Source organism: Biomphalaria glabrata, chromosome 5 (assembly GCF_947242115.1).
Source record: "Biomphalaria glabrata chromosome 5, xgBioGlab47.1, whole genome shotgun sequence".
Classification (NCBI taxonomy): Eukaryota; Metazoa; Mollusca; class Gastropoda; family Planorbidae; genus Biomphalaria; species Biomphalaria glabrata.
The window spans coordinates 47,980,408-48,120,085 of NC_074715.1; the positions used below are offsets into that span (position 1 = coordinate 47,980,408).

Sequence of the window (139,678 nt, forward strand, 5' to 3'; positions counted from 1 at the left end):
TGCCGTACAGTAGCGTGCTAAGGACGCATAAGACCTCCATTTTGGTCGCTGTAGTGAGCTTCTGGATTTCCCAAACTCTTGGTCGGAGTCTAGCGAAGGTTGATGCGGCCTTCCCTATGCGTTTTTTTGATTTCCTCTTCTAATGACAGGTTAACTGGAATTGTAGACTCAAGTGGTCAATTACGTTACGCACAATATTAGTCCCTCGGAATAAAGATGATTTAGTAAAATGTTTACTCATAACATTATTTCCTGTATCTCAAGTAGTATAGCATATTATGAAAGAAAGAACAATGAAGTAAATTCAAACCCAAACATAATTTTATCAAATACATTTCTTTGACATTGTTTACTTACTCTTTTTATTACTAGCACTATTATTGTTTGTATCATCATTATTCTTAAAAATTTTAACACATTAAAATGTAATGAAAGGCTGTACTAACACTACAGTAATCAGATTTATATTGATTTAAGTTCTTTTGATAAACATACCTGATAATTAAAGAGCAATAAATATTCAATCCTTTTTAAGTTAAATTATTTAAGATTTTACACATTTAAATTCTTACTTTTCAACTAATTTGTCCCCTATCCTTTGGGCTACTATTAGTCGTGGGTCCGGGTGCAATGAACCCCTTTGCGCCATGGTTGCTACGCCACTGCATAAGTGTTTCAAGTGCATGGCGAAGTATGTAAAAATCTCAACTAGAGTAAAATACATAGCTAGACAACTATTAAGACAGCAGAAACAAAGAATTGAACGACAGTACGACGGGGAGGGGGGGGCGTAGGGGGGTCATCAGATTGAGAACCCTCGGAGCAGTTTTTATAAGAGCACATCGAAGGTCATCTTCTGCATCAATTTTAGACTTGGTAATAGGCTGGAATACCTTCTGTATTTAGACTTGATAACAGACAGAAATACCTTCTGTATTTAGACTTGATAACAGACAGAAATACCTTCTGTATTTAGACTTGATAACAGACAGAAATACCTTCTGTATTTAGACTTGGTAACTAACAGACAGAAATACCTTCTGTATTTAGACTTGATAACTAACAGACAGAAATACCTTCTGTATTTAGACTTGGTAACTAACAGACAGAAATACCTTCTGTATTTAGACTTGATAACTAACAGACAGAAATACCTTCTGTATTTAGACTTGGTAACTAACAGACAGAAATACCTTCTGTATTTAGACTTGATAACTAACAGACAGAAATACCTTCTGTATTTAGACTTGGTAACTAACAGACAGAAATACCTTCTGTATTTAGACTTGATAACTAACAGACAGAAATACCTTCTGTATTTAGACTTGATAACTAACAGACAGAAATACCTTCTGCATTTGGACTTGGTAACTAACAGACAGAAATACCTTCCGTATTTAGACTTGATAACTAACAGACAGGAATACCTTCTGTATTTAGACTTGATAACTAACAGACAGGAATACCTTCTGTATTTGGACTTGATAACTAACAGACAGAAATACCTTCCGTATTTAGACTTGGTAACTAACAGACAGGAATACCTTCTGTATTTAGACTTGATAACTAACAGACAGGAATACCTTCTGTATTTAGACTTGGTAACTAACAGACAGAAATACCTTCTGTATTTGGACTTGATAACTAACAGACAGAAATACCTTCTGTATTTATACTTGATAACTAACAGACAGGAATACCTTCTGTATTTAGACTTGATAACTAACAGACAGGAATACCTTCTGTATTTAGACTTGATAACTAACAGACAGGAATACCTTCTGTATTTAGACTTGGTAACTAACAGACAGAAATACCTTCTGTATTTGGACTTGATAACTAACAGACAGAAATACCTTCTGTATTTAGACTTGATAACTAACAGACAGGAATACCTTCTGTATTTAGACTTGGTAACTAACAGACAGAAATACCTTCTGCATTTGGACTTGATAACTAACAGACAGGAATACCTTCTGTATTTAGACTTGATAACTAACAGACAGGAATACCTTCTGTATTTAGACTTGATAACTAACAGACAGGAATACCTTGTTTCGCCAAGAAGAAGAAGGCGCTACAAATCTCACTACAAGATATGAATGCAAATACTTGATCCAGCATTGTGTAACTAAAATTGAAGAGAAGTCATTTTCCACTGCATCGCTATCAATGAGTTCAATAAACTCTTCCTGAGATGTCTACGGAACATTGTCAACAGTTGAGAGCTTGCCATCTGATATTGGATGCAGGCTTGCGAAGGTCGTGGCCTATCCATCGCCATTACATGAACTTTGATTCGTTTCTTCATTACATGAATTTTGATTCGTTTCTTCATTACATGAACTTTGATTTGTTTCTTCATTACATGAACTTTGATTTGTTTCTTCATTACATGAATTTTGATTTGTTTCTTCATTACATGAACTTTGATTTGTTTCTTCATTACATGAATTTTGATTCGTTTCTTCATTACATGAACTTTGATTTGTTTCTTCATTACATGAACTTTGATTTGTTTCTTAATTACATGAACTTTGATTTGTTTCTTCATTACATGAATTTTGATTCGTTTCTTCATTACATGAACTTTGATTTGTTTCTTCATTACATGAATTTTGATTTGTTTCTTCATTACATGAACTTTGATTTGTTTCTTCACTACATGAATTTTGATTTGTTTCTTCATTACATGAACTTTGATTTGTTTCTTCATTACATGAATTTTGATTCGTTTCTTCATTACATGAACTTTGATTTGTTTCTTCATTACATGAACTTTGATTTGTTTCTTAATTACATGAACTTTGATTTGTTTCTTCATTACATGAATTTTGATTCGTTTCTTCATTACATGAACTTTGATTTGTTTCTTCATTACATGAATTTTGATTTGTTTCTTCATTACATGAACTTTGATTTGTTTCTTCATTACATGAATTTTGATTTGTTTCTTCATTACATGAACTTTGATTTGTCTTCATTACATGAATTTTGATTTGTTTCTTCATTACATGAACTTTGATTTGTTTCTTCTTCATTACACGAATTTTGATTTGTTTCTTCATTACATGAACTTTGATTTGTTTCTTCATTACATGAACTTTGATTTGTTTCTTCATTACATGAACTTTGATTTTTACATGAACTTTGATTTGTTTCTTCATTACATGAACTTTGATTTGTTTCTTTATTACATGAACTTTGATTTGTTTCTTCATTACATGAACTTTGATTTGTTTCTTCATTACATGAACTTTGATTTGTTTCTTCATTACATGAATTTTGATTCGTTTCTTCATTACATGAATTTTGATTCGTTTCTTCATAACATGAACTTTGATTTGTTTCTTCATTACATGAACTTTGATCCGCCGTTCTTTACAAAATGAACTTTGACCTGCTGCTGCTCATTAGATCTAAATCTACAGCTAAATGTTATCCGCTCCCCCATGTGTGTGTGACAACCAGTCATTGGTTGGTTGTAGTCACGTGTCCTTGTTTGGTCCTCCCTGTATTTCATTTCTGTTATTTTTTTTTCTCAGGCCTATTTTTAAGTGTACTGGTTATACGAGGGTGTAATGTAGCCAGCACAATGTCCAGACGTTTTTCATTTCTCAAGCTTAGTAAGATACTTGAAAAAATCTTGAGATAGTGCTGATTGGAACGAAGAAACAAGCAGAAACAATTATGGAGATTAAACAATGAAAAGTTCCATTTATATTTCTCACAATAGTTTTGACTCTAATTGACACGTTTAGTTGATAACTAAGTTCCTGGACCTATATACACAGCACACAGTAGTTACACAGTCTAGTAAACACAAACGCACACCCGCAAATACACTCATGTCACGTGATTTCATTATCAACTTAAGGTGTGTTATTAAATGGTTATTATAATATAGGCTACAGTAAAGCGTTGTACAGGTGTACATGTCCATATGGATATATTGGATTAAAGGATCACAAACCTTTACCTTTTTATGTCCAGGCCTGATAGTAAGTAGCTATTTGTCATCATGTAAGCTTTTTTGTTTAGTGAGACATAGGGGAGGGAAGCCTGTGTCAGTAGAGACAGACAGACAGACAAAGTAAGATAGAAAGAGAAAGAAAGAATTATTAATAAAAAGAGAGTGGCAAATGATTGAGAGAGTGATAGGGTATAAGAGAGAAATAAAGAGAGATAATAAAAGAGAACGAAAGAAAGAGGGAGAAAGAGAAAGAGATATATTTGTTACACAATTAAAAAAAAAAGCTTAACAAACAGCTAATAGAGCTTGGTCGAGAATTATTAGTGACAGCCTGTAACAGTTCATTCAATCAGTCAACCATTGATTCTACCATTCATTTCATGCGTTAATTAGCATATCTATAAGTATTCTTAGTTCATTCAATCAATATTTTTAGTGAAACTTTGTTTACATAAGATAAAAGACAAATAGGCCTATTTTAAAATCCTAAATTTGAGATAACACGGTTACAAAAATAATAAGTTTTTTTTTTTCGTAAAATTGTCCTTTTCTTTTTCAGACATGGTCTCAATTACCAGGTCAAATGAATTGGATTTTAAAATTCTCTTCAACAAAATAAATAGACTAACTAATCTCTTAGTGTAACCTTATTTCAACTCTCCAAAACATGCTATAGCCACAAAGAAATTTTTTGTTCAAGAGGGCATATCTTTCTATCCCTAATTATGGGAAGCGAACAATCAAATTTAAACGACTCCGATACCGGGTCTGAAATGGCAAGCGCCAAAGACATAAGTGTGGAAGAGGGAGATGCAGTTCAGCTGTGCAGCTTAAGCGATCTACATGATGAATGTATTCAACTTAGGGCTGGTGTGAAACTTTTGGCTGAAGCCATTGACGACGTCTTTGGCGAAAGGGAAACCAGCAGTGCGCCAACCAACACGGAGAAAAAGCTGCTGGAAATTACTCGCTCCAATCAAGATATTGTCCGAAACTTGGCGAAAAGCCTGGAGAAGCATGCCAAGCTTTTTGACCAGGGTAAGAACGAGCAGGTGATGGCCATAGTCCGCGAGGTGGTGTCGTCTGTCAATAGCTACATGCACATGCTGATCACGAACATCCGAAAAGTCAAGCGTCTCATCTCCGAGGCAGACGGGGCGCCTCAACGCTCTGACAGACGCAGCGGACGTGCGAACTCGGAGCTAGTCTATGACGTGATCAGCGAAAACCAGGATGTAGACGCCATGTTGCTGCAACTGATGGACACACTGGCAGAGAGGGAGGAACTAGAAAAGGATATTATAAAAGCGTTAATATTATGGAAGACTAGGACGTCATGAGGACTTGTATACAAAAACAACAACATTTATATATGTTATCTGTGACAATTGACACATATCGATAATTACGTTCAACGCATATCATTCCGTTATTACAGCGGTTCTCAACCTTTTATGCTCGACGACCCTTTTTACATTTCCCCACTCTGCCGCGACCCCCCCCCCCCCACACACACACAGCAATAGAAGAATAGACAATAACAGTCCATATTTTCGACGGTCTTAGGCGACCCCTGGCAAATCGTCAATCGACCCCCAAGGGGGTCGCGACCCACAGGCTGAGAACCCCTGTGTTAATCGATCCTCTTATATTTTTTACATTGCTGATCTATCTCTGTCTATCTGTCTGGTAAAACAGGGGACACGCAATTTCTCCCACATCCAATCTCGAATCAAGTAGAAATTTTAAACCATTGGTAATTAATTATTTTGTTTGGGGAAAGTATAATGCCGTTCTAAATTCTAAACTCTACTGGCCTTTGTCTCACACTGGACTGCTTCACCCACTGTGGACTCACAGTCGGCATTTCTCGCTGTTCTGATCTGTCTCGGACCGAATCGAAAACCGCGTGATCCTGACACACCCGTTCTTGATATAGGGAGAATTTCAGACAAAGGTTCAAGAATGATTGTTTTCTTATATGAAGACAGTGCGAGAGATGAAAGTTTCAATTTGTTCGTATTTGGTCGTTGTTGACTGTCTCCCATTGTCAGTCGAGCCACCAGTTCATTATATTAATGCCTAGGTTATACAATTTACGTCTCTGATGTTTTCCCCTCTGTAATGTATTTCATTATATTCACTTTCTGTGCATTCAGCATGAAAGTATTCAACTTCAAGCTGATATTGCTAGTGTGTCACCAGTGTGCTTTTAGACCCATAAGCCAGCAAGTTTGTACACGTTATTTCTCCCACACTCAATCTCGGATCAAGCTGAAATTTTGCGCCATTATTTCTTTTACCTGACAACACAAGAATCAATAAGGAATATTAACCAATTAGTTAATTAACTATTGGTATCTCGAACGAAGGGAAAGAAATTGTACCTGACTGAAGTGGTGGTATAAGCTGAGTTAGTCCCCTTTATAGGTCGCAGCTGTAAATTGTAATAAACAATATATAGGCCTACAATCTTCTCCAGTCATAAGTTTTACACTCCTCGGCCGGAGAAGCGTGACCTCCGTGACCCCATATCGAAGGTGCCGATAGGAGGCGAGAGTCAAGATTTCTAATTCAGGTTTTCTCCCTTTCTTTTTTTTGTACAAAGTTTTTAAAAAATCCAATTACGGTAAAATCCACCCAGATATCCCTTTCTATCCCCCCCCCCCTTTTCATCATTTTCCCAACTGGTCCAGATAGGATCAGAGCGTATGGAGAAAGCTAAAAACATGAAATAGCGCTAAAGAAAAACAAATGGTAAAAATATTTCTAATGTCAGTCTAGATTTTAGATTGACTATACATTTAATTACATGACTGATTCAAACTAAGTGATAAAATTACACATCGTATAAGCTTTTTTTTTTTTTTCAAGTATTTTATTTAGGTCTTAGAAAGAAGTTAGAAACTTCAAAATAATGAAAACGTTTTGACTCGAAGCCAATTAGATTAGCTGGCTGTGGAGGTTAATGACGGCACGTCTAGCTAGTTTCATTTGGAAAACGATTTTGTTTATATGACAAGGCTTAGGGCGTGGCCAGGTTATCGTGAGCGGGAAAGGAGGGATAAAGAATGTGTTTTTTTTTCTTTGCACACACACTCTCTTTCATCTACAATCATCAGAAAGCTCAAGTCAAAGAAAACATTCTTAAGTTGCCAGTTGGTCTTTAATAATCTTATCTTATATAATACAAACGTTACTTCAAAAAAAGAAGATGATTACGTCCTACGCGTCATGCATTCAGTCATGCATATTAACCAATGACTTAAATTCTGCCAAGTCACTGGTTTTCCTGGTTAGCTCAGGCAACCCATTCCATGCCCTAATAGCACGAGGGAAGAAGGAGTATTTGTACAAATTTGTCCTAGCATATGGGATGTAGTATACGGATTTATCTTTGTGTCTTTCAGAGTATTTTATTACATTTTGTTTTTGTATTTGAAGATTATGGTTTAGTGTTTTATGTATAATTGCTACTTTACATTTAAGACTTCTAATTGCTACTTTATGTATATTTTCTCCTTCCTTTTATTTTATTGTTAAAATAAGATAAGATAAGATAATTTTTATTGATCCAACTAAATGGAAATTCAGTTTGACTACAATTGACAACCTCAGTGTAACTACTGTACAATAACAATATAGATGCAAATACGAACAACATTCACACACGAAACACATACACACTCATAACTCATAACGCTTTATGAATTAGACTTCTATGTACTTTTAGATGACGACAGATGATCTTGTAACACTCAGACCGAAAGTGGGATGAAGGAGTTTTTAAATCTTTCTGTTTTAGTCCTAATGGAAATTAAATCTTTCGAACAAATGGTTAAGACTTAGACTCGTACTTTTTAATAAACTTATTGCATTAGACAGGTCACGATTAGACTCGATTAATCCCAGCAAACTCTTAAAAAATAAAGCCACTTACCTACATAACTCTATTTATATAACCAAACTCAACTCTTCTAAGTTTGAGGAAACATTTTCTCAGGTTAATAACAACATGGCGGCCTCCAGGTATAGGTCACTTCTTCAACTAATGAAACAATGGCCGGTTAAAGAGTTTAAAGGAAAAAGATCCAGTGATTTAGGAGACCAGATAAAGAAACAGATATTGACTAAATTTCCTCAAGGTGAAGCATCGACTGTCGATGAAAAAGAATGTGATAATTATTACAACAGCCTTGTAAGAATTTCCAACGATGTTCACAAAAAGAAATGGGAAAGGCCAAAAATAACTAACGCATCTGGCGCCAACGAAGAAGAGTTGAGGAATGCATTGTATTCCGAAGAGGAAGAAGACAAACCTCTCATTGAGAGACTTAAGGCAACGATGTTTGCTAAAAGTAAATAACTGCATTAAGTAGCTCTAGATCCTTAATTAAATACTTAAAATACATGATGATGAATAATCACAGAATAATCATCAATCAATGATATGAAATTTATATGACTTACTCTAAGTCTTAGAATCTACAAGTTACATTACAATGTGACTTACAGTGACAATTAGTGATTTTTAATATTACGATTATTTGTGCTACACTTGAAGACTTCAATAAAAATAAATTTATATTAAAATGTATCAACATAAACATGACAAGATTTATGATATATTATCCTACAAGTCTAAAAGATACTTCTAAAAGATAGATAAAATCTACAAAGTTGATATGACTATTTTGGTATACAAATGACAAAGAGCATGTTTCCCTGCCCCATCATGCAGGAAGTTTGGCAAGGACCATATCTTCATTTCTGAAGGAATGCCTAACCATTAAGTCAGATACCGAGATAGCCATCAAAACCCTAATAAGACATTGTCTTAAGTCTGAAGATAAAGGATTAGTGGAGTATTTCATATTGCTAAGCTGACACAGTTTTGACACATATTTTGCCACATCAGATGCAGATATAATTTAAAATGACTTGAACCAAGTTTGAAGGAAATGTACTTCAGTTAGTACTTTTGTGTTTTTCAGTCATAATGAAATGGTATTAAATTCTATAAAACAGTAATTAGCAGACTTTGATCATTTGTTTGTGATTGATTTTTTCAATAGCCAACATACTCAATTGCTTAGAATATTTTTTTTCTGGATCATTTAATGTATATAACAAACATATAAGATCGATAAACTAATGTATTGCAGAAATGAAATATATATATTTGCAATTGTAAAATCCTACTAACATAAAAAAAAAAAACTGAAAAAAAAGTACTTTATCAACTAGATTCAGGGCTAAAGACGTAACTGTGCAGTCTATATTTACTGTTGTACCAAATTTCAAAATTATACTGTATATATATTAAGGAATTTATGGAAGATTTTCTCCTTTTATTTCTTGTCCTCTGCATTCTTTCATGTCTACATGCTCTGGTCCATTTTTCTATCCATTTAATGTTCCCTGTTTTAAAAAGCTAAGATTGCTTTTCTTTTGTCCTTTTTCTTGATAGGGTTTTTTGCTGATACCGGTACTTTTTTAAAAAAATGAAAAAAATTTTTTTTTTTAATTTTCATCTGTGACTAAGAAAAGCAATATATATATAGAGAGAGAGAGTAGTGCAAATAGGCTTATTGGTTTAGCAGTACTTTTTTTCCCCAACCAATCAGTTACTTTTGAATTTGATAATTTGAAAAACAAAACAACAAAAAAATTTGTAACTTTATACATATGTTGGTTCTTATATTTATTACTAAATTTATAGTTCGCATCACATTTTTTACGCTCCTGAAATCAAATATTTTCTCCTGGAAAACTCCTGAAATCCAAATCTCAGAATGGTGGGGGAACCCTGACATCAGCTATGTTGATTTTTTAGTTTTTCTTGAAACATTTTATCATACTATGTTTAAAAATATATTTGACTATACTGGTACAGATTTTTTAAAGTTGTCTATAGTCAAAAGATTATTATAGTATTCTCTATCTTTTATTGAATTAACTATAAAAATATCTTTGTTGATTCAATAATGAATCAATAGCTACTTAATTATTATTTTTACATTTCTAAATCACTTTTACTAAAAAAAAATATTAGTTTTATTCTGAATGGCATAGGAAAGAAAACACTTTGATGTGTCTATAGAAATTAGGTAACTGGTACAGTATTTCTTTTGAAACTGTTAATTGTATGGTATATCTTCTAGCTAAAATTACTGCAATATTGTACAAACTACAAACTATTTAAAAATATTGATGCATAATGTATTTTAAGTTTGTTTGTTTAAATTAGAAAAAATATTTTTTGTTAAACTAGTTTATAATAATAGTGTTATTGTAAGCAATAAAATGTTTTAATGAATGACAATTTATTTTTCCTTGTTGGTTATCCTTAACCTACTTTTCAAAGATTGTAACCCAACTGTAACACAACTATTCTCAAATCCTTTTTCCAGTTTGAGCTTCTTGATAAGTAGCCAAGCAGTTAATGTCACTCATCCCAACCTCCTAAATTTTTCTTTTAATATTGCAAACATTGACTTGAGTTGTTTTGGAATACAGTAACTACAGGTGCTTATTTGATTTAAGTTAGTTAGCTCTGGCTAGCGCAAAACAACATTAGACTGATTTCTATTAAGCTCTTAAGTAATTAGTAATGACTTTGAAAGGTTGATGTAATTAGATTATTTAAATTTTAAAGCATATATCCTCCCATAAAAGTTATTAATTATAACAGCTAAATTTTCCAATAAACAAAGCAAGGTTGTAGAAAAAATGTGTGGATAGGCATTGACCTGGATAAGATGTTTGCCACGAATGAGTGACCCAAAAAAAAATAAAAAAAATTGAAAGAATTGATTAAACATTCAGTAATATTTAAAATTAAACAGTGATCACATGATAAATATTGAACACTAAAACAAAAAGACATTTGGAGTACTAAGAACTTGTAGTGTTTGAACAAATGGATTGACCATGACTGTTACAATAACTACTGGGGTATGCAAAAGTTAGACTGAATCAAAAAAAAAATTAAATTTGGAGGATATATCCCAAGGATTAGTGCTAGCATCTAGTACATTGAAATGTTCCTTTTGTCATTTCACTGAGTGCAAGTTTTAAAACTTAAAAACTTTTCCTGTTTTTCCATTGGTATTGAAAAAATAAAATGTATCCTGTCTTCTTGTTATTAATTTTGTTTTTTGAAACAAAGGGAAATAACCAACACAAAGTGGAAAATAAAATTGGTATAATGTAACTTTCAGTTACGATTCTTGAATTTCTACATTATATACAAAATTTCGTAAGATAAAAAAATATATTTAAAAAATTTGCTTCACATGCATAGACTAATTGATCTTCACGATTCATGCATGAGTGAAGTTCCATTACAAACGTATGCCTAATTTTTTGTATACAGTATTCACATGACACTCCAAAGTAGAAGTACACCTATATATTTATTTTAACGTTTTGGTATGCCTTACAAATCGCATTGTGGTACATATAGGACATATAGCTTACATGAAAACAAAGACACTTTATTTCAGTTTCATATATATAGAACAGCCCATTTTGTTTTCTTTCTGAATGCTTGTAGGATGTGTGGTAGCCAGATGTGACAGATAATTCAAGCATGATACAGACACTACACTTCACGTAACGTATACTTAGCTACTATATCCTATATAAAGTTTGGTGCTATTTAAGCACAGCATCAGATAGTACACGACCTATGAATAAAATGAGCTTTAAATCTTTATAATTTTTTTTTTCAAACACCTTTAAATTCACAATATTATAAGTGTGTGTGAAAGTGTTTCTTTTAATCGTGGGATTGGTGTGTGTGGGGGTGGAAGCATGAGTTAACCCTAAGCGAAAAGGAAGTTGGAGCCAATGATACTGAGAAGCTCAATAAAAAGAGCATTCCAGTGGCGAAAAGTATACCAAGTAATTAATGGGCCAGCACAACGACCAAGAGGCGAGTGAAGTTAGAACTTAAACCCACAAAGTAATAAATACTTTTTTTACTTACGTAACAGTAGTCGAAAATTGGACCTTTGGTGTTGGTAGTAAATTACTATATCGTCTACCGATGCTTCGCGCATTTTAAAGTAGTTTAGTATATATTTTAAGATTTTAAACGTAAAATGGATCTGTCTACAAGAACGGTATGATAACTAAACACACAAAAACACACTGTGTTTATTATCTTAAACTTATCATGACAATTCTGTTAAGAGACATGTTCAAAGTGTTGTTCAGTATTCTAGACTAGGCATAAATATGGCAATACGACCCATACGGGTTAGAAAGTAATCCAAACTTTACATTATAAGTCTGTCAAGAGACAAACCGATGAGGTCAAGAGGTCAATCTTAAAACATCACTATAAAAGAAAGTGCTAAAGAAGCTCGGTATTATTTTATTGGTCAACACAATGACCTCACCCACTGACCTTTAACCCGACTAAATAACAAAGTAAAATAAAGTAAAACCTTTAAAAAAATTTATTTGGTCCAATATGTTGGATCAATATTTCAATGGGTATTTAATACAATATAGGTAATCAATAATGCTCAGTAAGCATTCATAAGTATTTGTTAATTAGCGATTTTTCTGTTCTGGAATTTTACCCACAATCCATCCATGGCTCTGGTCTGTATTTTGCTCAACTTCGCGGGGTAGACGGTCTTAGAGCAAGGGACGGGCGTTAGGTTTTGTAATATCGTCGCCAGGGCAATTTTAAGTTCTAGCAGTGCGAGTCTCATCCCAATACAGTTACGTGGGCCTTGACCGAAAGGCAAGAATGCCATTGGGTGACGGTTAACCTTGTTCTCAGGGCTGAATCGCTCAGGGTCAAACTTTTCAGGTTCTGGAAAAATTTCGGGGTCAGTCTGGATAGCGTAAGTAGGGATGATTACAGCCATGTCTTTGGGGAAATGGACGCCCTGGATCTGTATGTCCTCCACACATTGTCTGCTGATGAATATCCCCGGGGGCGTCAGCCGGATGGACTCATTGATGCACATGTCCAGGTAGGTCAGCGTCTGGACTTTGTCGTAGTCAGGAATGTCCTTGCCACATTTGGCATCCACCTCCGCCTGGACTTTTTCACAACATTCCGGATGCATGGCCAGATGGAAGAGCGTAAAGGACAAAGCTGTGGCAATGGTGTCGAAGCCAGCAAAAAGAAAGATGATAGCTTGGCTCTGTTAAAATAATAACAAAAATATGTCCAATCCAGTAATTACTTAGGTTTAAGTCTTAAAGTGTTTTCTCTTCTTTTTCGTAAAGTAGTATAATTATAATCTCGTCATAGTGCTTAAAAACTCCTAAAATGTAACATAAATAAATAAAGTATTTTAACAAAGGATAAGAATTCTTAATACATCCGCTATTTTAAAAGAATATTTGATTCCGGAACTTTTTAAAGAATTCATTTCTTTCATCATTCCATCCAAACAATGTTCTTAATATAAAAAGCTGTTTCAAAAGATACCTAGTCTCACTATAGATTAAGTTATTGAGGGAATACCATCCATTCATTATATATTTGCCATGTACTTTCAGAGTGAAACTTTTAAAAGCAGCCCTAAAAACAATGTTTGTTTCTCTCTTGGTTGGCATTTTTTAGCTATTAAAGTTGTTATACACACTAAAGGCCTGATGCGAACATTCTTTTAAGTAATTACTTAGATAATTATTTAGTGATTATTTAATATTACAGACTCGATGATAAATGATAATTGGCTTAGAAAGTAATGATTATTACAAGCAGTTATATATTTCTTAGTAAACACTCTTATGCTTACATGTATTTCCGATCTAGTGAGGTCCTTGCCACTGGCCTGACCAGCTTCCGTCTCTGCGTTCATCACCAGGTCAATAAAGTCGTTGACCTTGTTTTTCTTGTCATCGTGTTTCCTCTCTTCAATGATCTGATCAATGACCTGGGCGAGGTACTCCATAGATTTCTTTGGCAGCATGTGGAAACCCAGCTTGGCCAGAATGCCAGAAAGCGCCGGCAAGAACCAGACCACGAAGAAGACGATACGATTTCCATTCATTACTTTGTTAGCTTCGACAGCGAATTCGTTCTTGGGATCTTTGAGCGTGTTGATGTCCAGGCCGAACCCAGTGCTGGCGATGACATCCAGGGTAAAGCAGGAACTGATCTCTCGCAGCTCAACATCTTCACCGGTTTCCTGTAGATGTTGCAAATTTTCCAGCAAAATCTTCGCGTTCTTTTCAACATGAGAAGCCATTCTTTTTATTCGCCCAGAACTAAACGTAGGGGAGATTATGCTTCTGACACGCTTCCAGTGATCTCCCCTTAAGCTGAGCAGGTTGTCGTGGAAAGGAGGTTCGAAGTCCAGGAATGAGTAATGGTCAACAAAATGGTTAAAATTTTTAATTAGGATATCTTTGACCATGTCCAAATCCTTGACCACAATAACTGGTCTTCGAGCGTCAAACCATCCATAGACCTGATTAGAAAAAGCAAATGATGAATAATTAAAAATTTAAGCAGACAAATAATATATATATATATATATATATATATATATATATATATATATATAATTACAAAGGTTAAGTTAGGAGCACCATAGAACGTAACAATCTAAACTTATATATGTCATTTACCAACAATTAGACTTATCCTTTTAAATTTACATTTAAACATAATTTTTATATTTTAAATTTGACATGTGCACTCTATAAAACGTTTCAGCAATTAGACTTACCTTTTTCTCTTTATACTTGTTATAGAAAACTTTCTGAACTTCGAACATGCCGTGCTTCATGGCCAGATCAAAGTTTCCCACTATCCACCGTGGCTGCGGGTGATCGATTCCCAATTTTTTAAAGACTTGGTGGTGAGCAGACATGTACTTGACGAAGAGAGCGACGAGCAGGAGCAACACTGCCCCTAGGATGACCAGTGTGCACAGCATTGTCTTGGACTTTTATCTCCTGATGTGTCTCTGACCTGTCGATTAGGACATAACTTTGTAGCGGATGTGCTTTAAATAAAGTCACTAGTTCACAGTGGAATAGAGGATTATAGACCAATCAGTGAATTCTCTCCTGTACAACTTACAGCGTATATGATTCCAAAGTGATCTCCCTTTCCCACAAAGCACAGCTAGTGTTACATTCAGTGATCCAAAAGAAATAGAAGTATGTCTTATTTACTCAATTAATAGATATCCGAAGGTCGGAGGGCAGAAGGCTTCACAGAAACACGATTTCAAAAGGGTTGACAATTGTATGCATATTCAGACAATTTGATAATAAAGCAGAAGAGAGCAACAAGGCTAACACATTATCTCAGCGATCCAGTTATATCTAGATCAAACTAGACTCTTTACACACAGCGTTCATAAGTAAACACGTGTGTCTGTACATTGGCCTAACAGTTCAGCTTTAAATCTGTCACAAATTCCCACAAACTGTTAAAGAAACTAAAACAAAACTTAACGTACACAAGAAACACATTAAACTTTAAACCTAAACATTTGTCAAAGTTTAGATATTAAGGCCAAGTTCTAGGTTGCTTGAATATAATATGGATGGATTGTTGGTATGCGCTTCTGGCTGTCGTCGCGATGGTCCCGAGTTCAAATCCTGTCATATTAATCCCCTGCTGTCAAACAGAAGCTTAGGACTTGGACGCAATCATCTTCATATTTGTAGGGACTGTCAAAGCGTAGAATAAAGAACAAAGCAACAAATGTCTCAATTTATTTTTACAAGGAGTTATTTTTATTTAAATAATACATTATATGACTTAAAGATTCTTGAATTTGTGACTTCCGAATTTTTACTCTTTGACGATACAGTGGATTAAAGATTTTCTGATAGGGAGAGAACAAACTGTAATCATAAATGGCTCTAAATCAACACCAATAACAGGACAGAAGTCTTAAAAGTAAAGTAGCAATTATACATAAAACACTGAACCATAATCTTCAAAAACAAAATGTAATAAAATACTCAGAAAGACACAAAGATATGAGTACATTCACCGTTCCTTATGCTAGGACAAATTTGTACAAAAACTCCTTCTTCCCTAGTGCTATTAGAGCATGGAATGGGTTGCCTGAGCCAGCCAGGAAAGCCAGTGACTTGGCAGAATTTAGGTCATTGGTTAATATGCATGACTGAATGCATGAAGCGTAGGACGTAATCATCTTCTTTTTTTTAAATAACGTCTGTATTATATAAGATAAGAGATGAGAGAGAGAAAGAGAGAAGAGAAAGAAGAAAGAGAGAGAATGATAAGAGACTGAGAAAGAGAGAAAGATACAAAGAGAGATGAGATAGAGAAGAAAAAACAACAGCAACAACAACACTGACCAGTTATCTCTGCATTCCTATGAAGGACATGATCCTGACTCACAACCCCGATGAATTAGAAGCCATTTTATTTGATGTTTCAGTGAGTAGACTAGAACATCAAGACGTTTTGAATAAATCTCTTCACGTCTTGATTATAAGACAATTAAAACATTTTTAGTTACAAACCTTCAATAGTAGGCCTACTCTTTAAGTGCTGAGCATTAGGAAATACACTAATAGAAAATGAAACCTGACTCAATAAAGCGGGTATCCATGGAATCTGGTCAAGGCGTTTTCATTCATCATTGCTAATTATAACTCACTGTGCAAGCTACCTGGTCTCGGCCACAGAGATAGGGACGGGCGATGTGTACTTTGTAAGAACCTTGCCCCACATATTGGTTTCTCCCCCATTGTTTGCCATATTATAGTAACCCTAGTTTCAATCTTTTAACTTAGTACAGATAAGTCACAATAGGTTTACATTCAAACATTGTATAATCCAAACAAGTCTACAATTGGCTGTTTTACAATGTGTCTACAAATCAGCAACAATACCACGTTTATGGAGGTATACACTGGTTTCTGCTAAGTACAACCCTATGTGGCACTATTAAATGGTTATATTTCTCATTCTGGCAATACTAATGCCAGAGAATTCAGAGAACTTGCCAGTTTGTTTATAAAATGCAAGAAAAATATAAAAATACTTTAAAACACCCTTATATTAAGTGTAATAGTATCAATTAATTTGAATCATTCAAGTAATAAAATTTGTAATAGATCTTGACTAACAATAATAAATCTAGAAATATTTTGACCACTTGTTTTTTGTTTAGCGCAATTTCATGCTTTGAGTTTTCTCAATGCGCTATGTCGGTTGGGAAGGGGAGAAAGAAAGGCGTATCTGGGTGAATGTTACCGTGGTAGCTTTTTACATGCAATTTATAAAAAACAAAGTTATACGCCTTGAAATCGAATCAAGCCTCTTCAAGCCACTACACTAACCACTGTGCCATCAAAGTGCTTATGAAAACATAAAAGATTTATAGTTATCTACCGGAATTGTTGGTTTCAAACTTTGAAGCGACGACCCAATTCTCTACACAAACTTTAAAGGGGACTAATTCAACTTATACCACCACATCTGTGAAGTACAACTTCTTTTCCTTGTTCGATACCAAACAAAATAATTAATTACCAAAAGTTAATTAAAAAAAAAATTGATTCTTTTTTTGTCAGACAAAAAAAAATTATTGTGCAAGATTGCACTTGTCCTGAGAGTGGATGTGGAAGAAATAACGTTTACAAATTTTTTGCAAGTGACAGACGAGTTGATATGAGCTTTGTAATTAAAATGTAAGCTACTTTTTACTCTATTCTGCTATACAATGATGTTTTTTTTTTTTCAACAGTTATCACTTCTACTCACACTGTCAATGATTATATTACTACTGACCTAAAGGAGCTATAATCTGTACATTTAGTCTCTTGGTGAATTTGAGTACTGCTTCCTTCACTTAACATTCCTATTTTTAACTCCCTTGACATATTATAGAAATAGCTAAATATAGGGCTGGCTGGTAGTGCAGTATGCGCGTTGGGCTGTCGTTCTGTCGTCTCGATGGTGAAGGGTTTATTATTATAGCTTTTATATAGCGCTACTTTCATGCTTATAACATGCTCAGAGCGCTTTTGGTCCAATCTCATTTGTGGACCAGTGGGAGGAGGGGGTATCTAGGAGTTGGTTTTCCGTGATGCCTTTAGGCGCTCAGCAAACACAACTCTGCCCGAGTCGGGTGTCGAACCTCGAGCCCCTTCTAGGTAGCCAAACCAAGCGAAGTTCAAACGCACTTAGCCTCTCAACCACGCTTAATATCCTGCCAGCTGTCATCCCCTTCGTCCTGTGGAAGGTTTGGGGTAGGATGTAGATATCTTCAGAAACTGAAGGAACACCCAAAACATGCAAAACGAACAAAACATTACAAAGACTTAAATGAAGAAAATATTGTGTTATAACAAATCAGCTGCAAGGAAACTGACACTCTCTTATTTCTTACGTCCCCCTCTCTCTTTCATTCTCTCTCTTTCTCTCTCTCTCTCCTAAAACAAAACAGATTTGTAAAAAAAAAAACATTTTTATTGTAGAAATAAAATACATTTGTAAAAATCATTTGTGGACTTCCTTAGATTGTCATAAAGCTAGTTCATATTTCTTCTGAACTGAAAACGAACTCGTTAAGAGAACTGACTACCATTGTTCAAATAATGCTTAAATTATAAACATGTTTACGTTTTAGCATCTCTTAATTGAAACTTCACCCAAAGTCCGTCCTGTGCTTTAGCTTGCATTTTGCTCAGTTTGATAGGATAAACTGTCTTGCTACAAGGAACGGGTGTCAACTTTTGAAGTATGGCGGCCATGACCATTTTTAACTCTAAGAGTGCCAGTCTCATGCCTATACAGTTACGTGGACCCTGACCAAAAGGCAGGTGAGCGTATTGATGTCTCGTCGTCTTGTTCTCGGGGTTAAATCGCTCCGGATCAAACTTCTCAGGTTCCGGAAAGAGATCTGGGTCAGTGTGAAAAGCGTAAACAGGGATGACGACGATCATGTCTTTTGGGAAATGAACGCCCTGAATGTCCGTGTCCTGGACGCACTTTCTGTTCAAGAAGATGCCCGGTGGAACTAGTCGAATCGCCTCGTTGATGCACATATCAAGGTACGTTAGTGTTTGCACTTTGTCATAGTCGGGGAATTCTTTGCCACATTTGGCATCCACCTCTGCCTGTGCTTTCTGGCAACATTCTGGATGCATGGCCAGGAAGAACAGAGTAAAAGATAACACCGTTGCTACAGTGTCGTATCCAGCTAGGATAAAAACGATGGCCTGTCCCTGTAGAGAAGATGAAAAGGTACATTTGTAGAAAGCTTACATCAACTCACTTTGTCTGGTACAATTTGTTTTTCAACACGTTATTACCCCTGCACCTGTTCTCGGATGAAGTCGAAACTTTACACAATTATTTTTAGTACCTAGCAAAACACGAATCAAGCAAAAAAAATAACCAATTAGTTAATTCATTATTGGTAATTCCTTATTTTGTTTGGTATAGAAAAAGGGAAATAAATGTCAGTATTGATACATGTAGTTGTATATGTGGAGTTATTCCCCTCATTACGTTGTGTACACATTTATTTTCTTCCTCTTCCCATTTTCGGATCAAGTTGAAATTTAGCATATTTATTTACATAGTATTGAGATATATGGCAGTGATTTGGTGGTTTAAACAAATTATCCTTGTTATCTGTACATGATGAAGTCTACTGTTCATAAATCATGTATACCTTAAAATTATTAGGCTTGAAAACAACTTTTCTCATGTTAAGAGAACTAATGTCTATATTACAACAAATTATTTTAAACAAATAGGGCCTATATTGTTGTGTAATTTTAGGAGCAGATTAAAAACAAATATTTTTTGAAATGAACTTAGCAAATAGAAAAAAAAATCTCATTGGACGGTTACGTTAGTTTAAACCTTACATGCATTTCTGATCTTGTAAGATCTTTGCCACTTGATTGACCCTCTTCCGTTTCAGCGTTCATTAAGAGATCTAAAAAGTCGTTGACCGTGCCATCTAGACCTTCCTTCTTTCTCACTTCAATCAACTGGTCAACAACTTTCGCGAAGTACTCCATCGACTTTTGAGGCATGATAGACAAGCCGAATTTAGAGAAGAACGTAGTGACCTCCGGGAAAAACAAAACCAATGTGAACAAGAGAGGGTTAGGGTTCAACACTTTCTTGGCTTCAACGGCGAATTTGTTCTTGGGATCTTTGAGGGTGTTAATCTCCAGGCCAAAGCCAGTGCTGGCGATGACGTCCAGGGTGAAGCAGGAACTGATCTCTCGCAGCTCAACATCTTCACCGGTTTCTTGAAGATGTTGCAGATTGTCCAGCAATATTCTGGAGTTGCGTTCAATGTGGCATATCATTTTTTTTATTCTGCCAGAGCTGAAGGTTGGGCTGAGAGTGTTTCGGACGCGCCTCCAGTGTTCACCTCGGAGATTCAGGAGGTTGTCTCTCAGAGGAGGTTCAGCGTCGAAAAGTGTGTGACGGTCAATGAAACTGTTAAAGTTTTTGACACAAATGTCTTTGACAATGTCAAGGTCTCTGACAACGATCGCAGGTCTTCGAGCGTCATACCAACCATAGACCTAAAATAATTAAATAAACATAAAATTAAATAATATCACGTATAGGTGGCTAATAGTAAGGCAATATATATATATATTGTTACGTATTTCTGAATCTTCTGGCTAGATGTATTAGTTGGCACACAAATAAAAACACAGCAAAGAACTTGACGACTAAACTTTCGGTATCATATAACTTTAATGACTATTAACCCTAACAATTCGTTACTGTAACATGTAGCGTAGAAGACTGTACAATATCTGTCAGTTTACAGTTAGCTATACTTCGTTGCAATTCATCTCTTCACTTCGTTGCAATTCCTCTCTTCTCAACTTTCCTCGAGCCGTATTCCACAGAACAGACCAACGACACACTTCCCAGTGTCGCTCCAGGTCTCCCAAAGCTGAACCAAGTCGTACTCAAGTCTACCGAATCAGAGCCGCACACGTCTTACATCGACTGTATCGACTGTAACAGCTCAAGTCCACTGTAGTTCGCTATATAGACTTTAACGACAGTAGTCCACTCAAGTTAACTCTACCCTAGTTAACTTGCACCGAGTCGTACACATTTCTCTTCCACAGAGCCGCACACGTCTTACATAGTCTGTATCGACTGTAACGGCTCACTCACGACTCCATACGACTGACTTTCACATTAACTCTCTGGCTTATATAGAGTCCCTAATCGCTTGTCCAAAGTTGCACAAACACGGCTAGTATTCTCTGAAATAACACGTGAGGAAACGTCACATCCTGTCTTTATTTATACACGTAGATTCCAGGGAACACTAGCTGCTGTGTCATCTCGCCGGGGTCATACGTTGACCTCTACCTATCACTGTTCATTTGTAACACTGCCCCCTTCTTAGATCTGTTCGTCCCGAACAGATTCTACTTCATCACGATACTGATGAAATCGATCGACGATCAAGTAGGAAGCTTTGGTGGTTTCCCCCTTCTCAGAGATGTTCTTTCAATCTGGCAGTTGTCCATCTTCTTTCCATAGAAGAATGGGAGCCAAATCCTCATTTTTCAGCAGTTCCTCACAAATGTTTTCATCAATCTTGGTATGGAAACATCGACCTTCAGATGACGACATTGGGCACTCTTGTCGAGAAAATTCATCAGCATTCTAACGAGTTCGTGCTTCACTGGCTGAGTTTTACATTTTCAAGCATCTTTTTACAGATGGGTTAGGGCTTTTTCCAGAGCTTCTTCAGAGATGACCAGGTTCATTACAGTACAGCAATATTCACATGTTCTTCTTACAACAGCAACTGACTTTGGGTTTGTACGATGCCTGTTGGGTTGATCTTCTCGCACAGTTTTATTTGTACAGTTCTATCTCAGATGGTTACTCACTACAGTTCTGACATCTTAAACTACTTCTTTTCTGTCCTTCTTGCTTCTGACTTGATTATCGTTTTTCTAAAACCTCTGTTATACTTCATCAAACCTATTCTAATGAGGAATGTTCTTAGATTATTCATTAGTGGCTTCACACTTTCAACTGATTCGTAAGGCTTTCTTCTTTGGTCTGATGGTTCCGGACAGAATCTTTCTAAAAACATGGGCTGTGGAGTTTCATCAGTGCAGGTGGGGGTCTATCAGTGGGAGAAGTGGTGGGCTTGTTTTCTAACAACATGGGCTATGGAGTTTCATAAATGCAGGTGGGGGTCTATCAGTGGGAGAAGGGGTGGGTTTGTATCTTGATCTTGTTGGAGCCATCCACGTTGCACTCTGCATATGTCGCTTTCTCCGCCTCCTCAATTTGATATTTCTTTGGTTGCGTTGATGTCGTTGTCGTTGTCTTGCTTTCTTGTCGATCAATGCTGATGGCAGCCACTTAGCACATAGGAAGGCATTGCATTTCATAGCTGTAGTCATCAAGACGGTTGATCTAACAAGTTGTTTCAGCATTATTCTTCGATGGGTGCTTTGCGAATGAGCTGCAAGTCCACTTGAAGGCAAGGTGTCAAACACGTCATCACCTTCATCCGAGTCTGGAGGACTCGCCTGTGGGGCAGGTTGGTAACATTCAACGTGCAAAGGTCCAACTTCAGCATCAGATTCTATTGTGTTTCCTTGACATTGACCAGGACTTCTTGCGCTGATCTTGACAGCTGGACAAGCTTCTGTTAGGTCCAGACCTTGTTGGTGTATTTCTTGGCATTCACAGTCTTCTTGTAAAGCTACGTACGTACAGTTCTTGTCAAACGCATTGTTGCAGTAATCAAGTTTCGAGTTCCTCTCGTAGACACTGGCAGATAGAAGACAGAAGTCTTTAAGGCCCACAGCAACAGGCTTGGACGCAGACCCAACGTTGTCTTGATCTGTTTGGCTGGTTGAGGTACTCATATCAGGTTTATCTGTAGCTAAAGCTTCGGTCAAACTATAGGTCTCTTCTATTGTTTCTTCAGCGGTCTCATTCTGCTTTTCGTTGAAATAGTAACAGCTACCGTCTCTTTTCATTTCTTGTGGGCCACATTCATTTGGTTTGCCATCACAGTCACAGACAGCACAACCATCACCAGCATCCCTATCGTAATTGTCTGTATCGCCACATTCTTGGTTGGACAATTGTTCGCTGTTCATCAATGGTATAGCTCTTTCATCTGTCGACTCAATCTGATAATGTTGGGTGTTCAGCAGCTCGTTAATCATGATTCTAGTTTGATCTTTTATTTGTTCTTCTGTCTTGTTGGGCTTGGTAACTATTTGTTCATTCTCATTCATGACTTTGATCAACTGGTTAATTGAAGAAAATCTGGTGTTGATTTCTGATTCTATCTCCTTGATGCTCTCATTCACCGAGTTCATTTTGTATTGCAAAGTTCTCAGGAGCTCAGTCATATTAGGTTTGATTTCAAATTGGCAAGTGTCCGGATTCTCATCTTCCTCCAACAGGGCTTGTCTGAGACGTGCTGTTAGCGTTTCCTTATTTCCGTTAAGCTGTAGACCTCTTTCTCGAAGCTCTTGTCTAAGTTCTTTCATGTCAAGTTCATTAAGAAGTTTGATGGAGCACATTCTAGCCAGAAAGATCCCACTTCTGACACCAATTGTTACGTATTTCTGAATCTTCTGGCTAGATGTATTAGTTGGCACACAAATAAAAACACAGCAAAGAACTTGACGACTAAACTTTCGGTATCATATAACTTTAATGACTATTAACCCTAACAATTCGTTACTGTAACATGTAGCGTAGAAGACTGTACAATATCTGTCAGTTTACAGTTAGCTATACTTCGTTGCAATTCATCTCTTCACTTCGTTGCAATTCCTCTCTTCTCAACTTTCCTCGAGCCGTATTCCACAGAACAGACCAACGACACACTTCCCAGTGTCGCTCCAGGTCTCCCAAAGCTGAACCAAGTCGTACTCAAGTCTACCGAATCAGAGCCGCACACGTCTTACATCGACTGTATCGACTGTAACAGCTCAAGTCCACTGTAGTTCGCTATATAGACTTTAACGACAGTAGTCCACTCAAGTTAACTCTACCCTAGTTAACTTGCACCGAGTCGTACACATTTCTCTTCCACAGAGCCGCACACGTCTTACATAGTCTGTATCGACTGTAACGGCTCACTCACGACTCCATACGACTGACTTTCACATTAACTCTCTGGCTTATATAGAGTCCCTAATCGCTTGTCCAAAGTTGCACAAACACGGCTAGTATTCTCTGAAATAACACGTGAGGAAACGTCACATCCTGTCTTTATTTATACACGTAGATTCCAGAAAACACTCGCTGCAGTGTCATCAAGTCGGGGTCACACGTAGTGACCTTTATCTGTCACTGTTCATTAGTAACTGTCCCTCTACTTAGATCTATTCGTCCCCTGGAACAACACGTGAGGACACGTCACATCCTGTCTTTGTTTGTACATGTAGATTCCAGGGAACACTAGCTGCTGTGTCATCTCGCCGGGGTCATACGTTGACCTCTACCTATCACTGTTCATTTGTAACAATATGTTCTACTAACATACACGCCTTTCCCAACCAGTAATGTAGTTAGGGATAAGGAGGGGAAGGGGCCGGGGGGGCTTGACATTTTTAGAGGCCCATGCATTTGAGATAAAGGAGTAATATTTAATGTAAAAACAAATTTCGGACACTCATTTGGGCCCTCCCCCTTTAGGTGGTCCCGGGGAAGGATTCTTAAATTTGGACCCCCTACCCCTCCCTAGCTACGCCACTGTTCCCAACATTCATCTACTAACACCTTTTCATCCATCATCATATAAATATATCAGCATTAGAACATTATTCCACACACTATATATTGTACCTGCAAAATGATAAAGGGAGTTTGTATTTACATAAACTCGTCAACGGCCCATGAGGGTCAGTCATTGAACAGTAAAGTATTGCACACTCTAGCTACCAGGGCAGGCCTTATGCCTATTTGACCGATTGTTCCAAATTGTGCCCTGCCCTGGCAGTGGCCCTGCAATTTACATTTAGCATATCACTATCAATCTTGGCTTTTGTCAGTCTTTTAAAGATGTAGGACTTAAAGGGTTAACATATTTAGTGTATCGTACGATAGGCGTAACTTTAATTAACCCACTGACGCCTATTGCTTTTGAGTTGCTTCCTATGCATGTTGTATAATAAATGATGATATAATGATCTAATGAATAGTCATAGTTGTTATTGTAAAAAATTATTTGAAGAGGGGCCTAGCAACCATTCATTTAATTGGGCCCGCAATTCATAAAGTCGGCCCTGGTAGCTGCAGATCAACACAAACTGCTTATTAAATCTTGTTTTGATTGCGTGCATTATGTCTCCTTTAAAAACAAAACTGAAAACTTTCAGAAGACCTCACAAAGCTGTTGCAAAGATTACGTTTTCACAACTACCAAAGCCAACCACTACTCAAGATACTCACTTTCTTGTCCTTATATTTGTTGTAAAAAACTCTCTGCATCTCAAAGACTCCATATTTAAAAGCCTGGTCAAAGTTTCCCAGAAACCAAGAAGTTGCCGGATGTTCAATGCCCATCTTTCTCAGCACGCCATGATTGGCAGTCATGTACCTGACAAAGGCAACAGCGCAAAGGACCACAGTACCACCTACTAAAACCAAAGTCAACATGGCGATGCTATGAAGAATACAGATCTAGATTTCTGAAATGAAATTTTAATGATTTTTGTTTAAAGACACAAAATGGTTTAATATAACACATTGTCACCAAACCTTTTCAGCCTTGAGGTGACATCAACATTTTGAACGTGTTTAACCCTTAAACTGCTGAGCTGTTTTACAATGAGTGCAAAAAAAAATGGAATTACAATTTTGATGTTTAGAGGCTAAACTACCAACGCGTTTGAAGGGTTAAAGAGCCGTTTAAAAAAACGTAAATTGTAAAATTGTACTTTTACCAAACACACACTAGCTGGATAAAAAGGTAGAACTCTATAATGTGAAGAGACGGAGCTGAGCTGATCTTGGTCATATTGACTCAATCTCAATAGTCATACTTCAAGGCATAGTGGAGGGAGTACGAAGAAAGGGTCGTTTAAAGAAACACTGGCTGGACAACATAAAAGAATGGACCGGCCTCTCTCTTGAGATCCTACAGCTGTTTACCGGAAATGTGGGGGGGGGGGAACTGTCACAGCACATTTACAACGAAAGTCTAGGGAGAGAGATTAGAGAGGCATACATCTAGTGATCTATGAAAGATAGGAGATGTAAAGCTAAATATTTGTGTTTGTTCGACGGTTAACAAGATTCGAACTCGAGACTTCCCGGTTAGGAAGAAAAGCACTTTACCACTCATCCACCTAGCCACCAAGGGTCGTTTTACAACGAAAAAAAAATCGTCTAACCCTCTGGGGCTTTATGATGCACTGTAGGAGGATGTCCTGATGGACCGCCGGACAGCACCACGGCAGGGGCTGGATATGACCCGCTGGTCGTAGTTTGAGCATCACTGCATTAGCAGAAGCCAATTTTAATAAGTTAAAAACAATATAGGAAATATAACATACCTATTTGACATTCGTTCTTATTGTTCTATATAGTATATATACATTAACGAAAATCTTGAACTTTCTGTATAAAAAACAATGACGTATTTACTCTAACGCTCATTAAGTGGAGCTTTAAAATGTTTTATAGGTATAAAACATATCGGACTAACTAGAACGTGACCTACTTAAAGGACATGCGTTCAAAGCCCAATCAAAACAAAGAGATTACAAAATTTAGCAACGTTTGCGAAACAAAACATTGAGATCCAAAAACTTACCCTCTGCAGAAATGTCGTCTCGTCTGCTTCTGTGCTGAGATTTGTGATTGGAGCGTGCACTAGTGGCAGTCGATATATCCTTGTCATTGCGATGTGTGGTGTAACATTTTTTTTACTGCTAAACTGTCATCGGGAAAGTAGGTCATGGTGCGGCTGTAAATTCTGAAAATTGATTTTTACAAAAGGAAGTTGAACACGTGTACTTGTTAGAGTTTAGCTGACAGATTCGATTGTTTTAAGAACGTTTTTTTTTTCTGTAATATTTATAAAAGTTCAGGTTTCGGGAAAAAGATTATTTACTAATGGACCTCATTCACCTATCGTAAATAAACACATTTAGCCACGTCATAATATTGATAAAACATTGAAAAATACGTATCACGCGACAGCCACTATGGATTTCATAATTTGTATAGAAGATATATAGAATCACATGGCTAAATGTTGTTTGTTTACGATTGGTGAATGAGGTCCATTGTAAACTAATTTTGAAGACTCAGCTTATTGTGAGTGTAAACTTTGCGAGTGATTTGCGTTTTTTTGAAGCCGCAGTTCAATTACGGTACATTTTGGTACATACTAATATATAACAGATACTGTAGTATTGACCTACTCTGAAAACCTAATGTATAAAAACACATACAAGTTTTCACCAGGGGCGTAGCTAGGAATTTTCCATCGTTTGGGGGGCCCGGGTCTTGACGTCTTTGGGGGCCCCTGCATTTAGCTTAATATTTAATTTTTAATATAAAAAACCCACTCATTTGGGGGCCCTCCTCAAGTGGGGCCCCAGAGGGATTTTCTAATTCTCCCCCCTCCTCCCCCACCCTAGCTACGCCACTGGTTTTAACTGTCACATTTTATCATTCAGCGTACTGCGCACGCCCCTACACATATTAGTATCAACAATGCCCCACACAATTCTGATACAAGATGGCTGCCCGGTGATGTGGTATGTACTCTAAACTGTCAACTCGATGGTCCCTAGTTCAAACTCTGCCCACCGCCATCCCCCCGTCGTCCTGCGGGATGTTTGGGCTAGGATGTAGAGCTCTACTTCCCTAGGGACATTCAAAACTTGCAAAACAAACAAACACACGACACACAAACACACACACATTTTATCTAGCTAGAATTAGAACTTCATAGTGTGAAAATGATCTATTTGTTAAGTCGATTGCGACCAATAGCAGCTACAGTTTGCCGACAAAATAATAAGTCTCTATCACTATCATCTGTGCAGAAAACCAGTAACAGAAATGCTGGAGCAGTCCTTTATCGACGTCATGTTTCTAGTGAACCTAAAGGTTGGCATTATTTCGGGGAAGCTCTGAGTGCCTTCTTTTGGTTTTGGATCCTGTATCACTCCTATTATGAATTTGTACATCATATGTCAATAGACAACCCAATCATTGTTTAGTTCAAACTATTCTTGTACAATGTTAAATGTTGTGAAAACATGGAACTTACTGTTTTGTCTTGTCTGTTTATGACAATGTAATCTTCTACTGATTAATAAAAAAATGAACATAGTTTAAAAACTATAATTCTGGTTTTAATTGCGTGCATTATGTATATTTAAAAACAAATTAATGTAACCAACTCTAAGGAAAATCGCAGTTGGACTTAACAGTAATTGCTCTACAATTAGAACCGTTAGCTCCCGTCAAGCACATATTATGTATGGAACAACATATTATGGAACATTCAGTTATGACGACTGCGTCCTCGGAAGTCGTGGTCACTTTGTTCTGATGTCCCTTGTAAGACATTGATGTTGGCCTAACTACGAAATTACTGTATTATAATAAAGACATAAAGTAAAGTTCCCCTTTCAGACCCTGTGGTCTATAGGGCAGAAGATGTAAATGTCATCTGTCACTGTGGCCTACGGTTTACGAGGGTGTCATGTGGCCAGCACCACGACCAACCGCCTTTACTTTGACCAACTAATGTCAGGTACCCATTAGGGCTGGGTGGACTCAGAGGCGCTCAAAGATCCCGAAATGAAATATCCCAGTCTTCACAAGGATTCGAACCCGGGACCACCGGTTCGGAAGCCAAGCATTTTACCGCTCAGCCACCTCGCCTCCAAAAAAAAAGACATAAGCTTAATAAAACCTTGTACAATAAAAAATAATAAACGTATTTAGGCTAAATGACTACCACCTATCGTTGAAAATGAAATTTAAAACCAAATGAAATAAACTTTTGAAACTTTTTTTTTTTTAGTTAATTCTTTTTTTTTTCTGGACTTCACTGTATATAGATATTAGAAACAAGCAGAAGCTCAGCGGAAGCACTGTATGCATATGTAAACTGTTACATTATTACGGGAAATGTGTTTGGGAGAGGACCCCCCCCTCCCAAATAGTCCTCCAATTGCTGTATGACGGGTAACCCTAAATTGACTTAAAGTCCTAAGACATTAAGGCAGGGTGGAGTATTACCCTGTAAAATCTAAAAAGATTTTTAAGAATACGAGGGACAATCATTGTGCTACGAGGGCTCATATTAAAATAGAGAAAATTGTAAAATATTTAGTGTATTAAGGGCTTTACTGCAATCTAAAAGCGACGCTTTCGAGGTCGGTCCATCGGCTCCCGGGTATTAGCTCCAATGCCTGTATATCCAGTCCGCCCCTGCTTTTAAAAGAAAGATACTAGATGTACTTTACTGACACACTTGCTATGATAGCGCCAGAAATATGACGTAAGGGCCTTAGTTCTATATTTTATGTTAATCTCTAGATTCATCGTACTTTGGTCAACTTTCTAGGCCATGTTACATTGGATTCAACTCTGAAGTTATTTGATTTCTACTAGTCATCCAAAAATGAACACTTAACTACTCTCGGATAAAATATTGTTTCATGCATCTATACAGAGTCGTAAGGATGGACAAAAGTTGACTAAAAAGTTGGGGGGGATTGGGGAGAAAGTTTTCTTGTTGCCTTAAGGCTGTGCAAAACACAACTCATGTCGCGAGTCGGGAGTCGAATCCGAGTTCCCTAGATTTTGTCTCCCAGTCACACATCTCAACTGATTGTAATAGAACAAAGTATGGTCCAGGCGGAGGTCACGGTCCAGGACGCTAGAGGAAGAAGAAAAAGAAACCGATAGTAAATTCATGTAATTACTGCAACCGGGAAAATGTGTGTGTGTGGGCGGGGGTAACAACGGTATTGAAACTATAATAAACAAAAAAAAAACAACCCAGCTAAACAAAAAATTAAAATTTAATAATAATAATAATAATACAATACAATCACATAAGCGCGCACACTCATTTAGGATTACACTTACATCATTCGTAGCAAAGCAACAAATCTGACACTGTTTTTCTTTTAGAAAAGTTTATTTTGATTTTTTTAAGCATACGAAAATAACATCTATCTCTCTCTCTCTCTTTATCTATCTCTCTCTCTCTCCCTCTCTCTCTCTATCTGACTCTTTCACTGTTTACCCGTTTCTCTTTCCTTCGCTACACACGATTAATTACAAAAAGTGCAACTTTAAGTATTTTCTTGTAACCATTTTTTTCTGTATCACAAACCTAACTAGGTAAGTATTTATGTAGCTCTACAGTCACACGGACCAAGTCAAATATCTCTCTTCAGAAATTGCAACTTTCAGTTGTTCAGTTTTCCTATTGCCAACGATATGAGCTGAAAGTGTACTCTATCCACTCTTTTAACAACAAGATAATCATAAAAAAATACTTAAAAAAAAAAACAACAAAATATCAAACAAAAATAATTAAGTACAACTATTTAATTATTTAATAAATTAATTTTTTGTTAGTGATTCATGTTTTGTCAGGAACCAATGAATAGTTGCGCAAAGTTTAAACTTGAACCGAGAATGGGAAGTGGGAGAAATAACGTTAACAAACTTTGTAGCAGACACAGTGAGTTGATAGAAGTGTTGTAAAAATGGCTCTGTAAATAACGTTAAAACAGATTTTATTGACAAGGTGAAACTTACAAATAATCTTGCAGCTGATCGTGAAAACAATGCAGTTTGTTTAGAAGACCTGTTTTTTTTTTTGGTGGGGTGGGGGTGGGTGTGTGTTTCTGGGCGTTTCATCGAAAACTATTCACTTCATAAATCTGTTTTGTTTCTTTTAATTTTGACTTTAAATTTTTAAGTCATCATTGAAGAGAAACAAAGACTAAATTCATATGAAATAGCGAAAATCGAAATGAATCTAAAAAGTTTGTATCTATTAGATTCTATGTAGTCAAAACAATGAGTTGAAAAAAATGAATATATACTTTAACTCTTTCTCTTCTAACTGACGATGCCATCGTTGATTTTAACCCATTAAACTGAATGGATTTTTGGATTTATAAACTTGAATTTGTGTTGTGTAAAAAGAGAATGCATAATTCTATACTAAAATATAACATTTACTTATAACAAACAAAAAAAGTTATTGAAGTTTAACCAGAACAGGATTGTGAAATACAAATGAGCAAAATGAATAATACTATGGGGAACGTGGAAAATAAGTCTGGAGAGAAAGAGTTAAATTGTTCACAGGACGATCATGTTCAGAGTTTAATGCCACACCACGCCAGCTATCTGATGGTCAGTCTGTCTGTCACAAACCGCTGTGAGCCCACACCACACCAGCTATCTGATGGTCTGTCACAAACCGCTGTAAGCCCACACCACACCAGCTATCTGATGGTCTGTCACAAACCGCTGTGAGCCCACACCACACCAGCTATCTGATGGTCAGTCTGTCACCTAGGTCATTATCTGCAAGCCAGTTCTCTGAAATCAAGTGATCTCTTCGTCTATTTGCTTGTACTTAATATCAAATACAAATATCTGAGAGACTGCGAGCTCTTTACTTATTATTCAGTCTATCTGCTAATTATAGTCACTAATCTGTCAGCCTAAGTACTAGTTAATAATATGTTAACTAGTTAACTGCTGAAATAAGATTATACACAAATTCAATCTTATAACACAATTTAAATTGTTAAATTTTGGAAAAAAATGTTTTATTATAGGAAAGTGATAATGTACACAGATAATTGTAGAATTTTTAAGCATAGCAGAAGAATTATTTAGAAATGAAAGCCATAAAATTGAGGAATGTATGTTACAAAAAAAAAATAAAATAAAAATGGTTCCCTGCAAAAGAAACACATGTATGCACAATATCTACTCCAACATTTAAAGCGGTGGTAGAGTAGTTTGAATCTCTGTGAAGACTTGGATTTTGAATTTCGGGATTTTTAGAACGTCCCTGAGTCCACCAAACTCTAATGGGTAACTGACTAAAGTTTGGGAAATTAAATGCGGTCGGTCGTTGAGCTGGCCACATAACACCCTGCTCGTTAACCGTTGGCCAAAGAAACCTTACCATCATCTTCCCTATAGATCGCAAGGTCTGGGCACTTGATTTAACTAAATCATCTCTATATTTCTTTAAAGTTGTTCTTTACATTGTTGATCCATGTTCTAATCCCATTCAATATTATTCATTAGTCCTTGTTTTATGTGACCTGTGTTCAGTGATATAAATGATTGATCTCTTTACTAAATATACAGCCTTTATTTAATAGCTATATTCTTGACTTATTGATTTATTCCGTTCTGAGAGTACAAACATTTGAATGAAGAATTAAAAAAAAGATTAAATATTAATAATGCTGTGTGGTTATTTATCGCCTTCGTATAAATTTTACCCACAATCCATTGGTAGCTTTTAGGTGCATTTTACTGATCTGAATTGGAAAAACCGATTTACTACACGGGACAGGGGTCAGTTGCTGTAGTATGGTCACCAAGACCATCTTTAACTCTAAAAGTGCCAGTCTCATTCCAATGCAGCTGCGTGGACCGTGTCCAAATGGAAGGTGAGCCATTGGATGCCGGGACGCCTTGTTCTCAGAGTTGAAGCGTTCTGGATCAAACTTCTCAGGTTCCGGATAAATTTCCGGATCGTGGTGAATGGCGTACACCGGCACGCCTACGACCATATCCTTAGGGATTTGTATCCCGTGTATCACCGTATCCTCGACACATATCCGGGTGTTGAAGAAGCCGGGCGGCGCCAATCGCATTGACTCGTTAATGCACATATCGATGTAGGTCAGTGACTGGACCTCGTCGTAATCAGGAAATTGTTCGCCACATTTGTCGTCCACCTCTTCCTGAGCTTTTTGACAACATTCTGGGTTCAAGGCCAGATAGAACAAGGTGAAGGACAACACAGTTGACACTGTTTCAAACCCTGCCAGTATAAAGGCTAAAGCTTGTCCCTGGGGATAGAATGTATACAAACATCAGTAATATTTTTAGATATTTAATTATTGATTGATCAGATACTTACATTAAAAATAATTGAGAAATATTGTACCAAATGTTAAATGATTTTCAGACTTTTCTATATTCCGTTATAATTTTATCTCAAACTTCAATACAGAAGATTTTGAGAAGTAGGCAAAACCATGCTAGACAACCTTTAGTGTATCCCGAATAGAAAATTCAGAAATACTTCTTTTGTGCATATGAGATCTCTGGTTAACATCAAAAGCTGTTTGTATGAAAATCTCTAATACTTTTTCTATGTTGTTTAAATATTGGTTGCATTTAGTATGAATAAACAAAATGCTAACGCACATTTATTTTTAAAATTAATAAAATATATTAGCCTACTTAGGCTTTGACTATTTTTATTACATGCATAAGACATGTATTGAAAAACAATTATAATAATTATGCAAAAGTACATTGCAGTATTTTTGTTTACTCTAGATATTGAGGTCTTAACATGAAGCCATAAGATTATGGATTTGAATTCGTTCGACATTTTTTATGAATACATTTAACCGCAAGAGAAGTAACTTCATTTCAACTGGTAGTCAGGAGAAGGTAACAAACTAAAAGTTAAAGCGTTTAAACTTACAACATTCACGTTAGCAGTTGACACTGAAACATTAAATACTTTTTTTTTTTCAAAATGGACAGGCTGCAGCTGAAAGTGAGCTATAAACAAGGTAGACCTACTCTTAATTCTTCTGATGTTTTATGCGTAAAGGTCATAGAAAAAAGAAAACAAAAACATTATTTGAAAAAGCCAATATCTTCTTTAGAGTGTTCCAGGGCATTTAACACCTAACAATATGTTCGTACATAAAATTGGAAAGTGACATTCTCAAATTAAAAAAAAAGTTCAAGCATACGAACTTTTAAAAAATCTGTCCGTGAAATATTAAAACCGAACATCCAGCCTTATACAACGCTAAATTATTCTTTAGAAATCACATAATTACATAAGTTTAACTATCACCAAGAAATAAAAAGTTTAGTCTGAGTTTGTTTTAGAGAAATTTCTCATCGCAGGATGGCTGCCTGGTCGTGTGGTATGCGCTTTGGGCTGTTGTCTCAATAGTACCGAGTTCGGGCTCTGCCCGCCGTCACCCTTCGCCGTACTGCGGTAGTTTTGATCAAGGATCTAATAATCTTCAATTCTGAAGGAACTTGCAACTCTTAAAACAGACGAAAGTTACCAATTTATATTTAGACTTACGTGAATTTCAGATCGTGTCAATTTTTTCACACCTGGTTGTTCAGACTCGGCTTCTGCTCTCATAACAAGATCTACAAAGTCATTGACAGTGCCCATTCGCTCTTCCTTTTTTCTGTCTTCAATCACCTGATCTATCAATTCAGCAAAGTACTCTAAAGATCTCTGAGACAGCACGGGTATTTCTAATGCTGTCAACAAAGTCTTCACCACTGGGAAGAAATAGATTAAAGTAATTATAGCCGCGTTTGGGTTCATGACTTTTTTGGCTTCAATGGCGAATTTATTCTTGGGATCTCTCTGAGTGTTAATCTCCAAGCCGAACCCAGTGCTGGCAATGACGTCAAGAGCGAAGTTGGAACAGATGTCTTTGAGCTCAACTTCTTGACCAGTTTCTTGACATTGTCTCAAATTTTCCAACAAAATTTTGCTGTTGCGCTCAATGTGCCCAGACATTTTCTTTATTTTAGAGGCACTGAAAACTGGGCTGATGGCCCCACGGACGTGTTTCCAGTGGTTGCCTGACAAACTGAGTAAATTGTCTTTGAAAGGTGGGTCAGCGTCGAAGATTTGGTAGCGATCCACGAAGTTGTTGAAGTTTTTGATGAAGATGTCTTTGGCCATGTCCAAGTCCTTGATGACCATCACTGGCCTTCTCATGTCGTACCATCCATAAACCTTGAAGAGATTATGAATAGAAAATACATCTTAAGCACAGCTTTAACTTAGCACTATTATTGACTATTCGCTTACAAAGAAAAATTAGTCAGTGATAAACAAAAATAACAACACAATCTCGTGTTAATCTCATTACATTCAGGGCCCAAATCTTTGATCTACTTTGTCTACTAAATGAATTACAGTCGTTCAAAGACTGAAACTTGACAACCTCTTTTACCCACAGACTAACAGACATCTAAATAGACCAAAGAACGTGTGCATTTCATTGAAAACAAAAACAACAGACAACTGACAAAATGTAAAAACAAAAAAGAATTCTCACTTTCTGTCCAAATAATATGTCGACTTCATATTTTATCTTTTTTTCTTTGTTTTTTTTTTGTAAATTCGCATTCACACCATTCCACATTTTTTCATTGTGCACTTTGACCAGCTTCTAATTTTTGCCTTTTCTTCATGACAAGGATATAAACTAAAACTAAGACTAGTAAAAAATAGAGATTATAAAAAAAAGTAAAGTTCCTCTTTCAGATCTTGTGATCTATGGGGCAGATGATGTAAAGGTCATCTATTTCTGTTGCCTACGGTTAACAAGAGTGTCATGTGGCCAGCACAATGACCAACCGCTTAACTTTTCCACAACTAATGTCAAGTACGCATTAGAGCTGAGTGGGCTTAGAGGCACCATAAAATCCCGAAATTAAAAATCCCCGCTCTTCACCAGGATTCGAACCCAGAACCCTCAGTTGGGAAGCCAAGCGCTTTACCACTCAGCCACAGCGCCTCCGATTATTAAAAATATTCACTAGGAAAAAAAATTGGCGACCGGATTCACCACTGTCGTGTAAGCAATATTGATCTAAAAGAAATGTAGACGCAAGGATGAAACTCATAATTAACAAACTCGTAACTGAAATGTCATTCCCCAACCATCATATATACAATAAGAAAAATATTAAAATGTTATCACTGGACACGTTTAAGTTCATGTTTACCTTGTGATCTTTGTATTGCTTATACATCAGTTTTTGTAGATCGAAATTCCCATGCTGGAAGGCCAGACCAGCGTTTCCGAAAAACCAGGAAGTTGGCGGATGATCGATTCCTAACTTTTTAAATACGCCTTGGTTGGCAGTCATGTACTTGTATAGAGCCGCCACTGATAGGGCAATAGTGGAACCGACTATGATCAGTGTAAACATCTCTGGTGTTTAGAAATATGATTATCTATCAGAATAAAAGGAAAGCATCTATTAATTAAATGAAATTATTTCTTATGTAATAATAGCTAAAAACATATTAACCCTTTTTGAGAGCTATCTTTAGGAAACGCTAAATTTACTTATAAGATTTCATATAAACATACACTAATATATCTCACTGATGGAACAGTAACAGAACTAATGTTTTACAGCTATATCTATTTATTAGGTAACAGTGGTCTCTGAAAACTTCCAGCATGGACTCCGCCACCTGGAAGATGGAATCACATGATAGAGCATCATGACTAAGCGCTGTGAAAACTGGTGCTCAAATTGCTGAGGAAAAGAGAACAGCGCTAGCAGAAGAAAAAAACCAGAGAAGAAAAGCAAGGCCAATGACACTAGCTCCAGCTGAAATAACCTGGAAGATGGAATCACATGATAGAGCATCATGGCTAAGCGCTGTGAAAACTGGTGCTCAAATTGCCGAGGACAAGAGAACAGCGCTGGCAGAAGAAAAGCACCAGAGAAAAAAAGCAAGGCAACTGACACTAGCTCCAGCTGAAATAACCTGGAAGATGGAATCACATGACAGAGCATCATGGCATCAGGCTGTGAAAACTGGTGCTCAAATTGCCGAGGACAAGAGAACAGCGCTGGCAGAAGAAAAGCGCCAGAGAAAAAAAGCAAGGCAACTGACACTAGCTCCAGCTGAAATAACCTGGAAGATGGAATCACATGACAGAGCATCATGGCATCAGGCTGTGAAAACTGGTGCTCAAATTGCCGAGGACAAGAGAACAGCGCTGGCAGAAGAAAAGCGCCAGAGAAAAAAAGCAAGGCAACTGACACTAGCTCCAGCTGAAATAACCTGGAAGATGGAATCACATGACAGAGCATCATGGCATCAGGCTGTGAAAACTGGTGCTCAAATTGCCGAGGACAAGAGAACAGCGCTGGCAGAAGAAAAGCGCCAGAGAAAAAAAGCAAGGCAACTGACACTAGCTCCAGCTGAAATAACCTGGAAGATGGAATCACATGACAGAGCATCATGGCATCAGGCTGTGAAAACTGGTGCTCAAATTGCCGAGGACAAGAGAACAGCGCTGGCAGAAGAAAAGCGCCAGAGAAAAAAAGCAAGGCAACTGACACTAGCTCCAGCTGAAATAACCTGGAAGATGGAATCACATGACAGAGCATCATGGCATCAGGCTGTGAAAACTGGTGCTCAAATTGCCGAGGACAAGAGAACAGCGCTAGCAGAAGAAAACGGCCAGAGAAGAAAAAGCAAGGCAACTGACACTAGCTCCAGCTGAAATAACCTGGAAGATGGAATCACATGACAGAGCATCATGGCATCAGGCTGTGAAAACTGGTGCTCAAATTGCCGAGGACAAGAGAACAGCGCTGGCAGAAGAAAAGCGCCAGAGAAGAAAAGCAAGGCAACTGACACTAGCTCCAGCTGAAATAACCTGGAAGATGGAATCACATGACAGAGCATCATGGCATCAGGCTGTGAAAACTGGTGCTCAAATTGCCGAGGACAAGAGAACAGCGCTAGCAGAAGAAAACGGCCAGAGAAGAAAAGCAAGGCCAATGACACTAGCTCCAGCTGCAATAACCTGGAAGATGGAATCACATGATAGAGCATCATGGCATCAGGCTGTGAAAACTGGTGCTCAAATTGCTGAGGACAAGAGAACAGCGCTGGCAGAAGAAAACGGCCAGAGAAGAAAAGCAAGGCCAATGACACTAGGTCCAGCTGCAATAACCTGCCCAGTGTACAGCCGAACATTCCGGGCTCACATATTTCTCATCTAAGGCACAAAACCCCAGTGTAACTGCAAAGCTCTCAGCCCCCTGAATGACAAAACTGGTGATCACCAAACCACGATGGACAAATTTATATGTAAAACACTAGTTATATAGAACACCAGTGCTCAAGGAGTGCAAACTAATTAAAGTAATTTGGATAAGTTATTATTAAAAAGTAATTTACTAATGGGGTTTCTGGTTGGGGAGGTAATTAGTATCTTTTCTCGATGATGAAAAGTTTCTGGTAGTATGAATGAAGCAGTGTAGCTACCACCTTCAAAGTGCAAAATAAACAACAACTAGATCTAGGTTTATTTAAACACATTTCTTTTACGTACTCTCAACATTAACGGTCGGCTTTATAAATGGCCGGCTTATTGCCAGATTGGCTTTCTGATCCAGAGTCTAGTTAACAACAAAAATCTAGATGAAGGTGTAAATGTCGACGCTAAAAACTGTAATTACTTTTCCTTTGACTGAACGCAGCAATTGTTTGTATTTATAAGTTATAAAATAACCTTGATTTCATTGCACTTGTTGGACGCGAGGCCTTGATTAACTTCATTCACAGACTCTCTTTATTTACAAAGAAATCTATTTATTATATACAGAAATAATAATAATAAAGCTTGTCTTCGTGTCCGGAGATTAATGAGAAATGCAGTATTTCCGGTAGATACCAAGCCCCGGCTGTGACCTACATATTTTGCTACATCCAGCGCAGACCTAACCAGCTATACATTATATAAAACAATCTAAATATTTGAGAGAGTTTGGAAGTTTTAACTTTAACACACATCAGAGTTATTAATATACTCACGTTAGAGACTCCAAGTCACAACTTTTAGATACAATCGCTCTTTATGACATTGAAAACACACTGGCTTGAGATCTAGTTAGTAGCCCATTTTATAATATACCAGTTACCCACAATCGGAGAATGTCTACCTGGGGTTAAAAATAAGAGTAATAAATCCAAGTATAGGGGGAGGTATTAACTCGCAAATTACCTAAAATGGAATGAGATAGCCAGAAGGAACTACCCACCAATGTGACCCAGCTATCGATTCAACGCACAGAATCAAAGATACGCGAAGTTATCCGTAGTACGGGTGTCTCACTCATTAGCATAAAATGTGGAACTCTGAGAACTTCGGTCTAATATTTCATGACCGTAGATCAGGGATTCTCAACATTTATTGTCTGGCTGATTTATGCAGCCCGTTCAATTTCAATAGGTATTTTGAGTTTTAATACTGTTCAAATGATTTACTATGAGTAATATAATTAGTTTTTATTTGTTAGCGGCTCCCGAAAGGGGAAAAAGACGCTATTAGTTTTGTGTGGAATGTCTGTCCGTCCGTCCGTCCCGTTTAGATCTCGTAAACTAGAAAAGTTAGTGAAAATCCGACATCATAATATTTAGACCATTCAAAGTTCTGATGCAGCGGCTACTTTTTTTTTTCTGAAAGCGAAAAAACTAATTTGTTAAAATCACTCTTGCAAGCATTTTTTTCTTCATAAAAATACACCACTTTTACAACTATTCACTATTAATAGTAACAGACACGGGAGGTTCTTTAGTAGGGAAGTTAGCTTTTTACCACATTTCTAACACATTTATGCAAATGGTTTTAGATTTATGGTCAATTTTTTTTTAAACATTTGTATTGCTAAGCTAGATAAGTTCTAACATACTAACTGTTACATTTACACAAAAAAATGTTTACTTTGTTTAAAGAGAAAAAAATCTATAAAGTAGGCATAAAAGCTGGACATAATTTAAAATAACAATTAATAAGTAGTTTTTCATATTATCGCGTGAACCGCAGCGCTGCAACATCACACAGGATACTGGTCTGAACTAAATGATTTATTTTTTTTTACAAAGATAAGTCATTAGATAAGTCATTCTTAAGGATTTGAATAAGAGATTGACCCTTTACAAAACTATTAGATCAATTAGATATTCATGATAAGACATCAGTTAGGCCACGTTTCCCTTGTAACTTCACATTCACTTTCACCTATCCTTTGGTCTGCTGGAACGATGGGGCACCACACAAGATCTGTCAACCTTCTTTCGACATTCTTCTCTGTCATTTGTCTTTGATAGAATTTCTTTCTGAAAATATTGAAACCTGCCTTTTTACCTGTCTACCTTATTACACTTAGAGGGCCGATTTTGAGTTTGTGTTTCCACACAAACTGTCTTTGTTACCTTGTTTGAGTTTTTTTTTTTCTAAACATTTAATGTCTTTCCCATTTCTGAATTTCACTATTGCAGCTTGTGCTGATTATACATGTGTATTCTTATATATATATATATATATATATATATATATATATATATATATATATATATATATATATATATATATATATATATATATATATATATATATATATCGAGTCAATGTGCAAATTGAACAGCTTTTAACACACAAGCAACATTGCTTTAAAGACTTTCCTGTGTAATCCAGCTTGCCCCCAAAGCAGAGAACGCTACACTAATGCCAAAGGAGAGGTCCAGCGGAATCTGAGGTCAGGGAATGTATGGGATTCTGTAGGAGGAGTAGTACCTCTGTAAACTGGGCAATCGCCGTGAAACGTTTTGGAGCACTGTGGGACATGTAGAGCACACTGGTCATCCACTGCACCCCAAACCAGCTCCAGTTGTCTGGACTCTGTTCTGCAACTTGATTCAACTGGCAAGGGACGAGAGTAAGGCTGATGCAGTGCAAACCTCCCTCACTTTAATACATTTTCATCATTCTCATCTCCCTCTCTCTCTGTCTCTCTCTCACTCTCTCTGTCTCTCTCTCTGTCTCTCTCTCTGTCTCTTTCTCACTGACTGTCTCTCTCTCTCTCTATATATATATATATGTTCTACGACTATGATAGTCTTCTTTAGTTAAATTCTTTTTTGAAGTAACATTTGTATTTTACAAAGCTTATATCAACTCATTCTGTCCGTCTGTCTTGTTAAAAAGTTTGTACACGTTATTTCTCCCATATCCACTCTCGGATCAAGCTGAAATTTTTGACAATTATTTCTTGTACCCGACAACACAAGAATCAATTATTTATGCAAATTTGAACAGATAACACTTATGGACTTGACAATACTCCTTGATACACACCAGAGTTTACGGTTATTATTGATGTTGATTTCGAGACGATTACCTATTCACTTGCAGAAGTGACGCCTAAACCAGCAAGTGCTCGTTAGCCATGGCTGGCTATCCACCTAGGAGAAGGAATACTCAACTTCTGCTGCTTGCAGCTATAAGCAATCATTGGAAAGGTTTCGGGAGTTAACCCTGAGGAAAAATCAGGAGCAGGCGACCCTTAGGCAGTTTGCAGCACTCTGTGCTACATCCTAGCAAAGCCTGCGACACCGCTGACTCCAAACGTTTTCTGCACTTGCCGTTTCTTTGGATACATCGGCTGCCTGGAGAGGGGGAACTGATGTGCGGGCGACATTGTTCTGACCACAGCTAATGCCCAGGCATTCATATAATTTCCATGAGATGACACATTGTCGATTCGCGACTGAAGGAGGCCATATACACAATCTCACAGATTTAGAATTTTTAAATTTACAGTCGAAAACAACAACAACAACAAAACACGTTTTATTCCATTGTAAATACATTTTTAAATACACTTCCACTGTAGAATTGTTGGGGTGTTAGTGATAACCAATGATTGAGATATTTTAAGCATATACCCAATCTGGGAAAATCACTAAAAGACTTTTTTTTACTAAACGAGCGTATTCTAATTAAACATAGGCTTAAGGAGTGCACAGAATAGAATATACATGTTTGTTTGTTTTTAAATCCTATATGACATCACAGAACTTAAAAATCACAAGCTAACCTTTGTAGGTTGCAGTAAAAGCAAATTAACACAAATTCTTACTGGGGTGTAGATAATAGAACTAAATAGTTTGGGCTTGATTGTAAAGCAAGCCCCCACCTGGAAGCCTGGAACCCCCAAGGAAAGAGAAAGAGGGTACGACCCAGAAAGAGGGTACGACATTGCGCCGAGATTTGGAAGAAACTATAAAGCAGATGGGCTAAATATTCAAATCTTATATGCTTATATGTGTCTCTCTCTCTATTTTTCTGGAAAAGTAAAAGGTTAAAAATATCTTACAAATATAAAGGCCCCCCCCCCCAAAAAAAAAAAACAGCTCTCAACAATATTCATCAAGATTTGATTAAAACAACTCAATTAGTTTCAAAATTAGCGTCAAAATAAAAAGTATATTTTGCACTTATCACATGAGTATATTGAATACGAAATCTACATAACAGTGAAAAACAAAACATAAGATTTAAACTTCAGGTTTTTCTTGATTGAAATTTAACCCAAAGGTCGTCCTGCGCTTTGGGCTGCATTTTGCTGAGCTTGATTGGATAGACAGACCTGCTACAAGGAACAGGAGTGAACCTTTGCAGAATGGCCGCCATGACTATCTTCAGTTCTAAAAGCGCAAGTCTCATGCCTATGCATTTCCGTGGACCTTGACCGAAGGGTAAGTGAGCGTACGGGTGCCTGGCTGACTTGTTCTCTGGACTAAAACGCTCAGGGTCAAACGTCTCGGGTTCTGGGAAAATATCTGGGTCAGTGTAAAAAGCATAAACTGGAATGATGACGATCATGTCTTTTGGGAAATGAACACCCTGAATGTCCGTGTCCTGAACACAGACCCTGTTGATCAAGATGCCCGGTGGAACTAATCGCATGGCCTCGTTAAGGCACATGTCCAGGTAGGCCAGTGACTGCACTTTGTCGTAGTCTGGGAACTCCTTGCCACATTTCGCATCCACCTCTGCTTGGGCTTTCTGGCAACATTCAGGGTTCATGGCCAAGAAGAACAAGGTGAAGGACATGACCGTGGATACAGTGTCGTATCCGGCTAAAATGAAGGCGAGTGCTTGCCCCTGGAAGAATAAACAAAATAATTTTTTGACTGAATTGATTTTTGTAAGCAACATTTTTGTTTTCAGATATTTCTATTCCTACAATTAGCGCACACCTTCTTCACAGTTTTCACCTGGGACCCCCGGTTCGGAAGCCAAGCGCTTTGCCACTCAGCCACCGTGCCTCCCAAAATTGATAGAGGGTCGCGCTAATAACGCCAATGCCTCGGATCGACCCTCAAACTGCTTTTCTCTTTATTTTCCTGTGGCTATAAAATACGAATATTTAGTAGACAATATTATTTGAATATAAAGTAGGAATTGATTAAAAAATGTATATCGAATATTTACTTGATTAGATCTAATAAAGTTTTAATAGACTGGGGATAGAGAACATCGCACACAAAAAAATACTTTATCGCCTTGCCACCACCCACCATTTCCTCAATAAATTGTAAGAATGACTCCAAATTTATGGTTTCTTTTGTGCCGCAAGAAGTATTAAATAGTTGTATGGCTGAAGATATAGTAAAATCAGCCACATTCAAATTTAAAGAGATACGTCTAAACACGGGTTAGTATTAAAGCCGAGTGTTACATATGTTTTTTGTTGGTAATAAAATGACTTGATACAACGTTAATTAACTCATACTATTATTATATAGTGAAAACAGATTTCTCTTAACGTACGTTTAAATTTAAATTTAATTTAGACTGTATTATAAACTATAATCCCACTCCATTCAATCGAACCTCTTTTAAGTAACTAAAATGACACTAAAATTTATATTTTACATATGGATTGCTTGATAATGTTTTCCAAAGACTAGCATCTAAAGGTTTGTTTAAAAATGAAGACAAAATGGCGTACGTGTATTTCTGATCTTGTTAAATCTTTTCCACTTGTCTGACCTTCTTCTGTTTCCGCATTCATCAAGAGATCTAGGAAATCATTGACCTTGCCCTTCAAACCATCCTTTGTTCTTTCTTCTATCAGCTGGTCAACTACGCGGGTTAAGTACTCCAGAGATTTCCGAGACATGATGGACAGCCCCAGTTTGGAGAAAAGTTTCATGAGCTCTGGAACGAAGAAGACTAAAATGAACAAGATCGGGTTGGGGCTCAGAACTTTGCGAGCTTCCACGGCGAATTTGTTCTTGGGATCTTTGAGCGTGTTGATGTCAAGGCCGAACCCGGTGCTGGCGATGACGTCAAGAGTAAAGCAGGAACTGATCTCTTTCAGTTCGACTTCTTTTTTAGCTTCTTTGAAATCCTCCAAATTTTCTAACAAAATTTTGGCGTTTCTTTCAATATGCGACGCCATTCGCTTGATCATCCCGGACGTGAAAGTTGGGCTGACGGTAGTACGGACGTGTCTCCAGTGGTCACCTTTTAAGTTGAGGAGGTTGTCGTGTACAGGGGGCTCGCCTTCGAAAATTATGTGACGATCAATGAAACTGTTGAAGTTTTTGACACAAATGTCTTTGACAAGGTCAAGGTCTCTGACAATCATCACAGGTCGTCTGCCGTTATACCAACCATAGACCTAAAAAGAAAGGATATTTTGAATTTCTATATACTTATTTGAATATACATTAGTATCCATCCATCCATCTATCTGACTTTCCATACTTGCATGCATACACTTATAAATATGTATATCAATATATTTTTTACAAGAAAAAAAATAGAGATGGCTGACCGATGTCAGCAGTGTTCAGAAAATCTGCAGTCATTATCAAATGCAAACTATTTCAACCTGATGTTGGTAGGTCGTTGGTTTGCAGCTCCAGACAGCTAGTACAACTAATATCGGCGTATTAAATCTTAAATATAATGCTTTAAAATACTTACAATAATTTGAACAGACCTTGTTTTTCATCAAACTTACTATAACTTGTATTAACAATATACACAATTTGAAATGCCATATAAATGTTATAGTAATAATATGAAAGGATAGTTTAACCAAACCTAAATCACTACAACCCTTACTCACTAGGGTCTCTTACTTCCACTAACACCCACGGAACTTATTAACATAATTATACCAGACCAGCCTATGGTTTCATCATTCTTCACCGCCAAAAACTAACACTCCCCTTTTTCTCTTCGAAACCTTGGAAACAAACACATACACTCCATAACAGAATCATATTAATTAATATAACTAAGATAGATGAAAGGGTGGTGGTTGAGTGGTCAAGCGATTGGCTGCAGAACCTGGTGTTCTGGGTGAAGACTGGCATTTTGAATTTCGGGATTTTTAAGGCATCCATGAGTCCACCCAACTCTAATGGGAAACTGGCTTTAGTTGGAGAAAGTATAAACGGTTGGTCGTTGAATTGGCCACATTGGCCAAAGAAACCTTAACATCATTTGTCCTATAGATATCAAGGTCTGAAAGAGGGAGTAAGATAGATGACACTAGAACTAAAAAAAAACATAACCATATTACATTAATGTAACTAAGACGATTCTAGACCTAAGTTATGTACAAATGTTTAGGTATCTGGTAAGGTTGAGTTATAACTTCCAATAACTTTGTTTTGCTATTAAAATTAAAGCACATGTTTTAGACGTCACTCACTTTCTTGTCTTTATATTTATTGTAGAAAACTCGCTGCATCTCAAACAGTCCGTGTTTCACAGACAGGTCGAAGTTTCCCAGAAACCATTTGGCTGGCGGATGTTCGATGCCCATCTTTCTAAGCACGTCATAGCTGGCAGACATATACCTCACCATGGCAACGGTACAAACAACAACAGCTAGTCCTGCTAAAACTAATGTCAACATGTTGATTGCAGTGATTTTCTTAGCACTGAAAAACAACAACAACACAACAACAAATGATTAAAACTTGTTAAGCTTTTGATTGTCTAACCTGTAGGTTAGTGAGGAAGACAGAAAAAAAGTAGTTAAAATGGTTTCAGTTTCTTTTCTTGTTTTTGTTTTGTTTTGTGTCTCAAATACATTTACAAACTGATTGTATTTTCCTCCAAATGCGACCTGCGCTGGCTTGGTCATGTCCGCCGGATGCAGGGTGAAAGTATTTCTAAAAATATCCTAATGGATAACTCGCGATGGGCACAAGACAAACTGGTCGTCCACACCTCCGATATATACATGGAGTCAAACGTTACCTCAGAGCAACGGACATCGATGCTGACTATTGGCAGGACATAGCACTAGATTACACTATGTGGAGAGAGATAAAATGGTGACAAAAAAAATAAAGCAATGAACAGCGAAAAATCATTGGCCTCAGAAGAAAGCGTGACAAACGATAAACGAAAAATGGCTGGCGCCACTACACGAGGGTGGTTTCTTTGCACTGGTTGCTAAGAGATCCCCCTGCAGCCTTGTGAACAATCCACACGCCGTTCCTCAAGGAGCCGTTTCAAAAGCTGCGAGGCCCGCAAGGTTAGTGTGATACAATTAAAGAAGATGGCGGAGTCCCCGCTGTCCTCGGCCTTCGGCCAGGCTTCTAATCCCTGCGCCCAGAGCGTTCAAATCAATGGAAATAGCGATTTCGTACATACACACCGATCTCTTCCAAACAGAACGATATGTTAATTCAGGTCGATGAAGGAAGCTCTTTCTTCTTATTCCGCTGACCTAGAGTTTCAAGAGCTCTCGGCTCAACTCTATCCGACAGTTGCAAATGGTAGGCTCTAGCTGCGACTTTAAATTAATGCCTCTGCTTCTCCTCATTAACCCTTTGTAGACCTGTAAACCTTTTTTTTATTATTTTCTATGATCCCTGGAAATTAAATTGTTTCGCAGTGACTTTTTAAAATAGTAGTATGGCAATTCCCCCCCCCCTTTTTTTTTGTTTAAATTCATTTGTATTTATATATATCTATTGTTCTTAAAAATAAAAAACCGAACCAGGGGCATAAAAGAACAAATAAGCGTTTTCGAGCTACCCTCATGGTGCCACTAGCAGAGTTGAAGAACCCCTATGATCAAATGTGACCCATTTAACACAAAACTTCTTACAGTTACTTCCCCTTAGTCTGATGTCATAATTTGATAAAATGAGGTCGAGGCTTTTCTAAAGGTGAAGACCGGAGTTCCCTTCTGAGCCAAACATAAACAAACGTACAGGCTTCTACGCAGAGTGCTTAGCCTTAGACTGTAAGGACAGTAGGAGGGCAGAAAGTTCATTCGGTTGTTGAAATCTGATAATATTTTGTTAAAATATTATATACACTTTTGTTGGAAATGACAGTGCAGTTAAATAGATAACTAGAATCGAACGTGTTCTTGTTACTTTTCTTACAAAATCATGGATGGAGCAATAGTTCTAGCTTTAAGAAGGAACATTTTGTTTACAGGATAATCTTCAAATACAAAAACAAAATTTAATAAAATACTCTGAAAGACACAAAGATAAAGGCACATTCCTCGTCCCATATGCTAGGACAAATTTGTACAAATGCTCCTTCTTCCCTAGTGCTATTAGAGCATGGAATGGGTTGCCTGAGCTAGCCAGGAAAACCAGTGACTTGGCAGAATTTAAGTCATTGGTTAATATGCATGACTAAATGCATGACGCGTAGGACGTAATCATCTTCTTTTTTGAAGTAACGTCTGTATTATATAAGAAGAAGATAAGAAGATAGTGATGATTTATGCCAACTATACCTTTTAAAGTAGCCTCTATAATTTAATGTATTCATAGCAGTAGATGGCTGCCTGGTCGTGTGGTATGCACTCTGGACGATCGTATCGAACGTCCCGGGTTCAAAACGTGACCCATTCTGCGAGATGTAAAAATGTTCAATACTGAAGGAGCCTCCAAAACTTGTGAAACATTGAAACAAACAGAAAGCTGTATTGGCATTTGCGCTTTAAAAAATTTAAAGAATCCATAAAGCTAAATCTATAAAGCTAAATTTATAGAGCTTAGTGTATAGAGCTAATCAATTGAGATGAATCTATAGAGCTAAATTTATAGAGCTTAGTGTATAGAGCTAATCAATTGAGATGAATCTATAGAGCTAAATTTATAGAGCTTAGTGTATAGAGCTAATCAATTGAGATGAGTCTATAGAGCTAAATTTATAGAGCTTAGTGTATAGAGCTAATAAATTGAGATGAATCTATAGAGCTAAATTTATAGAGCTTAGTGTATAGAGCTAATCAATTGAGATGAATCTATAGAGCTAAATTTATAGAGCTTAGTGTATAGAGCTAATCAATTGAGATGAATCTATAGAGCTAAATTTATAGAGCTTAGTGTATAGAGCTAATCAATTGAGATGAATCTATAGAGCTAAATTTATAGAGCTTAGTGTATAGAGCTAATCAATTGAGATGAATCTATAGAGCTAAATTTATAGAGCTTAGTTTATAGAGCTAATCAATTGAGATGAATCTATAGAGCTAAATTTATAGAGCTTAGTGTATAGAGCTAATCAATTGAGATGAATCTATAGAGCTAAATTTATAGAGCTTAGTTTATAGAGCTAATCAATTGAGATGAATCTATAGAGCTAAATTTATAGAGCTTAGTGTATAGAGCTAATCAATTGAGATGAATCTATAGAGCTAAATTTATAGAGCTTAGTGTATAGAGCTAATCAATTGAGATGAATCTATAGAGCTAAAGCTAGACACGTAAGCTCTCTTTATTTAATAAAATAAATTTACCTACCAGTTGAATGAAACGGGCAGCAAATATCACTCAAAGAACCGAACACGCGAATTAAAGTTGACTATAGATCTTTAGAAAACAACAACAAACGTGTCTGACATTCCGTATCGTCTGCTGTGTGAACTGGATTGAGAGATGATTGGGGTAGCACAGCACACAGCCAGGCTCGATACACTGGCATGTCTCGCGACTTGTGATGGCGTGGAACATTTTGCTTGGGTAGTTTTTGTGTCCCGTCACCGAGTCACCGTTACATAGTCATAGATCCAGGCCTAGACAAATCTAGTTTCAGTTCTCGCCCAGCAGTGTTGATAAATTTAAAAAAAAAATGGTTGACTTTTAACTCATAGTTGAATCAAGAGAGTTGAAGGGGCTAAGGGAGAAGGGTTAAATTAAGCTCATTGCCAAGCTATAGAGGTGTGAGTCTGACTAGTGTGACTGTATGCGCATGTTTAGTGTCTGTAGAATGTGAGTAGTATTGTCTATTTAGGACTCATATCTCCTGTCTACATAGACTCCAATCAGCGTAAAAGATGTTTAAGATCTTAAATTCAGTTTTAAATAGACTTTTAACAAGTATGAATCCATAACAATTTGGAGCTTGTAAAAGTAACACAATTGTACCATAATTATTAGACAAAAAAATTTAAGAAAGAAGAATAATCACAAGTGGTTTCGACCAGATCCCAGACAACGAACATCTTAATAGGCCCTGTGGCGACTTGGTACCCTAATATCTGACTTCACCATAAAAAGTGCAATTTTTTTCTCAGCCACAGATTACAATCCTAGTTTAATGGGCTTTTTATAATTAACATAGTCTAATTATGTCGTGTAATAGTTTATTCACACGTTAAAATGTATCTTATTTCACATTTATATTTAGACCATTGCTGCTTCTTCTATGTACGAAAATAAAAGTTGATGAAAACCTTCTTTGGAATTCTAAGGCAATGTGTATAAGTCAATTAGGGGTAAAGTGTGATATTTTACTTTGTTACACTATCCATGCTTTACCCTGTAACCTAAAGATTTTGCAACATTTGATGTAGTTGAAGCTTGGAACTAAGCCTATAACGAAAAAATAAACAACGTCCCTAGCAATGCTGCTCAATGCCAGTATTTGGTTCAGTGAAATATTCTCTCAATGCCTTGACTGAAGCACTATAAGGGCAGTCCTTGTTTGTTCTTATTACATTTTTTATGCCTTCGATTTGTTCACTGTCTAGCACTAGACAATGTGGCCTTCGCATCCGATGTGCTGACTGAACAATGCACGTTTCTAAATATTAAATTAAGGGCAGATAAAAAATACAGTTAGTACTTTTAGTCCATTTTGATTATCTGAAATAGTAGTGTTTCGAAACAACAAACAATATATAAGCAACACAAAACACAAATTTGGTTTCTTAAATTTTGCATACATTTGTATTTGTTTTTGTTTCGTTGAAATGCAATGAACTTTTGCATTGAAGTTGAAACAAAAAAATAAAACACAACAGAACTCAACGTATACATTATGCATTCATTTGAAAGCTGTTTATTGTGGACAAACAAATCCTACATTATCACACATCTTTCATATCATTATTACTGTGACCCTATGTAATTCAGCTCAAAGCTTCGTAAAATAAAAGCATACAACCAAAGGTAAAACTCAAGAAAATATTGTACAAAGTGTTAAAGTGTTAGGCTATTGCACCAGATGATCTCAGGTTCGAATATCGGTGAAGGCTGGGAGTCTGAATTCCGGAAATTTTTGGACACTCAACTCTAATGTCTCAAGACGTCCCTGAGGACACCCAAATATAATGTCTCAAGACCCTTGTTTGAGAAAGTAAAGGCGGTTGGCCGTTGTGCTGGCCACATGACGTCTCGCTTTACTATACAAATGACATTTACAGTCTTTAAGCACATTACTTGGAGAGCGATCAACAGAAACATTTTGGAGTTATAGAAACAGATTTGTATGCTAATTGATGTGCTTTCTGGATCTGTTTGTTTCAGCGAAAACTAAGCCTCACATTATTTAGGTGGCTTTCATACTTTGACGTTTTTGTGTGAATGCCACCTTAGAAGAGAAACTTAAGAAACAAAATTAATTCGAAATACTGAAAAGGGAAAGCAACACCCACTACGCATGTATAAGAATATAAATAAAGATTAGTAAAGTTCTAAACGAAACGTCATAAAGGTGTCATTGGCGATACCGTTGCAGGATGTTTTGATCGCCAGAAAGGTCTAACACCACCCAGTTAGCAGCCCGCGAGTTTCTCTAGCGACATCCAAACAATAGAAAAAGTTTCAGTGCTGGGACAATTTCCCGAAGTCTCTCGTAGTTTAGGAACACATGAGATGCACACGATTGGGACATGAGATGCACATGATTGGGAGTCACCGTGGTGGAGGCTGCCTAATCCTGAACAAGATATTTATAGCACAGTGCCGAATGGGACGTTTGTCCGATTGGTTCATATTTTACATAGTTCAGGTCAAACTTCAACTTACGACGCCCCTGATTCGCGAGGGAAGACTATCCAAGATTGCTGAATTCCGTTTCGACAAGTCTGGAAAGTCACATGTTTTTGACATGCATCACGAATAATCGCAGGGTATCTGTCCAGGGCTTTTGGAAGAATGGACTTTAGCTACTTAAGCCGAGACTCCCAGGAATTTAATTATAGTCATGTTGATAATACCAAGAATACAACAACAAAAAATGACGACATGCATTTAAAGATTTGATTCATTCGGAGCCAAACTATATAGTCCATTGGGACCTGCAAGAGAAATGATTTGCTCTGAATCAGTAATGTATCATTCCCGCAGTAAGCGCAAGTGCGTTACTTTTATCCAATGCTTTTAATTGGAGGATATGAACAGGTCAAATTCAAATGAAGGTCGATGAGGATGCGATCAACACTTCAATTATATGCTTGTTATCTGCTAATTAATTATTTGCTGGATATCTGGTGCAAAGCAGGCGGGATATACAATTGAGAATATAAATTAAGCTCTGTCGAAGACACAGGTAGAATTAAAGAAAACGTAAATAGCCCACCGGCAGACAATTGCTTTGTCTGCGTTGCATGTGGTAAAACATGTAGGTTACAACAAGGTTTGTGTAACCATGGGACATGCTGCACTCCTTAATCTTTAAAATTTGAAGACAAGTTTAGTATTATTAGTTAGATTCTAGAATATAAAGCAACACAAGATATGCCAGTATCTGAATAGTTGAGCAGATATTTCACATTGAGAATAATTTCAATGGTTAGTCAAGAGTCAAGCATTCAGCAGATGAAAACATCACAACAGCGTTTCCAAGGAGTAGATCAAACCAAGTTAACAGATTACATTTGTTCATAGATTTCTGAACAGTGTGAGCCTTACAATCATATTACACCCTAGTTTGAACATTTTATATATGTCTATTATGATTTAAAAAAAATAAATTCAAACATTAACAACAATCTTCGTATAATATAAAAGGTGATAATTGACACAGATAATTTTTATATCAATTAAAGTTATGACGAGGGATTGATTAGGAATAAAAACCATCAGATTTTAACAAAACTTAACATGCATTACATTTGTAAATATGACATCTCCCATTCTGGTACTGTTCATAACTAGAAATCAAGCATTGTCAAGTTAAAAGATCAGTTTATAATTATTCGTTCGAAATATTTCAGTTCTGTTCACTGTAGATCGCTTGTTCCACTCTTTTCATGCCACTTCGTGTTATGGCCATAAGTGATCTATCTCTTTTAGGATAATCTACTTATTCGTAAACTGCATTTGGGTTGTATTTCTTGATAAACTGATTTATGAAAAATGTAATATTGAAATGTAATATTGCAATGTAATATTGAAATGTAATATTGTAATGTAATTTTGAAATGTACTATTGAAATGTAATCATAAAATGTAATATTGAAATGTAATTTTGAAATGACTTGAAACTACTATTAACAAATAGTTCAAAGGCTAATGATACTATGTGGCCATTATCGACGCTGTATAAATTTTACCCACAATCCGTTTTCAGCTTTTAGTTGCATTTTACTGAGTTTGATTGGATATACTGATTTGCTACACGGGACAGGGGTCAGTTGCTGTAGTATGGTTACCAAGACCATCTTAAGCTCTAAAAGAGCCAGTCTCATGCCAACACAATTACGTGGACCGTGACCAAAAGGCAGGTGAGCCATTGGATGCCGGGACGCCTTGTTCTCAGAGTTGAAACGTTCTGGATCAAACTTCTCAGGTTCCGGATAAATTTCCGGATCGTGGTGAATGGCGTACACCGGCACGCCTACGACCATATCCTTAGGGATTTGTACCCCGTGTATCACCGTATCCTCGACACATTTCCGGTTGTTAAAAAAACCGGGCGGCGCCAACCGGATGACCTCGTTGATGCACATGTCTAAGTAGGTCAGTGACTGGACCTCGTCGTAATCAGGAAATTTGTCGCCACATTTGTCGTCCACCTCTTCCTGAGCTTTTTGACAACATTCTGGGTTCAAGGCCAGATAGAACAAGGTGAAGGACAACACAGTTGACACTGTTTCAAACCCTGCCAGTATAAAGAGTAAAGCTTGTCCCTGATGAGAAAAAAACATATGGAATGCTTATACAAATTTTATATTTCTAGAGTATGTCGTGTTTTTTTTTAAATTAATTAGATGTATACCTACAAGCAAAAATATTGCAAACAACCTTACACAGTTAAATCCCGAAATTCAAAATCCTAGTCGTCACCGAGATTTGAACCCAGGACACCAGTTTTGGAAGCTAAGCGCGTAAATACTCAGCTACCGCGCCCCCTGTAGGCTGAATAGATTCAGTTGAAATAAGAAAATGGTATGTCGTAGTTAATAAATACTGGTGTGAAAGCTGAAGAGAAGAACAAGGGAGAGACCTGGGGCAGAAAAGACGTGTTTTCTTTAGTGAGTTAGATCTTGTTGAAAGCATCATTATTTTATCTGTGTTTTTAGGCTGAAGTTGAAAGCTGTGTATATTCATACATAAAACTTATATTCAACTTGGTTTCAAAAAAAAATCTGTTTAAGATTATTTCAAGTTCCACATTAAGAATATAATTCACCTTCACTGCTTAATGTGTTCACCGCTTGGTGTGTTCACCTTGCTGTTTAAAGCTACAAACCAACGACCGAGCATCGACAAAGCTAAATCCTCGTGTTTGTATGAGCGGTGAGATTTATAACAAATTAATATTCACATATGATTAAAATAACATCATTAGTAAAATCACTGAGCTTAGAGACACTTCAGGACAGAAACCTCAATTAAGAAGTATTATCAATACAATTTGAGAATGTCTTTAAAATCATTCATGGGCATTAAATTAAACTCTTTGAACGCAGGATGATATCGAAGATTTCAACGATCGACCTTTAAAAAGTCATTGTGTTAGACATTTTATGTTACACTTAACCAGGGCCGGATTTAAGTATGTGAAGGCCCCGGGATTTTTGTTGAGGGCCCATTCACGTGGAGACCCCTAGGCTGTAGCCCCCGCCAGCCCCCCTTAAATTCGCCCCTGCACTTAACACTGAAACGATGATATTGTTTTTTAAAGCTGAACCTAAAATAAGCTCTAGTCAAGACACTCTTGATTTGGACGCCTGAAAAAGGACATTCTTCCGGGCTTTGGATCTGAGAAGGTTAGGGATAGGAAAAAAACTTAATCAACAGTTTAATGTGTTCGAGGCGAAAAAGGAAAAAAATTGTCTTTTGAATCAGATAATGACAAGTTCAAAAATGCCGCCAAAACCAGCCTTGTATAACGAAATATTGAAAGAGAATCTACATCGATCAGTCAGATCTGACAAACGATTTATCTGTTTAATTATACAATAAAGTTACTTAATTTAAAAGTATCAGCAAGAAATGAAAGGCAGACTTGTCTTTATTCTGAAAGATTTGTACATTTCACAAGAGAAACTTATATTTAGACTTACGTGAATTTCCGATCGTGTCAATTTTTTCACACCTGGTTGTTCAGACTCGGCTTCTGCTCTCATAACAAGATCTACAAAGTCATTGACAGTGCCCATTCGCTCTTCCTTTTTTCTGTCTTCGATCACCTGATCTATCAATTCAGCAAAGTACTCTAATGATCTCTGAGACAGCACGGGTATTCCTACTGCTGTCAACAAAGTCTTCACCACTGGGAAGAAATAGATTAAAGTAAATAGTAAAGGATTTGGGTTCATGACTTTTTTGGCTTCAATGGCGAATTTATTCTTGGGATCTTTCTGAGTGTTAATCTCCAAGCCGAACCCAGTGCTGGCAATGACGTCAAGAGCGAAGTTGGAACAGATGTCTTTGAGCTCAACTTCTTGACCAGTTTCTTGGCATTGTCTCAAATTTTCCAACAAGATTTTGCTGTTGCGCTCAATGTGCCCAGACATTTTCTTTATTTTAGAGGCACTGAAAACTGGGCTGATGGCCCCACGGACGTGTTTCCAGTGGTTGCCTGACAAACTGAGTAAATTGTCTTTGAAAGGTGGGTCAGCATCGAAGATTTGGTAGCGATCCACGAAGTTGTTGAAGTTTTTGATGAAGATGTCTTTGGCCATGTCCAAGTCCTTGATGACCATCAATGGCCTTCTGACATCATACCATCCATAAACCTTAAAAAAAAATTAAGGATAAAATATTTAAGAACAACAACTTTGGTGTTGGAAACAAAACACCTGAATAAGCCGACACACAAACAAAAACAGGCATCAACAATTTGCTTACAATAAGTCTTACATGCTGAACATTTGCCATTGACCAAAACGTAAGTCGTCACATATAAAAAAAGATGTTACTTATGTCCAGTTTTGTTATATTTTAAAAGAAAAATAGGCCCACGAAACAATAATATAAAAAAAAAATCTATTTCTAATTTGAGGGTATGGAATAGGATGATTACAAAGGAACAAAAAACTGTACACAGGAACCAACTTTCAATTTCTTGGTGCATAATTTCTTACGCTTGTTGAAGGAGGCGCGGTGGCCGAGGGATAAAGCGAACCGGAGATCTCAGGTTCGAATCCTGGTAAAGACTGGGATTTTTAATTTCGGGATCTTTGGGCGCCTCAGCTCTAAAGGGGGAAAAGTAAAAGCGTTTGGTCGTTATGCTGGCCAGATGACACCCTCGCTAACCGTGGGCCGCAGAAATAGATGACTTTTACATCATCCGCCCTTTAGGCCTCCTGATCTGAAAAGGGTTTTTTATAATTCAGATGGCAACGGTTGTCTTTCCCTCTAGCGTCCTAGACCTTGTTTAGTTCTGCTATGTCATTTTGTAATTCTCCAAATCGTTCACTTTTCATACGTCTTCTTCTTCTTTTTTTTTTCTTCTATCGCTCCATTTTTTTTTCGGGGGGGGGGGCTGTTTGTGTATTTTATTGATCAAATAGTCTAAACCGAATCTTTCCAATGGATAAACAAAGGGGAGACTATCGTGTTTAAAATTTAACTTAAAAATCTTAAATGAAACGAGTAATAGATCTATATCAGCGGTTCTCAACCTTTTAAGCTTGACGACCCCTTTTTACAATTCCTCACTTTGCCGCGAGCCCTCTCCCTTACACACACACAGCAATAGAAGAGTAGACAATAACAATCCATATTTTTGATGGTCTTAGGCGACCCCTGGCAAATCGTCAATCGACCCCCAAAGGGGTCGCGAACCATAGGTTGAGAACCCCTGATCATATTGAACTGCTAACTTACATTAATTTAAAGTAAATATTTACCTTGTGATCTTTGTATTGCTTATAGAGAACTTTCTGAATATCAAAAACTCCGTGCTGGAAGGCCAAACTCAAGTTTCCGAAAAACCAGGAAGTTGGCGGATGATCGATTCCCAACTTTTTGAATACGCCTTGGTTGGCAGTCATGTACTTGTATAGTGCCCCCACCGATAGGACCAAAGTGGTGCCGACTATGATCAGTGTAATCATTTCTGCTCTTTAGAGATATGCTTATCTATGATAATATAATTAAAAACATGTATTAATTGTAGGAAGTAAATTTAGTAATAATAAATAAAATATTTTCCCTTGCTTTTACTATCTTAAGAAATAAAAATTTTGAAACGAGAATTTCAGATCAACCGTAAAATGATATAAAAGAAAACGGTAAAGGTAAATGGTTCACTATATTAAAACACACACACATTTTTTGCTGATGGTAGAACGGTTCAGTATACAAGAAAAAAAAAACAACATGTTTCAGAGCTTGATTCGTTTACTAGGTAACTTGAAACTCTGATTTTTAAATAAAAACATAAGGACATTTTCACTCAGAGCCAGCACATGAGAAGTTGACCTAAGAACGAATGGCTCACTCGTTAGCATAGAATGTGGGACTTATCGGCAGATTTAAAAAAAAAATCATTTCATTATATAAGTTAAGACAACTGATTCGAACATTATTAGATTATATTCATTTTCTATTTGTATTTAAAAAGAAACTAATGAAAAAATTTGAAGTTAAGAGCAGCATTTAAGAGTTTATGAATAACTTTGATTCTCTTTTGCTGTTGTGTGTGTAGATAGTTTTACCCTCTCAATATTTCAGCATCTTTAATTAATCCTTTTAGTCAACTTAGAAGAAACTAAAGAATTGTATGTTTACTTATTGTATAGTACTTTTATAAAATACAATTTGTAGCACTAAAACAAAAAAAATGTAATTATTTAAACATTGAAATTGCAATTACTATACGAAAAAAAAACAATAGGATATACTCAGACGGGACCACATGCAGTGATGAGTGTAGGTAACTATTTGATAGTGCAAAACCAACTGGATTTATTTACTGTCTAAAGATTTTTTTTGGGGTCTGAAACTCGACATAGCGATGCTTGGTATTCCTCGGCTTTAAACTACTTTGCTTAGCTTGCCCTCGTTTTGAAAATGTGACATAATCCCAGGATTCTCTTTGTTTACAAACAAATCTATTAAGTAGGCCTACAACTAGCAATACTGATGGTATACAACTATCTTATCGTGCAAGAGAGTTCCAACACACAGACTTTATTGATATATACTCACGTTCAAGACTCCACGGCTCAACGTTCAGGTGGAGCACACATTCAATAACTTTGTGAGCACACACTAGTCCTAAATCTAGTTAGAACCTTTTAATTTATAATAGACCTGCACTCGCCGAATGACTAGCTGTGGTTAAAAATAAGAGTTTTAAAGTCAGGTATGGTAGGGAATCAACTTAAACATTGCCTAATATGGAATGATATAGCCAAAGGATTTGTTTTGAAATCCGGAAGCCACCACCCACCCACGTGACCCAGCTATCGATTTAAAGCACAGAGCCATGAAAAGTTGACCGAAGAACGAATTAGCATATAATGTGGAACTTACAAGAACTTCGGTCCGATATTTCACGACCACAGCTCAGAGCTTCTCAACATATCTTCCAATGTGCTTGGTCGTGTGGTATGCGCTCTGGACTGTCGTCTCAATGGTCCCGGGTTCGAACCCTGCCCTGTTCACTTCCCCGTCTTCCCTCGCGAGGTTTGGGCTAGGATGTAATAATCTTCAATTCTTAAGGAACATCCGATACATGTAAAACTAAGGAGATTTTTCTTTGAACATAAAATCACTTTCTTCAGTACCACCGCAAGCAGAGGCGTCCTATGGTGGTGGTGAACATGGGCTACCACGCAAAGCCAAGCCCCTGAGTGGGCCCCACAATATAGAAATTGTATTGTCACCATCAGCCTATCATACAAATATGTGGGGCAAGCAAACTAGTACGCTAAAAACTAAAATACAGTGTATTGCAATTATTTTATTCTAAAAAAGGTCTTGCTAATCAATATTGTTGAAGCATTTCCAGTATCTATTACAATTACAGTTAAAACATGTTAATTACAATTACCTTGAAAGCATGTTATTTCGGGTTACGGTAAAGTTAAGCCCCGCTTAGGACACACACAAAGCTCCGCCTACTGCTAAGGCAAAGCCGCCCCTGCCAATACTGAAACACACCAATTTTCTTTTTTTTTTTTCTACATGCACCATGAACGAAATTTCTTTTGTTTCCATGGTTACACGAACACCAGTTTGAGAAACGCTATTGGAGAGAAACACCTAATTTACAGGTCGCTGTGAACTTCTGTTATCTCGCACTGTTTTTTTAAATGGGTAACACAGTAAGTTCAACTTTAGTTTTTATTGAGAGAAAAAAAAGTCTCAGTCTGATAACAAAAACAAAACAAAACATTAAAAAAATGTAATGTGCCGTTTGATTTTATCAGCACAGTCACAGGAGCAAGTCTGAAGACAAAGAAGGAATGGTAGAAATATCTATTTAAAGCTTAAATCGATTATGTCACACGCCCAGACAACTCTTCTATGGTAAGATACAACATCACAATACTTACTCTAGTAATGGCTGATAGTATGACTGTGTGTTTTTATACCGTCAGGCGTTGCAGCCTTACACGTATCCAGACTCAAATAATACCAAACAAGATTTAATTGAAAAAGTTGGGTTTCAGTATTTTCTCTTGATAAGATCCGAAACCAAGGTTGTTTCTGTATCAAGCAATACAAGGCGACTTCCCAATGTTGAATTCGAGTTTCGAATCTTACACAAACTAGAAAACATAACTCAATTTTCTAGTTGATTGAAGAACACCGAATCTAAAAAACTATCATTGTGGTGCTTTTGAAGTAAATTTTGCATTTTTAGCTATTATTATCATCTATTTCTATTACCGACGGCTAACGCTTTCCCCCTGCAGGTTAGCCATCCTCAAATCAGAACCGGTATTAGGCATAGGCAAAAAAAAAAGGCATCAAAATAGGCTCAAAACATTTTTGTTTTACAAAAGAAATAGTGAAACTTGTGCACAATGTTTTTGTCACTAGGTTTTTGATAAATGACTTAATCTAATTTAATTTATATTAGTTAAGAGTGGCTAATTGGCAAGGGGGAAAGAGTTGGCAGTCGGCAATAGAAATAGATCATTTTGACAACCTCTGCCCCCATAGATCAGAAGGTCGGTCTAGGGTACTTTTTCTTTGTTTTTATACTTACTAACTAGGCTTATTTTTTTATCACTAGAAATGAAAGTGGGCGTATCCGGTGCAAAGGGATGTAATCGAACGTTAATCTCTTTGACAACGTATGTATGAGTTGTGGTTTATAGTCGTGACTTACTGACTAAATTTTCTGCAAATAATATAGTCAGCCTATCTATCTATCTATCTATCTATTTATCTATTATATCTTTATAAGCTAAAATATATGTATATAAGTTATTGTTAGGTTTAATAATTTGATACATTAAGCTTATAAGAGGTAGACAACCATAAAGAGTAGGCCCTACAACCACTCCATCACAGCTAAATTAGCCTACATGTACTATTTAAATTAAATCTTCAACTTATTAGCGTATAGCCTCCACAACCATATCATCTCTAAAAAAGTTCTACTCAATTGGGGAGGGGGGGCAGAAAAACAATGTATATTTGTTAGATAAAATGATCAGATGATGAAAATAACAGGGGATGAAATGACCGGGGAATGAAATTAAAGGGGGATGAAGTGATCGGGGGGGGGGGAGGTGAAATGACCGGGGATGAAATGACCAGGGGAATGAAGTGACTGGGGATGAAATGACCGGTCACCAAAAAAAACAACAAGCGTAGTCAGCCGTAGCGTACCGATATCTGAGTTGTTTATTACGCTTAAAGTTGTTTTAAGTTTATTGACAATCTATATTTGTAAGGACATCTATTATATATTACATTTGGACCAGGAATCTAAACGTAAATCTAGCTCTAGACTAGACCTTAAGAGTTCTAAATCAGAAGTCTAGTTCTACATCGAGATGTTCCAATAAATAACTGCCCGCTGGCCGAATGGGTTACATCATTTGGTCAAGCAGCTGATGGTGTCAAAAATTACGGGTTCGATATCGGTTTGAACATTTAGAAAAATTATTTTTTTTTGTATACATCAGTGTTCATTTTAGTTTTATAATGAACTTTGTTTGTTATGTATATTTTTCTTGTTTTTCTTGTTTGTGGTGATTTTTGGGTTTTCTCAATAGTGTAAACTGATATAAAATATTATATAGCAGGCCTACCTGTCATGTATCTTTCTTTTTTCCCATATATGTTTCATAATTAAGTAATGTTTAGATGTCGGGACTATTGTACTATTGATTAAAAAAATATATTTCCGGCGGAAAAAGGGGAGGAGGATTGGTCGTAGAGTTATCTCCCTTACACTGTTAAAAAAACAGCAACACTTAACAGCTAATGAACAGAAGTCGCGGACCCAGGGGAAGATGGACCTCTTGTTGGATGGTGCTTGGCCCGTCGGTGAAAGCCTGGTCATCTGGAAGCCCACAGGCCGAAAGAGACCCATATACACTACAATCATCTATAGATACCAGTGTGGCAGGTTACAGAAAGGAACTAGGTAGAAGTTGGCAGAGTTCAGTGAATTCATTCTAGTTTAATGAATGTGATTGTAGCAGTATTGATGACAGATATACAGTTGTGTGTATACACTCCTACATGCTGACCAGCAGGGAGGACCAATCAGATCGACTAATTAGATTTGTTAATAGCATGATATTTTATCAGTCTCGTTGTTTATATTCACGTGTGGCTCAGTTACTGAGCCTGGCGGAACTGTTACCACAGACAGGAGAAGGGGCAAAGGCGAGCAACTGGCGCCCAAACCAGTAAGCTTCGGGTAGGAGGGGCTCGTTAGCCTTGGTTGGCTACCCATCTAGGAGAAGGAAAACTCTGAATTCATATCTCCGCTGCCGTGCGGCTATACTCAAACACGGGAAAGGCTTCGGGAGACAACCCTGAGGAAAAATCCGGAGCTGGTGACCCTTAGGCAGACTGTGGCACACCGTGCTACAGCCTGGCAGATCCTGCGGCGCTACTGATCCCAAACTGTATTGGATATTCCGTTCACATGCGCGGAGAGGGGGGAACTGCTGTGTGGGCGACATCGTTCCGACCATAAACAATGCCCAGGCTTTCATCTCACTTGCTCTGAGTTGAACCATAGTCGTTCTACGACTGAAGGAGGCCAATGGATGGATGTTTATATTTGACTGGGCAATAGATTAGTAACATGTAGACTTACGATCTATATAAATAAGGCTTTTAGTTTATTCATAGTGATTAGTTGCTGCTAGTTCCTATAATAATGAGTTGAGTTTCTTCAATTGAGTTGCTCTTTGGCAAGCAGGTGAACGAATCAAAACACTAAAAACATAACGTTTATGGCTTTCGCTTTGATCTGCTGTTACATCTGTTGATAATTATAGAAAGAAATGCAGTGCCCTGGTCTAGAGTTATCATCCTCAAAGGTAGTCATAACAATTCACTCTGGTTGGAGCCACAGTAGTCTACCAAGTATCCGGCCAAGCATTATGGGCTGAGATTGTGTTATGGTCTGTGTGTGTGTGTGTGTGTTTTTATGGTGACGGTGAGAAGTTAGTTGGTGGCTATGCCGTGTGAATGATGCAAGATAAGAGATACTGTCGTAAATTGTCTTGGATTCTACAGACGACTCCAGATTGCCAGAGTGAAAAGACGTGCTTTTGTAGTGAGTCAGATTTTGTTCCAAATACTTCTTTTATTATTATTACTAAAGTCTGTTACATTTATTTATTTAATCTAAATTTGAAATTTGTCTATTTTGTAATAAAGTTATATTTAGTATTGTTAACAAAGAAGTTAAAGTGTTGCAAGGTAAAATATAATACGCCTACAGCAGTTTAGATGTCTACTAGTCTAGCAGTTCGGTGCTACCGTTAGCAACCGATAGGCATCACCAGACACATGGAAGCATACACATGAATATAATTGTTAGTTCTCGAAGACAACAGTTTCTGGTTGCCTGTCAATAAATTGTTCTTCATGTGTTTGGAAGCTGTTGCTTGACACTTCGTATAATGACAAAAAGTGTGAATATAAAGTAATTTGAACACGTGGTTACAGCATCGATCTAAAACTAAGCTCCTATTGCTAGTATCGATTTCCTATATGCCTTATATGCACAGGGAAATACCGTGTTTTAAGAAAAGGATATTAATAATTATACGATCTCAATGATATGATCTCCCAGTATTAGCTGAAAAGGGGAGGCGATTCGCTTTACAATTTCGTCACGTGATGTATAAATTAGCTGTCCGATGTTTTCTATAGCGTCTGAAGTTTTAATTAGCTGTCTGATGTTTCCATTAGTTGTCTGATGTTTTCATTAGCCATCTGATGTTCTTTAACCCTGTTATGACATGATTAGGAATTAGTTATTTGTTTCGGGAATAGGGTGAAAGTGTTACTTAGCGACGATGACGTAAAGTGGGTTAAAAAACAAGAACGCTCTAAGTGACGCTACAAAGAAGACGCTTCTTGCAGAGCAGTAGAATAGATATACGGATTTACTGACATAGCTGACATCGGACGATTCCCTTCTTGATAATTAAACATATTTGTAGAACAACATATCAGCGTCGACTACATATTTGATTGTTTCGGCCTTTCGCCGGTGTTACTGAAGTAGTTTGAGTTACGCATTACTTCCAGTCAGACGTAGATCTACACTAGATATATTTCCAAGAATCAATACCGCGCGGAAGCCTTAACACCCCACAAAGGGGTTTATTGCATCCGGCCCACAACAAATAAAGTACCAAAGAGGCTCTTCTAAGTTTTTTTTTTTTTTGTTGTTTTTACTGTGCGAAAAGGTAAGAATTTAAATATTTCAAATTTTTACATATTTTAATGTTACTATTGTAAGATTTACAAAATTGAAGCCAAATATATTTTTAGCACAGATGTAACTGAAATATATATATATTAGTTAAAATTCTTTGTTTCTTGTTTCTTAAAATACACAAGGTTATTCTAGTTGGCTCAAAGGTTGGGTGATATGTAGTATTTGTAATTTTTGTATCGTCTATTTATCGTTCTTAAATTAAATTTCTGGTAGCTTTTTCAAAAATGCATAATAACTAATCGATGTGAATCTTATTACTTTAGTATGAACCAGAACTGTTATCACTAACGCGAGTAACTGGCACCTAAACCATTAAGCTCTGGGCTGGAGAGACTCGTTAGCCTTGGTTGGCTTCCCACCTAGGAGAATAAAAATTCTGAAATTAAATCTCTTCTAGCTGTTTGCATCTATACTTAAACATGGGAAAGGCTTCGGGAGTTTACCCTGAGGAAAAAAAAACAGGAACCGACGACCCGTAGGCAGCTTGCAGCACACAGTGTTACACCCTGACATAGCCAGCTCTTCACAAAGTGTATCGGCACTTGCCCTTACTTTGGACACATCAGCTGTGTAGAGAGGAGGTTACCTGAGCATCCTTCTGACCATAGCAAATGCTTAGGTATTCATTTCTATGTCATGATCATTGGTTATTATGACTGAAGGAGGCCATGGCACATAGTATGAAATCTATTAAAGGGAAATAACAATGAAATTATCTTTTCAACATTGTTCTAAGGAGTTACGTTTTTATAATAATAATAATAATAATAATAAATATGTAAACAATGTAAAGGTACTCTACTAGGTAAAATCATGTTTATTTTTATTTAATTTTTCTTTTTTTAATATTACGGAATGTATTTACTTGTATATATTCACGAATTCATTGTATGAGTTGACAATTAACATTTTCTAAGATTCGGCGGATATGAACAGTGTACAGCAGATTAATTATAAGTCATAATAATATACAAACACTTCAAAGTATGCACAATTTTGAACTGTGAACTGACTTCGAGATCATAATTTATTTCCTAGTGAGTAAGACCAGCAATGGTCTTAACAAACGTTCTTCAAAAAACGTAATTGTCTATGAGGCTGTAATACATTTCTAGGAGAATAGCGCGTGTCGGAAGTATCCAGGACTTTGTTTTCACTGTCCAGAAACCTGTTTCTACTTGACCCTATACTTATGACGAACAAAACACGTTCAGAATACTGGAAGAAGACCCAGCACGTGACTCTGAACCCTAGCAAGGTACACTGTTGACCAATAACATGGACCTTTCAAATGATCCGAGGTTTGAGGACAGCGTTTTAAGTACTGTCTGTTTTCTTGGACATGCATTCTCTCACATGACATATAGTTGGCTCAATTTGGGTTCTGTCACACTCTTCTTCTTCTTCTTCTTCGTTCTCATTTTTATGTTGGAGCGTTCAGACGACTAGACCAATATATCAGACGAACAGTGGGGAGCTCTCCGTATAGTTTTCTTTCAATTTGGGTGTTTTGGGGCCAGTGTCTTGTTCGGGCCTCTTGGTAAAGAATGCAGTTTTGAAGGACATGGTCAGCATTCTCACTCCACATGGGCAGATTTCACTGGTTCCAATTTTGAGCTTACTGGAGGAGGGCTTAACATGACATTATTGAACCTAGGCCGACTGCTACTAAACCACTGACCCTTGACTTACCTGACCCGTGATCTCATGATCCATGTTGTCGTCTAAATGTTGTGTTGACTCAGGGCACAGTTGTATTTACAGAAAAAAATCATTGAAACAACAATGGACCTCATTCACCAATCGTAAACAAACAACATTGAGTCACGTGCTTCTCTGTCTCCTCTATACAAATTACGATCTAATTTTAATCAACACTGCTTATCACGTGACAGGTTTTTTTTTCGTTGTTGTATAAATATTATCACGTGACCGTTCGTTTTTTGTGAATGAGGTCCATTACAAGCAAGCAACAAATGAAATGATTACATTAAACAATGTTTGCTAGAAATCCATCAGAGATCAAAGCGTTTCACTATTCTTTCTCTAATCGCAAATTGGTGTAGATTCGTTTACAAAATTGAATGGACTTGCATGGACTTGAAGCATTGAATAGTTAACAATTAAAAGGATCTCGATGGTAAAGTTGTTTGCAATCCGTACACCATCAAAGCCAACAATGTGTACCTGTAAATAAACCTTCGTGTTTGATGCATTTAAGTTACCATAGCTACACAAGCCAAACCATTAGTTCTACTAATCAATAGTCAGAGATCTATTTGAGTTTTAAGTTTAGAGTCATTTGTTTAAAAACCAATTATCTAGTGAATTAACAAAGCATCAGTTCATGTAAATAGTTGACTGCAATATCAATGTCTTTGATTCCGAAGATTAAGGATGAGTGCAGTGTTTCACATGACAACCCAAACCCAGCTGCGACCTGCATATTTTCCCGCATTTCCTGCAGACAAAGCCGTTGTCCGCTGGCGGTAATGCAAAACCATTAATACGATAAATAATCTCGTGCACAGCATGATCACTCTCTACACTCACAAACACACACACATACATTATTTATTGGTACATTTTCTTAATGTCGCTGATCATAGAATCAAATCGATCTATTTATTAAACAGTAATAATTCTTTATCACACTATAATAATCATACAGATAATAAATGCCAATACAACAACCGGTATACAAAATCAACAGAAAATATTTCTTATCTAAAAATATTTTTTTCGATTTAGGCAATCTCGAGCTTTTGTTGTGATCAAGTCATGGGTCACAAGTTCAAGTCCTGGAGGAACGCTGAACTTATCAAAATGTTTAAATGTCCACCATTTCGAATTTGTACTTAAATTTAATGAGCCCAAGTAACTAATTGTTTTAGTCTCAAGGCATCTCTTAAACTGTTCACATAATACTCCAGCTCAACGGCTAGGCTCAATGAATCAATACGTCTGCCCGGGGAAGTTACTGAAAAGAGATCTTCAATATCTGCCGGCTTTTTATTAGAATCTTTGTCAAAATAAGCCCTTCAATCCCCAACTAGAATCTGGTCAGTGAGGTTCAAGGATATCAGTTAATTTCAGGGAGAGGACGAAAACGATTCTGACTGAAATGATGCTAGGCCTGAAATAGAGTTCTCCATGGAGGCCAGTTTTCTGCAAGTTCTCCTCTTTGCTAGGAAAACTATTATTCACACCTCTCTATCCTTATTAGCATGACTTTCAGTTCTGCAAAAAGATTATAATGGAGCAGTAACTAGTCACATGAAACTTAGGCTTAGAGCCTCCATGGCCTTCCGGCGTAGTGGGCGGCAAGCTGTCTTCATAGAAATCTCCAGCAATGTTTGCAGCCTTTTCCCATGCTGATGTTCACTATCCTGAGATCCTCCATGAAGTTGCGTTGCCAGGTGATACCAAAGACGTCCCTGTTTGCTTTTTCCTCGCATCGGCCTCAATGGTATTGCTATTTTTAGGTCGCGTGATTCAGTCTGTAGGAGAACACGGTCCTCAAACCTCACGCTACGCTTGCTCTTAACCTCACTAAGTTGTCACCTCAGACGCAGAAGATAGTTGTATTGTTTGGAATGCAGTTGTTAATGGAAATGAGTGTAAATTAAAAACCGTTATATATATATATATATATCCTCCTGTAAAATCCAATGTTATGTTTAGAATTAGATGGCAAAGAAATACAATGTAACGTAAACACTGAAAGGACTTGGAGATATTATAGTCTCTACCTCCATACGGAAATGCACTGACCACAATTTCATGTCTCGTTGGTTGCTTGAAACACAGTTGAAATAATCTATCAGTTTCTTTCCTCGAAAGAAGGTTTGGTCAAAAGGTTTATGTAGTTCGTCTATTTAGATATTAGTAACAACCAGTCGTGTCAGGTGGCTGAGGGTATTTGCCCCAATCTTGGAGTTAATTACGTCTGTGTCTTCTGTTGCAGATCAAACAATACAAGAGTTCCGAAATCACATTTATAATTTCAAACAAGCTTAATACTGAAAGACCAATCCACAATCCCATAGTTCCACCAAAGTCTGACAGCAGTTGAAAAATCTATATAAAAAAAAACAAAAAACATATAAAATATTATTTGTATGCTTTAAAGAAATTCGCAAAATTGGCCAAAAATGATTTACACATTATTTTAAAAAGTTTGACATTGGATTCTTTTCCATTTCATAAATATTTATTTTTATACAGCCATTTATTTTTGGTCATTTAGGGTACATATCAAATAAATTATGGAAGGACAGTCCAGTCATCGCAGTAAAAATAGATACCTCGAGCTTATTCTTTGGAGTAAGAGAGAATCCCGATTCCCCCAAAACGAAACAGACACACTGTGACACTCATATTTGTGAATCCTATAACTAAACAGACACACTGTGACACTCATACATGTGAATCCTATAACTAAACAGACACACTGTGACACTCATATATGTGAATCCTATAACTAAACAGACACACTGTGACACTCATACATGTGAATCCTATAACTAAACTGACACACTGTGACACTCATACATGTGAATCCTATAACTAAACAGACACACTGTGACACTCATACATGTGAATCCTATAACTAAACAGACACACTGTGACACTCATACATGTGAATCCTATAACTAAACAGACACACTGTGACACTCATATATGTGAATCCTATAACTAAACAGACACACTGTGACACTCATATATGTGAATCCTATAACTAAACAGACACACTGTGACACTCATATATGTGAATCCTATAACTAAACAGACACACTGTGACACTCATACATGTGAATCCTATAACTAAACAGACACACTGTGACACTCATATATTATGTGAAGAGAAATGTTTAATTTTGCATGTAAAATTTGTGAAAGAGTTGTCGAACGTTGACCATGTCCTTAAAATTTTACACTGGATGGGATTTGTATAAGGTGAAGATCACCAGAGGCCTGCTACATCACCAGGTGGAAAGGGGGGGGGGGCTCATTCCTCGGGAGGGGAGTGCTTATCAGCTAGGATGGCGCTAAATCACAAGGGGCGTGCTGAATCACCAGGATTGTGCCAGGAGGGTGCTGAATAGTGAGGGGAACGCTTATTCGCCTAGAGGGTGCTAAATCACCAGGGGCGTGCTATATCACCAGTGGCGTGCCGAATCACAAGGGCGTGATGAATCGACAGAAGGGTGCTGAACCGCCAGGCTAAAATTATAAACGTGAATGAAACGGCGTAAGTCGTCCATCACATGAAAGTTTGATGGAAATCTGGGAGCTTACTTTTTTTCTTTCTCCATTAGAAGCGAAGAGGAAGTGAATGCATTAAAAATCAAATCTTAACTTAAGTCAGCTATGCTATTGTCTTATTTTACAATTAGAATCTATACAAGTACATGCGCATAAAAAATCTCAACGACTTACTTCGTAATTGGGCTGCTCAGCAAGCTCTTCGTAATTTAAATCCCTATAAAATATATTGAGCTTCAGGAAATTCTCTCTGAAATCAATGAATAAATAATCAAGCGAAATATAAAATTAAATTGAAAGTAAAAACTTATATAAGGGAAAAACTGCACAATTGCTGTCATATATCTCAATATTGAAAGATCTATCTTCCTTTTGCTATGTAAAACAAAGTTAATTAATTACCACCAAGTAATTAAATAATGGTTTATTTTTATTTATTCGTTTATTGTTTTCGCCCATGAATAATTATGTAAAGTTTGAACTTGATCCAAGATTGAGATGTAGGGGAAATAAGGGGTACAAGATTTGTTGCAGACAGACAGACAGACAGACAGACTGAGTGGGTTAGTAAAAAAAACAACAACAAATTTTAAGATTTAATTTTGGTTAGTGATCATTGTAAAATAATAAAAAAATTTCACACTATTTTTTTTTAGTTACCTTTTATTTGGAATATTTAAACTTAGTAAAAATAAGTTTTCTGCTCATTGTTTTTTTTTTTTATTTAAAAATCTTGTTTACATTCTTTAAGCAATAGAATACAGTTTGTGTTAAAATAAAAAGGGAAAGAGATATGGGCAAATGTAGGAGCGATAGAAGAGAACCTAAAGAAATGTGAATGAGAAGTTTGGGAGCTCATCCCAGAGTAGAAAACAAACATTTCGACAACGTTAAAATGAGAACAAATTTGTTGTATGATACTTTTGAACTACTTCGTAATTTAATTGAAAATAATTATTTTATAAGCATACTTAATTCAAAGGTTTGATTATACAGTGCTGAAGAAGTATAAAATTAAAACAAAGGGTTAGGTTGATCGTTAAAACGTGGCCGTTTATTACAATTCAAAACAATCAAAAGTTAAAAAAATCCATTAAAAAAATAAACAAAACAAAGCTTATCTATATATCCATATGCAAGTAATACACAGGCTATTTCCCTTATTCGAAATTAAACAAAATAATTAATTACCAATAATTAATTGACTTATTGAGTATTTTGCAGCGGTTCTCAACTTTTTTTACTCGGCGACCCTTTTTACAATTCCTCACTATGCCGCGACCCCAACAGTAAATTATAACAAAATTATAATTGTAGGCCTAATTTAAAAATGATTTGCATAGCCAAAGCTTTATGTTTAATCATGAAACAAAATGGAATTACATTCTTGAAATATATTTCTCTCCTTATCGTCAAATCACGCATAAATGAAATGATATCGTTATGTCTTGCATTTATTTACATTCCTATTTCTTATTCACACTAGTCACATTTCATACATATGTAACGAGTTTCAGTACATGCTGTTATGCAAATGAATGTATTTCTACCAATTGAAGAAGAAGGAGGTGCAGCACAGACAAATTGGGACATGACTGCAAACACTTGATCCAGATTTGTGAACTTATAGAGACACGCTTTGCTGCATCCGTATTAATGAGTTCCATTAACTATTTCTGTCTCCTAAACATCTTCAACTTTAACCTTAGTTGGAGTTCTGGCAGGTGGATATGGGACGTTAAGTGCATTTTGAAAGTTGGATGAAATTTTGTCGCAAGCTTTAGCAAGTGTTCTTTCACAAAATTGTCATTCTATTCGTTTGTCAAGTTCAATGTCATTTTCCTCAAAGAGATAAGATTGGGAACATATACTATTATTTTTCTCTAATATGGTTTGCCAATTAAAAGTTTCGTTTGGAAGGTTTGGACTTTTTTTTTTTCAGACGCGAGGCAAATTGCAATTGATCCTTGCACTGACGGTTTTCATTGCTTTGTGTTATTTTAGTAGAATTGTCTTTGATATTAATATTCGACGATGAATCACAAACTGAGTACCGAAAACTTTTGGTGACTCATTCTGTACCACATCAACATACTACCCTACTAGGAGCACCATCTGTGCACACACCACTTTTCCCAAAAATGAACCAAATTTCTTGTATACATTCATATACTGTCGCAGTCGTTGGAAGTGGATTGCAAAAGAAAAACTCATCTTTAAATCTCTAACATTTATCTGCATAACCTTTCCTCTAAACTACTGGGTATCCATGTCGACAAAGTTCGGTTGCTTGCTAGTTATCAAAATGACATGACAGTTCTTTCGGCATTATACATTCGACTTAAGAGACTTTGCTACAAATACTACAAATAACATTCTGGAGTTTTTCAATTCCAGCTTAAACTAACGGGGAGGCAGAGGAAACAGTGGTGTATGTCTTACGAGAGTGTCCAAGAGCTGCGGGGAGACAACTGAAGGGTCACTTGAACTAAATGGGGGAGTACTGAGGCACTACGTTTAACAACATATCTTAGAGTTCATCCAAAATTCAATATTTTCCAATACGTTATGCATTTCTATACAAAGTTACGAATTAAAATTCAAATTTATGGATGCGTTGTTCAACCTTTTTCAAAACGTATTTGTTTTGGCCTATATATTACAAAATTGAGCGCTTTTCATTACAAAAATAGAATACTGCAATACTATAAAATAAATACACAACAAAACCAAAGAATCATACATAACACTTAGTGTGTAAGTGTTGGTGGTTATTTGCTTTTATTTTTGGTTGGTTATCCTTTAGTTGACGATATGCTAATCCTTGTATCATTTTTCTGTCTCTGATGGTTTCAATAGTTATGTAGTATGTCTTTGTTATTAAATAATATTTTCATTACTATTATTATATATTGTAAAGTAATTAAGCATATATTAATCATGTTTAAAAAAAAATAGATACCGGTTAATCATGAAAAAAAAAAAAAAAAAAAAAAAAAGCTGTTACAGGAAAGCCTAGTGAATAGGATTAAGTGGGGGAGAGTTCTTGGGGTGACAGAATTCAAGGACACATTCATAAACCTACACAGTAAACATATCCCACCAAAAGCTAGAGAGATTAGTTATAGACTTATCTTTGGGATGACCCCTATGGTTAGAAGACGGGCAAATGACCGTGAATGTATATTATGCCACCTTGAAAATGCTGATAACGAAAAACACATGTATTTGGAATGTCCATTATTCCTTCAAGTTAGAAGTACTGTAATGGACCTATTGGAAGCAAACTGTGGCAATTATGTAAATGTTAACTTGTCTATTATTTTAAACAAGCTGCCAAAACTAAAAAATAAAATGATACATAACTTTAACTTGATTATTGTTTCCGAATACAGGAATCTTGTTTGGGCTACCTGGCTCAAATGTCTACATAATAATAAGGTGTTTGACCCTAATCACTTGGAATTAACATTTAGGAAAATAATGGACTTTAGGGTAGAGAATTATCTAGTTTGATTTTCATATACCTGTATAATGCTCATGTAGTTTTTCAGAAATAGGGTGTTGGGGGTCAGGGATATCTGATATTGTGTTGATTGTTCTGGAGTAGAGTATACTTGTATCATTTTTCTGTCTTTAGGGGGTTCATTGGTTAGGTAGTATGTCTTTGATATTAAATAATATTTCTATTACTGTTATTATATTTTTAGGTTAATCACTTTTCAATTGTTTATGATTTAATACTTGTGAATTATGATAACTTACAAATAAAAACATATTAAAAAAAAAAAAAAAAAAAAAAAAGAGGCAAGATGGCCCATAAAAGAGGCATATAAAGCCCAAAAAAAGAGGCAAAGAAAAGAGGCATAAAGCCCAAGGATTCCTATGATGATAAAGCTAAAACTGAATAGCGCAAATTCTGAGGTTTCCTTTATAAAATAAATAGCGCAAATTCTGAGGTTTCCTAAAAAAAAGAAAAAAAAAAAAAAGTGCACTTTAAAATCCATCATTAACTTACGAAGCAATTGTTTTATTAATACCGGTAGTTGACCTTATAGGTGACAGTCCAGAGCTTTACTACACGACCAGGCGTAACGATACGTTATGCATAAATGGGCATTAACTTGGTGTCACAAACCGCTGTGAGTGCGTAGCAGAACAACAACAGTCCACTACGGGCATGGCTATGGAATGTTGACCCAACTGACCCCTTACCCGCCATCATGGCCATAGTTATTGTGGAATGTTTTATTTTTTTTTATTGTTATTTCTATTTTTATTTTAATTTAATTATTTGTGGTTCTAATCTATTTTATTGAATTAAATTGGACTTTATTTATTATTGGGAAAGGAAATAGGCACCTGTATATTTTTCCCTTTTATTTTACTGTCACGTGACCAGGTGACCTGATCTTGATCGAGGCAGAGTGACCTGGGTACTGTGGGGACAAAGCGGCACTTGGCGTGGGTACAGTCATTTTGGATAACTTAAGTTGTTATCAGTTTCATTGATGTATCTATGTTTCAAACGTTGTGGATGATTGTATGTTCTATATCAATAAAGTTATACGCTACGTGTTTTTAACTATTATTCTGGTGTTCAGTGTTATATGTGAGTTGTCTACACAAAGTTATATGTGAGTGGTATACACAAAGTTATATGTGAGTTGTCTACACAAAGTTATATGTGAGTTGTCTACACAAAGTTATATGTGAGTTGTCTACACAAAGTTATATGTGAGTTATCTACACAAAGTTATATGTGAGTTGTCTACACAAAGTTATATGTGAGTTATCTACACAAAGTTATATGTGAGTTGTATACACAAAGTTATATGTGAGTTGTATACACAAAGTTAAATGTGAGTTGTATACACAAAGTTATATGTGAGTTGTCTACACAAAGTTATATGTGAGTTGTCTACACAAAGTCATATGTGAGTTGTCTACACAAAGTCATATGTGAGTTGTCTACACAAAGTTATATGTGAGTTGTATACACAAACACCTCAATCGCGACAGGGCTAAAGCCACGAAATACACAGTTCCAGCGTCAACAGTCGGGCCTAATCGCCTAGACAACGACCAGCTAGCGTCTTGTGACGTTTGGACTGTTAACATTATTTCTGCTTTCACTTTAAAAATGTTTAAAATTAATTATGATTCAGCTTTCTGCAACATCTATCCTCAAACATCTATCCTCAAACATCTATCCTCAAACAACAATAAAAAATTTAAATTCCAATGAAAAAAAAACTTTTTTATGTGTCAAGTTTTGCGTTAAAATAGACAACAAAAAAAAATCCATATTTTCAATGGACCCCTGACAATTTGTTAGTTGACCCCCGAGGGGGTCGCGATCCACAGGTTGAGAACCCCTGATGTATTGTGTATAATGTCGCATTGCATATAATGTAATATCGTGTCTAATGTAATAGAGTATATAATGAAATGCTTACCTAATTTCAAGTTCCGATTTATTTTTCAGTTTCTGGCAAATGTCTACATTTGTAGTGCACACATCTTTAACTAACACAGACTGTAAAATAGAAAAAGAAAAGTACAGCGGGACTAGACATAGGATAACACAGTGATAATATTTTATCATAACCAATCTAATATTGATAAGTTAGTCTCAATCAGTGGCGTAGCTAATGTGGGGGGAGGAGTGGGGAGAATTTGAAAATTCCCCCGGGCACACTTGAGGGGGACCCCCAAATTAGTGTTTTTTTTTATATTAAAAATTAAATATTACGGGGCCCCCAAAAGGTCAAGCCCCCCGGGCCCCCAAATGATGGAAAATTTCTAGCTACGCCATTGGTCTCAATAAAAGAAATAAACCAACTCTAAATGTGTGTATAATTTTAAAACACAGATTCTGTTATACCTACCAGCAAGTCATTATTTGGCCAAGTTCTGGACGACACATACGTATCAAATATTCTTTCACTGAAAACAAATAGAAAGGCAAGTTTTATGAACGTCGGCATGTGGAAGATTTTAATTACTGCTAATGGAATATCGCTCAGATAAACTATTACAATACTATAATGACTCCAACAGTGGAAATAGTGTACAGAGCGTATATATAAAGCTTTAGCCATTTTAAATTTAAAACAGGGTTAATGCACCTTGTTATCGAGAGACAAATCTGACCTTTAGAAATTTTAAACAAAGTTGGAAAACTTAAAAAAGAGATGCAGAAAAATATGAAGAAGTATTCAGTAGCGGATACATACTTCAGACATTATGTAAACAAAATAACAGTTTCCTACCTACAAGGACTGTAACAGCCACAAGTCTCATTATCTCCCCTGAACGACACTTTGATGCGCGTTACACACTTCACTTCTGGAGAAGTCAAAGAAGCAAAATTGCACATTTACAGCCACATAGCTCAACGCTGTAAGAGTTATTTCCCTTTTCTATATAGAAAATTATTAATTACCAATATTAATCTATTAATTGGTTAATTTTATGATTGATGCATCCTAGGAACAATGAAGAGTTAGGGAATTCTTAACTTGATCCAACTGAAAGGGAGAAACTTCTCAGAAAGGGGAGAGAAATAGCTTTCTTAAAAAAAAAAAAAAAAAGGACACCCAGCTCACCAAAGCGATTAAAAAATTTTTCTCGTCTTGAATTCAAACTCGAGGGCTCAGGCCTCCTTAATGAAAAACTGCCACTCCAGCCACTGAGGTAGACAAGTGCTTATTAAAATAAAATATTTTATAGTTATCTATTGTTAGTTTCAATTTTTAGGCGATGACCTAATTCTCTACGCAGGGCTCATCTTCTCATGTCTAGTACTTCCTCTATTTATATAACACACGATAAACTTATAACATTTGACTAACAAAGAAATAATTTAAAAAACTGGTCATTATGTTTTATAGATTCCTTTGTTGTTAGGGACACTAAATAATGGTCAAAAGTTGATGCGAGACTGGAAAGTGGGAGATCTAACGTGTACAAAATGTGTAACAGAAACAGACATAGTGAGTTGTTATAAGCTTTGTATAACTGATTAAGCAAACAAGACTGATGGCTCTATATAACAATATGATAATAATGAGCTCAAAGATCCAAGATTAATAAAGTGCAAGTATTTCGAATAGCTACGTAGAGTCGTAGACCCCATAATGATCTACATATTTTGCACATCCGAGTTAAGCAACAGATTAATCAATTGTATGATATTTTCTTAATACATAAAGATTAGCTCTAGACACCTCAGCTTTAGTCATTCAATACTATAAAATCTGGCAATATGGGTCCCAAATTCCCAAATGACTGCTAATCTCTCCTAATGTGTACTTATGATCACGTATACGTACAGGTGTGCACCTCTGTGAACTCATTTTGAACTAATAATATGTGCTACGGTCTTAAAATGTTTGATATTTGCACTAATGAGTACTGGTATGTACTACTGTGCACTAATATGTAGTTGTGTGTTCTAGTGTGTACTACTCTGCAATAATCTGTACTACTGTGTACTTCTGGGGACTACTGTGCACTAATATGTACTTCTGTGTTCTAGTGTGTACTACTCTGCAATAATGTGTACTACTGTGTACTTCTGAGGACGAATGAGTACTAATACGTACTTCTGTGTTCTAGTGTGTACTACTCTGCAATAATGTGTACTACTGTGTACTCTTAGGACTACTGTGCACTAATATGTACTTTTGTGTTCTAGTGTGTACTGCTCTGCAATACTATATACTACTGTGTACTTCTGAGGACTACTGTGCACTTATATATACTTCTGTGTTATAGTGTGTACTACTCTGCAATAATGTGTGCTACTTTGTACTCTGAGGACTACTGTGCACTAGTAAATACCTCTGTTCACTACTATTTTGAAATGTATAGGCATACTACTTCTCACTAATGGGTACTTTTGTGTACTTATGCGCACTGGGTACTTCTGTGTTCTAGTATGCATAACTGTGCACTAATCTGTAGACCTACTTCTGTATACGTTTTGTTAAATACTATGTGCTAATATGTCCTTCTGTACACAAAATGTGTACATTTACCATCAGACGTGAGGCAAGTCTTTGTTCCGTTAATCTTGAGTAGGACATTGATGAAATAGTAACTTGTGTCCAGACACTTGCACTCGTTATAGATCTGCTTCAGGAAACACATTTTCTGACACAGCTGTTAAGTAGACAAAATGAATTGAGGTGTTAAGGCGATTGGAGGATTTGTTTTCACTTTAAAGTAAATAACAGTCATTTGCTTTTTGCTTACATTTTGATTTTTTAATTTCCAGTTTACGTCCTTTAATAAAAATACAGTTAGAGATGAAAAGAAGGGAAAGCGATATAGGCAAATGATGTGTCTGTGATAGTGCTACCGCCAGCAAGGGACGTTTTGGCGCGATCCGTTTTTGGCGCAGGGTACATTTTGGCGCGAGATATTCTGATTATAATTTAAGAAGCACTTAGCTTTTAAAGGTTTTGATTATTTCATGAATATATAATAAGTCAGATTCTTACCTGAGACCAGTGTAATAATATGCTTCCCTTTCCACCTAAATATATCCTAGTTCTTCCAATCGTAAATGATTACATCCTCTGATTTCTATTTCCCAAGGCATTTTAAGGAATAATGAGTGATACTTACATTTCAACAGGAAAATTTTTATATAGATTTGAATTGATAAAATTATTTTGGTTAAGGGCGATCTAGGTGACAGATTTTCTATTGGCACAGATAAAGGGAAACAACTGAAGACAGTACCCCCCCAAACATAGTTGAAATATAGAGCAGGATATACCACAAAGTAATTAAATTAAATAAATTCTTTTTTGTGCAAACGAAAAATTGCATTGATTTTCTACCTACCATTGATTTAAACTGATTTTTGTCTGTAAATTAGCGTAATCACTTAAACAATAATTTTTGATAATAAAAATCTTCCACTTCATAAACAAACATGCACAAACAAATATGTGAAACATATTGTTATAATTGTGTCCGGTGGATAATATATCAAATGCTCTTCTGTATATCAATTATGAAACTATGGATGGCTGCCTGGTCGTGTGGTATTTTCAAGTGATATGTGTTAGGGTTAGGGTTCAATCCCTTCCCGCAGCAATCCTCCGCAATCCCTTGGTACGTTTGCTTGGATGTTGTAATCTTTGATATAAAAAGTAGTAAATGTAAGATTTTTACCTGGGACCATGATATTAATATGAATTCCCCCCCACCCCCATAAGCTATACCTTTTCTCTCCCTTTTTGTTATTGAAAGGACTATAAATAAATAAAAAAATCCTTTTCGTTTTCCACTTAAAAACTGCATCAGTTTATCTATCATTGTTTCCTTTTGATTTGGACAATATTGAAACCCACACTTCTGTTATAATATGATTTAACAATATTTACAAAACAAAATTAGAGACCAAAATAATGGATAACAATATCTCTCGTTCAATACACGAATAATAGACGCAAAAACACATACAAAACATAATTATGTATTATTCATCATTAAAGAAATAATACAATGAATATAAACAATGTGATCAAAACATTTCGCACCAAAACGTCCCCTGCGCCAAAAACGTCCCCTGCCCCAAAACGTCCCCTGCGCCATAACGTCCCCTGTGCCAAAACGTCCCCTGCCCCAAAACATCCCCTGCCCCAAAACGTCCCCTGCCCCAAATCGTCCCCTGCGCCAAAACGTCCCCTGTGCCAAGACGTCCTGCTTCGTGGTACCGAAATGTTTGACGTTCTATATTGGGAAATGAGGGGGACGAGGCGCCTGGCTCCCCTCCTCACTTAGGTCACTGGTTATAAAGGAGAGAGCATGGATGTAATTTTAAACGAGTAAGTGAGCTTACATTCCTGGTGTAGTTTACTTTGTACTGGCGGTAGAAGTCGTCAACATTCTTGCAAGCAACATAAGGATTTCCGAGGCGAGTGATTTTAATCTGCAGCATACAAGTGAAATATTTACAGACAAGTGAAATATTTACAGACAAGTGATATATTTACAGACAAGTGATATATTTACAGACAAGTGATATATTTACAGACAAGTGAAATATTTACAGACAAGTGAAATCTTTAAAGACAAGTGATATATTTACAGACAAGTGAAATATTTACAGACAAGTGATATATTTAAAGACAAGTGATATATTTACAGACAAGTGAAATATTTACAGACAAGTGATATATTTACAGACAAGTGAAATATTTACAGACAAGTGAAATATTTAAAGACAAGTGATATATTTACAGACAAGTGAAATATTTAAAGACAAGTGATATATTTACAGACAAGTGAAATATTTACAGACAAGTGAAATATTTAAAGACAAGTGATATATTTACAGACAAGTGAAATATTTAAAGACAAGTGATATATCTACAGACAAGTGAAATATTTACAGACAAGTGATATATTTACAGACAAGTGAAATATTTACAGACAAGTGAAATATTTAAAGACAAGTGATATATTTACAGACAAGTGAAATATTTACAGACAAGTGATATATTTACAGACAAGTGAAATATTTAAAGACAAGTGATATATTTACAGACAAGTGAAATATTTACAGACAAGTGAAATATTTAAAGACAAGTGATATATTTACAGACAAGTGAAATATTTAAAGACAAGTGATATATTTACAGACAAGTGATATATTTACAGACAAGTGAAATATTTAAAGACAAGTGATATATTTACAGACAAGTGAAATATTTACAGACAAGTGATATATTTACAGACAAGTGAAATATTTAAAGACAAGTGATATATTTACAGACAAGTGAAATATTTACAGACAAGTGAAATATTTAAAGACAAGTGATATATTTACAGACAAGTGAAATATTTAAAGACAAGTGATATATTTACAGACAAGTGATATATTTACAGACAAGTGAAATATTTAAAGACAAGTGAAATATTTAAAGACAAGTGAAATATTTAAAGACAAGTTAAATATTTACAGACAAGTTGAACAAAAGTGTTAGGTTATAGTATCGACATATTTTTTGCTTTTAGACAGTGTCTATTTATTGAAAACAAATAAAATCTTAAAAAAAAACTTTTTTTAAAAAAGCATATCTTATGGGAATAACTTCAATTTACAGACATATATCTTAACACTGCAAGATTTATTTAATCTTTTTCGATATCACACAAAATGATTTAAAAAACCACTTATTAATTAATAAATTGTTCAATTGTGGTTTGTTAGGAACAATGATTAAAGTTTAAAGTCTCAACGATCCGAGTATGTGAAATAGGAGAAATAACGTGTTCAAAATTTGTACCAGACCGACAGACAGACAGACAGAGTGTGTTGACATCAGTTATTAAAAAAAAGCGTTATTGTATTGGCATATTTTCAGCTTATTTATAAAACAAAAATTCATACTTATTACACAGTTATGATCAGGGCTGAGGTGGGGGGTGGCTAAGTGGTAAAGCACTTGGTTTGAATCTCGGTGGAATTCACCCAACTCTAGCGGGCGATTAGTTGGGGAAAGTAATGGTGGTAGGTCGTTGAGATTGCCACATGACACCCTCGTTCACCGTGGGCCCTAAAGGCTAAATATCGGATGGTCTGAAAGGAGTACTTTACTTTTACACGGCTGGGATTAAATGAAAATTTACCACTTTCCGAAAAATTATAATTGCACAATTACAACGCTGTTGGCATGTACTTAAAGGTATGCTTAAAGGTATTTCGACCCTCGTCACAATGGATGTGAGTCCTGCTGTCCTGCATGGAGTTATAATTTAGAACTGTATAATATCATTTCTGAAGGGATGTCTTAAATAAGTAAAACAAACAATGGCGTAAAAAAAACAAAAAAATACAGATATTAAGAAAACATTTGGCCATTCGAAATGAATTTGAAGGATCTGGAGAGATCTTGTTTAAAATAGCGCAACTGCCAATACATAACTACACGAGGAAGACTATAGGCCCCCTAGGTGGTCAACGTTTTATTTTAACGTAAGCTTTCTAACTTAAAGTAGAATAGAGAAACATAAACCTGTTTAAGACCAATCATCGTCTGCTGACCAGCTGACACAGCAATTCCCTCCTCTTCTGGCAGTGGAACAGTGTTTTTATCATGGATCACAATATGGGCTCCTTTACCGCTTGTTATCAAAGGCAGGTATTCATCGATCTCCAGGTAGAGGATCAGTTCCAGCCCTGGCATTGTTACAAAACAAGATTAAACTCAGCATGGAAATTTATTCACAGCGACAGTTCTGACGCTATCATTTCTTAAACAATAACGTTGAGCGGTATACATAGTTCAAGCAAATACTAACCCCCTGATGGGCCATTTTTCTTTGAAACATAGCGGGCGTCCTGTATCGTGTAACAATTTCCATAGTCTGAATTAGTTGACTGGGAGAAATTTCTAGAGTATACAGAAAAAAAAGAAATTAAGTAACAAAATGTAAAAAAAAAAGTCTTAAATTAAATAAAAAAAGAATGGCGGAATCAATGTAATTGACCCAATATATTAAAACACTTGGAGATATCCATACGAAATCTATTCACACGAATCTACTCTTTTTTTTAACATTTCGATTATTTTTTGAATTATAATGCTCTACAAAAATCACAACAAGCTTTATATTTAGTTTATCTATCAGTCTATCGTTCCATATACCGGATACACCCAAAGGCTTGCTCTTTAGAAATATGACTCCATTGATACAAATCTCTGTACAGACTTTGTACAAGTGCAAAAAGTTCTTCAAAAACAAAGTTACCTTTCGCATTTTCTTGTAGCGAACGAGCATTGCCTGAGCATGTCGCCGAGTTGATGACCCACAGATTTCTTGTCGGTTCTGTTTGGTGAAATAGACAAGTTTGTCATGACTCATAAAGTTTGTGATTACTCGTGAAATTTGTTAAAAATCATTTAGTTTGTGACGACTCATAGAGTTTGAAATGATATACTTCTCAATACGACACTTTAGTTTTTAAAAAGTAATAAGAGTTAAATTTAGAAAAAGCTTTCAACACGTGATTTAATCTCTCTAAATATATATCCCAATTAACCCACTAAATACTCATAATGAGCTAGTGTTCCTTTAAGAAAATATTTTGGGGAAACATCGTGTTAGACAGTTATTACTTCAGCTCATCAGAGAGTGGACGTGGGTTTGATACAGTATTCTATTGGTAACGTAGTTGTATCAGTTATAACTTGATCCCTAGCTAAACTATATCTCAACTCAGTGCATTTTAGATATCGATCTCGTTGCTGTGCTCAATATAAGTAATGTGAAATTCACGTGAGAATCCAATCACATTGCTACACGCCAGAACCATACACACTTTAGAACCTACGGTGACATCGCAAAATAGAAGTTACTTTACCCCTGACCGCAGATGTGTATTAAGTATTGGCCCCTTTAGTCCCCTGAGAATTGAAAAGAGAAAACACTATTAGAGTAAAATGCCTCAAATATTGTTGAGTATGGATTCGTAAATCGATCCAATAAATCTGTCATCGCAACTGGACACCGCATCGAGCGGTCGTGCGGTTTGCGCGCTGGACTGTCGTTCGGATTTATCGACGGTCGAGGGTTCAAACCCTGCCCGCTCCCATCCCCCGTCGTCCTGCGGGAGGTTTGGACTAGGAAGTAAACTATCTTCAACTCTGAAGGAACATCCGAAACATGTCAAACATTTTACAAACACGCTCAGCAACATATAAAGCACGAACAACAAATGCTCTAATTATAAACATTTTAATGAAACAGTTTCCTCAAGAATAATTGTCTGTTTGGATCGCTAATTCGCAATATTGATTTTTTTAAAAGCGAACAAGACCAAAAGTCAAACTTATTATATAATACATACACATTGACCACAATTTAGGACCAGGCCTACTTACATGTTCATAAAACTGTATACATCTTTAAAATTCTCAACCAATGTGGTGATCGTTGACCTGTTGGCCACCGCTTCCCAGCTCTGTGGGCTATTCTGACAAGAGTATTAACAGGCATGCAAATAACCTTTTATCTATCTATCTATCTATCTATCTATCTATCTATCTATCTATCTATCTATCTATCTACCTACCTACCTACCTACCTACCTATCTATCTATCTATCTATCTATCTATCTATCTATCTATCTATCTATTTATGTATGATGTATGTATGTATGTATGTATGTATGTATGTATGTATTGTTACGATCTTCTCAATCAGGCCTTTAGCAAACACTACTTAATAACACAACACAGCACATCTAACACAAGAACTTGACAACAAGAGCTTCAAGTAACAAAGTGGTGGTTTAATTTACAAATACATCGACAGCCTATTCAACGCAATTGGCTACATCAAATTCAAATGATTTCTTGAACTTAACAGAACTGCCTAACTAAACATTACTAGTCTCTCTAGCTCGTACAGCTACATCTTCGAGGACTCAAAGGTACCACAAGTCCTTACTGCCTTGCTGTCCTGGACTTAACTGTCCTTGTAAACACACTGTCTCTCGACCGTGAAGGCTCTTGATCACATGACCACAACACACGTCATACTTGCGGTTATTAGCAGTACTGTCCCTTGTCTATCGACAGCCTTTGACCTGTGTGATTGGCCTGAGTCGTGTGTATCAGTAGGCCGCACACACATTAACCCTTTCAGTCCGCCACTGGAGTTACAACAGTATGTATGTATATATGTATGCATGTATGTATGTATCTATTTGTCTGTCTGTCTGTCTGTCAACGAGAAGAACAAGCCATTTCGTCTTATACAATCCTTGCGGTTAACGTTGGAGACGTCTTATTTCGACTTCTTGATCAGGACGTATTCTGTCACGTGGTATACACGCCTAGGTGGCAAGCGAAGTGTAAACAGGAAGTTATCTTCCCGTAACTTCCGGTTTCTAAATAAGATATGTAAATGTGCAGTCTTTAAGTGTCAAGCTTCATAGTAACCATGTCACAGTGAATTTATTATTTTATTTGGATTTTAGTGTGTATTCAACATTCTTATGATTTCCAAAGGAAGGATTAAAAATTGTTTCGTAAAGAGAAATTTGTTTTTTTCCTTTTTACTTAAACATGGATCTCCGGCATACATTTGCATATTGGGTCATCAGATATATCTTCTGAAATACAATAACCCAATTCAATTCAACTGTAGCCTAAATCAAAGTCATCAATACATACCTGAGAACATAACAGATTATAAAACGTGAGTGTATTTACCGCGTCGTAAAATGAATCTTCAACATTATCTTGATCAAAATCAAAGTTGTCGTCAAAAGTGTCCAGGAAGTCAGCCATGCTGACCTTTTCACTGTAGACAAGTTACAAAGTATAACAAGAATGTGTTATAATAAAGATAGTAATAATAATAATAATAATAGTTAATACACCAACACATGGTTTTGACAGATAATTTGATCGGTAAGATACTCCTCCTTATTACAAATATTAGCCACAATAGGTTCTCGAGTCTACGGATCATTTGCTGTACTGAGACAGGACTATTTTGACCGATAAAACGGTAGATTTTAATCGCCATGATCTGCTGTTCATCGATAAAAAAAAAATCGCTACCATTATTGACATCGCCATACCACTGTCTCATAATTTAAGAAAAACTGAGTTGGAAAAACAACGAAAATATTGAAACCCAGGCTTGGAAATTAAGCGTTTATGGAAGTTAGCTAAAATAACAAAATCACCCATTGTTATATCAACCGAGGGAATAATAACAACTGACGTTATAGATACCTTCAAGGCCCTTAACACTCCTAAGAAGATTCTCATTGCCTGTCAGAGGGCGGTACTGCTGCAGACCTGCCACATCACCAGAAAGTTCCTCAGTGGAAACTGATAAAGGGACTACGATGAATTTTGTTTCCCTTTAATCTTCTTCTTCTTCCTCGTTCTCATTGTTATGTTGGACTGTTCATATGACGAGACCAATACATGAGATGAACTGCGCAGTGTTTTCCAAATCAGGGAGCTCTCCATATAGTTTTCTTTCTATTGGGGTGATTTGGGGCCAATGTCTTATACGGGCCTCTTGGTAAAGAGAGCAGTTTTGGAGGACGTGGTCGGCAGTTTCTGGTGATACTCCACATGGGCAGATTTCACTGGTTCCAATTTTGAGCTTCCGGAACATGTGTTGTCGCATTCTGTTGTGTCCGGTCCTGAGTCGAAAGATTAGACGTTGGTTTTGTCGGGATAGCTTATAGTAAGCGTCATCTTTCTTGTGATTTGGATGAGAGCTCGTCCATTTCTCATTTATTTTATCTACAATTAATTTCTTAATTTCTTCTGGATAGAGTGCAGAGTTTACTTGTGAGTTTGTTCTCCCACTCTTGGCGAGTGTGTCAGCCTTCTCATTTCCTGCTAGTTGTATGTTCCCTTTAATGACTAACTCCACTTGGGCAGAGCTAGAGAATGAATACTCGTTCGTTTCTAACATAATAATAAATTCAAGATGTGGGCCCTTTTCTGTGCTGAATTGTCATACTTAGGTAAATACGTTGAAATCCAGAGCCGCATCTGTGCGTGGATACCAATAGACAATTTTCAAGGTAATTCCCCTTGAGATTGTAAGCAAATAATTACGACAGGTCCATAATGGGCCACCAACACGCTTGCGTTGAAATCTCTTGACTATCTTGTCTAGCTTTTGTTTTATTTTGAAACAATTCTGTAGACTTTAGCATGTTAATAATACTTGCTAATTGGCTTATCTTTCCATGTGCTATTTTTTTTTCATCCAAAACTTCTGAAATTTTAGTTACCAGTCAATTAGTGGTAATACTTTCAGACCTTGCGATCTACAGGGCAGAGGATGGAAAGGTCATGTGTTTCTGTGGACCACGGTCAACAAGATTGACATGCGGCCAGCACAAGTCCAACCGTATTTACTTTTCAACAACAGGCACCCATGGGTGAACTCAGGGGAAAGGGGGAAGGGTAAAAATCGCAAAATTAAAAATCCCAGTCTTCACCGACATTCAACCTGAGACTCTTCGGTTCTGAAGCCAAGAGCTTTACTAATATCGAGTAAGCCTCGACTTACAAAAAAAAAAGAATTGTATTTATAGAGAGATAAATGAAAAAAAAAAAAAAAGAAAAAAAAAAGAATAGATCTACTCTGTATCACTCTCGTCGCCAGTAACAATGACGTCATTTTCTGGACTGTTCTGACCTACTTTAGTCTCTAGGTTGTTTTGGCTCAATCTATTCATAAAGTCCTGCACCGCATCAGAAGCATTTTCAACCTAATGAAAAACGAAAACATACTCATTAATGACAAACCTCCTACACACACAATACAGACGTTACTTCAAAAAAGAAGATGATTACGTCCTATGCGTCATGCATTTAGTCATGCATATTAACCAATGACTTAAATTCTGCCAAGTCACTGGTTGTCCTGGCTAGCTCAGGCATATAGTAAAGTAATGTTCCCTTTTAAAACCTTGTGGTCTATAGGGCAGATGATGTAAAGGTCATCTGTTTCTGTAGCCTACGGTTAACAATGGTGTCATGTGGCCAGCACAACGACCAACCGCCTTTACTTTTCCCTAACTAATGTCAGGTACTCATTAGAGCTGGGTGGACTCAGAGGCGCCCGAAGATCCCGAAATTAAAAATCCCAGTCTTCATCAGGATTCGAACCCCGGTCCCTGGTTCAGAAGCCAAGCGCTTTACCGCTCAGCCACCGGTATATGCACAGTTTAAAATATATTTTTTGAGATAATTGCAAAAGTTAAAACTTATTCAAATCAATGCTTACTTATAATTTTATAAAAAAATGGAGCAATGTCTTCGATTCCAAAGATTAAAAATGAGTACCATATTAATTTTAAACTAGTGTCAACACAGTTGTGACCTGCATATTTTGCAACATCCGATGCAGACAAAGCGGTTGACATCCGGGGATCTATTTAAGTTTTCTTTTTGGCCTATCTTCAGCAAGGGTACGTCTTAGTACCTCCCACGATCTTCTTGAGAGCTTTTCAGTTGTCTCTTTCAGATGACATCTGCTGCCAACTACATTTCTTTTCTATGTCAGTGAGTGCAAAATGGCGCTAAGCTAAGTCTGGCACTAACGTTAAGCCATTCTCTTTAAGATTGCTCTGGGCGTGTTGTTAATCCTCTGGCGCGAGAGATTTGATTTGATTTTTGATTTGAGGCACATAGGCACAATTTAGGCCATGTCGTGCCTGCAGTCCCTTAAGGACTTCTCTCTCTCTAAACAACAAGAGCCAGATTCTATACAGTCATATCATTAAAATCAAGGTCTATTCACAGTTAAAATAGTAAAGGTAGTAAAAATTTAAATATTTGGTAAAAATCCAATGTGAATAGTGCATGTTCCCAAATTCATAAATCAGATCTTCGTAGATAGCCCCACTTCCCGGATAAAGCCCAGTACCTTCCCTGGGTCGACATTATCAAATAGTGTTTTTAAATTAGTGGCTCTAAAATATTTCTCCCTGACATCCTGGTATCTGGGGCAATGTCTGACCCAGTGCAACAGTCGAATGGTATAAGTAGTGCTTCTATACTGGCCACGCCGGTTATATTAAAATATGTATTCAATTGATAGTCTCTCAACTGCTGATAAACAGTAAAATCAGCGCTAAAACAACATAACACTAAAGCATAAGTTACAAATAGAAAAACCAAAACCTAATGCAATACTCAGAAAGACACAAAGATGGAGGCACATTTCTTATTCCATACGCTAGAACAAATTTGTACAAGAGCTCCTTCTTCCCTAGAGTCATTAGAGAATGGAATGGGTTGCCTGAATCAGAAAAGAAAACCAACGACTTAACAGAGTTTGTCACTGATTAACATGCATGTCTAGACTGACACATGAAATGCGTAGGACGTAATTATCTTCTTATTTGAAGTAACGTCTGTAATATATAAAATAAAATAAGATAACAGCTTGTGCTATTCACATTTGTGCATACAGCAAACACAGGTTCACAGGTTCGAAACTGAACTCTCTTATCATTAATTGTTTCGTTAAATTAGAATTAAAAAAAAATGAAATCTTACTTTTGACACTCTCATGATGTTTACATTGCAAATGGTCACTGCTGGGAACTCTAGGCTACTAAATCCGATATTGATGTCCGAATGTTTAGCGTAATCCAAATACTTTGATACCAAACTGAAAATTTTGTGTATGATATTATTATTATTATTTTTAAAATAATGTGTTCTAAATAGCGCATTTTTCAAGTTTATAACATGCTCAGTACGCTTTGGTCCATGGTACAGTGACTGCCTGGTCGTGCGGTTTGCGCTCTGGACCTTCGTTCGGACTTCTCGATGGTCCAAGTTCATACCCTGCCCGATGCCATTCCCGTCGTCCTGCGGGAGGTTTGGACTAGGAAGTTAATCATCTTCAACTCTGAAGGAACAGCCTAAACATGTAAAACATTTTTAGAAACTAACAAAATACCTCTTTAGTGGACCAATGGGGGCGGAGGTATCTGGGAGAAGGCCTCTGTGCAGACTCTTTAGCCGCTAAGCAAACACAACTCTGCTTGAAACTTAACACTGGGTTCCATATGCTGAACAACACGGGAATCGTCTCCCAGAATCTCTTTCCACCCACAGGTCCAAAACAGCGCACTGAGCATGCTTTAGAAGGAAAGATGCGCGCGTTATACTACATTCAAAGGAAAAGAACCATAAACTATTTGCCTTTCTGTTAAAAGCTATCTATGTAATATCTGTGATTGAGTGGCCTAAACGACTTGAAAAAAAAGGGGGGGGGGACTCAGGTTTGAATCTTAACGTAGACTTTACCTTTTTACCTTTACCTTTACCTATCCCTTAGTCTGTTGGACCGTTGGGGCACCAGGCAAGATTTGTCGACCGTCTTTCTCCATTCCTCCCTTTTTTTTTTGCCTTGTTTAGAACCTCTCTCAATGGCAGGCCCGTCCATTCTTTAATGTTGTTTAATGTAGACTCGGAATTTTAAATCGGAGATGGACTCCTGCTGATGTTTGATTGAGTACCTATTTTTTGTTTTGGTTGGCCTCCCTTCAGTCGTAGAGTGGCTATGGTTCAGCTGGAGGAGCACTTTTTCGTGTGGCTGTGGAGCCCTATTTTGGAGAGACGCTCCCGTCCACATATATCGCAGGTTAATGTGGCTTTTGCTTTGGTGGTAGAGGAACCGGCCATTTTTCTTATGTCACGCTTTACTTCCAGACCCACGAGGCCCATGATGTTCAACTTCTGCCAAACCAACATTTATTGCGTCACTTCTTCTTTAAATAATCCGCGAGTGTGTTTGTTGTATTAGACCACTGAAGAACCAGTAGCTTAGCTAGGATGGGGGAGGAGGGGGGAGAATTTTTAAATCATTCTGGACCCCACTTGAGGGGGGGGGGCAAATGTTTTTAAATAAAAAATTTAATATTACGCAAAATGCAGGGGCCCCAAATAGGTCAAGCCCCCTGGTCCACAAAACGATGGAAAATCATAGCTACGCCTCTGTGAAGAACTGTAGCAAAGAACAAAGCCGCAGCCCATTAAAGTAGATATCTTTTAGAAACGCTAAAAATGGATATGCAACACCCTTCGCAAGCCTGCATGCAAACATTACAAGGCAAGCCCCTCACTGGAACCCCACAAGGAAAGAGGGGACGGCCAAGAAATAAATATGGCCAGGATTTGGCTGCAGATATTAAGCAAAAAGAAAAGACGTGGGGCCAGTTGGAGTGACTCGCCCAGAGTCGACACGCCTTGAGGAAGTTGATTGGTGGTTTACGTCCCAGAAGGGATTACAGGTGATGAGAGGATGACTCACAAAAACTTCAACTCTTGTAACATAACGTCATGCGTACCTGTACAGGTGAAACGTCATAGCTCCAGTAGCTGATAACAACAGTATCAACCAGAAGATTCTTTTATTAATGTGAAGTGAGTCCACCACAAACACTATGCCGTTCATTGAGGCACGCTCTGTGTAAAATGTGAAGATATCCCATAATTTTGATCTCTTAGTGCTGCTGCTTGAAATGACGTCAACCACACTGCCTGCCATTGTCTAAATCTTTTATCTGTAATTGGAAACTAGAAAAATTAAGACACAGATTGGCTATAAGAAAAATGTATGCTTCCATTTTGAATTTTATGTCATCTAAATGACAATGATCTTGACATCATCTTTATAAAATTAGTAAAATCTTTATTTAAAAAAAAAAAATTGGTATCAACAAAATGACTTATATCGCAAATCGAAACATGCAAATTAATTTTATAATTGATTTATGCAGTTACATCTAATATTCTTGCGTTTAAACAAACAGCTTCGCACCATTTTTTAAACATAAAATATTGCCGAAATAGGGTCGAACCCTTTACTTTCTTGTTATTAGTCAATTAATGTACTCCTTTGGTATTATCACTTTGTTTTTTTAACATAAGGGAAAAAACTCTAAAAGTGTTTAAAGGCAATCAATTCAGTGATCAAAAAGCTGATAATTGATTCCTATTATCTTGATACTTTTGGTATCCTACTTATCATAATGAACAATTTATTTCGTTTTGCTATAACGTTGTATTATTGTTTTTACTTTACTATTATACCTCGCTACGTGTCCTGAACCGCTAAACAGAGATTAACAAATATGAAGATGTTTGTTTGTTTTTTTGTAAAATGTTTGACATGTTTCGGATGTTCCTTCAGAGTTGAAGATAGTTTACTTCCTAGTCCAAACCTCCCGCAGGACGACGGGGGATGGTAGCGGGCAGGGTTTGAACCCTCGACCGTCGATAAATCCGAACGACAGTCCAGCGCGCAAACCGCACGACCAGGCAGCCATACAATCTGAGGTTCAAAACCAGGGAGAAGTTAAGGTTGTATTTCTACTTCACCACCTCAATGCTAGAAGAGCTCTACCCTACTCTTGTATGAAAATAGCGCCATCTAAATGATAAGGAGCCTCATCCAGGAGCATACATATCGTATGATATCAATTTCTGATCAGTAGAGCAGAACTGGTGACATGTAGCTGTCAAACAAATGAACAACTGACGTATGTATGTAGAACACTTCCTATTTGTGGACCTTAGTTTTTTTTTGGACTAAAAGCTTCTACTTCACTTTAGGATCGCACTTAAAAATTAGTCCTACAAGCACCTTGTATAGCTGAACATTAAGATCACACTTAAGACATAGTCCTACAAGCACCTTGTATAGCTGAACAATAAGATCACACTTAAGACATAGTCCTACAACCACCTTGTATAGTTGAACATTAAGATCACACTTAAGACATAGTCCTACAAGCACCTTGTATAGCTGAACATTAAGACCACACTTAAGACATAGTCCTACAAGCACCTTGTATAGCTGAACATTAAGATCACACTTAAGACATAGTCCTACAACCACCTTGTATAGTTGAACATTAAGATCACACTTAAGACATAGTCCTACAAGCACCTTGTATAGCTGAACATTAAGATCACACTTAAGACATAGTCCTACAAGCACCTTGCATAGTTGAACATTAAGATCACACTTAAGACATAGTCCTACAAGCACCTTGTATAGCTGAACATTAAGATCACACTTAAGACATAATCCTACAAGCACCTTGTATAGCTGAACATTAAGATCACACTTAAGACATAGTCCTACAAGCACCTTGTATAGCTGAACATTAAGATCACACTTAAGACATAGTCCTAAAGCACTTTGTATTGGTAAGGTATGAAATGAAAAATGTAAGCAAAAAATAATTAGAATTGGAAAAATACTTTCGAATAAAAAAATGCTCCCTGTGTCTTGGTAGATGAACAGTAATTGTCAAATCTGAAGAGCTGAGGTTTGAAACCTTGGAGTAGCTTAGAAATTCACTCGGAACTTTAGATTCAAATCTCAACAAACTTTCTGCCAAGTACGAAAAGATCGTCTAATGAACGCAGGAGAAAAGTTACTACGACCAGTTATTGCGCTGACCACACAATGACACTCGTAAGCTTTTAGCCACATAGCTTAGTTAGTAAATCTAACTATCCTTTCAATTAACAAGCCTTAAAGGACAATTCGAACGACTTTACACAACTAGATTAATTAAAACAGAAATAACGACTCGTTAACGGTAACTGGAATCACTATTTTCTGCAATCAAACACTTGTATTAATATGTATTAAAGTGTGGATTTCCTTTCTGGCATTTATTTTATTTTATCCCACGCTAACCTGCTAACCATCGTAAAAAAAACGCATGCTAAAAATCTATTGCCATACTAGCCATATATTACCCGCGGGTCTTAATTTGTGTATCACTGTCGATATAGTCACTGAGAGTGCTTTGGAAATTATTAAACAAAATAATAATTTTATATATAAGTAAAGTGAATGCGTGAATGTAAAAATATTATGAATTGAGATATAAAAATAACTTATCGACCTAAACCCATTTTAAAAAATAAAACCATGTGCATGTAGGCCTACATTTATTTAGATCTAGATCTAGTGTCTAGATATTATAATATTGCAAGGTCTTCGGGGCTAATAAATACCTTCTTTCATGGAACAGTACCAGGAAAAAAAAAAGAAGAAAAGGCAGACAGAGAAAGCGATGAGAAGATAACATAAAAGCATGGACAGGTCTGCCATTGAAAGAGGTTCTAATGCAAAAGACAGGAATGGAGAAAGACGATTGAAGAATCTTGCGTGGTGCCCTAACGGTCCAACACATTAAGCGATAGGTAAAGGTAAAGTATATTAACATACACATAATGTAGAGCACATATAACAATGTAAACTATAGAATGTAGTAGACATACTTACATTGTGCAATAGAAGAGCCAATCCAAACCATAAGCTAGAAATCAAAGTCTTTTAAACTACCCATTCAAACTAGTCTATATAGTCTAAAGAATCATACTGTAAGATGTGTGTTAAGTACCAACCCAATGACTTGCCAAAGGTGTCCTACTATTTCTATTCAGATGATGTCAACTAAGAAAGTAGCCCAATTAACTAGTGAAGCTATACAGTTAAGTCATTCTTATAGTATACCAGTTCGGAAGTCAATGAACCATGCGTAAGGGAGCTAGCTTATCTCTGGTCACGCCTGGGTAATGCCGAACGTTTACTATTCTTAGCACACATTGAGGGGGAGGGGAGGCTAAAAGGGAGTGGGAGAGGGAGACAGTGAGAGAGAGAGAGAGAGAGAGAGAAAGAGAGAGAATGTTTGCCATAGGGACCAATGCTGCTATGGTGTCTGGTTTTCCCTCGTCAAACTCAACCGAATGTTGATTCATTAAGTTGTTGGTTTATTTCACAAGTTCATAATCGCTGCTTTACCAGCATTTTTTAAAAAACTGTCCACGCCCCTATCCAGTTTAGTAATAGTCATGAAACTAGTGTAGGTATTCATAATAGTCAAGGCGCATCACGCAACTATAGTTTACACATTAGTGGCACTTTGTTCTTAAATGTCGTCAATATAATACTAAATATTTTTTAATATAGAATAGAGCAGGAGGCGCTGTGGCTGAGTGGGAAAGCGTAAAGCTTCTGAACCGGGGGTCCCTGGTTCTAATCCTGGTGAAGACTGGTGTTAATTAATAATTTCGGAATCTTTGGGCGCCTCTGAGTCGTTGTGCTGGCCACATGACACCCTCGTTGACAGTGTGCCACAGAAACAGATGTCCTTCTCATCATCTGCCCAAACGATAGCAGAATAAAGCATTCGTGCTAATAAATGGTGAAGAACGTGACTGCAACTTGGAAACACGATCTAGCAGCGACGCCGGTGTCAAGCCATACCGTTTGACGTGACAATTAAGCAAAGAAGAAAGATTCTTTTAAATCAGTCAATAAATGTATGATTGAAAAAAAACAAAACTGACGTCATCAGGCGCTCACGTGATCCGCTCAAACCTGCCCACATCCATCTTCAATAGCTTTTCTTTTCACTTACAATTATACCATGATCGAAACATAGTGGTACCATGAATTTTCGTTCTTTCAAAGGCTTAGACCCATTATCTTCTATATTCTCTCTCTCTCTCTTTGTTTCTATTATCTTCCGTGTTCTATTTCTCTCTCTCTCTCTCTCTCTCTCTCTCTCTCTCTAACAGTACTCCAACATAACTACTTTGACATGACACAAAGACTTTTACAGGACATTTTGGGGTCAGGTTGTTTTCGGGTTATAGCTACAGACAGCTAATCTAAGTAAAATTGTCTCTTGTTTTTTTCATACAGAACTTCAATAAAGCTTGAACATACAAACAAACACTGGTTTTATATACCAAAAACTATTTAAAAGTTTAATATACTGAGACTAACACTGGTTTGATATGCTAAGACTGGTTTGATATACTAAGACTAACACTGTTTGATATACTAAGACTAATACTGGTTTGATATACTAAAACTAATACTTGTTTGATATACTAAAACTAACACTGGTTTGATATACTAAGACTAACACTGGTTTGATATACTAAGACTAACACTGGTTTGATATACTAAGACTAACACTGTTTGATATACTAAGACTAACACTGGTTTGATATACTAAGACTAACACTGTTTGATATACTAAAACTAACACTGGTTTGATATACTAAGACTAACACTTGTTTGATATACTAAAACTAACACTGGTTTGATATACTAAGACTAATACTTGTTTGATATACTAAAACTACCACTGGTTTGATATACTAAGACTGGTTTGATATACTAAGACTAATACTTGTTTGATATACTAAAACTAACACTGGTTCGATATACTAAGACTAATACTTGTTTGATATACTAAAACTAACACTGGTTTGATATACTAAGACTGGTTTGATATACTAAGACTAATACTTGTTTGATATACTAAAGCTAACACTGGTTTGATATACTAAGACTAATACTTGTTTGATATACTAAAACTAACACTGGTTTGATATACTAAGACTGGTTTGATATACTAAGACTAATACTTGTTTGATATACTAAAACTAACACTGGTTTGATATACTAAGACTAACACTGGTTTGATATACTAAGACAAACACTGGTTTGATATACTGAGACTAACAATGGTTTGATATATTAAGACAAACAATGATTTGACATATTAAGACAAACAATGATTTGACATATTAAAACAAACAATGTTTTTATATACTAATACTAACACTGGTTTTACATACCAAGTTTAACACTGTTTATATAAATTTAGACTTTCACTTATTTTATATACCAAGACTGTCACGTGTTTTATAAACTAAGACAAACACTGGTTTAACGCCTGAATTTACTAGAAAAACTCAAACCTGAATAAATGAATAACATTTCCTAATTTCAACAAACAGCTAAATTTGGATGCCATGTTACTTATTAGTCATTGAAACTTTTTCATTAACTAGATTATTTTATATTTATGTATAACCATTGATTCTTGTATTTTTAGATATTTTTTCCAGACGCTTCTAAACTGCGTATTTAGTTTTTTTTTCTTTTAGCTAGCGACTTTTCTGTCAGTTAAGAAATGTTTTTAAAATAGAGCTCTGAAATATTTAAAGAGAGTCCTACATTATATTTTAGTTCTATTCTTACTAGCACTTGCCTTAAAAGGTCTGTTTTGTCATCAACATGTTTTGTCATGCACCATCAGGCGAGGTGTAAACCATGTTTTGAGCAAACGTTTTTCAGCCATGTCGATAGAAACATTGTTATATTCAGCTTGCAGCCGTAAAAAAAATGAAATTTTGGCGATGCATTATGTCAAAAGTTGTTTTGTTATCAGAAGCTAAAAGTTCTTTTCAGGAACTGGAGCCATTGCATTTATTATATTGATGTACAGAGAAATCTTCTTTTTTATTTTTATAACTCAATGACAACTGTTTCTTTTAACTTATTCATAATTGAAATGCAGTAACCTAGGTAATAGACTCAGTAAATACAATAATTAGGTAATAGACTCAGTAAAGTATCTTATCTTTTAAAATACAGACATTACTTCAAAAAAAAAATAAATGTGCAGCCTTCAGTCCCTGGGTCAGTTTAGTCATGCATGTTAACCGGTGACTTCAACTCTGCCATGTCAGTGGTTTGCCTGTCTGACTCAGCCAACCCATTCCATTGGACTTGGGAAGAAGGAGCATTTGACTAGCATATGGAACGAGGAATGTGCGTTCAAAGTAACCTAGGTAACAGATTCAGTAAAGAAAAACATAAAAAAAGTAAATTCCCTATTCAGACCTCGCGATCTGTTGGGCAGATGATATAAAGGTCATCTGTCTCTGTGGCCGACGGCTAACGATGTCACGAGGCCAGCACAACGACCAACCGCCTTTACTGTCCCCCAACTAATGTCAATGAAAGACAGAATGGATACAAAACATAAAGCGCCCCTAGATTCACTCCTGCGCACAATAAAAACCTATTATTTGCTTATGAAAGATGAAAAGACTTTGTTTAAGGACAATAGCCATTATAATAACACGATAAAAAACATCTAGTTTATTCATGCCCACATTGACCCTTTTTTTAACGTAAAAATTACATTATATTCAATGTGCATTGGGATGGTACAATTAGTACATAATTACTCTACATACAACGTCATTACATTTTGATTGCTGTTTTGAATGGATATAATATTAGTAAAACTCAATATCACTAATTCTCATTCTTAGAATGGATGAGAAAGTATGGACATCTGACCTGACTTACCTAGTTCCTGGAACTATTCAACACTTTTCATGATCAAACTGGCAGAGTTTAATGTTCCCAAAAAGACGTGTTTTTTTTCTCAATTTCGTCCTAGTACAATATTATAAAGCTGACAAACTAATGTTTAATAGGAAACAGAAAAACATAGATACAATAAATGATGGCTTTTATATAGCGCTACTTTCATGCTTGTAGCATGCTCCGAGCATTTGTGGACCAGTGGGGGAATGGAGATGTCTGGGAGAAGGTTTTCCGTGCTGCCTGTAGGGCTCAGTAAACACAACTTTGCTTAAGTCGGGTTTCGAACCTCGAGCCCCCTTCATAGGTAGCCAAGCGTACTTAGGCTCTCGACCACGCATCCAAAATATTTATATGCTAAAAAGAAACAAAGAGCCTATCGAATATTCGATCTAGAGCTCAGAAACCGATTCATTAAAATAAAGTTTCTGTACTGGCCAAGCAACTGAACACCAATTAAGTTTTGTATTCATGACAATATATCATTTATGAATTCATGTGTTTAAACCAGAAGTTTCAGAGGGTTAAAATCGATTTCTATTGAATAGCTTAATGGAAATAAACAACAGAGAGAAACCCGGACATTATCATACTTTAAACCAACGCCCGTTGAACGTATGACGTGACTTAAAAATAGCGGACATGTCCTCCTTAGGCGGACATCTGTAGTAAAAAAAATAGCGAAACAGCAACAAACTAACACTTCGGTTCAAGGTCAAACGCTGTTTCACGTGGTATTTGCAATTCAATACCGTGAGCGATCTCGACCAAACATATTTTTTGCAGTGAATGGAGCGGAGATCGTATCATTGTACAACTGAGGCATTTAGTTGCAATGAGTTCGTGAATAGTTGATGACAGCCGTGAGATAAACAGTCTGGGACGTTTTTTGTTTGGGAGGGAGAGATAGTCAAAATGATAAGACGAAGATAGAAACATTTAATGAGAGAAATAGAGACAGAAAAAGAGAGATAAAGAGACAAAGAGATGGACATTGGGAGGGACAGAGGGAAAGAAACATACAAAGAGAGAGAGAAATGAAAGAGACTGGGAGATTAAGAGTAAAAACAAATAGGAGAATGCTATTTCAAAACCTTTCGTGAGAAAAATTAAGTTATAAATCTTAAAACTATTTCAATGAATCTTTTGTCTGGTACTTAAACAAGAAGGTAATCCATTATTATAACGTGATCTTCTAATATACACAAGTAACGAGGCGCTTTCAGCTTTAACTCTAAACTTTTCCACTTGACCTGGCGCTCTGACGCTGTAAAGTCTTTGAACTCACTTTATAGATAGATAGATAGATACATACATATATTGATAGATGATAGATTGATATATGATAGATTGATAGATAGATAAATAGCTTGATAGATTGATAGATGATAGGTTGATAGATGATAGATTCATAGATGATAGATAGATTGAAAGATAGATAGATAGATAGATAGATAGATATAGACAGATAGATAGATATATTGATGGATAGATTGATAGATAGATATAGATAGATAGATAGATAGATAAGATAGATAGATAGATAGATAAGATAGATAGATAGATAGATAGATAGATAGATAGATAGATAGATATATTGTTAGATTGTTAAGTATTTAGTTTTAACTCTAAACTTTTCCACTTGTCCTGGCACACAGGCGCTTGTAAAGTCTTTGAACTCGCTTTAAAACTTTTAACTAAAGAATTTAATCGGTGAAAAGCTCAATAATTGACAGAACATTAACAAACACAATTCTCTAGAAAAGTCTCAACATTTGCATTGGTGTCAATTTTAGTTTGAGCCCTTAGAAAGTGTGGTCACATCTTAGGGTGACCTGGTCACACTTGAGTAGTTCAGGAGATCGTGTCACGTTTGATACACAGAAGCACACACAAAAAAATGTTGCTCTGGCGCCATCACCAAGATTAATTCTATCCACTATTTGTCAGCACCTAACTATTCACTTGTTTCTTGTAGTTTTGTTGTCAGGCTGTGCAGACCCAATCAATGTCCAGAGCTATGTAAATATGACTGCATTAAATTGAGATCTAATCAATAAAGCCTTTTGAAGGTACAAAACACTGGTACGGGCCATGGGCGTAGCCAGGATTTTTTTCAAGGGTGGGGGTTTGAGGGTGATTTTTCTTCCCCCCCCCCTGGCCATTATATATATATGTGTATGTGTGTGTTTGTGAGTGTGTACATAATTAATCTGTATTACATTCTGACCCTTCATTCTTTCGGAAAACGTTAATTGTACACTAGAAAAGGTTCTTCCTTGAGTTAGTGGGAAAATTGTAGACTACCGGCCCTTGCCAGCAAGGGGCCTGGGGAGCGCTGTGAGCTCCCCCAGCGGGGTTCGGGGCGGAGCCAAGCCGCCAAGCACAACACAATGCATATTCTGAGGTATCTACGGAGCATTAGCCCCATTCGCTACGCTCATAGAATTTTATGTTTGTCATTGTTTTTTTTTTCTTTTTTTACATTAAAAAGGTATTTTTAGCTGTAAACACCGCTGGAGGGGGTTTTTAGACACAAAAATCCCTTTTGGCTACGCTCATGGAATCTGGTGACTGATTAATGGATAGTCTTATATTGAAGAGGGGGTTTATCGTTAATTTTGGAGGGGAAGTTTAAAATCAAAATCTTCCTTATCTATGCTCTCGGAATATGGGGATTGACGTTCGCACTATTTTTTTTTGTTTTGTTTTATAGAAGAAGGGGATTTAACTGAAAAACCCCCTCGTAGGGGTTTTAAAACTCAAAACCACCTTAGCTGCGCTGGAGCAAGTAATGGCTTAGCATTAAAATCTCACATAAAATAAACAAAGTCAAAGCAAAAAATCAGTCACTAAATTCCGATCCTCCTCCCCCCCCCCCGGCTACGCCTATGGTACGGGCTGTACATTTGTACTAAGTACTAATTAGTCTGCATTAAAAAAATTGAGTTAGACTGGTGATGTTTAAAAGACACAAAGTTAAAGGCACATTCCTCGTCCCATATGCTAGGACAAATTTGTACAAATGCTCCTTCCTCCCTAGTGCTATTAGAGCATGGAATGGGTTGCCTGAGCTAGCCAGGAAAACCAGTGACTTGCCAGAATTTAAGTCATTGGTTAATATGCATGACGCGTAGGACGTAATCATCTTCTTTTTTGAAGTAACGTCTGTATTATATAAGATAAGATAAGATATAAACAGAAATTATGAAGGATATAGTAAAAGTAAAGTTCCCCTTTTAGACCTTGCTATCTGTAGGGCAGATGATGTTATGGTCATCTGTTTGTTTGGCCAACGGTTAACGAACAGAGTGTCATGTGACCAGTATAACGACCAACCGCCTTTACTCTCCCTAACTAAAGTCAGGTACCCATAATAGTTGGGTGGACTCAGCGGCGCCCTAAAAATCCCGAAATTCAAAATCCTCCAGTCTTCACCAAGATTCGAACCCGGGACCCCAGATTTTGAAGCCAAGCGTTTAACCTCTCAGCCACCGCGCCCCCATTGAGGATATAGATAGAAAATTTTATCGTATAGTTAACATACTATTCTTAAAAAAAAAAAGAATGAAAAATCGTGTCCTATTCGTATCTATATATGCGTGCTTGGTAGAGACAAAATGAGTCATTTTATATGTTATATGACCTAAAGGCTCCAGTTGGGAAATAGCAACTTAAATATTGAAATGTCCTTACATGTGTGTCTTTTGTAGTATTGAATTAGGTTATCTATGAATATGAAAATATGAAAATTTTGTTTATCTTTATAATAGTGTTGGCCCTGGCGCGTCTGTAGCGCGCCTGACCTACATTAAATGTGAATATTTATTTGTAATGACGTCACTTTTTAGCGAGTACGTAACAGAACAAGACGGAACTACTTTTGTGCAGTAGGTCTGTCCGACTGTCCGGCCCGGCTATCGCTTTTAAATCTTTAAGAAGAGTTTCGTGTATTATAAAGTCTTTTATCTGAACAAAGAAAAAAAGTCACTTCATCGTTTGTGAAACAATGTCAATGTTAGCTCGGAGCTCAGTAAATGTATCTCTAGACTATACTGGTAAAATATGTTTCTGTCTAATACTTGCTTCATTATAAATCATACAGAGTAAATAAAAGAGAATTTTATGCAACACACAATCAATGTTTTATCCCAAAATGGGACCTGATACTAAATTGTAACACTAAACGATAAAAAATTAGGACTAAATATTTACTTCTAACAGGACATCTGTTCTATTCACGGTAGGTACTGGTTTTATGTAGGTACAAGTGTTATGATGTTATTAGCTGAAGTGTGACTATTGTCAATTGTCAAAAGTAAACATACACACGCTGCCGTTTTATAGCTTTGTCTTTTATGTAGGAAAATGTTTTGTAACTATTTATCTATCTATCTATCTATCTATCTATCTATCTATCTATCTATCTATCTATCTATCTATCTATCTATCTATCTATCTATCTATCTGTCTGTCTGTCTATCTATCTATCTATCTATCTATCTATCTATCTATCTATCTATCTATCTATCTATCTGTCTATCTGTCTGTCTGTCGGTCTGTCCGTCTGTCTGTCTGTTTATCTATCTATCTATCTATCTATCTATCTATCTATCTGTCTGTCTGTCTGTCTGTCTGTCTGTCTGTCTGTCTATCTATCTATCTATCTATCTATCTATCTATCTATCTATCTGTCTGTCTGTCTGTCTGTCTATCTATATATCTATCTGTCTGTCTGTCTGTCTGTCTGTCGGTCGGTCTGTCCGTCTATCTATCTATCTATCTATCTATCTATCTATCTATCTATCTATCTATCTATCTATCTATCTATCTATCTATCTATCTATCTATCTGTCTGTCTATCTATCTATCTATCTATCTATCTATCTATCTATCTATCTATCTATCTATTTATCTATCTATCTATCTATCTATCTATCTATCTATCTATCTATATATCTGTCTGTCTGTCTATCTGTCTGTCTGTCGGTCGGTCTGTCCGTCTGTCTGTCTGTCTGTCTGTCTATCTATCTATCTATCTATCTGTCTATCTATCTATATATCTGTCTGTCTGTCTGTCTATCTATCTATCTATCTATCTATTTATCTATCTATCTATCTATCTATCTATCTATCTATCTATCTATCTATTTATCTATCTATCTATCTATCTATCTATCTATCTATCTATCTATCTATCTATCTATCTATCTATCTATCTATCTATCTATCTATCTGTCTATCTATCTATATATCTGTCTGTCTGTCTATCTGTCTATCTATCTATCTATCTATCTATCTATCTATCTATCTATCTATCTATCTATCTATCTATCTGTCTATCTATCTAGAGAAGAATGGAGAGATACACACAGAATATGTCCAAAAGTCCCCTACAATAAAGTTTACGGTGTAGTAACACCTCTAGTTTTATTACTTGTTATCTTTTAAACTTAGTACTATTTAGTAACACACATTTTTCACACGTATGTTCCTATATATTTCTGTTCTTTCTGACTGTGTGATATAACAACATTTAACTTACTTTCAAAGTACCGTAAGTTTCGGTAAACGAACTCTTTTTTTTTTTATATACTGTTTTTTTCTCTTTTTCTGTTTTGTCTATTTTTTTTTACCTGTTTTTTTATTTAGCAGTTTCACCATTTAAATTCTAGTTTTCCAGAAAATGTATTTTTTTTTCTTTTTGTTAATTTAAAAAAATGAAACAAATATGAATTATAAAACATACACATGATTTTTTTTTGTTTCGCAGACTCCTACAGAACGTCGATCATGATGTGTTTTAAATGGCAGATCTCTGGTTTCCTTGTGGCTTCTCTGTTAACTGCTAGTCTGTTAGCTCAAGAGGCTGCACAAGACACAACATCAAGTCCTGAAATTGACAAAGAAAAACTGGACCAGAAATTTGACAGCAAAGTCAACAACGTGGTCGACACAATTTGCAAGGTTAATGCCCTTTTTTAAAATCGTTTTTTAATAACTCAATCAAAACTTTATTATTGTATTATTTAAAAATAATGCTTTAATTTTTTCTACATTTTTGGCGTAACTTCCAAGTAAGGTCCGAACATCCACGACTTGGCTGTTACAAACGTCTCGTATTATTGTTATCGATTTCTGTTTTAACTAAATGAAATTCTTTCTCTCTCCGTGGCATTTTACGTCTTGACAAGGAATCTTTTCCCTTTGCAACTTCTTGTGTGACCAAAGAAGCCAATTCTTTGACATACAGCTGCGATCACAGGTTGAGCATTAGTAATCACCTTGCGCCGTTGTACTTTCACACTTCTTTCTGCTTCTGTTATGTATGGCGTCTACAATCCGGGACCTTACCTTTATGCTGTCTCTCCATGTGGATCTATCCAATGCCACTTTTGTCACAAAATTATAAGTAATAATAATATATAACTTTCATATAGCGCTACTTTCATACTTATAGCATGCTCAGAGCGCTGAGGTCCCATATCATTTGTGGACCAGTGGGGAAAGGGGTATCTGGGAGAAGGTTTTTCCGTGCTGCCTTTAGGCGCTCAGAAAACACAACTCTGCTCGAGTCGGTTATCGCGTACTTAGGCTCACGCATCCACAAAGTATTTAAAAAAACGTCTTCTAGTCCTAATACAATTAGGCTAAACTATGATTAGTGGAGTTTTTTCTTTTCTATATCTCTAGTGAATAACTCTAGCCAGCCAACAATTTGATGTTTCCGTGTCAAAAATATGAAGGGTTGCTAAGCTAGGTCATTTGTAGGTGTAAGATAAATTTTATGCACTTTCTAGCTCTGTAAAATCTTAACCACTTTTTCTGGAATCGAGCATTCGTCATGGAAACCACAATACAAACACGACAAAGTTCATATATACCATGATGTCTTTCAGCTACTACAACCACTAGTACACATCTCCTTAATACTTTTTTTTAAGAACTTGGACGAGCCCCAAGAACGAGAACTACATGAAAGAGGCTTATGGAAGAGCATCAAGAAAGGAGCTAAAGCAGCAGCAGTAGCCAAGATACTGTTTGGTAGGAGAGACAACACTGATGTAAGGTTCCTAGTGATTTCTCTTTTAACTCAAAAAAATGAGGAACAGAATTAAAGATCACTGAAATGTTTATTCGGAAAAAATATAATCTTCTTTCATTTTTATTTTATCTTTTGAAACCTACTCTAATGACATTGATGTTTAAATCTACATTTCAGTAGAGTTTTAAAAACAGCTGTCTCTGAATTTAAGAAAAGGTCTCAAATAACTATATCATGTGACATCTATATATAACTAATATATAACTTCAGTAGCAGTTGACTTAATTAAATGATTTCCATTTCAGACGATGGGATTTAGAAAGGAGATGATGCTAAGCTCATCTGTTGTTATGTCTGACGAGGAAGTTATGTGTCCAACACAGTGACCAAATACTCGCCCAACTGGATATCTAATGCCCATTAGAGCAGGTGTCCTTTAAATCCCCTTTATTTCAAAATCCCAGACTTCATCAGGTTTAATTTGGAAGCCAAGCACCAGGTCATAATATAACACCATTATTATAATACAAGGGGGCTTGGGGTCAAGGTGGTAAAGCGCTAGGCATCCAAACTGAGGGGTGTTGGGTTCGAATATAATTGAAAACTTTGATTGTCAATTTCGGGATTTTAAGTGCGTCCCCGAGTCCACCCAGTTGTAATTGGTACCTGCCATTAGTTGAGCAAAGTAAAACTGTTGGTCGTTGTGCTGTCCGAACAGCCAGAAAAAGGGTGACTTTCACATCATCTGTCCAACAGATCGCAAATTTTTGAAAGTGGTTACAATTTTAACGATGCTATTCTTCTTCTTCTTCTTCTTGAAATTGTCAGGTAAAGTTGAGCCTTCGGCTCTTGGAACTCTAATCCAGCAAAAGTGAACAAGAGCTCCCTTTCACGGCCTGAATGAGAACAGTGTACACTGTTCTGTCTGGCGGGGTGTCAGACTCGCGGTCAGAGACCGCGTGCAACGGGACATCTGCCATTTTCCTTTTCTATACCAGGCTAACCGTACAGGACACGCCATTTATGTAACGGCCCCTTGAGGAACGGCGCCTGGATTGTGACAAGGTTATGGGAGCTTTTTTACAACTCCGCACAGTGCAATGAGGATGCTCTCGCACACTCTTAGGCACCCCCACGGGAGTCTTGTTTTGCTACCCTTTAGCCTAATCGTTTCCTCCTACGATCGTTTCCACCCGGGCGCCACTATGAGGCAGGGTAGCATGCCCGGGTTACGATGCTATAAAAGTGTACATGTGTTTTCATGTTTACCTTACATGTGTGTGTGTTTCTATTGCAGGGTGAAGCAGGAGAGGAAGAGGTAGATACGAGTATCGTCAAGAGAAGTTGGCTGAGGAAGACTTGGGCAAGGGTCAGACCTTGGGTTACAGCTGCCAGGGTCGCCTATGCTCTTGGAAAGCGAATGTCAGAAGATGAGGATGTTCTTGTAAGTTGTTGCTCTGTCCATTCAGGCGTTAGGTGGGTCGTCTGAGAGATGAAGAACCAAAAATATATGTCCATTGATGTCCATTGTCCTGCAATGATGTCTACTGATGTCGAACGATGCCCATTGATGTCCTTTTATTCCCATTAATGTTGATTGATCTCCATTGATGTCCATCGACCTCCATAAAAGTTTATTGATGTCAATTGAAGTTCAATGTTGTACATTGATGTCATTTGAAGTTCATTGATGTCCATTGAAGTTCATTGATGTCCAATGATGTCCATTTATCTCTATTGAAGTTCATTGTTGTCCATTTCTGTTGATTGATGTGCGTTGATATTGACTGTTCTCCAATGATGTCAATTGATCTCCATTGAAGTTCATTGATGTCCATTACAGTTGATTAATGTCCAATGATGTCTCCACTGATATCCTATGACGTCCATTAATGTCCTTTGATGTCGATTGATATCTGTTGATGTCGAGTGATGCCCACTGATGTCGATTGATGTCCATTTTTCTTCAACGATTTTTTTTATCACTGGAAGAATGGCCAGCACAGTTCATCTAGTGAAACCAAAAAGTGGTTTTTGAATGCATGTGCCTGTTTTTCTCTTCTTACATTATCTTTGTTTTTTCACATTACATGTACGTTCTTTTGTGTTTTATTGGTCCTAAACAAAGAAGATAATTATCAATATGTTTATCTAGTAGTATTTTTTTTTATAATCTGCTAAGTCATTGGTTTTCCTGTTTGGTTCAGGCAACCCTTTCCATGTTGTAATGGCAGTTAGGAAAAAAGGAGCACTTGTATGAATTAGTCCTAGCATATGGAACAAGAAATGTGCTTTTATATTTGTGGTCCTGAATTAGTATACACGCTGGTCTAACTTTGAAAGAGTGAAATAAGTTTTATAACAAAGTAAAACGTTTCAGTGGTTTTCAAGTCACGTAGTTGTCCAAAGCACTTTTCTTTAACTGAGAATCTAACTGTCAATGACTCAACACCGACATTCTTAATACATTATTCAAAAAGAGGCTAAAATATTGTCGCTAGGATTCCCTACTCTCTTTCTCCCCCTCCCCCACCCTGTACCAAAAAAACCCAAACAAAGCCATCTTTTCATTTTAGAAGCTTTTTACTAACTCTGTTTCAGCTATAATCTTTCTTAATTTTTTTTTTTGTTTTTACAGGACCAATCTCTTCTAATGGTGACACGACAGGCAGAAGATAATACAACTGAGAAAGTCTGCTCCTCTGAAGAGTCAGAAAGACTAAATGCAGTCAAGAAAGCAACCGAGGACTTGAATAAATTAGTTGCACTTTCAGAAGCTGCTGGATGTTGATTGTAAGATGTAATCATTATAAAAAATATCTGAAAATAAATCTGAACATGTAACCAAACAATCTATTGACTTAGTTGAATTAATTTTTATGACCCTGTTGTAATTTTGTTTTTACAGAAATATTCACTCCATGAAATGATGTGTTAGGCGCTTCCACTGTGTCTTATGCAAATAACCAAAAAGGAGGTAACCCTCCACCCAATCCAATAAAATTGTCGAAAGGCCGAACAATCAATAAAGTTTAATCGACGTCGATAATGAATGTCGAACAAGTTTAATAGCAACGAAGGGAGCCGTCGAATGTCAGCCAACTCTCTACTTTCATAACAAGCTTCCTCTTTCTTAGGCGTCCTAAAAGTAGTCTGTTTACATCAGCTGATATTTCGCTATCTCCTCCTAAAACCTAATCTTGTTTTTACTAGTTACGTCATTGTCTCAAAATCAAAACCTCCCATATTTCAGAAACAAATAACTGATTCCAAATCGTGTCATAGCAGATGCTTGAACCACACCTACTCTACTCTACTAGACAAAATTATGTATTGTTTTTGGTAGCAGTTCTTTCTTTCTTTAATATTAAAATACATAAACACCTTATATGGTACATGAATTAATTGTATGAATTAACAGTAAATCGTCAATTTTTGATTCCAATACCATTTTTAAACTTTGCGTGAAACTTGCAACACTTTGACTATTAAATTTAAACTATGGGATATTCAAATGCTAATTAATCGCGTTATAGTCGACTCGACCACCTATTACATTAGGATATTGGTTGATTGACATATATATGCATTATGCACAGTAACCTTGTTTAGACTCGCACAGTAAAAACGTTACAAAGTATAGTCTTGAGTGTCACTTTACTAGATACTGCAGTGATACTGAATATGAAAATACTATCTTTGCTTCACTATTTTCAAGGTTCAGTAATACTCTCGAAGTGGGATAACCATTAATTATCTTTAAAATGCTTCAAATAGCCACTGACAATCACAGTTAACTCTAAGCCTATATGTGTGGCTTAGTTTACGGGTCCGGCAGAACTGTTTTCACTAACAGGAGATGGAACAAAGGCGAGCTACTGGCATCCAAACCAGTAAGCTACGGACAGGAATGGCTCGTCAGCCTCGGTTTGCTTCCCACACTGGAGAAGGGGAATATCTCTGCATTCGATCAAGGAGCATACATTTCACCTCTCCATTTGGTCAAACAAGTAAAATAAGCTCCAAATTATTTTTTCTTTGTTTAAATATTTAGATGCATTAGCAGCTTAAAGAAATATAATTAAATAATCTGGTTTTAGAAATCAATTTTTTAAAATCTTGTATATGTTTTTTCTTCTCCAAACTAAAAATTTATTTAACTCTTTCTCTCCGCATTTATTGTTCACGTTTCGATGGAATTCTTCATTTTACTTAATAATATTTAACTACCTTTTTATAAACAACTAAGCATCCTTAAACTCTCCAACAGCACCGGTTCATTTTTCATTTTTCCCAAAAGATTAAATCTTTCACATTTTCATCCCATTACGTTTTTATAAAGCCGACACAGAAAAGTGTGTGAAAAGCTTTATTGAAAGTCAAGCATCTTATTGATTCAATAGTCACAGTGATCAAATTTATCAGCACTAGGGTAAAGTCGAACAAAAAGATGTTAAAAAAGGCGAAATCTCTTTGTTAAGAGACATTGTGAAAGTTTAGTTATACTTAAAATATTCTACCATATTACCTTTGTTTCTTTTTTTTTTAATTGAATGCATTCACCTTTCCCTGAAGGTGGGAAGCGTGGTCGAGAGGTTAAGTGCACTTTGCTTGGCTTGGCTACCTAGAAAGGGGCTCCAGGTTCGACACCCGAGTCGGGCAGAGTTGTGTTTACTCAGTGCCCAAACAGAAAACCAACTCCTAGATACCCCCTCAGCACTCCTCCCACTGGTACACAAATGAGATTTGACCAAAGCGCTCTGAGCATGCTATAAACATGATAGAAGGATATTTGTCTCATCAAACAAAACATTGTAACTAGAAAAAAAACAAAATGTACATTCACACTAGATTCACTCATAATCTCATAATTTACATGTGAAAAGTTTATATCAAATTGTTTCTATTTAATGATTTGATTGCCAGGGTTTGTGTCAGTTTGTCTTTGCTATCGGCGTCTTGTATCTACTGTAATGGTAAAATAAAAAAATCCTGACCCAAAGGGTGTTTTTTTATTTCAATGTAATACAGACGTTACTTTAAAAAAGAAGATTACGTCCTACGCGTCATGCATCTTGTCGTGCATGTTAACCAATGACTTAAATTCTGCCAAGTCACTGGTTTTCCTGGCTAGCTCAGGCAACCCATTCCATGCTCTAATAGCACTAGGGAAGAAGGAGTATTTGTACAAATTTGTCCTAGCATATGGGACGAGGAATGTGCATGGATAGAGATGGATCAAAGAGTATCATTTCAGAAGATTATACAAAATTATAAAGCAACGACAGAGGTCTTGATTGATTAAAATCTTAAGAATCGTGACCAATTTTATTTTAGTACGTGAAACTCATAAAGCTTGTATTGTATTCGAAAAAAAAAAATTACTTACACTGCCTCGCAGTGTTCATATGCAACAAGCATTACATTTAGAAGTAATGAAATGAAATCTGATTCAGAAATACTCATAAAGCTAGTAAAGTGTTAATTGTTTTTTTGAATCTATATTAATAATACTCCTTTACAAAGACCATACTATCATATGTTTTTTTTTATAGAAACTATTTCACAGGATACGTATGGCTGCTAAAATATCACCAGATTACCAAATTTCAAATGTATAAAAGGGATTAGAAGTTGTGTGGCGCATTAGCATTAGAAATGGACAAAATAGACACTTTGGGATAAAAGCTTGACGGCATTTACTCTACTTAGCCTACTAGATAAAATTATGTATTGTTTTTGGTTAGCTATTCTTTCTTTCTTTAGTATTAAAATACATGAAAACCTCATATGATACATGAATTAATTGTATGAATTGACGGTAAATTAAATTCTGTTGGTCCCTTCTTTCCTGTTTTTCTTTAGCTCTTTATGTAACTCATATATTTAAAATCTTATCTTATCTTATATAATACAGACGTTACTTCAAAAAAGATGATTACATCCTACGCGTATTGCATTTAGTCATGCATATTAACCAATGACTTAAATTCTGCCAAGTCACTGGTTTTCCTGGCTAGCTCAGGCAACCCATTCCATGCTCTAATAGCACTAGGGAAGAAGGAGTATTTGTACAAATTTGTCCTAGCATATGGGACGAGGAATGTGCCTTTATCTTTGTGTCTTTCAGAGTATTCTATTAAATTTTGTTTTTGTATTTGAAGATTATGGTTCAGTGTTTTATGTATTATTGCTACTTTACTTTTGAGCCTTCTGTCCTGAAGGCTTTCTAAATTTAGTGATTTTACTAAAGGTGTTACTTTAGTCAAATGTGAATATTCGTTTGTTATGAATCGCACTGCTCTATTTTGTGTCTGTTCTAGTTTCTTAATGTTTTCTTGAGTTGGGGGGGTCCCAAACAGTGGATGCATATTCTATTATTGGCCTAACCAAGGTTAAATAACATTTTAGTTTTATTTTCTTATTTGATTTATAGAAATTTCTTTTAATAAATCCTAATGCTTTGTTTGATTTTTTTGTAGTTTCATCAATATGTGGATTCCATGACAGTTTTTCATTTATTATAACACCTAGGTATTTTGCGTTTTTAGTCTGTGTTACTGGTTTGCCATGAATAAGATAAGTGGAATTAATTTGTTTTAGTTTTTTTGTTACTCTTAACAACTGACATTTTTCTGGGTGGAAAGACATGCTCCAATTTGATTCCCATTTCTGTAATTCATCTAATTCTCTTTGTAAAATATCTGTGTCTTGTGTTGTTTTTATTGTTCTATATATTATGCAATCGTCTGCAAATAATCTGACTTTTGTTCCTGAAGTAATGCAATTTGGTAAATCATTTATGTAAATTAAAAATAGTAGTGGACCCAAGACTGTTCCTTGAGGTACACCTGAGTTTACTGTTATCGGTGTTGATTTAGAACCATTTATTATTACAGTTTGTTCTCTCCCTATCAGAAAGTCTTTAATCCACTGATGCAGTGGACCATTAATGCCAAAATATTTTAATTTTTTAAGCAAACTATGGTGGTGAACTTTGTCAAAAGCCTTAGAAAAATCTAGTAAGATAGCATCTATTTGTTCACTATTATCTAAACCTTTTGAAAAATCATCAATTAGTCCTATTAGTTGTGTTTCACATGATCTATATTTCCTAAAGCCATGTTGGTATGGTGTGAGGACATTATGTTTGTCTAAGTGGTTTATGATGTTGCTACATATTATGTGTTCTAGGATTTTACATGTGATGCTGGTAAGTGATACTGGTCTGTAGTTTCCTGGGTCAGATTTTTCTCCTTTTTTAAATAGGGGGGTGACATTAGCTTCTTTCCAGTCCTTTGGTACTCTGCCCTGGTTAAGTGAAGCCTGAAAGAGTATTTTGAACACTGGGGCTAGCTCATTACTTAGTTCTTTGAGTAATCTAGCTGGAATACCATCAGGTCCAGAAGCTTTATTTGGTTTGGTGTTGGCTAATAGTTTTTGAATTCCATTTTCTTGTACTACTATATCTTCTATGTTGTCTACTTGGTTCAAATTCAGTAATATGTCTTTGTCTCCTGGGGCTGAGAATGCTGATGCAAAGTATTTGTTTAGAATGTTTGCTTTAGTTTCATTATCATTATGTATTATGTTATGTTCATCTTTTAATGGCGCTACGCCTGTTGTTTCCATTTTCTTAGACTTAATGTATGACCATAGGTTTTTGTTGTTATCTTTAGATATTACATTGTTTATGTATTCACTCTGCAGCTGTCTGCTTACTTTTTGGGTTAAGTGTTTAATTTTTATATACTTTTTGTAAACTCTTTCTGCATTAGTTTCTTTAAATTTTCTATATAGGTTTTCCTTCTGTTTACAAAGCTTCTTTAGTCTATTATTAAACCAGCATTTATTTATTTTGTTTAGTGTGTATTTAGTTGGTATATGATTTTCTATAATGCTTTTAAGATAGTTTTTAATGAAATTCCAGAGGTCATCGACTGGTTGGTTAATGTCTTTTTCTAATAAGAATGTTTGTTGAAAGTTTAATGCAGCTTGGTGTAGTTGTGTTAGGTTACATTTATTCCAGAGTAAGATTTTTCTTTTGGGTTTTGTATTGGCTACTGCTTTTATCTGACTGTGTATTTTTATGATCTCATGGTCTGATAGACCAGGGATAATATCATAATCAACTACTAATCCAGGTCTGTTGGTTAAGAAGAGATCTAATGTGTTGTTTAATCTAGTTGGCTTTTTAATGATTTGATCTAAACTTAGGTTGTGTAAAGTTTCTATGAAAAGCTCATTTATGTCCTTAAGGTTTTGGTGTTTATCTATGGTTAGTGTTTTCCAATTTATATCAGGTAGGTTGAAATCACCCATAATCCAAAAAACTGCATTTTTATTTGTCTCTTTAAGTGTAGTAATCTGATTACATAGTTCCTGCATGTATTCTAAACTAGAATTTGGTGGTCTGTAAATGCTGCCTATTATTAGGGATGTTGAGGTGGTATTAATTTTACAAAATGTTGATTCTATATTTTTTGAGTTAGGTAAGGTAATTTCTTCTGCTATAAAAGTGTTTTTTATTGCTAAAAGAACTCCTCCATGATTATCAGCCCTATCTTTTCTAAAAATTTCATAATTACTATTGAAAATTTCTGCAAATTGTTATGCAATAGCGTCTATTTGACTCAATCGATCACATATTAGATTGGAATATTGGGTGATTGATTGATTGTGTATTTTGATTGTTATGTAGTAATAAAAATGAAGGAGGAATGAAGCATTTCACGTGACTGTCCGGTGCTGGCTACGAAATCATCTTGCCATGTCCAGCGCAGACATAATGTTGTCTACTGATGGTTGGTTTCACAATGATATTTTTGGAGAGAGCCTTGTATTGTCTCCACAATCGTATGACATAGGTGGATTTGGGGGGGGGGGTGAATTTTACATTTATTCCGATTCACTGATAGAATAGACTGGGGAAAAAACGCAAAATTGAATCTAATTCTGTTTAATGCCTTCAAATTCAATTTTACAGAATAAATAATGCAAAGTTTTAATCACAATTACAGCTTGGCTGACATTAAATAATGTAGCTGAAACACTGTAAAGATAATGGTTGATAATGCATTCCAGAAAAAAAACAACATAAAAATACTTTAAACAAAAACTAAGCTTATATTAAGAGTAAATGTATGAACTAAGCTTGGATCAGTCATAGAATCTGCAATAGATCTAGAATAACAATAACAAGTCAGTGCGATTCATAACAAACGAATATTCACATTTGACTAAAATTAGTAAAATCTCTAAATTTTGAAAGCCTTTAGGACAGAACACTAAAAAGTAAAATATCCATTTACTATACAACACTGAACCATAATCTTCAAATACAAAAACAAAACTTTATAAAATACTCATAAAGACACAAAGATAAAGGCACATTCCTCGTCCCATATGCTAGGACAAATTTGTACAAATGCTCTTTCTTCAATAGCGCTATTAGAGCATGGAATGGGTTGCCTGAGCTAGCCAGGAAAACCAGTGATTTGGCAGAATTTAAGTCATTGGTTAATTTGCATGACTGAATGCTTGACGCGTAGGACGTAATGATCTTCTTTTTTGAAGTAACGTCTGTATTATATAAGATAAGAAGATAAGATTAAAAATATTTCGACCAGTTGTTTTGGTTTATTAAATTTCGTGCTTTTCGCTTTCTCAATGCGCTGTGATCCTATCACTTTCTCAATACGCTGTGATCCTATCACTTTCTCAATGCGCTGTGATCCTATCACTTTCTCAATACGCTGTGATCCTATCACTTTCTCAATGCGCTGTGATCCTATCACTTTCTCAATGCGCTGTGATCCTATCACTTTCTCAATACGCTGTGATCCTATCACTTTCTCAATGCGCTGTGATCCTATCACTTTCTCAATGCGCTGTGATCCTATCACTTTCTCAATACGCTGTGATCCTATCACTTTCTCAATACGCTGTGATCCTATCACTTTCTCAATACGCTGTGATCGTATCACTTTCTCAATGTGCTATGATCCTATCACTTTCTCAATATGCTGTGATCCTATCACTTTCTCAATGTGCTATGATCCTATCACTTTCTCAATACGCTGTGATCCTATCACTTTCTCAATGCGCTGTGATCCTATCAGTTTCTCAATACGCTGTGATCCTATCACTTTCTCAATGCGCTGTGATCCTATCACTTTCTCAATACGCTGTGATCCTATCACTTTCTCAATGCGCTGTGATCCTATCACTTTCTCAATGCGCTGTGATCCTATCACTTTCAAATGCGCTGTGATCCTATCACTTTCAAATGCGCTGTGATCCTATCACTTTCTCAATACGCTGTGATCCTATCACTTTCTCAAGGCGCTGTGATCCTATCACTTTCTCAATGCGCTATGATCCTATCACTTTCTCTATGCGCTGTGATTCTATCACTTTCTCAATGCGCTGTGATCCTTTCCCTTTTTCCGCTGTGATCCTATCACTTTCTCAATGCGCTGTGATCCTATCACTTTCTCTATGCGCTGTGATCCTATCACTTTCTCTATGCGCTGTGATCCTATCACTTTCTCTATGCGCTGTGATCCTATCACTTTCTCAATGCGCTATGATCATATCACTTTCTCTATGCGCTGTGATTCTATCACTTTCTCAATGCGCTATGATCCTATCACTTTCTCAATGCGCTGTGATCCTATCACTTTCTCAATGCGCTGTGATCCTATCACTTTCTCAATGCGCTGTGATCCTATCACTTTCAAATGCGCTGTGATCCTATCACTTTCTCAATGCGCTGTGATCCTATCACTTTCTCACTGCGCTGTGATCCTATCACTTTCTCAATGCGCTGTGATCCTATCACTTTTAAATGCGCTGTGATCCTATCACTTTCTCAATACGCTGTGATCCTATCACTTTCTCAATGCGCTGTGATCCTATCACTTTCTCAATGCGCTGTGATCCTATCACTTTCTCAATGCGCTGTGATCCTATCACTTTCAAATGCGCTGTGATCCTATCACTTTCTCAATACGCTGTGATCCTATCACTTTCTCAAGGCGCTGTGATCCTATCACTTTCTCAATGCGCTATAATCCTATCACTTTCTCTATGCGCTGTGATTCTATCACTTTCTCAATGCGCTGTGATCCTTTCCCTTTTTCCGCTGTGATCCTATCACTTTCTCAATGCGCTGTGATCCTATCACTTTCTCTATGCGCTGTGATCCTATCACTTTCTCTATGCGCTGTGATCCTATCACTTTCTCTATGCGCTGTGATCCTATCACTTTCTCAATGCGCTATGATCATATCACTTTCTCTATGCGCTGTGATTCTATCACTTTCTCAATGCGCTGTGATCCTTTCCCTTTTTCCGCTGTGATCCTATCACTTTCTCAATGCGCTGTGATCCTATCACTTTCTCTGTGCGCTGTGATCCTATCACTTTCTCTATGCGCTGTGACCCTATCACTTTCTCTACGCGCTGTGATCCTATCACTTTCTCTATGCGCTGTGATCCTATCACTTTCTCTATGCGCTGTGATCCTATCACGATGACACATGACACATGACACATGACATGCGTGGGACGTAATTCTCGTCTTAAAGCACCCATTAAATCGAATCACCTAATAGATATATTTATACTGTTTGTAGATATTTTTTTTGACCCCTTTCCATACTCAAATCTAGCGCATAGATGTAGCGGAGAGAACTGTTGGAACATAAAACAAAAGAGTAAGCTCCATTCAAAAAAACAGTAGCACCTCAGCATCTGTTCTCTCTCGTATTTGATAGCCTATAATAAAGACATTATTTTTTTTACAGAGACGACGGCTGTAGGCATAAGAGTTATTGTTAAACAATTATTGGAAATAACACCAAGGACGTTCAATTGGACCTTGTTGCTACTATCTAAACAAAAAATAAATAGAGCTATACATTTTTTTTTTAAAAAAAGGTATCTCAATCATGGGCGTAGCAGGGGAAGGAGGAGGTCGGGGTTAATTCCCCCCCTCCCCCCGCCCACAAATTTTTTTTTTTTTAAATTAAAGCAATACTTCAGTCACCATATTCCATGTGCGTAGGTAAGGGGGAATTTGAGCTTAAGCCCCCACCCTCCTCCGCTAAAAAAAACAACAACTAAATACATAATACAGTCACTAAATACAAAATACAATGCTTGCAGCCTAGGGACGTTTTGAGCTTGAAACCCCTGAAATTAAAAAAAAAACAACTAAAGTAAAACTGTTCACCAAATTCAGTAAGCGTAGAACAGAGCGGTTTTGAGGTTAAAAACTCGTATAATAAAAAGTAAGTCAAAGTTACAGGCACATTAAATTACATTAACTTAGTGTTTATTTTTCTCTAATTTCTTTCTTCTTCTCTCTCTCTCCCCCACCCCCGCCCTCAGCACCAAATAGAAAAAAAAATAGAACACCGAAATTCCATGATCGTAGCCAGGGGTTTCTGAGGATCACCCCCACCACCAAAAATAAAAGCTAAAGCACAACTTGATCAGTCTTCCTGCCAGTCGCTCAAGTACAACAAAAACATAAAGCTACGAGATTTTAAGCCAGGACTAAAGCTACGAGATTTCAAGCCAGGACTAAAGCTACGAGATTTCAAGCCAGGACTAAAGCTACGAGATTTCAAGCCAGGACTAAAGCTACGAGATTTCAAGCCAAGACTAAAGCTACGAGATTTCAAGCCAGGACTAAAGCTACGAGATTTCAAGCCAAGACTAAAGCTACGAGATTTCAACCCAAGATTAAAGCTACGAGATTTCAAGCCAAGACTAAAGCTACGAGATTTCAAGCCAGGACTAAAGCTACGAGATTTCAAGCCAAGACTAAAGCTACGAGATTTCAAGCCAAGACTAAAGCTACGAGATTTCAAGCCAAGACTAAAGCTACGAGATTTCAAGCCAAGACTAAAGCTACGAGATTTCAAGCCAAGACTAAAGCTACGAGATTTCAAGCCAAGACTAAAGCTACGAGATTTCAAGCCAAGACTAAAGCTACGAGATTTCAAGCCAAGACTAAAGCTACGAGATTTCAAGCCAAGACTAAAGATACGAGATTTTAAGCCAGGACTAAAACTAAGAGATTTCAAGCCAAGACTAAAGCTACGAGATTTCAAGCCAGGACTAAAGCTACGAGATTTCAAGCCAAGACTAAAGCTACGAGATTTCAAGCCAGGACTAAAGCTACGAGATTTCAAGCCAGGACTAAAGCTACGAGATTTCAAGCCAGGACTAAAGCTACGAGATTTCGAGCCAGGACTAAAGCTACGAGATTTCAAGCCAGGACTAAAGCTACGTGATTTCAAGCCAGGACTAAAGCTACGAGATTTCAAGCCAAGACTAAAGCTACGAGATTTCAAGCCAGGACTAAAGCTATGAGATTTCAAGCCAGGACTTTAAAAAAATATAACTTTTAAAAAACAAACTACACTCATTTAAGGCTCACTTTCACACATTGTTTTGTTTTTCTACCGGTAATAAAGCGCAGTGATTAGTAGATTTGATCTTTGACCTGCAAATTTTTGCTAGATGAATAGCTGGATATCGCGCTGTAGACACCCCAGAAAATGTTTTTTTTTAAAAGTTCCGAATACAAGAAATACTGCTGAATGCAGGATCTAAACCCCAAACTCTTCTGGGGGACCTAACAGCGCTCCCCCAGACTCCTTAAAATGGCTATCTAGGGTATCTTCAGTCATTGCCGTAACCCCAAAAAAAAACAAAAAAACAATGAACCTATTCTAGCACATTAAAGATCATCGAATTAAAGAACTGGTAGGACATGAAGATGCATTACGTACATTTGGACTATGTGTATAGAACTAGAAAGAAAGAAAGAAAGAGAGAGAGAGAGAGAGAAATCCAGGCCACGCCAATGATCCCAAAGCGTTGCAGTTCATCTTTTGTTTAACCAAATCTCCTATATTACTATTGCCCATTTGTTATCAAAGTTTTCTAATAGGTTTTAGTCAAAGAGTGAATGTCTCTATATTGAATTGTAGTCTAGTTTGTTCCGTAAGGTATGAAAATATTCAATACAGTAGTGATATCGATTCTATATTCGGAGGAAAACTGGTGCTTGGTGACGTCATTTCTAATTGTAACTAATAACTTTTCCCCATCGCTTTAGATTTATAAGCAATTTAAGATTTCGAACAAAAGTGTTTCCATATTTGTATACTTTGTCCACGAAAGAATTAATAACTAGATTTTAAGTAAGTGGTCATTTCCAAGAATCTAAAAAAAAAATTGTTTTGATAAAAGGAGAGAGAGAGAGAGAGAGAGAGAGAGAGAGAGATAGTGATTCAAAAAAAAGTGAAACAAATTTCAAAGAGAGAAAGATAGAAGGAGAAAGACAGAAAATAGGGAGATTGAGAAAAAGATAGAGAGAAAGGGAGATAATGAGAGAGATTTATAGTGAAATAATAATTCGTTTGTCCTCCCTACAATAAAGTCAAACATTAAGTAACACTTCCATGTTTAGTGTCTGTCATTTCTTACACTTGGTTCAATTGTCCCTGTGAAGAGTTTGCCAAGTATATCTCTATATATTCTTGTTGCTGTTGACCATGTGGTATTTTCAGCATCAATTATTTTCTAGGTAAGTTTGTGAACAGATTTACCTTTACCATTTTGTTGAACCGTTGGGGCACCACACAAGATCTGTTGACCGTCTTTCTCCATTTCTCTCTGTTGTATGCTTTTGATTGAATCTCTTTCAATAAAAGACCAGTCCACTCTTTTATTTTGTATTGCCATTGCTTTCTATGTCTGTCTCTTTTTTTTTCTGGTACTGTTCCTGAAGGAACGTTTTTGCGTTTTTTGACAGTAGTTAGCAGATCATCGTGGGGTTCGATGGCCGAACTAATCCTGTCTCTAATCTCTTTGTTTGTGATGTGGTCTTCGTATGTGAACAGCTTACACCTATCTTATACACTGTTGATGTTGTTGCATATTGAATAATATTCTCACAATGAATCTAGCTTTTTATTTCGACTCTAACATCGTATTTGATACCTATATATTTATAAACAAAATTTTTCGCAGACTTCTACCAGAACATCCTTCATGATGTGTTTTAAATGGCAGATCTCTGGTTTCCTTGTGGCTTCTCTGTTAACTGCTAGTCTGTTAGCTCAAGAAGAACCTGCACAAGAGGCTGCACAAGAGACAACATCAAGTCCTGAAATTGACAAAGACAAACTGGACCAGAAATTTGACAGCAAAGTCAACAACGTGGTCGACACTATTTGCAAGGTTACCTCCCCTTTTTTAAAAATTCTAGTTTTAAATTCTATTACTGAAGAAACGGGATGGCATCGGCAACTGGAATGGAGAGAGCATGTGGGGTGCCCCAACTGTTCAACAGCTTAAAAGATAAGTGAAGGTGGTGAATTCTTAAAGTAAAGTTTTTTTCTTATATTGTTTAATGCTACATCAACTATCCCATTACTGGCTCTACGATACAAATGTCAAAGGGCTCATTACTCTGAACATCCAGTCCTAATTCAAGACAAGTTATTGTTCCTGAAAGTTGAGTACACGATTCTTCAAGAGAGGGAATCATGTTTCTTCATTAACTGGCTGAAACGTAAAAGGCGCAATCGCATTTCAGAAGCCTCAGCAGACATGAGGCTTGCTTAATCCCTGATTCTAGACTTTTAATCGGCGAATGATGCAGTTCTAGTAGTTTTTATATCATACATTGGTTGCCTGTAATCTTATGTAGCCTGTAATCTTATGTAGACTGTAATCTTATGTAGACTGTAATCTTATGTAGTCTGTAATCTTATGTAGTCTGTAATCTTATGTAGACTGTAATCTTATGTAGACTGTAATCTTATGTAGCCTGTAATCTTATGTAGCCTGTAATCTTATGTAGTCTGTAATCTTATGTAGTCTGTAATCTTATGTAGCCTGTAATCTTATGTAGACTGTAATCTTATGTAGACTGTAATCTTATGTAGTCTGTAATCTTATGTAGACTGTAATCTTATGTAGCCTGTAATCTTATGTAGCCTGTAATCTTATGTAGCTTCTTTTCTAAGTACAAACTAAAGTTGTTAGTAGACAAGATTACTGCATTAGATCATTGGAGAGACATTTATTCTCATATAGATCACAAATACAAATTAAAATATAATAAAGTTCCCCTTTCAGACCTTGCGATCTATAAGGCAGATGATGTGAAGGTCATCTGTTTTTGTAGACCACGGTTAACATGGGTGTCATGTGACCAGGACAACGACCAATCGCTTTTTCCCAACTGATGTCATGTCTCCATTAGAGTTGGATGGACTCAGAGGCGCGCATATAAATTGCGATATTAAAAGTCCCAGTCTTCATAAAAAATTCGAAGCCGGTGTCACCGGTTCGGAAGCCAATCGCTTTACTGCTTAGCCACCTCACCTCAAATAATAACAATATTTTCATTATTATTTGCTTATTTTCAGAATTTGGACGAGAAAGCTTCTCGAGAAACTGTAGTAGCCAATATTCTCTTTGGCAAAAGAGAAACCAATGGTGAAGAACTCAACGTAAGTGTTACCTGTAAAGCATTGTTAACTGGAGATAACATTCACACAGAGAGACGTATTGAAGTAATTTAAAAGATAATTTTTTTTTTGCACTTTTAATCACTGCCCAATAAAATGTCCAAGCTCTTACGCATTTATTTGGAAAACATATTTATTTTTTTATGTCATTGAGTTCGGACATAGGGTCAGATTCTGATGGGAAGCGTGGTCGAGAGGCTAAGTGCGCTTGAACTTAGCTTGGCTTGGCTACCTAGAAACGGGCACTAGGGTTCGACCGGCGCCTTCGACATAGAAAGCCTTAGCTCTGACCAGGTCGCGGCCTACGTCATCACTGGTCAGAGGCCAAGGTTATGCGTCACTGATTGATGCGTGTGTACGTAACCACTCAGTCCACTGTGTTGCTGTGTAGTTTACATAGACAGAAAGATTTCTTTTGAAACAAATAGAATCTTCATCTAAATATGATTTAGACTTTTCAAAATATTCATCATGGATTAAAACTCTAGATCTACAATGGTGAACAAATGCCTCGTTTTGTAAAAGATCTAGATCTAGCACTACTAGCAGATATGCTTTCCGATTACCAAAAGTCAAAGATGATGAATGGTGGCTTAGAAAGAAAAAATGGCCAGCGGTAATACCTTTGGCTTAGTAGAAGGATTAGATCTACGTACCATTAAAGGAGTACTCTAAAGTAAGTAAATATTTCTAGATCCAGCATATTAACATTATACATAATTAATTGACTTTTATGCTTTTGATGATTAACATGATAATCATTATATAATTATAAAGTCAAAGTGGGTAGATCTAGAAATCTAGGCCTAGCCTAGCCCTAGGCATTGAATATTTGATCTAGGCTAGGACGATGTAGATCTAATTGTAAATCTATTCATTTAATAACGATTTTGTCAATAATTATAGAGTCTAGATCTAGTTTATATACCAATAGCATAGTATAGTCCGTATATTATATAGAAGTACAAATAGACAGGTAGTAACTTATAGATTTATAATAGATAGAGATACATATATATATATTTTATATAGATATATATATTATATATATATAACCAGTAGAAGTACAGATCTATAATCTATTGTAGTCTATTACTAGTATTCTATAGTTACATAGACTCATTCTATTAGACTGTTAGACAGTTACTATTAGATCTGTCATATTTTATACCTCAGTATATACCAAATTATTCTAGTAAATGTTAGATGTTATATATAGGCCTAATATATACATTTTATGTTATATTTTATACAGTTTGCATTTCATTAAAAAAAAATTAATTGTAAACTTTCAGATCTGCCATTAACATTTTCAAGACGAAGTATCATGGACAGTATTGAAGGATTACGTACTATAAAGGAATACTCTAAAGTAAGTAATAATTATTACTAGCATCTAGCATATAATATTAGTATTATAAATAATTTAAATTTTTTATGCTTTTGATGATCAACAAGACTATAAAAAGAGGCTATTGCTAGGAAGTAAATACTACTTTAGGCTAGAACTATGTAAATCTATTAATTTAATAACGATTCTATCAATAGATATTCTAGTAAATGTTTGATATTATTATATTATATACAGTATTTATTTACAGTTTGCATTTCATCTAAAAAATATTAATAGTAAACTTTATTTAACTTTCAGATCTGCCGTTAACATTTTGAAGACGATGAAGTATTGTGGACTAGCTACTACACATGAAAGAGTAGAGAGTGCATTAAGGAAGTCGCAGGATGGCTGCCTGGTCTTGTGGTTTGCGCGCTGGACTGTCGTTTGGATTTATCGATGTCTCTGGTTCAAACCCTGCCCGCTCCCATCCCCTGTCGTCAACTCTGAAGGAACATCCGAAACATGTCAAACATATAAGGATATAATAGTAAAAAAAACATATCAGTGATTTCAGTGAATTTCAAGATAGTGTAAGAAATATAAATGTGTCTTCGTTTTGGATGTTCTTTGTCAAGAGGAGTGTATGATTTATGTACATTGTAAAGGTTCTGGTCCAGTTAAGGTAGTATATATATATTCTATTGTTCTTGGTACATCTCTTTGATGTTTTTTTTTTAAACAAACAGAAGTATTTGGTAAAGGTGATAAGCTACTTCTTAAAACTGTATCCTACATTTATGAAATTATTAATTTGTTAGAACTCATAGAACAATATTCTACAAAAAATTTTACCCACAATACTAACAGTTTTTAAATGCTATTAAAGAAAACACTAAGTACACAAATACACAAAATGACAATGAAATAAATATATATTAAATTGACTTAAACCAAACAGGACTAAATAAGAAGACCATGTCACTTTTTATGGACTATCTAAATTAAGTATTGTCTACCCACATCCTGCAGATTCCTGCTTATATAAGTTATTGACCATGTACACTACTTATATTTAAAAGTTTAAGATACAGTGGGATAAATCAAAAAGATGAAAATATTTCTTTTATCTTTCCTAATTTTAATGATTCATCAAAACATCATAAAGGTTCTCTGTAAGTCTAACAGTTAGATGTTATATTATGGGTAATTATCTTGTTTTTTGAAGTAACTTGTGTAATCTATAAGATAAGATTTGTTGCTGGTTATTGTGTTCATGTGGTTCTAAAGAAATTTAATGACTGCATGACTGGGGATGGGAGCGGCCAGGGTTTGAACTTGGGACAATCAATAAATCTAAGCGACAGTCCGGAGCGCAAGCCACTCCACCAGGCAGCCATCCATATATATATATAATTTAAATAACATTAACATTATATGAGCAAACCGCTTAAACAGGCAGCCATCCATATATTTAAATCACATTAACATTATATGTAATCATTGTATTTTTAAAATGTGTATTGTAAATTATTGAAATTTTTTTTTCCCATATGTTCATTAAGCAATTGCAATAAAAACTTAACTCATTAAAGTGGTATCCTTTGTCTGCAAATAAAATTGCTATATAACACCACACATTTGTTTTCATGTTGTGTTATTTCTGTTGTGATGCTTGTTATCATTAGTGTGTACATTAAGTTGTAAAGCAACTGATCAATTTTATATTCTAATAACATATGTAGGTGTAATACTGTTTATAGAAAAGTCATAACATACATGACTTCACGTTAATGAGTTACAGACTATATCACTTAGCCTAAGCACTAATGCAAACATTCAGCCAGGTGTGCTACAGTTCAGTTTACAACACACTACAGTTTACAACAACACACAAAGCAGTCTTCAATCACTTAGTGTGTATATTAAGTAAATACATAAAGTCTAGACCTAGTAATTAGTCTACTTTAATAATACGTCTGTTTATGGTTATGAGGATCTAAGTCTGATCTAGTACTTAATCTACTTTAATACGTCTGTTTATAGTTATGAGGATCTAATTCTAGACCTAGTTATTTGTCTACTTTAATAATACGTCTGTTTATAGTTATGAGAATCTAAGTCTAGACCTAGTAATTTGTCTAGTTTAATAATACGTCTGTTTATAGTTATGAGCATCTAAGTCTAGACCTAGTAATTTGTCTATTTTAATAATACGTCTGTTTATAGTTATGAGGGAGGACAACAACTACATGTTGGTTGTGTTACATTTTACAACACTTCGCCTAAGCGCTAATGCTAACACAATCACTTAGTGTGTATATTAAGTAAATACATAAAGTCTAGATCCAGTGATTAGTCTAGTTTAATAATACGTCTGTGTATAGTCATTAGGACAACTACACGTTGGCTGTGTTACAGTTTACAACACTTCGCCTAAGCCCTAACACACAGCCAGGCTCTGGTTACGATCAGAAACAATGGTCGCTGACCTACTACGTCACAAACCAGCCTTACGGCCTGGGGTCACGGAGGTCACGGTTCGACACCCGACTCGGGCAGAGTTGTGTTTACTGAGCGCCTAAAGGCAGCACGGAAAGCCAACTCCTAGATACCCCCCTCCCCCCCCCCCACTGGTCCACAAATGAGATTGGACCAAAGCGCTCTGAGCATGCTATAAGCATGAAAGTAGCGGTATATAAAAGCTATAAATCTATGAAGACAGGGATTTTCGCTTTCGGGATCTTTGGGCGCCTCTGAGTCCATCCAGCTCTAATGGGTACCTGACACAAATATTTGTCGTTGTTTTTTTTTTGTCCATTTCAGAATGTAAATCATGACCAAGAGACAAATGTCGAAAAAAGAAGTTGGCTGAAAAAAACTTGGCGAAAAGTGAAACCCTGGGTGGACACGGCATTGAAAACGTATCGTGTATACCAAGCTGCTGCAGCTTTCGGAAAACGGTTGAACAAGGGTCTTCCTAGAGAGCGCAATTTGGATTGAAAACTAAAAAATTTGAATATTGTAAACTTTATTGTCCCAGCACAAAAGAGTCTGAAAATCTTTATATGAGAGCAGCACCCCCATCCATTTTAAAATCTGCTGGAAGCTGTGGCGTTACAAGATTGCTCATGGGCCCGGGTTCAAAAATATGATTTTGCACCCCCCTCTCTCACCTGAAAGGGCATATGAAAAAAAAAATCTAGTCATTAAGTATGCATCATCAGGTTATTAAAAAAGTCCCTCCTTTGCTGGTACTGTGCCTTTTATAACACACTGAATGCAAAGTAAAAATTGTATACCTTTTTGTTTAGATTTTTTTAAAGTGCCCGTTTGGGCCACTATTGGTCATGGACCTGGGTTCATTCAACCATTTCGCGCCATGGATGCTACGCCACTGGCTGGATGACAGTCTGAGCCAGACATTTTGTGTCTTTTGAGCTTACAAATTGCTATTTCAACTTAACATGACTTTTGGATATTCGTCGAGTTCCATTTTTACTTGTCGGCATGGGAGACGACCGCAAGCCAAAGGCGAGATGCTCCCCTTCACACCAAACAAAGATCAACTCAGGCGCCATGTCGCTCTCACTTGCATAGAGGAAAGTAGCTTACAGCCGATGACCCCTGAAAGAGACAGTTGAAGAGCTCTCACAAAGGCTGCGGGACAAAACATTTAAGACCCAAAGCCAGTATAGAAGACTATGCGCAGAAGACGGAAAAACAACTTAAATAGACCAGCGGCGGACAACAGGCGCTTTCACTGCACGAAAATATGCAGGTTGCAACTGGGCCTGCGAAGTCGTGTGAGATACTGCACTCATCCTTAATTTTTGGAATCATAGACATTGCCATTATTATTAAACTTTATTTAAACACATGAATACTGCAAATAGAACTACAGGTTCAGTTGTCAATGATGAACACTAATTCAGAATAGGGTAGTCAACATTTCATTAGAACTTTCTAAGAGACTGTCTTCAGAAATTAATTCACTTGCCTATAAAACTTGCATTTTCGGATGGGAAGTCAATCTCGCTCATTTCAAACTTTGATCAAATGTGTATTGACTATCTATTGCAGGATTATGTTGATATGTCATCACTGAAGAGAGAGATGGAGCAAAATACTGAGCTCTATGTAAGTTTTCTTTGTATAACACTTTACATCTCTAGCATCCGTACAAAGCAACGCACAGGCTACAGATTTATGAAATGAACTATATGTTTTCAGTTAGACGATCACTAGGTCACGTGATTAATACGTTACACTAAACAGGAAAACGGTAGTCAATCAACTATAAAAACAATTTATGTTCAAATATTGTAGTAAATTTGACTCGATTTTTTTTCAGTACGGTTACCATATACAAAAGGGATATAACTGATTATCAGTATTAAGAAAATTCCAATTCCATTGTTAGTTCCCCTGAATTCCATAATTGGAAAACCGAGTTTTAACGAAAATAAAGCTTTAAAAAATCTAATCATTTTTATTTAAATAGCGACAACAAAGTGGGCCAGCCAAACATTAGCTCTGTACATAACTCAACGACCTTTTCAAAATCAATGTTAAAATAGTAAAACCTTAGTTTTTTGTGTGGCTTTGTGTACAGATATGGCCTACCCGCACGCGTCTGTTCTCTTAATAATTTTTTATTATAATAATTTCCGATGTTTAAAGACTGACAGGCTGCTTGATTAAATGTTCGCCAAACTGTCCTACTCCAGTAAAGATAAGCTTATTGCACTACACATTCATTATAAATGCATTTTACAAGATTTTCAGACCCAAAACAAAACACAATTTAACTCATCGATCATGTGTCAGGGGCGAGGCTGCTTTTTATCAGGTGTACGATAGTGAATGGGGGATTAGAAGTATCTCAACTTTCCTCAGAAATGCGACGTTAAAATAGGTTTAGACATCAATGAGTTCTGGAGGCCACGTAATTTGAGTCCTTTTATATCTCCCGGTCAGCTACGCCCATGACACTAACAACGTAACCGATACAATGAATTAGGCTTGTGTCATCTATGACGTATATTTTTTTTAAAGAGTCCTTTGGCAACACGAGATGCAGACAATGCCACTGAAAAAGTCTGCTCCACTGAAGAGTCCGAAAGACTGAAGACCATCAAGAAAGCAGCCGAGGACTTGAATAAGTTAGTTGAACTTTCAGAGGCTGCTGGATGCTAATTGTAGCACTGAATGCCAATGAAAATATAAGTTAAGTAGAAAATAAACGAGAGAATCTGAAATTTAAATACTTTATTGACTTCCTTGTTTTTTTAGTGTTTGTTAGGCTATATGTTGGGGGCCCGTTGGCTGAGCGGTTAAGCATTCAGCTTCCGAACCTGGAGTCCTGAATTCGAATCTCGGTGAAAACTGGGATTTTTTTTTTTACATTTTGGGATTTTTAGGGAGCCCCTGAGTCCAGCCAACTCTAATGGGTGCCTGGCTTAAGTTGGGGAAAGTAAAGCTGGTCGGTTGTTGTGCTGGCCACGTGACACACTGCTCCTCAACCGTTGGCCAAAGAAACGGATGACCTTACCATCATCTGCTGTATAGATCGCAAGGTCTGTAAAGGGAACTTTACTTTTTTTTTTAAAGCTATATGTTGAAACAATTTAATAAGCAATGTGACTTAAAATTTTAAAAGTCACTCCTGTCGCGCAGGTGTCGCCTCTGCCCTGTGATCACTGGCCCGTGTCCTCTCTACAGTTTTTCCAGAAACGAGTTTTATTTGAAAACAACATAAGGAGCGACCTACCAGTACAGAGCTTACCTCCCTGACATTAGTGACGTAATGTACCCCTGTCTCTACTAGTCTATCACCTCTTTATGGGGCCGGGTCACAATCGACAGTCCCTTCTCGTTTTTAAGCTTGGCAAAGCGGAACCAACGCTCTCATTCGTGACAATTCTATTGTTACTTCCGGGCGGAAGACTTAAGGTTCACCTGTTACCACAAGGTGTCTTGGCACTGTTGTGGACGGTGCGTACTTAATGGGTGATAATAGTCGTCACATATAATACTGTTACGCCCCTTCTAGTGTCGATTTAAAGCAGGGGTTCTCAACCTGTGGGTCGCGACCCCTTTGGGGGTCGATTGACCATTTGCCAGGGGTCGCCTAAGACCATCGAAAATATGGATTGTTATTGTCTATTCTTCTATTTCTGTATGTGTGTGTTTGGGGAGGGGGGGGGGTTGCGGCAGAGATGGGGATTGTAAAAAGGGGTCGCCGAGCTTAAAAGGTTGAGAACCGCTGATTTAAAGTGTCTTTTCACTTGAATTGTTGCACGTCTATATTACGGATGTAGACTATAGCTAGTGTGACAAAACATACAATGAAATTCACAACTTGAACTCCTCCAATAGTAGACTATATACGTTTAGTACATAGAATAAACTACACAATCTATAGGCTTATATGCTGAAGAACAATTAGAATCACTTGTAAAATATTACATCCAACATATTTAAGGATTGTGTCTAACAAAATTACAGACAATATGAATATTACGTCCTAGCCCTACTAGAATCAAAGTGAAAACTGATGTTTAACCATGTGGTCTGATCTCAAAACGAGGCTTGAGCGAGATTTTCACCTTTCCACGTGCAACATGATAACCAAGTGAATCTTGATTAGCTCATGTCACAGTAGCTATCAAACAATGCTATGACAAATACATACTCGTTCGTGGGCCTTTATGATTGTTTATTTATTCATAGTATGACTTGGAACAATACAGCCACTCAACTAGTCTAGCGCCAGTTTAAATATGGATTATTTGGACATTAGAAGAAAGAAAATGTGAGAAATTATGCATATTTTACAAAACTAACATTTATTTGATTCCACAATATACTTAATTTTTTATAAATTAATTTCTAATATTTATTATAGGAGTATATATGGATTTAAAAATTGATTTCACTTTCTTCAGTGCATTCTTAAATTGTAAGTTTTGGATGCTGGTCTCTTACTGTCTGTCAAAACATATCAACCAAGTAGCAATTTTTGGACAAAGCTTATATTAACTCACATAGGTGTGACTGGCAACACAATTGCAGACTCTTTGGCCCACCAGGGAGGGCAAATTCCACCCACTGATCAGACTGTAAGCTTTCATCAAGCCCTGGCTATAATACAAAAAAAAACAGAAATGGAAAAGTGGTTTGAGTGCTGGGACAAGTCCCAAAAAGCCAGTGGAGTCTGGGAGCGCGTGAGGCGCCCTGACCGCACTTCCCCGTGGTGGAGGCTGTCCAGGCCTGAGCAAGCTATTATAGCACAGTGCAGGACCGGCCACTGTCCTGTCGGCTCATATTTCTCGCGGCTATGGCCAAATTTTGATTCACGGTGCCCCCGCTGCTGGGAAGAAGAGGAAACCGTGCCTCATATTCTGTTTGACTGCCCCAGACTTGCTGATCTCCGTCTCGACAGGTCTGGGAAACCCAAAATTCTCGACCTGTATGGCGACATTCATGCACTACGCAAGACAGCAGGGTTTCTGTCCAGGGCTTTTGCAAGAGAGGATTTGAGCCTCTCAAGTCCTCACTCTAATGGAGCTTGATGATGATGATGATATATTAACTCATTCCGTCTGTCTTTTACTAATTTTGTTTACGTTTTTTGTCCTCCCACTTCCAATTCTCGGATCAAGCTGAAATTTTACACACGTGTACATAGGCGATGACACTACATGAATCAATCAAACTATTAAAATATTAGTTTATCAATAGGTGATAATGTATTTATTTGATTTTAAACAGAAAAGGGAGTTTTAAGCCGTGCAGTACTGAGAGATATGGACGTTTTTTCGGTTCTTCCATTTAATTTTTTAAAAGGTATTTGTTATGTTTTGATTGTTTGGACCAAATGTAAAGTAAATGTATTGAGTAAATGCTAAAGTTATCTACATTAGTTTTAATCTGTTACTATGTTATCATCTCCTTGATATGGCTTAAAGAAGTCTTACAGAAACCCGTAAAAATGGTTATGTTTATGTATTCCATTTGTTTGAATTTAAATAAAGAATAAAAATAAGTTACCGAAAAATCAAATATAAAGTAAAAATGTATGAAAAAAACAACAAATAACTTATTCTTTTTTCATCATTTATTGTGTGTGTGAAAAACAAAGTTCGGTTTCTAGCGAATGCATGAAACTAGTCATGAATTTTAAAATAATGGGTAGGTTATAATTATGTACTTTATTGATAAGTAATTTATAACGCAGACATCCAGATTTGTATAAATTAAGAATGCATACAGGGTCTAAATGCTTATGTTACAATCATAGAAATAGTAACAATAACAATAAATAAAGACATCTTTTGTAACTGTATATAACATCCATATGTATGAGTAACTATAAACATGTTTTTAAGTTGTATTAAACAGAACATACACACCAGAGGGCATACCATTAGACCAGGGAGCCATCCTTGAGGAAATATGTCATACAATATGTGCATCCCACATTGCAAAACATTATAACAATAGCAAACAAAATATATATATATACATACCACAGTTTCAACTTCACATGAGACGTTTACGTCAAAAAGTTGGATTGGATTAAATGATTTCATTTCCAAGAGAACAAATGAGTTCTAGAAATGTTAGTCAGGCTAGGCATCAGACAAATAACATCACTACAAGATTGTCTTTTACAGAGTACATTTAAGTCCTAGCTCAAATGTTTATGTGTCCCACTGGTAACGAGAGTGGCATGTGGCTAGCACAATCGCTGTACTCTTCTCTTAAACAAATGTTTAGATCTCCGAGCGCACCATTAAACTTCACTGATGATGCCAGCCTTCAGAGGTTTGGAAGCTAAGCTCTTTACCACAGAGTTGCAGTTCTATCACCTTTCTGCGCATCTCCGTAGTACATTGCAACAATGAAGTCATTTCCATAAAAAATGTATAACCTATTGCATTATAAGTCTCTATCATATAAAAAGTTGCATGATAATGAGAATGATGACTGGGGTTGTGTCCCTAAACAAAGTCTATTTACAGTATTATCATGATACAGACTTAAGAGCTTCATTTTTTTTTCCCAATGTGCCTTGAATGTGTCGAAATAATCATATTATAGTTATTATGAAACGATCTAGTATTTCAAAAATGGAGTTTTTATAAATTAAGCTGAAGTCTCTGCCACGACTTTCTTTTTACTTTCTCTCTTTTTCTCTCTTCTATTATCTGCCTTTTTTAAAAGTATACAATATGCGCCTAAAAAGAGTTGAACTATTTCAAACGCACTTAAAATCGAAAGGCCGAGCCAAAGTCCAATGGTTCCTCCAAAGTCCGACATCAGTTGATATTTCTACAAAAAGAAAACATACTTATATAAAAACATACTTATGATTAAAAAGAATATAAAACAAGATGACAAAGAGGAGTTTGCGTTTTTCCATAAACTCAGTGACGCCCCCATCGTCTTGTTTTGGTCGTTAAAAGTAATCAAATTTAAAAAATCATTGGACACTAAAATAATAAAAAATAACTTTCTCTTTGAAAGTTTAAATCTTTAAAAAAGAACTTTTATCAAACATAAGTACTTTTTCAATGACAAGTTTTTTAAAAATATATTCATTAAGTAAAGTTCCCCTTTCAGACCTAGTGATCTATGTGGCAGATGATGTAAAGGTCATCTGTTTCTATGGCCCACAGTTAACGAGGGTGTCATGTGTCCAGCATAACGACCAACAACCTTTACTTTTCCCCAACTAATGTCAGAACCTCACAACTCAGGGCTCCAAAGTATCAGTCAATTTAATTTCAAATACATCGCAATTGGCAACAACATTAACACTGCCTTTACAAAAACCTAGTCTGTGCTCCGCACTGACTTCACACACCGTGCAGGCGCTCGCCTCCTCTTGGTCACCTTGCGAGGTACCGTGAAGTGAAGTGATTCTGACACACTCGCTCATATATAGTGTCTCTACTGGCCTTCTCGAACCTTCTTGACCACTCCAGTGGATCACTTTCGCCGTGACTTGCGTGTGTAATATTTACGACACTGGTCCTTGCCGTACTAGCGTGTACTGTCACTGGTCACGGTTGACGCTCGTCCTGCGCTGGACTGTGGCGAATTGGGTAGGCTAAAAACACACAGCACTACCCCCATCTGTATCATCACCAGGTTTATAACAATATATATATATATATATATATATATATATATATATATATATATATATCTAGGCTCTATTTAGCCTTATTTAGACTGTCAAGTGTATAATGAAGATATGTCAAAACTGCGCGCTATAAAAGTAGTTAGTATTTTTAAACTTACAATTACAGCGAAGTTCGTATCAAATTTAAAAAAAAAAAAAAAAAACAACATTTCAATCAGTATTTCATTTATGTGTTTGTAATGTTTTACTTTTGGAAATAATAAAAAATACAAAGACTAATTTGAAAGATAACAAGATTACAAAGAAAGTTTGTGTTATCACATAAACTCGGAGGCGCCCCCATCGAATTCAATAACGGACCAGGAGTAGTCAAGCCATTAGTCTTGTTTTGATCGTTGAAAGTAATAACATTTAAAAATCATTGGACACTAAAATAATAATAATAAGTAATACACTGTTTTATGTACTAAAGAGAAACTAAAAAGATATATTCTTCTTATAAAATTATAAAATTTGAAAACACGAAGACAATTTTTTAACCTACTTTAGGTAGTGAGCTTAGACATTTAAATATGGTAGTGAGCTAGAAATGACTTGGGTCACAAAGATTAAGACTCTTTCCCTCGAAAATAAAATTCTATATTCCCCTTTCCATTTGTCATACAACCAAGATCTAGATCCAGAACCTGATCTAGAACTAGATCTAGATCTAAAACTAGATCTAGAAATAGATCTACAACAGTTTATGCAGCACTGCAGAGAAACATAATTTACAATCCAGTGTAGCACTACGTGCTTTAAGCTGCCTAAGTGTCACCAGGTCCTGATTTTTCTTTTAGACACTCTGGAAACATTACTGCGCTTGGGTTAAATATCAAGTCAGCGGAGGTTTGGATTGAAAGTTTTTTTTTCCTCCTAAGTGGGTATCCAGTCAAGGCTAACAACATCCTTCTGACCACAGGTATCTCGATAGGGCACCAGATATTCCTCAATGGCTCTTCTCCTGTAGAGAAAGCATTTACGTCGGGTGACACGTGACAGAGAATTCCAGTTCCCGTAGCCTCAGCGTGGCGTCTCCTTGGAAACGTCTACTCGGGGTAATAACGATAGCCAACATGGCCGCCATTATCTACCAGTGTATGCTCTAGAGCACGTGGTGGGAATGTGAGAAAGGCTTGCTGACCATGTCATATTAGTTACGCCGTTCCCTAGCGGGAGCCATAAGAGCGGTGATGGTCCTCTCACAGAAAGTGACGGTATATCGTAGGTATTAAGAGCTGCCGGGTCGAAGAATGATAATTTAAAAGGGAGAACTCTCGGCTCTGAAAGACAATTCAATGAGTGGGTGACACATGAAGGCCAGGAGTTGGACTAGAAGCATTGTGAAATACTGGAAGCATTCTACAGGATGTAAAGTACTTCAAGCCATTAACTCTTTCTCTCCGTAATTACTTACCACATTCTGGCGGAATCAACGCTGGTATCGTCAGTTTGGAGAGAAAGAGTTAACACTTCTAACAACAACTACCAAGTTGAACTTTGACCTAACGTCCGCTAGAACGAGTATGTCAAAGGTCGCTTCTTTGTCTTTGCCTATTTATCCTAAGATATGTGTAGTGTTGGAAAGTGGATTTGAAATGGGCGTAAGTTAAGAAATGAGTCTAAAGGTAAATAGAACAGCCAATTAACTGAAGACCACCACTTACATCATAGTCGGACTCCTCTTTCATTTCTTGGAAATTTAGGTCTCTGTAGTAAATGTTTAGTTTGAGGAAACTTTCCCTGCAAGAGATAACACATTGTCTAGGTAAAACATGTGTCTCAGTAAGAAATTGTCTACATAACCCATTGTCTATGTACAACAAGTGTCTCGGTAAGAAATTGTCTACATTACACAATGTCTATGTAAAACATGTTTCTTAGTAAGAAATTGTCTACATAACCCATTGTCTATGTACAACAAGTGTCTCTGTAAGAAATTGTGTACATTACATATTGTCTATGTAAAACATGTGTCTCAGTAAGAAATGTGTCTATGTAATATACGCCTATCACCTGCACAGGTCTATTTTAGCTCTCACGAATGTTGTGGGACACACTCGTTAGACACAGAGACGGCCATAACCGGAGACTGGCTCAAAACGATGAGTCAAACTATGTAGGTCACACCTGGCTTTGCGTGGTCACATGAAGCAATGCACTCATCCTTAATCTTCGAAAATGACTTAATTCTATTTCATCTCTATTTTTTGTCAATAAATATTTTTTTTTTATTCTTAGTGTAAAAAATTCAACAACCCTAACCTTTTTTCCACGTTTGTTTTGCTTTTCAGAGTACTGCATACATTTGGTTTGCTGCTACAGACATCTTGGATCAAAACTTCCTAAAGAAAAAAAAAATAAAAGTAAATGGTAGTCTCACCATTTTGGCTGTTTTAAGATTTGACTTCATATTTCTTATTAATTGTATATCATTAACGAAAGGAGTTTAAATCTTTATAAAATAATTATAAGGTCTAAAATCATATCAGAGATACAGTTCACTTACTGCAATGTCATCGTTAGGCCACTGTCTGGACGATATATAAGCATCGTATACTTTCTCACTGAAAATAAAATTCTTTCAGTAAAGATTATAAAAAAAAAAAAAAAAAGTTCCCCTTTCAGACCTTGTGGTTTATAGGGCAGATGATGTAAAGGTCATCTGTTTCTGTGGCCTACGATTAACAAGGGTGTCATGTGGCCAGCACAACGACCAACCGCCTTTACTTTTCCCTAATGTCAGGTACCCATTAGAGCTGGGTGGAGTCAGAGGCGCCCGAAGATCCCGAAATTAAAAATCCCAGTTTTCACCAGGATTCGATTCCCGGTCCCCGGTTCAGAAGCCAAGCGCTTTACCGCTCACCCACCTCGCCTCCAGTAAAGATTATATAAACTATATATATTAGCTTATAGTCTGTCTGTCTGTCTGGTACAAATCTTGTAGACCTTATTTCTCCCACTTTCTTTTCTAGAACAAAGTTGAAACATGACACAATTAATAACTCGATAACATCACGTGCTTCTCTTAACAAAATTACCCAATTAGTTAATTAATTAGTGATACTTAATAAATTTTGCTTAATAAAGAGAGAAATAACTTTTGCAATATAGAGAGATATAGCATAAATTACACGCTTCTTTCTCTTATATTAGTTTCTTTTCCTCTTCAAAAGTCTTCTTTAGACTATATAGGCCATATAGAAATTTATTACTATTTCAGAGTTTTAAGCGTGATCCAACCCCTCCCTTTTGAAACTTCTGCTGCCTACTTTGCATAGTAAAGCCGCAGACCAAGGTCGCCCAAGGCATACGCCACGTAGTCAGGCGCCTAGGGCCTCCGATTGATGGGATACAGGATTCAGAACAATATTCAGATAAAATATTACGAAGCTTGGATCGAATCTCCAACTAGCAGAGCTCTATGGCCAGGGCCGGTCCTAACAATTGGGGGCCCTATGCGAAACGGATTGCGCGGGGCCTACACTGGGTAGCGATATGGATAAGTTCAAAATTTAGATTTTGTATAAGGAAATACATTCGTCTTTGCAATACATTTTCATTAACGCAATACATTAATAATTAATTATATTAATTAATTATGAGTTTTCCTGAGATTTTTCAGGAGATTTCCTAGACTTTTTCGTGTATATTTTGCAATTTCAGGAGATTTCTAGGAAGCGGTAGAAACCCTGTTATGATATTTAAGATTTAATTTAATAGTTTACACCTAGAATTAGCGCGGGCAAATGAAAGTGCGGGGCCCACTGCGGTCGCATAGGTTGCAGTGGCTTAAGGCCGGCCCTGTCTTTGGCTCTATGTCTGCTATCCTAGCCGTAAGGGCAATCTTAATTTTATATTGTCGGTTTGCATCGCTTTTATATTTCATTTGGAGCCACCAAATTCGATTCGCCTGGGGCTTCCAACTACCTATAGCCGGCCCTGCGCTGACGATCGGTACATTGGATTGCACGGTCATTTTACAGTTATAGGACACGAGAAGAATTTCTGGGAAATATGTGTGTCCCCCAAAGACGCCCCCCTCCCCCCCCCCCCGAAAAACAATCTTGGTCATTTTTTTCCACATGTAGTTGTTTCGTGTATTTTTACTGCTGGAGACAGCTGGAGGTCACTCACGAAGGCCCGTGGGATACACACTTGAGACCAAAAGAAAATCTGCTGTCGAGGACAAACGCAGACGGCGAAAAGAAAATCTAAATTGACCGCCTGCGGACAATGGTTATGCTTGCCCTGGATGTGGCAAAATATGTAGGTCACAGCAGGGACTGCGCAGCCACGGAAAATACTGCATTCCTGACTAATCTTCGGACTCGAAGACTAGCCTTATTATTATTATTATTATTATTACTGTAAATGTCTTTACCTGCATGGACTGTAACAACCACAGCCTTCGTCATCTCCCACGAAAGTATCTTTGATTTCAGCCAGGCAGTGCACCTCTATACAAAAAGAAATAGTTAAAATACAATTTTAATTCCTTTTTTTTTTGTTTTACAAATATATTTGTTTTAATCTTATCAATTACAGACGCCACGGTTGAGTGGTCTGGCGAGAAAATACACACTGACGTGTTTACTCAAGCATGTAAATCTACTTTTAATACGCTTTTTTTTTTCTTTGCTTACAAGATCCTAGATCTAACTGCATAGACGAAGAAATATTTCTTGTACTAGAATGTAAACTTTGCTGTATGGTCTCCCGTTATACAGAACTCAAAAGATTAAATTAAACGTAGTTGTGACGTCACATAGAAACCCGGTGAAAGTCTTGCTGTTTTGGATGCGCAGGAAAATTAGGTTGAAAAAAACATCCATTACTAAGTTATTATTGCAAATAAAAAAAAGAATAATATATTCATTATCTGTAAATCATAACATATATTATATCAAAAATTGTCAAAACCATCAGAGTTTCCCTTTAAAAAGTGAAGAGATAGTCACGTGCTACGCGTCATGTGACCTTCTTCAGTCGTAGAACGACTATGTTTCAACTCGTAGAATACCTTGGACCGTGGAGCCCTGTTTTGGAATGACACACTTGTCTACATATATGACAGGTTAAGGTGACTTTCGCTTTGGTGGTAAAGGAGCCAGCCATTTTTCGTCTGGTACGCTTTTCTTCCAGAGACTATGCGTAGTCATCTGTTAATCATAGTCGCGTATGCTAATTAGATACTTTAACTTTATTAAGTCTATTGCTTTCCTGGCTGAGTCAGGCTACCAGTTCAACGCTCTAAAGATGCCCTTGTGTCAATTTATCCTAACATATAAGGACAACGGCAATGTCTTCGATTCTGAAGACTACGGTTGAGCGACTACGCAAACCCGTAGTAGCATACGGAGTAGGCAATGTGTTATCTTTGCTATTTGTATTATTGGTACATCTTGTGAATGATTAAAGGCAAAGAAATGAAACACAGACATCAAGAAAACACGAGTTATAATTAAGAACAAAAAGTCAAGAAACAGAAAAAGATTATCAATGATATAGCACCCTATTTTATTTATTAAGGTCCGAATAAGAACATGTCCTGGTAACCATAGTAACCCCATTATTTGTTATATTCTTAATTTCAAATATATATATTGGGTAAAATAAAGGCGGTTGGGGGTTGTGCTGGCCACACGATTTCCTCGTTAACCGTAGGCCACAGAAACAGATGGCGTTTTACATCATCCGCCCCATAGATCGCAAAATCTGAAAGGAGAAGCTTATACTTTAAGCTACAACGATGGTGTATCAATAATCATAACTGACCATCTTGTGTGAGACAGGTCCTATTGTCAACGAACTTCATCAAGATATTGATATAGTTGTAGTGTGTGTCCAGACACTGGCACTTCTCATAGATCTTCCTTAGGAGACACATTTTCTGACACAGCTGAAAGCAGATTATATGAATCTTGATTAACTTCATGAGGTGATACAATGTCAGGCTTGAAAACGAAGAGAAGTAAAAGTTACGATATATTCATTTTTAAAACGATTCTGTTCATTGGGAATCGGACGTTATCACAACATAATTATCTATTAGTGTTTTTTATTGTTTGTTTGCTAAAATTCCGACATTCGTTCATCAAAGCAAATTATTACGTCCTAGTCCGAATTTTCTTCAGGTGGACAGGGGAGAGATGAGGGTTCAAACTTTGAACCAGCATGGGGATAGCCCAAAGCTCATGCCTCAAAACCAGGCAGCCATCGTGTGTATTTAAATAGAAATTAGTCATTAAAAGTCAAGTTTATTATATAGGAAAATTCCTTTTATTGAATTAATTTTGTTAAGGCTCTTGTTGTTCACTCTGTTTTAACTATCGTGACTAATAGAGAAAAAAATCCAACACCTAAACACACACGCACAGACCTTCACATAGGAACACGTACCAGTCAACACATACGCACAAAAAATTATTAAACTTTTTTTCCACTTTGAGGGCTGCAGAGAGTGCCAACTCTTAGTAAGTGGAGCCCCTCAGGATGATTTTTATTAAGCAAGGCCTAATCATCATCATCATCATCATCAAACTCCATTTGAGTGAGGGCTTGAGAGGTTCAAATCTTCTCTTGCCAAAGCCATTGCCAGAAACCATACAGGTCGAGAATTTTTGGTTTCCCAGACCTACCAAGACGGAGACCAACAAGTCTGAGGCAGTCAAAATGAATAACAGACATGGTTCCTTCCTCTTACCCGCAGTTGGGGGGTACAGTGAATAGAAGTTTGGCCATAGTTGAGCGAAATATGAGTCAACTGGACAGTGGAGTGCTGTAATAGCTTACTCGGGCCTTGACAGTCTCCACCGTGACTCCACGGGCTTTTTGAGACTTGTCCCAGCACTCAAACAACTTTTTCATTTTTTTTAAAACTCTTTTGCCAGAGCATGATGAATACTCACAGCCTGCTAGGTAAGTGGTGTCTGCCTTTCCTGTTGAGTTAAGGTGTTAGCAATGGTGTTGCCGGACACACCTATGTAATTCGGTACCCATTGCATTTTTAATGGGTTGCCATAGCGTTGGTTTATATTGTGCGAATCTATGATGACAGTATCGATATTGGGGGCCCAACTTACTTTTCAGCTTAATATTAATGCACTTAATTACATTAATACAATTAAAAGGTTGTCATATTTGTGTTGAAGAAAATACAGGGCTTCTATATATCATCTCATATTTCTTATGTTTTACGTTTAATACTAGCCAGATATTACCCGCTACCCGCGGGTCTTAACTTGCGCATCGCTGATATAGTCCCTGATATAGCGCATTAAAACAATTAAAGAAAATAATAATGTTGTAAGCACAGCGAAGGCATCAATTCATGAATATAAAAATATAATGGACCTCATTCACCAATCGTAAACAAACAACATTTAACCACGTGATGATAGTGATAAAACAATAAAAATTATGTATCACGTGACAGCCTTTATGGTTTGCTTAATTTGTATAGAAAATATAGAGAACCACGTGGCTAAATGTTGTTTGTTTACGATTGGTGAATGAGGTCTATTAATGAAGCTAAAAATAGCTAATCGACCAAAATCCAATTTTTTATTGAAAACATTGGCTTGTGTATTTAGAAGCGCTCGTTATCAAGAATAGAGTTGCAGCTAGGGCGAACGAATGTATGTAAAAGGAACATTTATGCCAAATTTTATCCAGATTGGTGAAAAGGTTTTAATTTCCATGCTACACATCCATACATATACCTTACTTTCTGCTTTATATTATAGATACATTTTAAATAAATTATATATTTGTAAAATGATTAAGCCGCCTCTAAGATTGGCGCATTAATTACTCCAGTAGCTCGTGGAACACCTATTTAGGCTTCAGTTTGGGGAACGCTGTTTGTAAGAGTCATTAAGTTGGCGTATAACACGTTATTAGAAGTAATTCCCTTTGATCGAACTTATCTTGTCACTTTTTAAGTCTCTTAAAAAATAAACACAGCGTCATCTTTGACTTACGTTTCTCGTGTAACTGACACCGTAGGTGCTGTAGAATGTATCCACATCTTTACATGCAATGTAGTGACCTCCCAGTCGACTTATATTGGTCTGTAAACAACAAAGCAAAATACTAAAC

General features: G+C 36.5%; 10 protein-coding genes and 1 long non-coding RNA gene across 17 annotated transcripts in view; 4 read left to right on the forward strand and 7 right to left on the reverse strand.

The window, feature by feature from the left end:
• Positions 1-3,571: 3,571 nt before the first annotated feature.
• On the forward strand, positions 3,572-5,470 carry LOC129926405 (uncharacterized). The gene is made up of 2 exons (XM_056030078.1): positions 3,572-4,001; positions 4,533-5,470. The coding sequence occupies exon 2, from the start codon at positions 4,699-4,701 to the stop codon at positions 5,311-5,313; it is 615 nt and encodes a 204-aa protein (XP_055886053.1). The 5' UTR covers positions 3,572-4,001; positions 4,533-4,698; the 3' UTR covers positions 5,314-5,470.
• Positions 5,471-7,988: 2,518 nt separating this feature from the next.
• LOC106073256 (ubiquinol-cytochrome-c reductase complex assembly factor 2-like) lies at positions 7,989-8,339 on the forward strand. Its single transcript, XM_056029676.1, has one exon. The coding sequence runs from the start codon at positions 7,989-7,991 to the stop codon at positions 8,337-8,339; it is 351 nt and encodes a 116-aa protein (XP_055885651.1).
• Positions 8,340-11,417: 3,078 nt separating this feature from the next.
• On the reverse strand, positions 11,418-16,644 carry LOC106073257 (cytochrome P450 3A7-like). 4 transcript variants are annotated; one of them, XM_056030073.1, is made up of 4 exons: positions 16,530-16,644; positions 14,683-14,922; positions 13,747-14,421; positions 11,418-13,143 (listed from the first exon to the last, which is right to left on the reverse strand). In XM_056030073.1, the coding sequence occupies exons 2-4, from the start codon at positions 14,890-14,892 to the stop codon at positions 12,535-12,537; spliced, it is 1,494 nt and encodes a 497-aa protein (XP_055886048.1). In that variant the 5' UTR covers positions 14,893-14,922; positions 16,530-16,644; the 3' UTR covers positions 11,418-12,534. The 4 variants fall into 4 exon arrangements, with proteins under 4 accessions (XP_055886048.1, XP_013089228.2, XP_055886047.1 ...); XM_013233774.2 differs by lacking the exon at positions 16,530-16,644 and adding an exon at positions 16,298-16,470 and having other exon boundaries at positions 14,683-14,927; XM_056030072.1 differs by lacking the exon at positions 16,530-16,644 and adding an exon at positions 15,039-15,127 and having other exon boundaries at positions 14,683-14,927.
• A 1,758-nt stretch (positions 16,645-18,402) lies between these two features.
• On the reverse strand, positions 18,403-26,867 carry LOC106073255 (cytochrome P450 3A24-like). Its single transcript, XM_056030835.1, has 4 exons — positions 26,758-26,867; positions 25,392-25,630; positions 19,829-20,503; positions 18,403-19,177 (listed from the first exon to the last, which is right to left on the reverse strand). Exons 2-4 carry the CDS (start codon positions 25,596-25,598, stop codon positions 18,569-18,571), a joined length of 1,491 nt encoding a protein of 496 aa, XP_055886810.1. The 5' UTR covers positions 25,599-25,630; positions 26,758-26,867; the 3' UTR covers positions 18,403-18,568.
• Positions 26,868-31,530: 4,663 nt separating this feature from the next.
• On the reverse strand, positions 31,531-39,032 carry LOC106053958 (cytochrome P450 3A7-like). The gene is made up of 4 exons (XM_056031125.1): positions 38,824-39,032; positions 35,982-36,213; positions 34,309-34,983; positions 31,531-33,037 (listed from the first exon to the last, which is right to left on the reverse strand). The coding sequence occupies exons 2-4, from the start codon at positions 36,186-36,188 to the stop codon at positions 32,438-32,440; spliced, it is 1,482 nt and encodes a 493-aa protein (XP_055887100.1). The 5' UTR covers positions 36,189-36,213; positions 38,824-39,032; the 3' UTR covers positions 31,531-32,437.
• A 2,593-nt stretch (positions 39,033-41,625) lies between these two features.
• On the reverse strand, positions 41,626-48,900 carry LOC106053956 (cytochrome P450 3A24-like). Of its 3 annotated transcripts, none has more exons than XM_056030996.1 (5): positions 48,601-48,900; positions 47,589-47,704; positions 45,528-45,759; positions 43,809-44,483; positions 41,626-42,958 (listed from the first exon to the last, which is right to left on the reverse strand). In XM_056030996.1, exons 2-5 carry the CDS (start codon positions 47,621-47,623, stop codon positions 42,356-42,358), a joined length of 1,545 nt encoding a protein of 514 aa, XP_055886971.1. In that variant the 5' UTR covers positions 47,624-47,704; positions 48,601-48,900; the 3' UTR covers positions 41,626-42,355. The 3 variants fall into 3 exon arrangements, with proteins under 3 accessions (XP_055886971.1, XP_055886970.1, XP_055886973.1); XM_056030995.1 differs by having other exon boundaries at positions 47,589-47,747; XM_056030998.1 differs by lacking the exon at positions 47,589-47,704 and having other exon boundaries at positions 48,601-48,881.
• A 1,213-nt stretch (positions 48,901-50,113) lies between these two features.
• LOC106053957 (cytochrome P450 3A7-like) lies at positions 50,114-57,932 on the reverse strand. The gene is made up of 4 exons (XM_013209649.2): positions 57,688-57,932; positions 56,385-56,616; positions 54,594-55,268; positions 50,114-53,213 (listed from the first exon to the last, which is right to left on the reverse strand). The coding sequence occupies exons 2-4, from the start codon at positions 56,589-56,591 to the stop codon at positions 52,614-52,616; spliced, it is 1,482 nt and encodes a 493-aa protein (XP_013065103.2). The 5' UTR covers positions 56,592-56,616; positions 57,688-57,932; the 3' UTR covers positions 50,114-52,613.
• A 6,288-nt stretch (positions 57,933-64,220) lies between these two features.
• On the reverse strand, positions 64,221-92,786 carry LOC106053252 (amiloride-sensitive sodium channel subunit alpha-like). Of its 2 annotated transcripts, none has more exons than XM_056028579.1 (16): positions 92,526-92,786; positions 89,566-89,781; positions 87,764-87,878; positions 85,841-85,968; positions 83,930-84,020; positions 82,594-82,685; positions 81,461-81,538; positions 81,011-81,102; positions 80,725-80,888; positions 78,546-78,635; positions 76,729-76,852; positions 74,959-75,034; positions 74,575-74,632; positions 74,143-74,222; positions 68,858-68,933; positions 64,221-67,495 (listed from the first exon to the last, which is right to left on the reverse strand). In XM_056028579.1, exons 2-16 carry the CDS (start codon positions 89,763-89,765, stop codon positions 67,355-67,357), a joined length of 1,605 nt encoding a protein of 534 aa, XP_055884554.1. In that variant the 5' UTR covers positions 89,766-89,781; positions 92,526-92,786; the 3' UTR covers positions 64,221-67,354. The 2 variants fall into 2 exon arrangements, with proteins under 2 accessions (XP_055884554.1, XP_055884555.1); XM_056028580.1 differs by having other exon boundaries at positions 89,566-89,794.
• A 9,431-nt stretch (positions 92,787-102,217) lies between these two features.
• On the forward strand, positions 102,218-106,286 carry LOC106060368 (uncharacterized). The gene is made up of 4 exons (XM_056028582.1): positions 102,218-102,407; positions 103,385-103,504; positions 104,783-104,929; positions 106,124-106,286. The coding sequence occupies exons 1-4, from the start codon at positions 102,234-102,236 to the stop codon at positions 106,274-106,276; spliced, it is 594 nt and encodes a 197-aa protein (XP_055884557.1). The 5' UTR covers positions 102,218-102,233; the 3' UTR covers positions 106,277-106,286.
• A 14,335-nt stretch (positions 106,287-120,621) lies between these two features.
• LOC129926189 (uncharacterized) lies at positions 120,622-121,778 on the forward strand. The gene is made up of 3 exons (XR_008777843.1): positions 120,622-120,723; positions 121,343-121,419; positions 121,699-121,778. It is a non-coding gene; the product is annotated as an uncharacterized LOC129926189 (long non-coding RNA).
• A 7,706-nt stretch (positions 121,779-129,484) lies between these two features.
• LOC106079836 (amiloride-sensitive sodium channel subunit alpha-like) overlaps positions 129,485-139,678 on the reverse strand; it is a 22,061-nt gene continuing 11,867 nt past the window's right edge. The window contains exons 10-16 of the mRNA XM_056028576.1: positions 139,561-139,650; positions 137,354-137,477; positions 135,960-136,035; positions 134,085-134,142; positions 133,841-133,920; positions 133,243-133,318; positions 129,485-130,719 (exon numbers count right to left, since the gene is read on the reverse strand). Coding sequence (XP_055884551.1) covers positions 130,534-130,719; positions 133,243-133,318; positions 133,841-133,920; positions 134,085-134,142; positions 135,960-136,035; positions 137,354-137,477; positions 139,561-139,650 — 690 coding nt within the window. The 3' untranslated portion in view covers positions 129,485-130,533. The remainder of the gene's footprint in view (positions 130,720-133,242; positions 133,319-133,840; positions 133,921-134,084; positions 134,143-135,959; positions 136,036-137,353; positions 137,478-139,560; positions 139,651-139,678) is intronic.

Coding starts and splice junctions, on each gene's coding strand:
- LOC129926405 (XM_056030078.1), top strand. CDS start 4,699: ATGGGAAGCGAACAATCAAATTTAAACGACTCCGATACCGGGTCTGAA.
- LOC106073256 (XM_056029676.1), top strand. CDS start 7,989: ATGGCGGCCTCCAGGTATAGGTCACTTCTTCAACTAATGAAACAATGG.
- LOC106073257 (XM_056030073.1), bottom strand. CDS start 14,892: ATGCTGTGCACACTGGTCATCCTAGGGGCAGTGTTGCTCCTGCTCGTC. Junction 14,422..14,682: donor ACAAGTATAAAGAGAAAAAG/GTAAGTCTAATT, acceptor TTTTCTAATCAG/GTCTATGGATGGTTTGACGC. Junction 13,144..13,746: donor TCACTAGATCGGAAATACAT/GTAAGCATAAGA, acceptor TTATTTTAACAG/AGCCAAGCTATCATCTTTCT.
- LOC106073255 (XM_056030835.1), bottom strand. CDS start 25,598: ATGTTGACTTTGGTTTTAGTAGGTGGTACTGTGGTCCTTTGCGCTGTT. Junction 20,504..25,391: donor ACAAATATAAGGACAAGAAA/GTGAGTATCTTG, acceptor TAATTATTTTAG/GTCTATGGTTGGTATGACGC. Junction 19,178..19,828: donor TTACAAGATCAGAAATGCAT/GTAAGGTTTAAA, acceptor TCTTCTCTACAG/GGACAGGCCATCGTTTTTAT.
- LOC106053958 (XM_056031125.1), bottom strand. CDS start 36,188: ATGTTTACACTGATCATAGTCGGTTCCACTATTGCCCTATCAGTGGCG. Junction 34,984..35,981: donor AGCAATACAAAGATCACAAG/GTAAACATGAAC, acceptor AATCTCTTCAAG/GTTTATGGATGGTACGACAT. Junction 33,038..34,308: donor TGACACGATCTGAAATTCAC/GTAAGTCTAAAT, acceptor TTCTATCCCCAG/GGACAAGCTTTAGCCTTTAT.
- LOC106053956 (XM_056030996.1), bottom strand. CDS start 47,623: ATGAATACATTAAATTATAGAGGCTACTTTAAAAG. Junction 44,484..45,527: donor ATAAATATAAAGACAAGAAA/GTGAGTGACGTC, acceptor CTTTCTTTTTAG/GTCTATGGTTGGTATAACGG. Junction 42,959..43,808: donor TAACAAGATCAGAAATACAC/GTACGCCATTTT, acceptor TTATTCTTCCAG/GGGCAAGCACTCGCCTTCAT.
- LOC106053957 (XM_013209649.2), bottom strand. CDS start 56,591: ATGATTACACTGATCATAGTCGGCACCACTTTGGTCCTATCGGTGGGG. Junction 55,269..56,384: donor AGCAATACAAAGATCACAAG/GTAAATATTTAC, acceptor TTTTTTTTTAAG/GTTTATGGATGGTATGATGT. Junction 53,214..54,593: donor TGACACGATCGGAAATTCAC/GTAAGTCTAAAT, acceptor TTTTCTCATCAG/GGACAAGCTTTACTCTTTAT.
- LOC106053252 (XM_056028579.1), bottom strand. CDS start 89,765: ATGGCAGGCAGTGTGGTTGACGTCATTTCAAGCAGCAGCACTAAGAGA. Junction 81,539..82,593: donor GTATACAGTTTTATGAACAT/GTAAGTAGGCCT, acceptor TTCACCAAACAG/AACCGACAAGAAATCTGTGG. Junction 78,636..80,724: donor CGATGATTGGTCTTAAACAG/GTTTATGTTTCT, acceptor TGTATGCTGCAG/ATTAAAATCACTCGCCTCGG.
- LOC106060368 (XM_056028582.1), top strand. CDS start 102,234: ATGATGTGTTTTAAATGGCAGATCTCTGGTTTCCTTGTGGCTTCTCTG. Junction 103,505..104,782: donor GTAGGAGAGACAACACTGAT/GTAAGGTTCCTA, acceptor TTTCTATTGCAG/GGTGAAGCAGGAGAGGAAGA. Junction 104,930..106,123: donor CAGAAGATGAGGATGTTCTT/GTAAGTTGTTGC, acceptor TTGTTTTTACAG/GACCAATCTCTTCTAATGGT.